The 140,276-nt window shown below is 49.5% G+C and overlaps 2 protein-coding genes and 1 long non-coding RNA gene across 6 annotated transcripts; 2 read left to right on the top strand and 1 right to left on the bottom strand.

Annotated features, from left to right (window-relative positions):
• Nucleotides 1-77,658: 77,658 nt before the first annotated feature.
• On the bottom strand, nucleotides 77,659-100,351 carry TRIM29 (tripartite motif containing 29). Of its 3 annotated transcripts, none has more exons than XM_088177959.1 (9): nucleotides 99,506-100,351; nucleotides 92,300-92,395; nucleotides 90,924-91,157; nucleotides 90,401-90,599; nucleotides 87,444-87,527; nucleotides 84,301-84,366; nucleotides 83,214-83,315; nucleotides 82,176-82,255; nucleotides 77,659-79,834 (listed from the first exon to the last, which is right to left on the bottom strand). In XM_088177959.1, the coding sequence occupies exons 1-9, from the start codon at nucleotides 100,349-100,351 to the stop codon at nucleotides 79,772-79,774; spliced, it is 1,770 nt and encodes a 589-aa protein (XP_088034085.1). In that variant the 3' UTR covers nucleotides 77,659-79,771. The 3 variants fall into 3 exon arrangements, with proteins under 3 accessions (XP_088034085.1, XP_014748166.1, XP_088034087.1); XM_014892680.2 differs by having other exon boundaries at nucleotides 84,307-84,366; XM_088177961.1 differs by lacking the exon at nucleotides 84,301-84,366.
• A 17,021-nt stretch (nucleotides 100,352-117,372) lies between these two features.
• LOC148221363 (uncharacterized) lies at nucleotides 117,373-127,646 on the top strand. 2 transcript variants are annotated; one of them, XR_015808207.1, is made up of 3 exons: nucleotides 117,373-117,479; nucleotides 123,327-123,479; nucleotides 126,090-127,646. It is a non-coding gene; the product is annotated as an uncharacterized LOC148221363 (long non-coding RNA). The 2 variants fall into 2 exon arrangements; XR_015808208.1 differs by lacking the exon at nucleotides 117,373-117,479 and adding an exon at nucleotides 118,825-119,099.
• A 1,556-nt stretch (nucleotides 127,647-129,202) lies between these two features.
• Nucleotides 129,203-139,029, top strand: OAF (out at first homolog). Its single transcript, XM_014890459.2, has 4 exons — nucleotides 129,203-129,565; nucleotides 135,855-135,989; nucleotides 136,455-136,635; nucleotides 137,526-139,029. The coding sequence occupies exons 1-4, from the start codon at nucleotides 129,338-129,340 to the stop codon at nucleotides 137,798-137,800; spliced, it is 819 nt and encodes a 272-aa protein (XP_014745945.1). The 5' UTR covers nucleotides 129,203-129,337; the 3' UTR covers nucleotides 137,801-139,029.
• Nucleotides 139,030-140,276: the final 1,247 nt, after the last annotated feature.

The following is a 140,276-nucleotide window of genomic DNA, read 5'->3' as shown; positions in this document are numbered from 1 at the left end:
GTTCAAAACTCCCAGCTGAGTAACTATTCCTAAAATCTGCTCCCTCTGCGAGCAACAAACTCTGAATTTTTGGTGCCATCTGCATAATGGGCATTTTCTGTGCTGGGAAATCCCACTGAGGTGGGCTACACTGAGGGGAAATGGGGTTGTTGTGGTTTTTTTACCAATGGGATGACTTGTCTCTACCAAATTCCCTCTGTGGCTGTGACATGAGCACAGATCTCTGCTGTCCCCAAAAAGTTTTTTTAACCCTCTGGGTGTTTCTGCCAACACAGAAAATTTTACTCCTCAGCATCTGACAGCTTCTCTCAGTCCATCCTCTCTAATCCTAAAAAATAAAAGGTCGAGTTTTCCTCTCTCAGGTACCAAAAATAGGGAGCTCAAGTTTGCAAAGAGCTGCTCTCATGCCCCACATCCCCCCAGTACTGAGGGCAGGGTGTTCCAAGGACTCTTTGAGCTGCCTGGAATTAATCCCAAATTTATCCTTCAAACACCAAGGAATTTTATGGAATTAAAATTTGGTTTCCTCCTCAAACAGCAGCTGCCCCAAGTTCTGCATTAGCACAGGGACAGATCTTGCAGAGCTCCAGATTTTGGAGGGAGCTGGAATCCATCCCATCCCAATCCACCGATTTCCCTCCTTCCCCTTTGGGATTCCAGCACAGTCAGCACCTTCACCCAGCTGATTCTGGTGCTGTTGCCTTTGGGGAGGGTCAAGCTTTGCTTTTTCTATTTGTTCTCTCATCCTTGTTGGCACAAAAGTTTGGACACAGCCACGTGTCCGGTCAGGATTTATTTTTTGTTGTTGTTGTTTTGGGCAGATTCCCATTGTGTTGGTGATGCAGCAGGAGAGGAGCTGCAGTGCTTTGGAGGTTTTGGGGATGGCTGAGTGATTTCCAGGAGGGGATGGACTCTGGCTCAGAGGGGACAGAGATGCTGGAGAGCTTTGGGTGGGATATGGGGGGTGAGGAGGATGAACAAGGGGAGAGCTGCTATTATAAAACAGAATTTTCTAAAATCCAGCAGTCAGCAAAGGCAGCGCCAGCTAAAAACCCAAAATGAGGCACATCTGGCTTCTATCCTAGTGAAAAAAAAACAACAACTTTCTGTGCTCTTTTACTGGGGTCCTTTTCCAGTTCATAGAATCCTGCAGTGGTTTGGGTTGGAAGGGACTTTAAAGCTCACCCAGTTCCATGGGCAGGGACACCTCCCACTGTCCCAGGCTGCTCCTGCCTGGCCTTGGGCACTCCAGGGATGGGAAATCCACCCCCAGCCCTTGCCCAGGTGTGATCCAGGCTGTGCCAGGTGCCCTGGGAAGGGAAGGAGCACCGAGGATTTCTTGGGAGAGCTTCCCCAGCCCAGCTCTGACTGACAGCTGCAGCCAGGGGAAATCTCATCTCCCTGATATTCAAATTAACCTTTCTGGTTTCACTTGAAACAGCTGTGGAATTACACTGCCTGTCCTTTAATCGTGGCAGGGGTTTTAAGAGAAGGGGTTTTTGGTTTAATGCTTCAGATTTACTGGGGAGGGGAGGGAGAGGGCACAGGAGGAGGGGAAAAAAGAGAGGTGGGGGAGGCAGCACTCAGTGACAATGGCAGGGAGTTTTCAGGGGGATGCCTGCACTAACTTGGGCCAGGAGAACGCTGGAAATGGAATTTTCCGTGCTTGGGAAGGGAATTATCTGTTTCTTCCCATCTTGGGGAGAATAAGATAGAAGTTTGCTGCTCCAGGCATAGAAAATATTCAGGGAAGCAAAGCAGGACTGATACAAGTCAGGAAGGAATATTTGTGCTTTCTGTCCTTCCTCTCCAGGCCCAAATATTCTCCTCCAAATCCTCTCTTGTGCCCCAGTGCATGAAGCTGCCCCACACACACAAATAATTGATCAAATCCTCCCCCAGTTGGACAAGCTCAGGAAAAAAACCAAACTGTGAGAATTGGTCCCCTCTGAATATCATTGCAGTGTCCCCACTTCCTGCACTGGAGCCTGTTATCTTTAATTAACACTCCTAAATTCCCTTTTCTCTCCTTCCCAGACCAGTTAATAATTCTTAGATCTCATTAATGTTTTTATTTTTCCTCAGCAAATTCACATTTTCTTTCCAAGTCTGACTTTTTTAACAAATAATGAGCCTAATTTATGCTTGTAAAAATGAGCTGACCTTCACGGCTTTATATTGCAATTTAAAATAAAATAAAAAGGGAGGGGAGGAGTGCTGGAAAGTGACTCCAGAAGTGGCTGTACAAGCACTCGGTTGCTTTATTATTTCTTGGATTTTTGCATAAATTGGCTGATTTTGGCCTCTCTGGAGTGGGAACAAAGTGTCCCTGCAGCACCAACCCCACCATGAGTCAGCAGCATCTGTCACCATGTCCCCACCTGGCCCAAGTCCCCACTCTGCCTTTGGAGGACGAGGCAGGAGCTGAGCACGGATGCATTTTTAGAGGAGGATATATTTATTATTAGAGGCTTAAAACTTGAGATCCCACCCCTTTAAATAGCTGCCAGGTGAGCAGAGGGAGGGGTTTGGCTGCTCCACCTGGGCTGTCCTCAGCCAACCCTCAGCCAGTTTGGAGCTGAGGGGGCTCTGCTGTGAGACTGCAGAGAAATGATCTTGGAAATCCTGGAGCTGAAGGAGGTGGGAGTGATGATTCCTGGAGATTTTAAGTGTTGGGTAGCACAGGGAAAGTGCTCAGTGCCTGTGACATTGAAATTATTTTGAATTTTGCGTGCTGGGACTGGAGTGGGCTCAAATCCACTGGGACACAGGAAAAAGTGTAAAATAAAAGGGATTGCCAAACAGCAGTGACCTGCTGGGGGAAATGCCACTCTGGGGTGGCACCCAGGCACTGCCAAGGGCCACTGGCATCCTGCTGCCCCCTGAGCCACCCAGGTGAGGTTTGTCCCCTCCTCCAGCTGCAGAGTGGCTGCTCCCAGGGGGAATGCAGGGATTTATTGCCAGCTTCAGTTCTGCACCCCAGCACAGGCATCAGGGCCACTGAGACAGGGCTGGGCTCAGCCTCACAAATGGGGTGGTGAAATGAGGCTGCAGCTTGGGATGCTGGGTGGGGAGACACATAAAAGTTCATTGGAGGGGATTTTCAGAATCGGGAAAAGATGATGGATTCTGTTGTTTAGCCTGAGGAGAGGTTTTATCCCCAAAATGAGGCTGAAATGGAGAGGATTCACAAAGGATATCCAAGGGATGGGGCCACGTAATGCAGGGAGCTCAGAGGGGGAGTGTGTCTGCCTAAGCTCAATGGGGCTGAATTGAATGTCAGGCACTGACCCAGCTCTGCTGCCCGGGGTTGTTTTCATCCTCTGAGACCCCACAACCCTGTGGGTAACCAGGGCAGCAGCCAGGCTGCTCTCCTTGTCTGATCAGCACCATGCTGAGTTCCTGCTGTTTCCCTCAGGTTTATTTTACCTAAACCTCCGGTTCGGGACTGGAAGAGGAGCCCGGGAGCAGAAATGTTCAATTTTCCCCTCAGTGTCCTGTCAGTGTCATAGGCAAGAGCCACCTCTGGGTGTTTGTGAGGACCTGCAGAGCTGTGGCATCCCTTTGGGGCTCTCACTGGGTTTTGGGGTGTCCTTTTCTCTCATCCTATGGATTCCTAACAGGGGTTTTAGCTGGTGCAGTGCTGCTCCTCCAGCCCAGGCTGCTGCTTTGGCATTTGCTGCATTCCCCTGGCACGGGAGGAGCTTTCCCCAGAGCTGGGGACCTGCAGTTCATCCCTCAGCTCCAGCAGTGGGAAAGCTGAGCTTTACAAAGCCCTGGTGGTGCCAGTGCCCTTCAGCTCTGCTCCTGCAATGCCCAGACCCTGCAGGCACATTCTGGAAAACATCCTTGGAGCTGTGCAGCACAGCTGAGCCTCAGCAGGAATTTGGGATCTCAGCAGTGCCCGGGGGAACGTGCAGCTGTGGTGGGTCTGAGAGCAAAGCCATCCACAGAGAGCATAAAAAAAGAGAAGAATTTCATGTTTTCCATCCCATTATTTGGTTATTGCCATCCTGGGGCAGGTTCCTGCAGAGGAATGCTGTTGAGGGGAGGTTGGTGAAGGAGCTGATGCCAAACCCCAAATGATGTGGCAGAACTGCAGGAATTCGGAGGCAACAAGGAGGAAATCAGAGATAAAAGTGCCCGGGCTGATAAGAGGTGTGAGACTGAGCTGACAGGAAACAAGGCCGGGTTTAGGCTGGAATCAATAGCCCGGGGGGATGGAGATGGGATTCATCAGGGCAGGCTGCAGCAGATTTCACCCACCCTACAATTCAGTGTATGCAGGAGAATTAAGGACTTTGACTTCCCAAGGACTGACAACAGAAAGGGGGATTTGCTGCCGATAAAGTCAACTTGCATAACTCTGTAAAGGCTTAGAGGAAGGGGAAGAAAAAATTGCTTCTTTTCACAGGCAGCTTTTCCCACATTTGCTCTTTTGTTCTGCCCTCTGTAGTGTGAGGAACCAGGCTCCCAGTGCTGGGGAATAGCTGCATTTTGATTTTCTCTTGCATTTTGGTGAGGCATCCAACCAGAATTTCAGTTCTTTGCTGCGTTTCCATTCTCCTGTGCCTGTCCTGTGACCCCTCTGCTGGATCACAAAAATACCCTTTGGCAATGGTTTGTCTCAGACTTTTCACCTGGCTCCTAGACCCAACTGCAAACACCAGCAGAAGCTCAGCTCCGAAGGGCTTTTCCTGCCTTAACGGAGTTGGCAGGAAAGCCGAGCCAGATTTTGCAGGGCTGTCCTGCTTGGGGCTGTCCAGGAGGCTCAGACAGGGACAGGATGAGGAGAGGCTCTGGGATCCCCACACTAATGAGCTCTTGTGTAAGGGACACATTTTCTTTCGACTCAGCAACCGCCCCCAGGATTTTTATTTTTTCCCCCTTTGCCACTTGCTCCATCCAATTTCTTCCCCAGCAGGCACAGGGCTGGTGGAGCAGCCCCAGCCAATCCCTGATTAAATATTTCCAGCTTCTGACTGAGCAGAGTGGAACAGGGCAGATGTCTTTGGGCAGAGCACAGAAATCCTCCCCTTTTGCTCTGGAGGAGGAGGAATTGAATGCATGAGTGGACAGGAGAGCCCTGGGAGAGAATCACTGTGGGACAGATTGTGCTGCTCCTCTCAGGGCAGCATCCTCTGGCAGCAGCAACTCCCTCTGCCCTCCGTGAGCCTGGAGCTCCAGGAAATTCTCCTTTGGCCTTTGCATTTCACAGTGGCTGAGGATGACATTTCCAAAGCAGTCTATGGAAATCAGGTGGCTGCATCCCACTGGGAGCTGGACTCGGGGATAACACTTGGATGAGCTGCTGAGGCTTTCTGTGCCTCTTCCCTGGTGAAAATCTGATTTTAGGGGTCTTCTACACCTCCTTGGTACCCTCAGCTAGCACAGGGAATTTTGGGGTTTGCTGTCCCAGGCCATGAGGATGCAGGATCGAGTGACACCAGCATGGATGGAGCTCTGTGCTCTTTGCAGGGACTCTGAGAGATGGATCTGTGGGAATGGGAAGTGTTTCCCTGTCTCACTTTGCCCACCTGAGCAGGGATGATGAATTTCCTTCTGCCTGGCTTCCTTCTGGATGTGTGAAGCTTTCCAGATGAGCTGCACCACTCCAGAGGCACAGCCAGGCTGTAAGAGCCTGGCTCCAGCAGCACCTGCTTGTTCTGGGAGAGTTAAGCACCTAACACAAGGTCTGGGAGCAGGATTTTGTACCCCTGTGATAGGAATGCCAAGCAGAATTAATAATGAACAGCCCAGGTCCTGCTGGTGCTGCAGAGGAGGGAAGCAGCTGTTGTTTGTTTGGTTTAATGGCTCACAGGAACACGAGGCCATAAACAGTTAAATTCCTCCTGACAGCTGGGGCTGCTGAGCTCTGAGGCTTCTCCAGCTCCTCTGGCCCCCTGCAAAACTCGATGTTTTTCTGTCCAGTGCTTTGATCAGAGGGAGAGCACGAACGACACCTTGATGATTACTCACATTTTCAAACGCAGTCCAACAGCAAGAGCTGTCACCTTTCATAACCCCCCCTGGGCTGCCCTGCTTTCCTGTCCCCTCTCTTGATTTCTCACAGCTCTGGCTCCCTGGGAGATGTGCATGAAGACTTGTTTTGTTTTTTTGTGGGTTTTTTTTGGTGGCTGGTCAAGTAATTTCTGATCAGTGCATAAAAACAAGAGCTGTTTGAGGAGTCAGGCAGAAGCTGGGGATCAATGGGATGTGAAGTAGTTTTTCCCTCAGGGGGGCTGAGTGCTCCCATACGAGGGTTATCAGTGGATAAATGAGTTGAGGAGGTCAGCCCAGCTTTGCTGCAAGAATGGCTTTTTCCAAATCAGGCCATGATTTAATTAGACCCCTGAAACTGCCACAACACAGTGCTGAGTGGATGGATATTGGACAAATAAATATTATAGAGGCCGCTTTCAAGTTGACTGAAATGATTCATAAATAAGTGCTAAAGTTGGGCAAATTGCTTGAGCTGGAGGAGAGACAGGGAGGGGATTTTGTGTGTGGATTCAGGATTAGCAATCCCCAGCAGGCTGGGGTGGGGCTGGATCTTTGCTCCTGGATGCCAAAGGAAATTTAGGGTGCAGCAGAAGAAAATCTCGAAAATCACACCCCAGAAGTGAGAACTGTTTAAAGCAAGGTTAATTAATATTCAAAATTGCCGTTGTGATTGCAGGTCACAGCTCTGTGTGTGTGTTTAGAACAGAAGTGCTGGGTCAGGGAAATATTTCAACCTTGTTCTGTGCTTTTTCACGGAGGCTTTGTGCTCTGTTCACTGCTAATTAAATGCCTGATTATTGGCAGTGGGAGCCCCCCTTTGGAATGCTGGAGAAGGTGGTTCAGGCTCCAAAAAAAAGAGAGGATTGGCCATTTTCTGCAAAGTGGGGATTGCTGCCCTCAACCCAAACCCTCTCCACGCTCACACTCCAAACCAATTCCTCCTCCAATTCCTTTATCCTGAAAACCTCCTCTTCTCCTTCCATCACCATCTCCCTTCCTTCTCCTTCTGGGAGTGGCCACCCAATTTCTCACTCCTGCGAGCAGCTGGGGCTCCTGGAAACCCATTTTGGTGAGCTGGGGCTCATTTTTCAGGGAAGTGAAGCCTTGCAGCATCCACTGCCCCTCCTGGCTCCCCCCATGACCTGCACCCCCTGTGCCCACCTTGACAGATGGGGATGCTCTGAGGAACTGCTTCAATTTTTTACTCCTTCCTATAATCCATGGCTGCGGTGCCAAATGCTTTAAAGCTGCTGCTGCTCCATAGATCACCCCAAAGTGGTGAAGTCCAGTTAATAACAGGCTGGAAAATGCCATCAATCAGCAGAGGGAAAATGTCTCCCAGCAAACTCCTTAGTGCCCAGTGTGGCTGTTTGTGGCAGAGACAGATGGGGCTGCCGTGTTTTGGGGTTTTTTTTCCCCTTTTCCACTCTCCCTAAGCCTTGTATCAAAGTTTTTCTGATTGAGGCAGCTTGCTTGGGGCTGCTCTTTCTTCCCCCTGCCCTGGAATTCCTTCTGTCCTCTGAGCCAGATGTGTGCTGGGCTGTTTCTGTCCCTACAAATGCACAATTTTACACTTTAGACGGTTCTAAACACTCCTGCTCAGGACTTCGACCTCCCTGCCTGCCTCCTGCTCTCACATCTCTCCTGTGCTGACATCATTTCTCAGCTGGGTCCCTGCACATCGTTTTTTGTGTCCCAGCCTCCAGGTCTCAGCTGCTGAATGCCACAATTGTCACAAAGCAGGGAAGTGATGTAACACCAGGCAGGTGATGTTCCTCCCTCCCTGTGCAGCTTTTTCTTCCATGCATCATCTCCTGCTGCTGCTGGAGCTGTAACAGGCTGGGAAATGGCAGCAGGGATGGGCAATTTGTGGCCCTGCCACAGTTTTCTGTGCATTTATATTCCAGTCAGTGGAATTTATCTGAGTGCATTTATGTGCCAGGGGTCAGGGTGCCACTGTGCCAGGCTCTGCTTTCAGCCACCATAATGAGAGGTGGCAATGTGAGAGCCATGCAGAGGGGAGAGGAATCTTTATTCGGGGCAGAATGAGGAGCAGAGATTGCCTAGTGCTGGTTTTCCTCTGAGAGGATGGAATATCCAGCACCCAGAGTATTCCTCACCAGCTCCCAGCTGTGCTCTGTGTGCACACACCCCCCAGTCTCTGTGCTGGAGGTGCAAATGTCCTGCTCCTGGTGACCCAAACCTGCCAGAGTCACACAGACAGGGGGTTCTATAGGAGAAACTCAGCGTTGTCCTTGGATAAATGTTGTGATGGACTCAGTTTATTCTGAAGCCAGACTAGAGCCCTTTACCTTCCCTGGTTATCTGCACTGGAGGATCAATACTGAGAGTTATCCCTGTGCTAATAATCCCACTGGAGAGGTTAATTTGCGGTTTTTTTTCCCCTCTGGGAAGGAACCCCAGAGCAAACACAGCCCTGAATTCCCTGTATTGCAGCTTCCAGCACTGCCCATGTGCTGCTGGAGCTGCTCCCTCCTCTTCCCTGAGCTGTGTCAGGCCAGATGGGATGTGAGCAGGGAACAAACAGCTCAGCTCTGGCTGTGCTCGAGTAAACAGGGGCTGAGCAGATTGTGGGGAAGCGAGGCATGGACCAGGTGACCCCTGCTCAGGCAGCCTGTTGGACTCCTGTCTCAAAGAGCTGCCAGACAAACATGATTTTCCTCCTCAGGGAGCTGCAGGGGCCACAGAGGTGCAGGAAACTGTGCTGAGAGCCTTTGCAAAAACTGCTGAAGGGGAAAAGTGATAACAAAGCTTCTGGACAGAGATCCTGATGCTCCTGCCTTTTCCCCCCACATTTATTTCTCCTTTCCCAGCTGCAGCCTGCTCTGGGATGAGTTAATATCTTATTAAAGCTCTCCCTCATGGAAGGGTGTTTGGGATGGCTCTGAGTGCAGAGTGAGTTATTAGGAGCAGGTTTTAATGGCTGCATCCCTTCCCTGCTTGTTCAGGGGATGGATGGGCCACTCACCTTCAGCAGCCCCGAGGAAAGACCTCCAATCTGTCCAAGTGCCTGCTGCTGAAATTCAGCAGTGCCCTGCTGATCCAAAGGGGATCTGCAGATCTCTGTGTGCAGGATAAATGACCACACGCTTGAGCCTCTTAATTAAGAGCTGTCTGTGCCTCGGAGCAGGAAAACTTTGTGCTGGCTGTCAGTGGACAAAAAAAAATCCATCTCAAACACCAAACAAAGCCCTCGGGGTTTATTTCAGTTTATTTCGGTGTCTCCAGGCCAAATGCCAGGCTCAGGCTTCTCCAGGAGGTGGGGAAGGAATTTTACCTTCCTCCTCCATGTCCTTCCTCTTCCTAAATTGAGACAAATGTACCTGAGCAGGATCAGCTTGGAGGCTCTTGTGGCACCAGCTGGACAGGCCTGTAATATCTGATAGATTTTCTTCGGTTTGAAATAGGAAAATAAAGAGAAAACAGAATAGAAGGAGGACTGTGATAGGGACAGGGTTGCTGTTCCTTTCTTTTGAGTCTTGTTCTGAACTTGCTGGCATTTGCTAAGTGCTTGTTTCAGTTAGAGCAGGTATCAGAAATTGCTTGGCCATCACATTTGGGAGCAACTCTTCTGAACCCACCTGGCTCCAAAGAATTCCAACCTAAACCAAAGCATTTCCCTTTTTTTGGCAGGTGACAGCACTGCAGAACCACCTGTGAATCCCATCTTGGCCAGATATTCTCATTTGACAGCTTAAAAATGCTCAGTAGCCCACAAAGAAATAGGAAATCCTCTAAAATTCATTTCTCTCTTCTTGGCTGACCTCTCCCCCAAAGCCCTGCTGCCCTAAGGTCCAGCATCAGGGAACTCTCCATGAAATCTGCACTACACCTGTTTGTTTTTTTTTTTTTTTTTCCAAGGAAATCTGCTGTTGGTTGACTCTGGGGCTCAGCTTTTAGCAAACAGGCCCACATTTGATTGCTCTTTTGTCTTTACAAAGGCAGCAGCAAGGAAGTGGCTGAGCGAGTAATGTACTTGTCTGTGTCATTATTAAGTAACCATAAATAAAGCAGATAATAAAAGCAGTCTTTTTTACTCTCTCCTTTCAAACAGTGACAGGAGCTTCCTGGAAAATTACCTTTTTACCTTTTTCCTTTCTCTTAGAGTACAAGTTAAAAGGGTTTTGGTATTTCTCGACATCTAATAAACAACCACTTTTCCCCTCATTTTCCCTGAGCTGAAGTGGAGGTAATGAATGCATTTTATCACTGTTCTCCAGAGAAGAGCAGGAATTGGGGTCTCAGGGAATAGGAGGAGGCATCTCCCTCCATGCCCACAGTCTGGGTGCTGGAGGGAAGTCACACCTGGCAATTCCATCCCAGAATTCCAATCTTTCATCCCGTAGAAAAACACTTCTTTGGAGAATGACTTCAACTGATCCATGCCATCCATCAAAAATGGGATAGGGGGAAAAAAAACTGCCTTTGAGATTTCCCTGCAATACAGAGAGAGGAAAAGATGTGATTTTTATGATATCCCATCAGGAGCAGGTTTTAGGGGAAAAGGCAGTTCAGGGAGGGGAAGTGGCCGTGGCTGTGACACCAGAGGAATTCCTTAATCCCTTTTATTCTCCCAAACAGCAATCTTGCTTCACGTGCATCGTTTAAAAATGAGATTTTATGTCCCAACATCACTTCTCAGCTGTGACTTAGCAATAAAAAGTGCCTCAGAAAGTGTTGTTGAGGCTGTTTAATTAACACTGGATGGGATGAAAAACCAAGATAGATTTTGGGGCACGGGAGGAATCCCCAGTGCAGCCCAAACCTCTTTTCCCTGCCTGCAGCTCCCACCTCCCTTGGGAAATTTTTTATCAGTGGCAACAGCAGAATTGGAACTGGCAGGGCTCAGAAGGGTGAAGCAATTGTCCAGCAAAGATTGTTTTCTTTTTCTCCAAATGGAAATGCATTTATGAGCTGAAAAAATCATTTCTGGCAGCCCAGTTGAAAGTGGAAAAAAGGGGAAAAAAAAAAGATATAAAGGGATTAGGTGAAAAATGACCATTTGGTGTTAGGGGAGGTCTGGAGAAACCGAAATCAATGAACACAAAGTTCAAGCTGCTGCTTTTGCTGAGGGGTTGTGGGGTGAGAACAGCAGCTCCTGGGAAACTCCCTGGCTGCCATTCGGGGCAGCATCAAAGGCAGATGTGGCTCAAAGTGGTGTCACTTTGCTGTGAGCCAGGTGCCACCCCAGGAGCGGTTTTGTTCCTGTGGTGGAAAAGGGGATTTTTCAATGGTTTAGGGTTTTTATTGTGCTGCCCACCTGGGCAGTTCCTGCTGCAGAGGCATTAATTTCTGATTTAGCTGCTGTGCCCTCCCACCTCTGAGCTGCTGGGGTAGTGCAAGGTCACCAAAGGTAAAGGGAATGATTTTAATACCAATAACTTCTTTATTTGGGGGTAATTTGGGCAGCCATTGCTGCTCCCACAAGGGAAACAGAGACCCCTTAACAGCCCCACGGTCCCTGGAGCCCCTGGGGAGGTGCTCTGATATTGGGTGGTGGATAAAATTCCTGCACGGTGGAGCAGGGGTTGTTTTTTTAGTGCTTTGCCCAAGGAGTTCTGCAGAACAGCACAGATGCTCAGTGCTGCTGTCAGGTGAACAGCTGGGAGCTTTGCTCAGGTTCTGTGGGCTTTGCAAAGTGGTTAAAATTAGCAAATTAGCGACAGGAAGTACGAGATATTATTGATTTTTTTTTTTTTCTGTCAAAAATTAGCCAATCTGGGGAGGAAAGCTGCTCCTTTTCCAGTGCTGTTCTCCCCCCCAAACCCCACCCTGTGGGCACAGAGGTGCTGGCATCCCAGTCCCCCAGAGCAGGAGGCACTTCCAGCAGTGAGTGACACTGTGGGAGGATGGAATGACAGCTTACAAACGCATCAGCAGGAAGCTGGGCTGATCTTTCAAGGCAAAGGGTCTGTTTTCCATCCAGGAGCAAAATTGTTTCCTTGTCCAAGTGGATCACAAGTGACAGGCACAGCCAGGAGGGGAAGGACCCCCTGCCCTGCCAGCAGGGAGTTATCAGGATTTATTTAGCTCTGTGCATCCTTCCAAACATCAGCCTCAGAAGGAGAAAGTGGTGGCAAAAAAAAAAAAAAAAAAGAAATTGAGCCACTAAAAAACGTGCAGGGATCTGCCACCTGTCTGTGCTCCCTTCTCCAGGGTGTTCAGCACTGAATAGAGATTTATTTATTGGAATGTTTCACTGTCATTTCTATGTTAATTGAATGATTTAGCCTCCAAATAGGGGCCCATTGACAGGAGAAGAGATTTGGGTGCTGCCCACAGAGCCTGGCTTAGGATGAGCAGGAGTTCAGTGAGGGATTATCACAGGACAGGGGGACTGGAGATGAGATCTCACCCAGAGCCAGTCCGGGTCACTGATGTGAGGCTGAGAGCTTGGCCAGGGCTGCTGGAGGAGGGATTTGGTGCCAGGACTGAGCTGTGGTGTTTGGGAATAATGAGGGAGGGAGAGGATGAGGAGGGGGCTGTGAAGAGCGATGTTGATTTTGCCTCTCATGAACCAAGGAGGATTAAATGACCGAGCTGGGCTCTCAGGGAACCAAGCCCTGCTCTCCTCCTGGTGCTTTTACAGCTCATTTTTCCTCTGTGGAAGCATCAAGCCCAGGGTGAGGTTTGGTGACACATCAGCCCTGCAGCCCCCCAGCCCAGCCCATCACAGCTCTGTGCCCGTGTTTGAGGGGAGAAAAAAAACCCCAAACTTGACCTCAATTCCCGTGTCAGCCCTGCTGCTGAAGGGCCAGGGTGGGGTTCCAAGTTCCATTTGAAATGGAATGCTCAGAGAAGTCAGCGTGGATGGACTCTGCAGGCGGGGACAGGGCTGTGGCAGCGCGTCCCTCTCGGCTCCGTGGGCTCCCAGCTGCAGCTCTGTGACATTTGTGGGGCTCGGGGCACCGCTGGCACTCCAACATTTCCTTCCTGCTCCTCGCAGACATCGGCCTGTGGCCTGCTAGGACAGCACTGCTGTGTCCAGGCCGATCAGCTCCGGGTTATTCTCATGCTGAATAACTCCGTGCACTGACCTTGGAAGGCGAGGGTGGCAGGGAGCCCTTCCTGCTTGACAAAGCAGTTTTTTATTTATTTTTTTTTTAGTCTGAAATCTTCTTTTTTTTTCCCCCCTCCAAGGCGCTCCTTGGCAGTTTGAATGTACAAGGAGGGATGTGGATGCTCGTGATTGTCTTGACATTGCCTTCTCCTGTGCTTGTGCTCTGTGAGATCCTCCTTGCAGGGAGGGTTTGGGTGTTTAACTGTTGCCTTGACGGGCTGAATTCCACCCTGGTTTTTCCATCCTGAGAGCAATGTCAGATTTGTCTGTACAAACGAGCTGTGGATGTGCTGGTAGATAAAACCAGCACTGAGAGATAAAAGAAACAATGGGATGGATTGCACTGATTGATGAATGGAAAAAGATATTTGCCTTTACAAACCGTAGGTTTGCTGATAAATGAAATTGGATACTGAAGGAAACAATGGGGAAAAAAACATGAATTCTACAAGAATTAAAAATTAAAAGTGAGGGTTGTACATTAGAGGGGAATCTCAGGTATCAGGTGTTGGGGAAGTCTGTGCCTCTCAAGTACCTCAGCCCATGGGGAAAGAGAGAGGGAAATTGGGATAAAAAAGAGGCTCCAAAAATTGAGAGATCCCAGGGGAATGTCCCATGGCCTCTCCCTTTATTGGAATAAAGCAAAAAGGATTCCTCTGTCTCCTTTTTGGACATAAACCCCTGGTGTTTGTGGATTAATTTTCCTGACAATCCTTTACCTTGGCAAAGCAGGATCTGCACCAAGAGGGATAAAAAGGGGAAGGACCAGGCAGGATCTCCGTGCATCTCCTCTCCCAGCTGGGGTTTGGGGTTTTCCTCTCCGAGCTGTCCCTGGGAATGAATCCTGCTGCAGGAATGGTGTGGAAGGTGAGGTTATTCCACACATTTCCCAAAAGAAACCAACCATCAGAGCCCATAAGCTGTGAAATTTCAGTTTTTCCTCGTGCTGCAAGGGAGGGAGAATGAAAAAAAAAAACATAAAATAAAGAGGGAGAAGCGCTTTTTGTGCTGTCCTAAACAGGCAGAGCCTCGGGATGCTGGACACTTCCTCCAGAATTATTTGGGGGTTTATTTCTGCTTCCTGCACCCCACTCCTCTCCCGGTTTGTCTTCCCAAGGCCGAGTTGAGGAACTGCAAAGGGAACTGAGGCAGGAAGCAAAATAAGATTTATTATTACCTGAGATGAATATTACCTGTGATTCGCATTTACCTGGGATGCCTGGAGCGTGGGGGGAGGAAAACAAAGGTTTTGTGTTTTGTTTTAGCCGCTCCTGCCCTGCTGCTGCTGGCTGGGGTTGTACCTGCAGCGATAAACAAAGCGATATTTAAACCGAGGCCCAGAGTCTGCCTCATCAGCATCATTAATGGGGAGATAATTAGCGCAGCGGGGGTGTAACTCTCTCTATTTATGGCCCTGCAGAGGTGAATCCTCACCCCAAAACACACGGGCTTTGTTCCCAGCCTGTGCCCGCCGTTCTGACTTCCACCAGCATGAATTAAACCTAAATTAAGTCCTGTTTGTTTGGTTTTTTTGTTGTTTTTTTTTTTGTTTTGGTTTGGTTTTTTTGCCACTGAACCAGCTTGAGAGCTCTGAGCATTCATCTCCTTTCTGGGAGTAAATAGCACAGTGACCACAGATTAAGGAGCTGCCTGAAGAACAGCTTTAGCTGTGAGTGGGGAGTCAATGTGTTTTCCCATTTTCTCTGCTGAATATTAATGTCCCATCCCTGGAGCTGGGTGCTTTAGCCCGAGATCTTTCTGCAGGAGCCCTGGGTGAGAGCTCTGCAACAGAGCTGAGAGCCCCAGCACGAGGGAAGGGACCTGGCAGGGGTTTTATTTACAGAGTTGATGAAAATAAACAGAAGCATTAAATCTTGGTTTTTTTTTTTTTTTTTGAAACACTCAGGATCGCTGCTCCCCAGCAGGTAAAACAATGAAAATGAAAGTTAGAGAGGTGTGAGCAAGGACAATTTGCTGCCCCAGCTGCAGAACAGCCAAATTCTGCCCCAGGACAGGAGGCACAGCCTTTGCTGAGTTAGGGGGTGATGTGGGGGTTATGCTCTGTGGGTTCAAGTGGTTTTTTCTTCTGTTTTGTTTTGGGTTTTTTTGGCATGACCTGGGGGAATCGTTGCAATGCAAAAGCCCAAGGTGTTGGATCACATCCCCCCAGCGCCCCAAGGACCAGGATTCAGGATTTATCCACACTCCCTGGATCTGCCATGGATCTCATGCACTCCTGCGTGTCCCTCTGAGCATTCCTTTCCTTTATAAAGCCAATATATGGAAATGCAACACAAAAATTTAAGCCCTCAGCGCTTCTTTAATCCTCTCCAGTAACACAGGAGTCATTCACTCTGCATCCCATAATCAAATTTCCCTGGGTTTATCTGTCACTTGCAGACCTGCATCACCCTTACCTGGGAGCAGGGACTTGTAACACCAGCCATGTCCTATTGTTCCCATTTGTTTGCTGAGCATGCGGGTGGAGAGGCATAAATATTAAAATATCCCCATTATAAAGCCAGGCCTCCACTGATAAATGATGTATAAAATCAATTTACAACCCAGGAATAAAAAGCACCCATGAAGTGGTTGCTGGCTCCAGGTACTAGAAAATTATTCCTCCATAACTTGCTCTGACTGGAACTCATTACACACTCTGTCCGTGGAATGATTTTGTTGTTAAAAACTCTGTCATTCAGAGTTTATTTATTCCCTCTCCTGGAGAAGAATCCCGGAGTGGCTGCTGCCTGTGGAGCAGAGGTGCTGTGCTCTGCTCTTTTTGGGCACTGCCAGTCCCTCACGCCTCAGTGCTCAGCAGAGTTTGGGAGACAGGGAAAGACGAAGAAAATCAGGAATTGCTGATGTCTCCTGAAGCTTTGGCACCTGCGTGTTTAACTTCAGACAGGTGAAGTGTCCCACTTTTGTCTGATTATGCTGAATTTAACCCCTTGGTCACGCTCATCAAAGGGAAAAGTTTCCCTGCCAAGGAAATAAAACCTCTCCAGGTTATCCAGGTTTGTCTGAGCGCTGCTTTTCCTTGGGGTTTCCATTTTGGGAAGCAGGAACAGCAACACAGACTTGAAAAACCTGGAATAAAGGCATCTTCCTCCTCTAATACACAGCTAAGTTGTTAGCTTTGTTGTTAGCTTTTCCCACAATTTTTCTGGGTCAAAAAAGAAGAAAAATTGTTTGGTTCTTGACTGAAATGAAATTCGTGCCAGCAGCTGTGTGTTGTCTCAACGCTGATGGGTTTGTGCAGGGTTTTGTGTGTTAGAGCACCTGAAATATCCCAAAAGGAAGAATTTCCTTTTGGCAACACCTGATGTGCAGCTGTGTTGATAGAGGGAGGTGAGCAGGGAGTAGAAATGGATGAGCTTTAAGGTCCCCTCCACCCCAAAACCATCCTGGGATTCCACTCTGCTCCCAAAATAAAGGCACTGAGACCTCTCAGTGTTCATTTAAATTCACCCCCTCGGTGGGAACCTCTCCATGGGTGGCTGCAGGCAGACCTGAGCTCACTGTGCCCTTGCCCAGCCCTGGATCCTGGATCCAGGCCAGCTCTGCTGTCTGGGAGCTGCATTAGCTGATGAGGATTTGGGAAGGTGAGGGGAATGTCTGAGCCTGGCACGTGTGGCCCCAGAGCTGAAGGTGAAAACTCATCCCATTCCTCACCTTCAAACACTCTGCCAGGTCCTGCAAGGCTCAAGTGAAGGCACAAAAAGGCCAAAGCAGGTGGGCAGAGCAGCAGGGTGAGGTCAAAGCTGTGTTACACGGAGAGGCTGATCCGGCAGGACAAAAATAAAAATAAAACCAATGTGAGTCAGCAGAGCATCCTCCGAGCTGGGCCCCATCAGACAGAGCTGCTGAATTTCTGACAGGTGAACACACCTGCCTGCTGTGGGAAGCAGAGCTGCCAGAATATCCCGATTTTCCTCTCAGGGCTTGGTATCAGCTGCGTTTTGATCAAGGAAAACTTTGCTGAGGTGGAGGAGAGGCTCAGGAGCAGCATCCCTGGAGGAGGGTGCTTAAAGCAGCTCCCCCAGGGATGGATTATTTTGGTCCTCAGCTACTCAACACCTTCATTAATGACTGAGCTGATGATCCATGTCCTCTGCTGGGCTCGGCTGCAGATGAACTAAAGATTTGTGATGTTGCAAATAATGCAGTTATTGTTATAGCATCAGGCAAGCTGCCTGGTGAGGTGGCCACTGTCCAAAAAATCACAGCTAAAAGCATCCAGTGCTTCTGGAATTGAGATTCCGGGGTCTGGAAGCTCAGGGTTTTGCCAGAGGTTGGCCTTGCTGTCCTGCTGGGTGTTGTTTTAACTACTCTGCAGCTCTGCTCACTAAATAAATGCCGTTTAATGCTCTGAGTGTCCCTCCACAACAAGGGATTTAATCACACCCTGGTTGGAAATCAGCCTGCAGAGCTAATCCCAGTGTAAACCAGTGTAAGCAAGGAGACAATCCAGCTCCCTGAGACTTCTTAATTCAGAATATCGGCACCTCTGCAGCCTCAGGAAGAAGCAACACCATCCATGGCTGTTTTCAGGGCTTTGGATGTGAATTGAGTTAGCAGAAATCAACCTGGTGGCCCTGCAAAGAATGTTCCAGCAGCCACCTGGCCAGTGGCAAAACTGGTGTCTCTTAGTGCTTGTTTTGTTGGTTTATAGAATTAAAAAAAAAAATTAAGATATCATCATAAAAGCAGCGATAAAGAGCAGAGAATGAAATGAACACAGGCTGCTCCTCTCGGGGCTGTAGCTCCAGGGTTCTCGAGCACGAGGCAGGAGCTGTTCAGACCAGGGGATGCCATTTTTGGGGTGAATTTTTGGGATAGCCAAGGAAAGGAAAGGCAGGGAGAAGGGCAGAGAGCCCCGGTGGAGGCAGAGCTGAGTGCTCCTGGTTCTGTCCCCCCCTGGGCTGGGGACACCGTGGGGGCTAAAGCTGCCCCGTTATTCCTGTGAATTCCACAGGGATGTGTGATGACACAGAAATCAAACCTTGCTCTTCCCTGGGGGTGCAGCTGCTCCTCACAGCTCCCCTGTCACTGCTGAGCTCTTCAGGAGCCACAACTGCCCCTCCAAACTCTTTTTTTTTCCCCTCCTTTTTCTCCTCTGAGGCAGGGGTTGGTGGCGTTCACCTTGTTAAAAAGCCATTATGCTGTAAAACAATCTCTCTCTTAATAACGATATTAATTTTAAATGCCAGAGACAGAGCCATAAAACCTCCCGGTGGGTTGTTACAGGCTCGGAGCCCTTTCCCTGCCGTGCCAGCAGGATGAGGCTTCTCCCCCAGCCCCTTCCATCCTCCACGGGCACTGCTGAGCCCTGGAACTCGTATTTTACACCAAGTACCCTGTTTGAAAAGGTCAATGGCTGATGTTATTCATGGAATGGGGGGGGGGGGGGGAAAGGAGGAGGGAAGAGAGATCTTCCAGCTTTTTGCTGTGGAAACTTCCCTCAGTTCTGCCGAGGGGCTTTTGGCACCTCCTGGGAGGAAGCAGAGGAGTGGGGTGTTCATGCAGTGCCTGGGAAAAGGTGATTTTAAAGTCAGCCCCAGCCTCTGCCTTGCAGAAATCCTGAATTTCCAGCAGGTTCCGGCGTGTTTGGATTTGTAGGAATGTCCAGGCTGAGTGCTGGACAATTCCAGAGCTTCTCTCCTGTTGTTTAGAGCTTCTTAATGTTCCACCTAAATTAATCCTGAGCTGGACTGAGTCGGGCTGTGTAACCCTGCCTGGGAGCTCCAGACAAAACTCAGGAGAAAGGATTTGCCCAGTTTTAACTAAAGGCACTGAGGGACACAATCCATATTCTTTTCTAGGGGAAAAAAAAAATCATGTCCTCCTTAAAGCCTGAATTTCTTCAGCTTTAAGCCCCCAGTTTTTGTTCTGCCTTTGGCAGATTAGAGAGACCTTTACTGTCTCAGGGTGGGTTAGAAAGACCAACAAAGCCCTTTCTTCTGTCAATAGGCAAATAAAGCCCGGCTTTGGTGTGAAGTTCAGCTTCTTAAGGCTGGGACTTATTGCTCTGCAGGTGACTCTGGTCTGGACTTCCCTCCCTCCTGGTATTTCTAAACTTCAGGGCTCTGTCTGTGCTGGTTTGGGGGTTTAGGAGTGTCATTCACAGCCAATATTTACCCAGATCAAAGTTTTCTCTGAATTCTCTCCCTTAGAAGCATCCACGAGAAATGTTTGGGTTCCTGGGGTTTGGGAATGTCCTGGCTGCTGCTCATCCCCAAAATTTGAATTTCAGGGAGGGTTTCAGAGCAGGCTGGAGAATCACAGCACCGTTTTCTGACCTGCTGCATCCTACAGCCCTGAGCTGCTCACTCGGGAGCCTTTTGCTGCCACCTCCCACATTCCACCTCCTGGACTGAATTCCAAAATGCCAATTTGCTGGAAGAGCAGGACAGAGGGGCAGGAGCCGCCTCATGGAGGACATCAGAAAACCCCAAAAAATTCTAATTGTGTTGAGCTCAGGCTGCTTTGAGCCGGGAGCAGCTCGGTGGGCGAGGAGGGAGATGAGATGTGGAGGCTCAGGAGAATTCCCATTCCTGCCACCCCTGCATCTCCCCGTGGCCCTGGGACATGGAGGTGACAATCGGCAGCGTCTGCCACACATCCCTGATGTGTGATGGAACATCAGAGCAGCCGGGCAGGCGATACAAACCAGAAACCAGGTCGGGATGGTGTTCAATGACAAATATTGAGCGTTCTGCCTTCAGCACTGCTGTCCTGCAGCTCCAGCCCCGGCTGACTGCTCTGGGTGCAGACAGGAATTAAAGGCCAGGGTGTGAAGACAGAGGAGTTTCTGTTGATTTGCCACTTGTCCCTTTTCTCCTTTTTTATGTGAACGCTTTCAATCTGATTGCCAGCCCGAGAGCTGCTCATGAGCCAGGCGTGCTCTGTGCTCATCCCTGCCTTCCTCCCAGCTCAGGGCACTCCTGTGAACGCTGTCTTGTGAAAAAGAACCAAAATTCATCCTCCTAAGCTCAATCAGACACAATATTTTTCAATCTCAGAGTTATTTAGACTTTATGTGTCCTCTGCAAGACACAGAAATGCTCAGAATGAGGTTGAATGGCTCAAGGGCTGAGGGAAGAAGAGGTAAATAATTCCTGTGTTTGATCCAGAGCTGGCTTTGTCCCTGTTTGTCAGCCGTGATCGATGTCACCCGCTGGTCTCTATTGTTATTCTGTTGTCGCTTGTCACACTCACACCTTCCTTTGAATCCTGCTCTTGTCTCTTTTTCCTCTTTTTTTCCCCTCTCCTGACACCGGGCTTGTGAGTAATTTACCTATGACAATAGGAGACTAATTCTGTTGTTCTGTCAGGGGGAAATTGAATCTGGGGCTTGAGAGCTGCGAGAAATCTTCAAATGGATCTGGAGCTCAGGAAAACTCCGTGTTCGATTCTCTGCCTTGTCACACTGCCTGCCAGATTAAGTCATTATGAAGGGCAGGGAGGAGGAGAAATGAGGGGAAAAAATCCCCACAGGAGCTGGACTGAGAGATGGAAGGGAAAGGAGGAGAGGACAGGAGAAGGAAGAGCAAAAATAAAAGGAGTGAAGGAGATGGCAAACACAGTGAATGGAGATATTGGAGTTCAGCTGGATGGGTGTGAGCGTTCAGGGAAGCTCAGTGAGGCTCAGGAAAGGGTTTAGGCTGTTCCTAAGTGCCCAGCAGGGCAGGGGACAGTGCTGGAGGGTGGGACAGCCCTGCAGAGCCACCCTTTGGTCCACGGGGATGCTCCACATCCCTGCTGTGCTGGCAGCTGCTCACCCCTAAAGCGTGGAGTTCAGGGAGGGTTTCAGAGCAGGCTGGAGAATCACAGCACCATTTTCTGACCTGCTGCATCCTACAGCCCTGAGCTGCTCACTCGGGAGCCTTTTGCTGCCACCTCCCACATTCCACCTCCTGGACTGAATTCCAAAATGCCAATTTGCTGGAAGAGCAGGACAGAGGGGCAGGAGCCGCCTCATGCTCTGAAAACCCCAATCCTGAGCTCAGGAGCATGGATGGGCTCAGCCACTCCATGAGGCTCCTGTGGAGCAGCTGGAAGGAGGCAGAAGGGGCCCCTTGTGTCACCTGCAGCTCCTGCTGCTGCCATTTGTCACTGTGTGCTCCGTGTGTCACCCAGCAGAGCGACCAAGCCTCAAGCTGGGACCTCGGATGGGCCATCCCAGCTGGGATTTGCTGTGTCACAGTAATGGGAGCTGAAATTCAGGGGTTGGGAGGAAAAAAAAAAAGGACAGAGCAGGTGTAGAACTTTTGTCTTTGTGCTCCACTCGAGTTGAAGCAGCAGAACCCCTGCATGCTGAATTCTCCCTTTGGTTCCTCAGCTTTGCCTTGAGGAATGTCAGAATTTGGAGCCCTGCTCCCTCCTTGCTGTGATCTGAGTTTGTTCATTTGCACAACTTTGTCCCCAGCCCTTGTGGAGGGTGCCACAAATCCTCTGTGCCCAAGGGGTGGCAGCTCCACGCCCCCCCCCGAGCAGCATCCCTCACCCCAGCTCCTGATGCTGCTTCACTATTAATTGGCTTGTGTAATCTCCGGGATTGTTATTTATTAATAGATTGTTCTGAGCCTAGCAAAGTTCATTATTTAAAGCAGGAGGCTGAGAGAGATCCAGAGGAACAGATGGATGCATGGAAGTATCAGAAGAAGGAGTAGTTAAAATTCCAGGCATGTGCTGAGCCTTGACAAAGGATGGAAAACAGAATCAATCATCATTATCTAGGAGAAAAGCCATCAGTCTGTGTTTAAAATAAGCACTTTGGGTATTAAGCCCACGATGCCAGACTTTGCAAGAGTTTTGCCTAGTAGCTGCAGACCCCAGGGTTAGAAACAGGACTGGGGAGCACAGGAAAATAGATATTTAAGGATGAAAAGGCAAGGAGAGATGGTTTTGATGTCCACCCAGTCCTGCCTGGCTGCAGACAAAGGTTTCTCTTCATGGCTGTGGTGGTAAAGTCACTCCAGTAGTGCTGTTAAAGCCTTTTAGATGTTAAGGACTCCTCTGGTTTGGGGAAAGACCTCGGATATTTATCCTAAAAAAGGAATTTCCTCGCTGGAATGATCTGATTCCCCACCAGACTGCCCGGGCTGGGCTCTCACTGGAAGGTGATCATTGCCTGTGAAGGTGCCAACAGCAAAGGAGGGAAGTGTCCAACATAAATCAGGGGAAATCTGGGAGCCAGGAGGGATTTCTGAGTCAGCCAAGCCTTAAAGAGGGCTAAAAGCAGCCACAGAGAGGCAAAGTCACAGGCACACTGAGCTGATGGCAAAGATGAGACTCAAATTTAGGGATTTTAAGCCCCAGACCAGTCTCTAACCCCAGTTCCCAACGTGTTTATCTCTGCAGAGGTGGGTTGTTCTGGTACTTGCCAACACAAAAGCTTTCTTCCCACAAGCAATAAAATAATATCAGACATCATCTCTCTGTTGGCCCCCTGCATGTGAAAGCAAAGGTCAGCTCTGTTGTGAACTCTTGCTAAAATGCCTCTAATTGCATCCAATTTTCCAGCCATGAATTTATCTCCCATTAGCAGACCCTGGAATACTCAACTCTAATGGCCAAGCTGCTGCTCTGAGCTGCCTCTCAGTAATTGGTTAATAGTAGGGCTGTTTGGTAATAGGTAAACAGGTCTTTTTTTTTTTTTCTTCTAAATTTAAAATTTATATCATGGCTTTTCCTCTGAACAAGGTTATTTCTGGCCGTGCCCTGGCTGTGCTTTTATGCTGAAGCCACCACGTGTTCCTGGGCTGTTGCAGCATCTCCTTTCTGCCCTCCTGGGCTCCAGAGGGAATATTTGGGATCCTTGCTGCTCTCAGGAGCTTTGCTGGAGGTTATTTCCCCCTCCTACAGAGGAGCAGAACACGCTCAGCTTGTGGGATTGTCTAAACACCTTTTTTTTCTCAGAACCCACCTTCAGTTTTCTCCTAATGTTGAGATTTCCTGGCATGGCACCTTGCAGGCAGTGCCATTTCTCCCTCCCCCTGCCAGAGCTTCTCCCTTGGAGCCTTTCGAGGTTTTTAAACACTCCTCGAGTCCTAATGTGGCTCTTCCTTGCACTGGGAGGGCAACTGGAGATCATCTGAAATAAAGTCTGGTTTCACTTCTCTTTCTGTCACAGAGAGATTCCTCTTAACCCTCTCATCCCCTTCATACCTAGCTGCCTTTTTTACCTTCCTTCCTTCTTTCTTTTCTGGAGCACCAGAAAGGGAGAAAATGAATAAAGCTCTGTGTTCTTCACACATGCATCTCCTACAGGGAAGGGGCAGGGATTGTGAGGATTTCTGCACAGATCCTCCCAGAGCTGCTGGAAGAATTCAGGTGATGGATTTGGGGCTGTCACAGCCATCAGTGCCTTTGTGGGACGTTTTGCAGATTCCCAGCAGAGGAAAATGATGGCTGGGCAGGTGGGAGATGAATCCTGAAATGTTTGGTTGATGTTTCCTTTCTTAGTCCTTGTTTGGGGCACAAGTGTCCCTGGTTTTCTTCAGTTTGGTTCTGGGGTTGTTCTTGCTTGGGATGGAGCAACAGAGAAATCACTTTGGGCTTTGTAAAGGATGTTTAGATCACCCTGTTCTGCATGGGTTCTGCAGTGGGACAGAGCAGCCGTGGCTGCCCTGGATCCCTGGAAGTGTCCAAGGCCGGGCTGGAGCAGCCTGGGATGGTGGGAGGTGTCCCTGCCCATGGCATGGGATGATCTGTGCATTCCTTCCAATCCAAACCACTCCATGATCCTAAAAACCCCTTCCTGTTCCCTCAGTCTGCGAGAGGAACTGGCACTGGACAAATTCTTTAGCAAAGAGAATTTCACAAGTTCTGGTGAGGGTGTAAAAAGCTCCCAGGGGATGACCATCAATCTGTCCTCTGTACTGAGTCCCATCTCACCACCTGAGGGTTTAGAAATTCCTTTACAATCACCAAACCCTGACTCTTTAGCTCAAAATCTGCACCAGCTCAACCACACTTTGAGATTTTATTGCTGCCTGCACCACGAGCCTCCCTCTGCCCACTCAGCCCTCCCCAGCCAGGCCAGCCCAGGCCAGAAATAGTCCTGGCTGGCAGGGATAATACAGGAGAAAACAGATTAAGGAGGTGTAGACAGGGATTTGCATTTGTTTCACCAGTTGTCTTCTCATTCCTCATGTTCCCCACTCGGACATACCTTGGCAAAGGACTGGAGTCAGGGATAGGAACAGAGAGTGATGAAATGGGAGTGAAATATCTTTTAAAACCTAAAGCTGAGGTTGTGGCCAAGCTGGAAAGAGCTCAGAGCTCTGTTCTGCTTTGGGAGGAGGAAGTTTTAGAAATTGAATTAAGTGGGAGTGGGATGAGGTGTGGGGTGAGCTGAGCACGAGCTGGAGGTGAAGTCTCCCTCCCTCCCTCCCTCCCCATCAGTTTGTGTGGGATTGGGAGCACAAGTTCCCCCAGGCTGCTCCTGCCCTTTCCAGGAGCTGTGAGAATGGAATACCTGGAAATGTTGCCAATCCATCAGCCAGGCAGTGGCTCAGCCCCAGTCCTTGGCTGTCACCGAGCATTTGGACCTTGGCCCAGGGGACAGCAGAGTGGCTTCTCTTCAGCTGCCTCTCGGGGCAATCTGGGCAGGGCTGGGGGGGTGATGGATGTGGGGTTTAGCAAACCAAGTCTGGGAGATCAATAGAAGAATACACAGCCCATGGATCATGCGAGTTCCTCTTGTCTGGGCAGCACTAAATCAAAAATGATGAATGGCAGCTCCCTCAACCTTGGCCCCTCTGGTGTGCCCCAGTGCAGCAGCATCCAGTGACTGAGAGGGATTGTGCTGCTTCCCAGCCTATTTCCTTTGCTTTCCTAATAATTCTGGCATTGAAACATGAGGCTGAGTTTTTAATATCCTTTCTTTCCCCCAGTGCTGCCTCTCTCTTTCCCCAGGTAATTTCCAGCTGGCAGGCACAGTGCCCAGCTCACGTTCCCCCTGCTCTCAGGGTACACCTGCTCAATCTGCTGCAGCCTGCCTTCCTCTGCACATTGCACCAGCCCAGTTCTTCATTTTGGGAAGATCTGCCCTCGCAGGGGTTGTGTTGCAGCCACAGGAGCAGTCAGGAGCTCTGAATTCCTCTCCAGGTGTGAGCTGGCTGCTGTCAGTGTGATCAGACCCGGGGTTTTCCATGGAAGGGGAACGCAGGAGAAATTTTGGAGAGGGTGCAGAGGTGGCACCAGCTTTGCAGAGCTGCCCTAAACTCATCAAACAGCATCTGGATTGATATCAGACAGATATCAGATAGATATCAGACAGATATCAGATAGATATCAGTTGCTCAGGAACTGGTATTTCTGACTTGGAGCAGGAATTCACAGCACAGAGAGTTCCACCATCCCCTCCTGCCTTTGCAAGGTCACTCCCACCACGAGAAGCAAAGCCTCCTTTTATTGCATGACATATTTATAATAAATGTTCTCGGTAGCAGCTGAAGTGACTCTGATCTCAGCAGGGACATTTCCCTGGATCTGAGCTCTCTGGCTGCTCCAGTGGGAATATTTCCATCCCCTCTGTCACAGCTCACTTGGCCCAGCTGCAGATGAGGAGTGGCTGCTTCAGTTCTTGACGTAAATGTGAATTTTGCTCAGTCAGACTTTGTGCCACTGTGACAGGCAGGAAACAATAAAGCCAGAACATCAGCTGGCCAAAAATAAGCAAAAAAACCCCTTGGGAAGTTATCCTTGAAAATGGCCTGGATGAATTTGAGCTGATGGAGCAAGGCCATCAGTTCTGTCAGGGCTGAAGTGGCCAGCAGCAAAGCTGAGGAGGTTTAAAGAACTGCTTTGCAAATATCAAATTATGAATCATGGAAAGCCAGCCCAGACTTGTGCAAAAAAAAAAAAAAAAAAAAAACAGAAAAAAAAGGCCTTGAGAACCATCTGGGAATTTCCTATTTCATGTCTACAATGACATCATGATGGCCCTGAAAGCAGCAGCAAAATCCTCCTGGGCTTGGCAGGATGGGATTGAGCAGTATCTGAGGGACACATGTGCTCCAAAAAAAAAACTCATTATTGCAGGATGGGGACAATGAGAAGGGAAAAACCTAATTCAGAGTCATGACAACAGCACACCCCTGGAGAGAATGCTGAGCACACAGCCCAGAATAATCTCCAGTGGGTGAGAGAGACAATAATAGAGAGAATTGTGTCTTGATCTGGCTCTGAATGAGAGCTTCTAGAATGAAAGAGGAGAGGCAGAAGATGCTGTGTTATCTATCAACCCAATTGATTGTTGTATCCAGAGCCTGGCTCAGTAATAAATGAGAATGCCACTCATCTGCTTTTCTGGTCTATTTAGAATATTTTTAGAACCCTTTCTGAAAGATATTCTGATTAATCTGGTGAATTTTCCTTTGCTCAGTGAGACTTATAGCAACATTGGATTTAATTACCCCGTGACTGGGAGGGATGTAGTGAAGGCAGATACAAATCCTTGTGACAGCTGAGAGTGGCAGGGAGAGCATTTATCCAGCGAGGAGCTGAGATGACAAGTGCTGAGCTTGAGCCTGAGCCTTTGGGAAATAAAAAATGAGATTTTTTTAGCTGCCAGCAGGGGCAGGACAGAGAGCTGGGAGAGCCTTGGGGTGGCAGAACCAGCCACACAAAGCCAGTGGCACCCAGATCCCAAATCCATGAGTTTAGGGCTTCGTGGAATTGTAAAGATTGGAAAAGACCTCCAAGATAATTGAGTGTTGATGACCTTCAAGCAATGCAGGAATGGGATTTTCGAAGTAATAAAACCAACCCCACGGAGACCAGCAAGATTTTATGGGTTTTGGGGATGCTGAATTTTGGAGTTGCATGGATTGGGACAAACCCTGAGCAGATCCAACCTGCCCTGGCCCCATTTGTGACACCCCCAGGTGTGTCCCCACAGGTAACTGCTGGTCCCTGAAGAGCCTCCCAGCCAGAAGGAGAGAAATATTCCTTCAAGCTGCAGCTGCTTGCCCAAATAATTTCCCAGGAGAGGAAATCCCAGGAATTCATTACCCAGCCCCTGTCAGCACAGATTTCCCTGCTCCTCGTTGTTCAAGGGTTTCCAGCACAGCTCCTCTCTCACTTTGCCACTTCCCAGCCCTGCAGCACAATCTTGGCAGGTTGGGGACATTTACAGCTGGTTTGGGCTGGGGTTTGTGCCACAGTCTGAAGAGGAAAAATTTTACAAAAGAAAAAAATCCCAAACAGCTTTTTCATGTGGAGGGAAGGGAATGGGAAAGCTGGAGAGGGCAGGGAGCTGTTATCAGCAATTCTCCCCAAAATGTGTCAGTGTTTTCCAGCCCCAGCTTGGCTTTCCAGCCAAACTTTGGGTTTCCATCCAAAGGCTGGACCTTTTAATGGCATGAGGAAGCTGCATGGATGTGGATGGAGATTTCTAGGACAGGTTTTTTGTGTCAGGGACACTACAGATGAGATTCTCCTGGTCTGTGCCTTGCTGGTTTATTCCCTTTAGCTGGTTCCTATGGAATGTCACAATGGTTTGGGTTGAAAGGGATTTCAAAGATCCAATTCCAACCTCTGCCATGGGCAGGGACACCTCCCACTATCCCAGACTGCCCAACCTGGCCTTGGGCACTTCCAGGGATCCAGGGGCAGCCACAGCTGCTCTGTGCCAGGGCCTGCCCAGCCTCAGATTAAAGAATTTCTTCCCCAAATCCAACCCAAACCTACTTTGTGTCAGTTTAAACCACTCCCCTTGTCCAGTTCTTGATCCAGAATCCCTCTCCAGCCCTTTCAGGCCATGGAAGAAGCTCTGAATTCTCCACAAAAATTCCCCTCTTCACCCTCAGCAGCCCCAACTTTGCCAGCCTCGAGAAACCTTTGACATTTTCCATGTCCCTTCTTTTTTTTTTTTATTATTTCCCCATGGCTTGATGCTATTTAAGGAAAAAACAAAATGTGTCACCAGAGCAAGAATTTGCCAAGTTTCTGCTCCCAGGATGCAGGGGGAGTTCATCCCCACCTTTGGAGGTTCTCTCACCACGAAGTGTGAATAACAGAGAGGGAGAAAAGCACCTTCCCCTTCGTGCTGGAATTTCTCTCACATCAATTAATTTCCATCAGGCTTTCCTGCAGGAGAATGCAGCTTTGAAAGGCTCTGGCTCAAAATTAACCAGAGTTGTGGGGAAGAAAGGGCAGGAAGTTAAAAGGAAAACTGCTGATGCCTTCTCCTGTGGAGTTTGTCATGTCATTAATTTCTTGCTTCTTTAGAAACCCTTGATTTTTTATTTTTTTTTTTTATTTTTTTGTTCCAGTCTGGTCAAAGCTGATCTCCAATAATGAGCTGGAATTGGCTTGTAAATCCTATGGAATGAATAGAGGAGAGGAAAATGATGATTATTGTCCTCTAAGTTGTGTTGTCACCTCTGTCTGCAGCAGGTCTGGCCTTGGCTGAGTGTTATTTTTGGGGATTTCGTGGAAGTTCCTTCATTTCTTTTGCTAAAAGTTTATTGGCAGGGCTCAGGTGGGGGTGCCCCATCACAGAAAGGAATGTCAATAACAACAATAAGAACAACGAATAATAACAACAACAATTAATAAAGATAATAATAATTATGATAATAATAATAATAATGATAATAGTTCTTGAAGAGGGAGTGCTGGCTGCCCATCCTCCCTTGGGAAAGGTGTTGTAAAGAAGCACTTGGGTACCCCCATCCTTAATTAAAACCTGGAGAAGTTGATGAAAATGAGCTCCTTCTTGATTATAGCATGCAATTCTTTTTTATATTGATTATTTTGAGTCATTTTAGTCCCTGGGAGGAGCTTATCCCAGTCCTGCCCACTTAAACTTGTTCCTGGTCCCTGTCACTCACCTGGGGGTGTCTGCACCTCTTGAAGCAGAAAGAAAGCTCCAGAAAGGCATTCCATCACTTTCATCATTTATTTTATTCATTTTATTGCACAGAAAAGCTGTTCTTCCCACTGCAGGTGCAGGGAAAGGGGATAAAAAAAAAGCAGGAAGGAAGCAGAGCATTGCTCAGAGCTCTTTTCAGCTGCCCTAATCCTGGTCCTCCCCTCAGACTGAGCCTGACCTTCAGCCAGTCACTCCTGCATGCTCTAAACAAGATTTGCTGATGTTGATCACTCCAGGCTCCAGCATCATGAGAAATGTTCTGTGGGAGAGAGGAGCATGAATAGCAAATATTCAATAAGAATAGCAAATATTTGAATCACCCCCAGGCACGGATGCTCCGCTGCAAACCTTCCTAGGAGCAGAGCATCCCTTTTTTTTTCCCAGGGTTTTTTGGGAAGGAAACTGTTCCCAGCACTCTGAGCTCAGCTTAGCCAGGGGGACAAGGAGCCAAATGCAGCCTGGAGGAGGAAAAACACAAATAAATCCGTGCTGGAATGGCTGGAGTCAGGTACAGACCTAGAACTGGACCCATCAATCCCTACAAAACAACATTTATCTGTCAAAAAACCAAAGCTCCTCAGTGACCTTTTGGTGAACAAGTTTGAGACCATTTGGTCCCAATCCAGCAGGAGAAATGTCTCAAAATTAGTTTGGATTGTAATTTATTTTTTTAATTTATTTTTTTGTTTCTTTTCTTTTATCCCAAACCAACTCTAAACTCAAAATAAATTGTTACTTGGGCAGGAGCAAAGGACTAAGTGTGCTACCTGCAGAACTGCATGATCACATGAAGAATTTTTTTTTTTTCTCTTGGATTTTCTCTTTTTCTCTTTCTTCTGGATTCCTTGCAGGGAATCCAGAAGTTTGGATGTTTTCCTGGCATTTTTCAGGCTCGCCAGCAGACACAGGGATCTCCTTCCAGACTTGCTGAGCAGCCTGGCTGTGGAAATGAGCACCTTGAGCATTGCTGAGGGAGCTCTCAGGCTGCAAGGAATTGGGGTTTTTTTGGGATGCTGAGTGGCATTTGGATTCTGCTGGGATCAACACGGGAATCTGGATTCCCTCAGCACTCCACATTTTTCCCCATTTCCCTCTGTAAATTTTCCCCCCCCACGCTGGGATAAAATAGGGGAAGCACAAATCAGCTCTTGTGGGGAAGGATACAGAGCAATATAATTGATATTCTCATCTCCCAGGCAAAATGATTTAATGCTTTGTTTTTTTAAAGAGCACTGAGATTTATAAACTTGCAGGGCTGGGCTGTTGGGGTGTAAATTGACAGTGCTATTTGGGTTTGCCTCAGCTGCGATTCTGGGATTTTGGAGCTTATTAACAGGCTCCTCTTGACTGGCATCATTTGCATTAAGCAGGAATTTCCAGCTCCTGTTCTCCACATCTCGAAAGCCATTCCTCACCTGGGGCTGTGTTGATAAAACTGATTAGCAGGAGGGGAGGCAGGCAGGGAGAAAACGTGTTCCTGGTGAAAAGGGCACTACATCAAGCTGAAATTCCAGAGAAATGCTGAGTTCACAGAACATATCAGGAGTTATTAACCTCTGCACGAGAAGCGTGCTGCACAGGGGGAGGAAATGGGGCTGGCCTGAACTTGAGCACCTCTCTGAATCTGTCTGGAAGTGCTGCAGCAGCGCTGAGGGGATGATTTTCACTCCACAGTTCCATCCAAGGATGTCAAAGCACCTTTGCCTGAGTGAATTTATCAGTGCAACAACCCTTGGCTCTGGGTAAATCCTTAGCAGGTGAGGTGCTGCAGGTGAATTTCTCTGCAGGAGATATTTCCACTGGAGCTGGGTTTGTTTCCTGTTGAATGCATGGAATTGGAGGCACTAAAACATCTCCTCTCTGCCTTATCCTGAGCATCAATCAGTGCTGGGAATAATCCTGAATTTCCTGTCACAAACCTGGATCTCACCTGATATCGAGGTCAGGGCAGGGTGGAGCAGGGAAATCATCAGCTCTGGAACCTCAGGCTCAGCTCTGCCATGGAAATCCCACTGGAAAACCTGAACTCAGGCTCCTCTCTGGAGCTGGGGAAAGTCTGGATCCTTTTCAAGTGAAAAGGTTTAAATGGTGTGGTTTTGCTTCTCCAAAAATAGCATTGCTTCTTTATTTACATCTTCCCCCAAAGATGCATGATTTCCTACAATTAAAACCAAGAAATAATAAAAATAAAAATAATAGTAATAAAGCTTTTAGGAAGGAGCATGCTCCCCAAATCCCCTGGAAATGAAGCAGCAGCTTAGCAGAGCAGGTTTGATTGATGCTTTGTTTGACATGCAGGGTGTAGGCAGCCACCTTGCTGTGGCATGTCTGCCTAAATCATCTGCTGTCACTTCTCACAATATCCACTCACCAAGGGTTACATGCTCGGTAAACCAGAGCTTAATTACTCTGCATCACCATCTAGAGAGCACAGGCTCTCTGAGGCTGGGAGGAATCATCATTTTGATGGGGATCCTTTCTGCTTTTGTGCTCTTTGCTCTCCAGAGCAGCCCCTCTCTCTAATTTGTGCTCTGTTGCCACATCTGCTTTGTTGTATGGAACAGAACTTTCCATTTTTACTCCCCTTCCACGCAGCAAGAGGCATTTTTGGGGTGAACTGGGACAAATAATTGAAAATTCTTCGTGACAACAGCCTTAGAAATGAGACATTCTGGCCTGGCCTTCTCCCAGAGGGAGCTGTGATCCCTATCTGGGGAAGATTTGAATATTGCCCTTGACAGTGCAGGAGCTGTGCATTGGAATTCACATTGAGCCTTTTCCTGTGTCCCTACAAGAAATGAGGATGTAAGTGACAGATGCTGAGCTTTGTTCCCCCTCTCCAGGAGAGCTCCTCTGCTCTTGGCAGGAGCAGATCAGAAGATTGCTTTTAGTTCCTGGGGTGGAAAGTCCTGTGGGCCAAGATTTCCCTGCAGCCCAGTGCTGCCACTGCTCAGAGCTGCTGCCATCGCCCTGTGAATAATGGAACGTTTTCATGTTTTAATCAGATGCAATTTTCCAAATGGTTTTTATGATTTAGCAAGTCCATTAAAAATGACATTTGTTCTGCTCTGACACTCCTAAGGAGCTCCACAGAGCATAAACACTGGAAATTACTTGTAAGGGGAAGAAGATATTAAAATTCCCCAGCCCTCGTGTGCTTGTCTGAGAAATCCTGATGCCTTGTGCCGTGCCAGCTTGGAGAGGAGCCACTCGATGTGCTCGGAGTTTTTGCTGTGATTAGGGGCAGCTCCAGGCTGCTGCAGGGACAGAACGCTGACATTTCTCGTGCTGTGCCTCTCAGATGCTCTACAGGACCAGATTTTGAGGCTGGAGATGAGGCAGAGTTTTGGATGGGGCGTTCAGAGCAGGAGGCTTGGTGAATGCAAAGCGTTTTATTGCAGGCGTGTGGTGTGAAAGCACAAGGACCAACTGCTCCTGCCCATTAGCTCCTGTATTTATTGACTGAATTCCTTCTGCTTCTCTGCTAAACTCCAGCTTTGCACAGTGCTCAAAGTAAATCCCGTTCTCCTGCCAAGTTCAGAGAGGTTTCAGAGTGAAGGTGGAGCTGGTGCTGCTTCTTCTCCACCCATTTCCCCAACTCCCCCAGTTTGCCAAAGGAATTCCTGGAGTTCAGCTCCCTCCTGTCCCTGCAGGGATGCTCTGGGGGGTGACCCCAGCACATCTGAGCATCCTCAGGAGGCTAAAAATGCCTCTTCAGGAGCCTTGAAGGGATATATTTAACTGAATCTTTCAAATCCTTCTTCTCCCTCCAGCCCAGTAAGGCAGGAGGGTTCTGTTATCCCAATTTTCCTGATGGCAGCAGCAGTGCCAGGCTGGGTTTGGGCAGTTTCTGTTCAGTCTGATCACACTGTCTGCACCTGAGCGACCAAAATCTCTGCAAACCTCCTGTGAGAGGAGCATTTCAGCAGGAGCACGCAGCTGGACAGCTCTCAGGAAGCATTTTCCAGCCTGGCTTCCACATCCTATTCAGGCACTGAAATCTCTCTGAGTGAGGAACAACTTTCTGGAACTTTATCAAATTATCTGCCTTGGTTTTTTGGCTTTTTTTTTTTCTTTCTTTCTTTTTTTGTTTCCCCAGCTACCACTTTCACACTGGTTTATTTCTTGTGCCTCTTTTAAAATGTTTTTGGTTTTTTTTTCCCTAAATTATGGATTATCCCAGGCCATACCTCTCTGGGCATGGAATGCTGCTCAGGATTTGCAGCTGTCACCATGGGCTCTGCCAGGAAGGGGACAAGAGTGGGTTTTAGGCAGTTAAGCTTCCAATGTTTCCTCTGAAGCCCATTCCAAGCTGGATTTGAGCCTGAATGGACTTCCTTTTATTTTCCTTTTCCTCTGCAGCCACCAGCCACACACTGCGCCCTTGATGCTATTTCAGATAATTTTTCCAAGTTGAAGCTTTTACTTTTCTAAAGTGAAAAACCTCAAATCAGGGACCATCCAAAGGGAGCAGAAGATACCCCAGGGGAAACCTGTGCAGGGGAAATTGGTCACCACTCAGAAAATTACTGCTCTAGCCCTGATTAGCCATTAATTAGCCAGAGCAAGCTGCTCTTTCCAGCCTGCAGAATGTGTTCCCTGCTGGTCCAGCTTGGAATGTTATTCCCTTTCTCTTCAGTCCTGAATCAGGCATTGATTTAACACCCCACAGTTGGCCAGGCAGGAACTTTATTTTTTGCAGAAGTGCTGTGTTCAGTCCGAACGTGAAGTCCAGAATTTCTTATTTTTATCTCCCTGTCTCCCCTTCTCCCTTGTGCAGGAATTAAGGTTTTTCACCTTAACAAGTGCCCAATCTTCCTGGATGTGGAAACAGCTGCAAGTCAGATTTTCCCTGTTAGATTCCATCTGTAAGACCAGAGAGTTCTGCCTTTCTCCTCTGGAATATTCAACTACACCCAAAATGATAAAAAGAAATCCCTGATTGCTGATTGTGGAAGGTTTTAGGGGGCAGTAAAAGAGTTCCTGGGAATTGCCAGGGGAGGTTGGGAAGAGGAAAGGCTGGGATTGAGGGATGATTTCTCTGGCACTTCTGTTGCCTTCAGGAACAAATCTCTTGGATGTGCCAGAACTTGAGTGGAGTTTTGGTGGAAGCAGGAATGGGAAGAAACAGAGCAGTGTGGGCTGAGGATACCAAGAGAAAGGGAAATACAAGGATGGGGGAATCCTGAAAACAGCAACTCTGGGCTTTGTGCAAGGGGAAAGTGATGAAAAATAACTCAGCCTATTGTGAGACATTGAAAATGGAATATTTCTCTTGGCTGGGGGCCATTGCAGAGGGTGCAGATTGTACAGAGGGGCAAGGCTGGAATTTGATTTCATTTGGAAACTCCAGGGTCTTGCACAGATCTGCTGGCACTGTGACCTTGCAGGGGATCCTGAGGGGGAAATCTGCCCTCACCACAGGAGTGGGGCTGGGTTTGAACCTAATCCCAGTTCAGAACCTGCATTCTGCATCCTTACTGGGATGGTTCCTCCTGGTGGCCCCTGCTGCCAGCAGATCCAGGTGACATCCAGGGCTCTGTCACCTGAGCTCCACCTGCCTGCCACAAGTACTGGGAGCTGAACTTGCAGCAGCAGGATGTGCCTCACATTCCTGCAGCCCTCCTTTGTTCTCCTGGAAGCTTTGGATGAGCATCAAGAGCTCCATCCTTGTGCTCTGCAAATTGGCTCCAGTTCACCACTGAAGTCAGGAGAGTTCTTCCCAGCTGAGGAAAATCTCATTTCTCCACTCCCTGGGGTTGTATTTAGGGGAGAATCACTGAATCTTTAAAGTCTTTCTTCTCCCTCCAGCCCAGTAAGGCAGGAGGGTTCTGTTATCCCAATTTTCCTGATGGCAGCAGCAGTGCCAGGCTGGGTTTGGGCAGTTTCTGTTCAGTCTGATCACACTGTCTGCACCTGAGCGACCAAAATCTCTGCAAACCTCCTGTGGCTGGAGATTCTGACCCTTGAAAACAGAATCCAGGAATGGTTTGGATTGGAAGGGACTTTAAATCCCATCTTGTTCCACCCCCATGCCATGGGCAAGGACACCTTCCACTACCCCAGGTTGCTCCAAGCCCTGTCCAACCTGGCTTTGGACACTTCCAGGGATTTTTAGAGATATTTGAAGTGCTTTATTCCTACTGAGAAGCTTAATCCTTTCAAAGGGGTGGTTCAAAGTTTCTGCCTGAAATATCTCAGTGGGTTCTGGGAGCTGAGCCTGGAAGTCAGGATTAGCAGCTAAACCCAACCCTCCCTCTCTTTTTATTACTGGAGATTTCCCTGAATCAAAGAATCAGCATTTCTAGCCCCAATTCCCAAACCTGATGGTGGACTTAGAATTATTTAGAAAGGGCATTTCTTTCTCCTCTTCAGAGAAACTGGAGGCAAAAAACCAGCCCAGCCAGGCAGCAGCATCCCCTCCAAAAGATTTCAGATTTAAATCATTGCCACAACGAAGCCACAGAAACAGGGGGACTGAACAGCAAAGCTGTGTGAGATTTGATGGTTTAATGCATCACCAGCCCAAAAATTTACCCAGTCAGGAAGGAACCCTAAGGAAAAGAGATGCAATTCCAGCCTGGGGAATGTCTCCCTTCCTTCTGCTCAGGCTTTCACTTCTAATTTTGGCAAACAAAGTGAACTGGAGGACACAGTGTTGGTGCAAACTGCTCCTGGAGAAAATAGAGACTAATTTGGAGCCTCTCTTCAATCTGAGTTTCAGGCTGTGCTGGCACAACAAAGGGAAGGCATTTCATGGAGATCAGGGCTGAAAAGGAACCTCTGTTTGCCAACAAAGTAAATGTGTGGTTATCTCCTCATCTCAGATGGGGTTTGATTGGAATTAATCTGCACTTGAGTGTTCAAATCCCTTGGGCTGCCTGAGCAGTGACATTGAGCTAAAAACAGGAGATTTCTCTGCTGAGGAGCTTTGGAGCTGCTGCTGTCCTGGATCTGCAGATCCATCCTGGGTTTGGGTGATCCTGGAGGGATCCTCAGGAATTTCTGGGATTCTGGTGGTGCCCAGCTGGGTCAGGAAACACATTTCAGAGCAAAACGTTATTTATCCTCTGCACTGATCTGATTTTTTCTCTCGATTTTTGCTGTCCCTGCAGGGTTTGTGGGGTTAGGAAACCCAAGCAGGGACATGGAGAAGCATTCCCAGGGACTGGGACAATCTTTCCTCCTGGAACAACTGCAAAAGGGGGAGAAAGTTCAGGAGCTACAGAGGGACCCTGGAGTTCTCAGTGCCATGAATGAAACATTTAAAAATTGTCTGCAACTGAGGGAATCTGTGATCAGGGAGCTGTTCTCAGTCAGGGGAGGGAGAGGAGAAGAAACAATTTAAAAGAAGAAAGGCAGAGCACAACTCGTTTTACAAAACCTTTATTTTAAGTAATATTTGCTGAATTACTTGGGGTTTTTCTTGCCTTTCAAGCTTGAAGACAAAAAAAAAATCAAAAAATTGATTTTTCTTTTGATTCTCAGATCTGGAGAATGTTTATTTAAGGAAAAGGGAGATGCACCCAAAAGGGTTGGGATCCTAAAACCACAGCATTCCTTATTCCCTGCCCCGAGCTAATGGACCTGTGGAGTTCAGAGCCTGCAAGGGAAGATAAATATTCAGCTTTTTATCTTGAATCCAAAAGCCTGTGAGCAGAGCTGATATTTCCTGTGTGTTCTCTGCACGTTCAGCTCTGCTCTGGAAGAGTGTAAACAGCAAAAGAGCCTGGGCCTGGCACAGAGCTGACCCCACCACCTCCCTTTTTCATCCAGGGTTTATTCCAGCCACTGAAATTGCTTGGTTTGAATGTCAGCAGTGCAATAACTTTGATATTAATCATCACAGGTGCTTGGGAAATCAAAAGAGAGACAGCAGCAGAGTCAAATGCAAAATTAAACTGAGCTCAGGTTTTAGGCTTGGCTGGGGTGGTTGGGTCTAAGCTCCAGCACTGCCCTGCTGGAAATCCTCATTTAATTCTAAACCTGTTCCCACTGCTGGGGAGCTTTGGGGTGGCTTGGTGTGTTTATTTGGGATTTTTTTGGGCTGCACTAAGAGATGTCAGAGGATTCCCTTGGTGAAAGCCGTGGTGGAGTGATTTGGTTCATTCTGGATGAATCAAAATCTCAGGATTTTTTGCTGTTAAAAAATGAGAAGTTCTGCACAAATGAAGTTGTGACAAGCCAGTTTGGGCTGGTGCTGCTCTGCCCAGGAATCTCCTCCAGCCTGAGCAGGGATCCTTACACACCACTCTGGCTCTTTGCACTTCCTCCCTTTCCCCAAACCACCCAAAATCTCCATTTTTAACCCCAAACCAATCCTTAGGTTGCTCAGCTGCTGCGAGGGGAGGGAGGCAGAGGAGGAATCAGAACATCTGCAGGTGGCACACGGAGGGAGGGAATGGCTTTATCTCTATTTTTCTGGTTTTTCTTTAAAAATTTGCAGTGTTTTCAGGACCTGTGGGCAGGCACTGAGTGCTGATGGCTCTGTCCTTTCCTTCCAGACCTTGTAGGATTCATCCCCTGCTCTCATCCACATCCCCAGCCTGCACAATTTCTGAGTGACATTTTCCCATGCTTTTGCTTCGAATTTTCCAGTGCTTTTCAAAGGAAAATCCTCCAGTGACCTCTTCTACCTTTCTGCTTTCTGATTTTTCCTCTGATAAATTCCTGGAAAATGCAACAAAACAGAAAGTCTTGGGGGGTGGAAGGTGGACTGAGGTGATTTCTATTTCATGCTTTTATTCCAAAATCTGAGAGGAATGAAGGAAATTTTGAAACAAAACGCTGTGATTGCTTTTTCAAAGCTCTGTAAAGCTCCAGTTCCACTCAGGAGCTGCTGAGGAGGTTGGAACATTTCTTTTATTTAATCCAATCCAATCCCATTCATTCTTGGGTCATGATTTTCTAGCCCAGCATGAAAAGTCTTTGATGACTCTGGCACAGGTCTGTTATTATCTAATTGCTTTTCCAGAAGGCTTTCACCTGATAATTTGGATATTGTTATCCCTACTGAAGCCTGATAATTCTACTCGACCAAAATCTGAGTCTATTTTTTATTAATTGTGGTTTGGGAACAGCTTCAGGCTCCCCAGGTCCACCATGAGGGACCTTCAGAAAATTTGGGTGAGAGAAGCGAAGCGAAGGAATTGTGCTGAGGGGAGAAAAAAAAAAAAATCAAAAAAATCAGGGGCTCATCAAGATCACTCCAAAATTGCAGCAGAATCTGAGACAGGGCCCAGCTTCCTGCAGAAATCCTACAAATCCCAGCTGCTGTTTCATTGCAGGCACCACAGGCTGCTTTGGGGTTGGGGTTTTTAGGTCTTGAGGCACGTGGAGCTGTCCTGGGTCCCCCACAGGCTGGTGAGGAGAGGATTTCTGTAATCCATGGTGACTCCCTGAAAGGTACACACACACTTCTGCAGCTTAGAAGGGTCATTAAAGAATTGTATAATTAAACAGAAGGATCCTGAACTGATTGCTCAGCAATTCCCCCCCATTTCTCTTTGACCTGCAGATAATTCACATTTTCTAAAGGCAGCTCTGCCTCAGATTTTTTTTTTTTTTTCCTTCCATTCTTTTGGACAATTCCTTTGTTTCCACGAGTGGTGCAAGGTTAAAATCCAAAATCTGTCTGCAAGAACAAATGGAACCAACCCCAGTCTGTGAGTGGGCAGGGACAGGTGGGACTCCAGGGAGAATTTTGCTCTCAGGAAGTTTTTAACCCTCACACAAAATTTGACAGCAGAGAATTTCCCAGGGTTGGAGGCTTGTCTGGAGCAATCCCCAGAGCTGCTCTCACTCTGTTTTTAAAGGTTATTTCCCCCCTCTCTCAAGGACTCATTGTTGAGGAATTCAGGCTGGGTGAATGTCTCTGACAGGTGAAGTTGTTTGAGATTTTTTCCTCTCATGCTTCTCCATCTCCTTGAGCAGAATTTTGGAAAATTCAGGAGCGGGGGGAGGGAAGAGGTGAGACCCCCTCCATGGGAGAGGAAAACACGGGAGGGAAGGATGGATCTGGGAGAGCTGGGACAAGTGCAGAGCCCCGTTTGGAACCTCTGTGACATCCAGAGCAGGACTGGCCAGGCCAGGCTTCACAAGGCAAACAATCCATGGGGTGGAGCTGATCCAATTCCAGCCTCTGCAGGCCTGGAATAGAAATGTGTGAAAGCACCAGAGCTGCCTCCAGCACTGCCTGTGCTCTGATAGACACAATTATTTATTGTTTATCTACCCCAGCACCTCCAGGCTTCCACTGAGCTCTGAATCCGTGTGCAGGGACAAATAATGTCACCAAATATTGATTTTGTGCACTGAAAAGGGCTGGAGCTGAGCACTGCTCACCTCTCCCTGATGCTGCAGGCAGGAAGGGGTCCCTGGGTGCTCCCAGCTGCACTCAGGGATATTTTGGGGGGTGTTCTCAGAGGGGACACCTGAGCTCTGGTGGCGTTTGCAGCTCAGCTCTGGGGGAGCTGAGAAGGTGCTGGAGGGGATTCACTCCCCCAGGGCTGTGCTCAGCTTGGGGCTCCTCACTTCCAGGAGGACATTGAGGGGCTGGAGCACGTCCCCAAAAAAAAAAGGAATGGAGCTGGTGAATGATCCAGAAAACATTTGGGAAGTGGGGGTGTTAAATTTGGAGAAGAGGAGGCTCAAGGGGAGAGTTCCTGCAATGCTGGGAGCAGCTCACAGCGAGTTGGACTCTCCTGCCACGACTCAAGTGACAGGATGAGAGGAAAGAGCCTTAAATAAACATCCAAAAATAGGAATGGAGCTGGTGAAAGGTCTTGAAAACATCTGGGAACTGGGGATATTTAATTTGGAGAAGAGGAGGCTCAAGGTACACTTCCTGCAATGCTGGGAGCAGCTCACAGTGAGTTGGACTCTCCTGCCATGACTCAAGTGAGGGGATGAGAGGAAAGAACCTTAAACTGAGCCAGGGGAGGCTCAGCTTAGAGAAAATAAAAATATTTGGCACTGAAGGAGTGGTGGAGGACTGGGGATGTGGCTCAGGGGTGGTGATGGTGGGGCTGGGTTGGACTGGATCATCTCAAAGGTCATTTCCAGATTGGTGATTCTGGGAGCAGAGAACAAAATGCTGCCAGCAGAGCCCTCGGGCAGGCAGATTTGGGCAGGAATTGCTCCTGTCTTGAGTTACAAATGCATGACACGAGCGTGGCAGCAGCAGATGTGTCGGTGTCAGAGGTTTCCTGTTGGCTTTATAGTGACAGAGATTTGTGCAAAGCCTCACATTCCCCTCAACCCCCAAACCCAGGGCTGCCAGCCCCCCTGTCCTTGTAACCCTCACTCATTTCCCAGGGCAGTTTTTAATGTCCACCCTCCTTCCACTGTGTCCTCTGTGCCCACCCCCAAAATATCAGATTTTTTTTTTTTTTTTCCCCTACAATTCAAAATTTAGCAGCACGAGGTTGGAGGGCAATCCTGGTGTTCCTGAGACTTGAACAAATTACCCTCCAGAACATTAACTGGTGTGCCATGAAGTATTATCATAATTAATTACAACTAAACTGCAGTTGTCAAATAAATGAACAAAGTACATTTCATGATGCATTATCCTCGCTCTTTTATTGTTTGTCCTCTTGCTTGTTAAGCTGGGGATAATCAGTCATTTGCAGTTGGGCTCCTGGGTTGCTAAAGTGGAAGTTCCATTGCAGCCACGGAGGTGTTGGTGCTAAAAAATATGAAATTATTAATGAGAAAATCTCAAATGACAGCAAGACTGAGGTCAGAGGAAGTTTTTTTAGGGAGAAGAGGGAACCAGGAATTGTTAAAATGTTTGCATTGTTGTACAAGTTTGTGTTCTCTTTGGTCAGAGGTAAAAAAAAAAAAAAAAAAAAATCAAATAAGCGAAGTGTGGATGGGGTGTGAGGAAAAGCAATAAAAGAGGGCCTTGAGGGTACCTGTGGCACCTTTCTCCAGGTAAAGGAGCCAAGATCTTTGCAGATAATGTGGAAAAAGACCTTGCCAAGGGCTCTGAGCTGGATCCTCAGCTTCCAAATATTGGCAAAGTTTCCCTGAAGAGGCTGGGACTGAGATTGACTCCCCTCAGCCTGCCTAAAACAAGGCATCACTTTTATCCCTCAGCCCTAAATCCCTTTCCCTGCATGTGACCGAGTTTGTCTCGTTAAAAAGCAAAAATTGATTGTCTTAGCCCAAACCTGCCAGAGCAGAAATTTCCAAGCCAGGCACGTGCAATTCTGATTTTTGAGTGTGTGACCCATGTGAATGTACCCAGAGCTGGCAAATGGTGCCTGTGACTGCACAAAAAGCTGCCTGGAAATGGAATTTTCAGTATTTTTACCACTCAGGGAAGGAGCAGGGACACCTGGCTGCTGCTCCCCTGAACATCTCGAGGTGGGCACTGTAATTCTCTGCAAGGCAGATGCTCCTGTCAGTTCTGTTGTTCCCTTGCCAAGATGCATTTTACCACTGGGAGCCCTCAGGGGCCCATTTACCAGGGATAATTAATTAAATTAACAGTATTTTTAGGCCTGCTGGAGGTTGGTGTAACAAGTGTGCTTTGAAAGGAAAGCTGAATTTCCACAGCCCTGGGTAAACAATGTGCAGGTTAGGACTCCTGGCTGTGTCTTTCACTGGTATTAATCAGAGAAAAAAAAAAAAAAATCAAATTGTGCCAATTTACCCAGCTCCTTTCATCTGTGCTTTTCTCTTTCATATCTGCTCTGTCTCTGGGAGGTGTGGAAAAGCTGTTTTTCCATGGATCCCACAGGCCAAACCCAGCAGCTTTGCACGGTGATTTTTCATCATCTTTCATGGAAAAGAATTAAATCTCATTAAAATCATCCCTCCCCCCGTGAGCAGGGCTTGTTCTGTCTCCCCACTTTGTTCTGATGAAACAATTCCAGTGTTTGCACCCATTCCCTCCACCCTGGGAGACAGGCAAAGATGGGAAGGATCACCCATGGATAGCTCTAAAAAAAGAAACCAAACTCTTTGAAAATCCTCATTTTTAGCACAGATAACCCTGTTGGGTTGGAATTACCCCATGGCTTTCCACTGGGACAGCTGAAGAACCTTTTCCATGGAGAAATTCCTGCTGAATTCCAACCTGAACCTTCCCTGGCACAACTTGGGGCTGTTTCCAAACTGTTCCAAATTATAACAGAGTCAGATTTGAGCTAAATGATCTTTGTGGTCCCTTCCCACCCACTCTGGGATTCTGGGAACTTTGCAGTCTGGTTTTGGGAGGTCTCAGGATGCTGCAGCCTTTGGGTTTGGTTTTGGTTTGTTTTTTTTTTTTTTGGAGAGGATTAGTTTGGGGATTTTTTGGGGGGTGTTTCTTATCCCCCCCACCACCCATCCAGCAAATCATTGTATTTTAAACCAAGGAGAAAGGTTCACCTCTCCAGATTTCATCCTCAGGTTCTGGTTTCACTTCTCTCCATCATCACCTTCCTGTTTTCATCATTCCCACAGGGATCTCCAAGTTCAGCTCCCTGTATCCTCTTCTTCCTTTATTAATTATGGATTGCAGCAGTCCCAGGAGGGCCCTGACTGCACAGGAAATTTGGGGGAACTCTGAATAAAACCTGGCCCTGGGGACTTTCCTGTCTAACAGAAAAAAAAAAAAATTCCAGGCAAGATCCTTTCTGCTCTGTTGTTGCCACTCTCCAGGTACAAAATGGGATGAAACTTCCCTAATTAGGAAGCTGCTGAGGCAGTGCAATAGTTGAGAAAAGTTGGAACTCTCACTTCTTCCTGAGCTTTAAATAACTCATTTAGCTGTGGTGTCTTTCTAGAGCAGAAATTATTGCAGAACTTGAGAGCTGGGGTTTATCAAAGTCAATAAAGGGAGTTTTCAATGAAGGATTAAAGTTGGGATGTTGTTCTAAGCCTCCTTCAGATGTTGTCCCTCAAGTCTAGGTGGCAGATTGGTGAAAAAGAAATATAATTTGAGGAGATTTTGGGCATGTAAGAGTTTAATTTGAATGGCAGGGTGGAAAGCCTGAGGGAAAACCAAGGCCAGGAAACACCAGTGCACAGGGAATGCTGTCAGTGTGGGGGTCCTGAGAGGAATAAATCCTCCCCTTCAAGGTTTTCCCCCCTAAATTCAGTCAAAAGATGAGCTGCAAACACTTGGGAGCACACTTGAAGCAGGATTTTGGTTTTCCAAGCTTTGGGAGCCAGGAGTTTGGTGTTTTTCAGGATGAATGTTGTGTTCTCAGCATCCCTGACAGCCCAAGGCTTCCCCAGCCGAGCTCCTTTGGTTTGGGATTTTTCCCTGGCAGCCTGTGAGGGGTCCAAAAACCTGTAAATATTAACTAGGAAAAGATGGAACAGCTTAAGGATGGGTTTGTTGTTCCCTGCACTTCTTACCCCACTCCCCTCGCCACAAGCCTTGATGAAAGGGTAGAAAATGCAGAGCTGGGCTCTGCCTGACACAGGATTCATTTATTTTCATCAAGGAGTCAAATCTTGATCTCCAAACCATCAATATTTGAGGGCCAAGGTAAAGCCCAGAGTGGGGGAGGAGAGCTCCCTCAGTCTCCTCGCTCTCCTTGTAGTTAAAAGTTCACCACAGAAAATTTGATGCTTAATAAATTGGAGCCTTCTCTGCTTTAAATCATTTCTACAGCAATTGCAGAAGAAAATATAATTATTACAAACTGGTCATTTGTTACTGAGAAATCTCATTAAATTGACTGTGCTGGAAGGTTTGGTGGGGGTGGAAGGGGAGAAGAGGCAAAAACCTGACAGAGGGGTGGGAGAGGAGTCTCTTAATTACAGATTGATTCTTTCTGGTGATTGAATGTGGAACATAATCAGCTCATCCTTTCTGCTGGGGCAGCTGGGAGCTACAGGGACCTTTTTGTCTTCCCTGACCTGCCAGCATGGTTTGCTAATGGCCTGGGGATGCAGGGAATAGCCTGGAGAAGGTGGAGAAAGCACATTCAGCTGGAGTCATGGATCAGGGCTGCTCTCCTCCCCTGGGAGCCAGCCCGGGCCAGCATTTAATGCAGCGTTGTCTCCTCAGCACATCTTCATTTCGTGCAGAACAATCCCACAGCCCCTGCAGCTGCTCGGGGAGAGCTTTGGGAACCCAAATCCAGCCCTGGGCACGGCTCAGGTGCTGCTGGCAGCACCCAGCTTTGGAATGCCACAGTCCCAGTGGGAGTCAAATCTCAGTTTGTGTGGGGTTCACAATCTCACGTTTAGTTTCCATATTTCATTTCAAAGCCATTGTAATCCCAGCGTGGTTTGGGGTGGGAGGGACCTCAAAATTCATCCAGTCCCACCCCATCCATGGCCAGGGACATTTTCCATTATCCCAGGGTGCTCCAGCCTGGCCTGGGACGCTGCCAGGGATCCAGGGGCAGCTGCTCTGGGCATCCTGGGCATTCCTCAAAGAATTTCTTCTTAATTTCTAATCTAAACAAATTCTCCTTCATTTTAGGGTCATTCCCTCTTGTCTTATCCCAAGTTCCTCTCCAGTTCTCTCGGAGCCCCTTCGGGCTCTGAGCTCTCCTTGGAGTCTTTTTCCCCCTCAGCCTGTCTCCATGAGAAAGTTTCTCCAGCCCTGTGGCATCCTCTGGACTCATCCCAACAGATCCATGGCTTTATTGGACACGGGAGGGTCTCACCAGAGCAGAGAAAATGGGGACAATCACCCTCATTTTGGTTATTCTTGTGATACAGCCCAAGAGATGGATTTTCTGGGAATCTGGGAAAGCAGGAGCTGCTGAAATCTCCAATCTCAGCCAGCTCCCAGCCATGTGTGTGTGTGTACATATGCAGATTAAATACATTTACAGGAATTTACACTCCGAATATACAGGCAAGGATTTAAGGTGGAGCCTCTCCCAAATCAAACAACAGAAATTAAAGTTCTGTTATCACTGCCAGGAAAGATCTCCACGACCACAAAGTGCCACAATCACAGGGGGGAAATGATTGCTGCTGAGGGGGATGTGACTTTTTAGAAAATGTTCTTTGCAAGGAGGAGAATATTGTGTGTTTTGACATCCAAATGGAGCAATTGTTTTTGCGAAATGACTTTTCTCCTGTTTTAGGCCTTTTTAGTGGCTTCTCATCTCGGAGCCTTAAAAGAAGAAATTGCTGAAATCTGACAAATTGATAGACCATAATGATCTAATGGTGTGTGGTGTGATTGTGAGAAAGGAGGGAAAGGAGAGCAGGAGTCTCTGCTAGCATTTTATGGAAATTATTCCTGGACATTTAGGTTCTCTTTTCCCAGCACTAAGAACAATACCAAGCACCCAGTGGATTTTCCTCCATAAAGACAGCAAAACTTGCTGCATGGGTGGAGAAGGTTACCCAAATATTGGAATATTTATTTCAAATAAATCCAAATATTATGGAAATCAGCTTCTTTTTCTTTTTCTTTTTCTTTTTTTTTTGGTCCAATTACCAATGCATGCTCAGGATCTTGGGCAGCAAAGCCCCAGTAAAAAATTAATAGAGGCTGAAGCACTCAGGCAGCCCCAAGGGAGCTGTTATCTTTCACTCATGGGTTAACACCACATTTGGCTTAAGTAGGAGAAGCAGGATAAAAAAGAAATAATTTAAGAAAAGAAATTAAAAGTGATTGCAGTGACAAAAATAAAGAAATGTTCGGCAGTTCTGAATTTTTTACAGATTCTTCTGCTGACTGCAAACCTTCCCTCAACTCACCCCGATTTTTGTAGTTGCTTCCTGCTGGTTTAAAACTGTTCCTTTTCTGGTTCTGGATACATTTCCCAAGGAAACTGAAATGTCACCCAGCTTCAGCGCTGAACTTTTGCTCCCTTTTTACATCTGAAGTCACTGGAATAGAGAAGCGATTTCACCCAGCAAAAAGCAGCCTGTGAAATTAGGGAGGGAAAAAATTCCAAAACAATACAACCCAGCAAAAGCAGAACTCTTGGATCGTGGCCAGAAGTGGGAATAATTGAGTATTTTAGGGATTTGCAGCAGCCCAGGGCCACGGGCAGGGTTGTTTGGAGGTGCCTCCTGTTCTACTCAGTGAAGGATGAGGAGCAGGAAGGCCTGGATGGGGTTCCTCCCTCTTGGAAAGAGAAACAGGCAGAGGAAAATATCCAAAATATCCCTTTTTTGGTGCCTTTGTGAGGTTCTCACGGTTGGGGTTGGAAAGGAGATTAAATCTCATCCAGTTCCAGGGGCAGGGACAGCTCAAAGCAGCCCAGGCTGCTCCAAGCCCTGCCCCTGGCACTTCCAGGGTTTATCTTGCCCTGCTCAAGGGTTTTTCTGGGATTGGTGGCTTCTTGTTCCGAGGTGTTTTGGGATGGGGAGACCCTACAGAGCACGTGGGTCACTCCTTTGCAGAGATCCAGCTGTGGGAGAGGGGGATGCACCTCCAATGGTGACACAGCCCAGATGTTGCTGTGTCCTTCCAGCAGCATCTGTCCCTCCAAATACATTCCTGGAGGCAGGGGAAAGCTGCTTCCCAAAGCACCCAGCCAGGCTTTTCCCTGCCCAAATCCTGGGAATCTCCCCAAAATGAGCTCCCCAAAATGAGCAGCTCCTGCTGCTGGCTCAGCCTCATCCCCAGGGCAGTCTGGGGAAGGAGAGAGGGCTCTGAATTCCTGCCCAGCAGCTCCTATAATAAAGTTCTTTCCGTGATTAATCCAGCCCAGGAAACTCAGGAAATCAAGGGGAATCTTGGAGGCTCTTGATATCCATAAGGAAATGGGAAGGTGGCATCTCTTGTTCCACTGAACAACCAAATAAAAATCGTCAGCCTTCAATGGCCAAACCATGAAATAACAAAAAACTTGAAAGACAAAGTCTGGAGAGCACCAATCTTCCCAAAATATCATCAGGCTGGCAGAATCCCTACATAATAACAAGGCAAATAAATATCAAATCCTTCTCCCACCCCCTAAAAAAATTGGTATTCACGTTGTGCTGGCGCAGCAGCAGCGCAGGGGATGTGTGCTCTGGCTGCTGTCTGATGTTCAGGTTTTGTCTCAGCTGTGACAATCCTATCTGATCATTAATAATACAATAATGAAATAGCGACTGGAGAGACACTTGGATAATCATCTGAGCAAAGGCTCATTAGTGCCGCAGAACAATCGCTGCCGTGTAATAACAGATCCCAGGAAATTTCAATTAAAGCTGGAACTCTGTTGCAATTTCATTTTATTTCCAGCCAGCCAGCACATGGTGTAATTGCAATCAGCCAAGGCAACACAAGCTCCTCTAAGTCAAACCTTCCCATGGGAATGGAGGTGGGCTGCCTGGCTGGATCCTGGTGTTTTTAGCCAGCATTTCATTTCAATTCTATCTTAACACAGCAGGCAGAAGTGGATGTTGTTCCTTGGAACAGAAAATGCTCCCCTTGTGTTGCCCTGCCGAGCTGAAGCTGGGAGAGAATCACAATCCCAGGCTGGTTTGGGGTTGGAAGGGACCATGGCAGGGCCATCTTCCACTAGACCAGACTGCTCCAAGCCCTGTCCAGCCTGGCCTTGGACATTTCCAGGGATGTGGAGTCCCCTCTGTTGGATTAAGGGAAGCTTTCCCAATATTCTGCTGCTCTGCAGAAATGTAGTGGAAGAGCCGACAGGCACCTGCTGCCACTGTACAGGGAGTCAGGGAGCAGAGGCAGCTGGAAGGGTTTTTTGGGGGGGAGAATCAGGATATCAGCATGTTAAAGTTCAATATTTAACCCAAAATATTTCAGCATTTAGTGTTTGGGAAGGGAATGAGGTTTGCACTCTCTCCTTTGATTCTCCCCACAAATCCCTGGGGTCCTGTGCTGCTCCATCAGAGCTGCCCTTCCCTTTGTCCTGCTGTTGTTCTGCAGGGTGGATGTCCCCTGTCCTCCCTGCCATGTCCCTTTGTCCTTGGGCAGGACAGCAGAGTGTCCTCAGGAATTCTACCAAAGGTCCCCAACCCTTTTGTCCACCCAGAACGCTCCGATATTGGCTGGCAAAGCTCCAGGATGAGTAATTGCATCTCGCCACCTAATTAACATTTCTCAGTGCTTTCCCTGGATGCTGTGCTCTCCTGCCCTGCCCTGCCTGGCCCCTTCCCTCTGTCCTTGGGTGCCGCTCCGGGCTTCACCCCGGGAAATGCAGGGAGGGTGGGATTGAGGTGTGTGTGTGTAACAACAGCCTGGAGAGTGGGGTGAGTCTGAGGAACCCTCCTTGTCCGTGGGCAGCAGCTGGAGACGAGTTTGGATGCTCAGAGTGGGATGGTTCCTGTGGAAGCACAGGCTGGGACACCCCACAACATTCCCCAGCGAGGTTTCCCTTCAGGAGTGGGTGCCCTGCAGTCCTGGCACCCCCACACCCATCCCTGTGCCCGTCCCCAGCTCCCTGTGATGTCTCTGTCTGCACACAGCGTGCTGTGACCTGGCTGCCACAAAGTCACTCAGTGCCCTGGGAGGGACATTTCCAACCCAGGGACCAGCCTGGAGTCACCATGGACTTCATAAAGGAGGGACATTCACAGCAAATTTGGGGAGGAGGGGAAACCTAACTCATAAATACTCGGTTTTATTGGCAGAGTTGATGTTTTTATGCAAACCAAGCCCTGTCTCCTTGGCAGTCACCTGTGGAGGCAGCTCCTGAGGATGTTTGGGATGGAAAGTGATTTGGTTTTAATACTTTAGCTAAAGATTTTTAAGAGTTATTTATTTGTTATCAACTTGCATGTCCCTGTAAGCACCAAGACCCTGGTGGTGCAGAACAAGAGGTCAGAGTGTGTGCAGCAGGCAGCAAGGTGCAGTTGGATCTCCTACACTTTGGCTTTTAGCTGGGGATGCAGAAAATGAAGTCTCTTGGCATCGTTGCTCCTTGCTCTCCACAATAATTGTGTACATATTGAATTCTATGGTAGTTGCTGGCATTTTGGGATGAAAAAATGGCTCAAAGGGCTCACAGCCTGACCCAATCCAGGAATTTTCATGTTGTTGTGGAGCTGGAGGGGTCAGCAAAGGCACCCTCAGGGTTCCTCTGCTCATCCATGGTAGGAATGGAGCTGAATCCCAGATCTCCTGGAGCTCCCGGGCCAGGAGGCAGCACAGGGCCCCCTCCAGCCTGGTGTCTGTAGGGACTTGAGGACTGTTCTGGGGGAATGTTTCCATAAAAGAGAGCAGCAGCACATTCCCTGAATTCCTGATTTTGTCCTCCTTCCCCTTGCCAAGCTCCCCTGGGGAGGATTCCTTCCCAACCACAACCTCTCCATCAGCTGCACCCTCACAGCCCGCAGGGAAATTCCATCCCATTCCTGGCTGCCTCCCTCCTGAGCTGCTCCCAGCCGTTCCCACCCACACCTCTCACAGCCTGGGGCACCTTCATCCTCCCAAAATGTTGCTCTGAGCTGCTCTGACCTTCCAGAGAGTGCAGAACCCACCAGCGCCCCATTTGCAGCTGCCCCGCCAAGGTTTGGAGAGGCTCTGGCTGCAGAGGCAGCAGGAGGAGACAGGAATGTGTGATAACCGAGGAGCAAACACACCTCAGGGGTGGGAGGGATGTGCTGGGGGGATGAAAGAGCATTCCAGAACAAGGAAAGGCTCGGGATACTCGGTGGGTGCCAGGGAGGAGGCGAGCAGGGCTGTGCCCCAGCTCACCCTGGCACAGGGCGTGACTCAGGGCTGATTTTCCCACTTTTTTTCTGCCATTTTTCCCCCCATTCCCCTGGCAGGTGAAGGGCTGCACGTTCAGCCTGGCTGCTGAACCCTATCTCCCCCTGACAGGTTTCTCCTCTCGTGTTTTGGCAGTGCTTGTAGTGCCTGTCATGTCAATAAAGCCTTTCCCCTAATTTGAATTTATCTGAGCATTTGTGCAGGTTTATCCATGTGTGAGAAGAAGCTGTGTGTGAGATGGATTTATTTCAAGAGGGATGTGCCAGTGTTTGCCAATAGCCAGGAGTTACAAACACCTTGGAACAGCCGTGCCCTCATCCTCATCTTGTTCTGGTGATGCTCAGACAGCCCCCAGAACACTGCTGGGACACAATGTTCCTTGTCCTGCTTTTTTCTGATGTGACAGGAGCTGTTCAGCCCCTCTGAAAGAATCAAACCTTAAACAAATGGCTCTAAAAATCCCCAATTTCCTTGCAGTGGCGTTCTCCTGGCACGTCCCAAACCTCCCTGAAAATGTGTGAGCCCAAAGCAGAGATGGAGAAAGCAGCTCTGAGGTCAGGGGAGGCTGAACCCGGGATTATTGGTGGGCACTGGAGCAGCCCTTGGGATCTGGAATTGTCCCATTCCCTGCCAGATCCACACTTGTCCTGCTGCAGGATTTAGGATCCAGGGTTTAGCTTGACCCTAGGACAGGTTTTAGGTTGAGATTTTATTCTCACCCTGGTGTTTGCTCCCTGCAGCCTCCTGGATACTGACAGCTTTGCCCTCTGTGATCCGTGCTTGGCTTTGTCCCCATCTCTGCCAGACTCTTGTGTTCTTTCCTGATATTTGTCTCATCTTTAGTTGTTTCTTTAATTAGCTGCAGCTTTTTCCTCTCTTTGATCTTGCTCTGGTCTGCTGAGACCATCAATAAGCTTAATGGAGAAAAGGTGCTGCTTTTTTATTTTTTAGATTTGAGATTTTTCCTTTTTTTCTTTTGAGTCTATTTTTGGGGGGAGGGGAGGATGGGGAAAGAACTAAAGAAAAAGAAAATTATCATCATTTTACCTGTCTTACCTGCCACTTCCTTATTGAAATCTGGAGAATGAGGATGAAGTGAGGTTTCTGGATCTATTCTTTCACCTCCCTGCATTTGAGTGCAGGTGACAGATCCTTGGGCTCGCTGCAGGCAAATCCCAAATGGGGCCTTGCTTTGCTCAGCACTCAGGTTTGCTCCCTAATCCAAGGCTTTGCTCAGGTTTAAGTTGGATTTTAGGAGGAAATTCTTTGCTCAGAGGGTGAAGCCGTGGCTGCCCCATCCCTGGAAGTGCTCAGGTGTTGGAGCATCCTGGGGTAGGGGAAAGTGTTTCTCCCCACGGAAGGAGTGGAATTAAAAGCTTTTAAAGGCCATTTCCACCCCATAATACTCTACCAGCTCCCAGCCACACATCCCATGTGGAAATGGGTCACCCCCACGTTTGCTTCTGGAGCAATTACCAAGAATTTTTCTTATTTTCTTAGTTCTTATTACCTATTTCCTGATTTTGCTCTGACAGCCCCTGATTTCTTTCCCTTAAGGAATTGGGGTAATCCCCCTCCTCTGGGGAAACATCCCAGCCTGAATCCCCCAGAGAAAAGGGAGAGGGATCAGTCTGGGGGCTGCTGAGGGGAGCAGAGTGAGGGCAATGAAGGAGAAGGAAATGGTTTCTCCAGCACAGGCACCATGCCTGTTAACTCCACATCATCCTGCTCTAATTATTATAATTAGGGGCTTGATGAGAATCTGTTGACATAATGTTCCTCAAGGGAGGAGCTTTGCCCAAGCCACGAAGCTCCAAAATCTGTCACAAACACAATTTTCTCCACCCAGGGCAGAAGGAATGACTGACCATGGATAATCTGGAAGCCTGGGCATTCCTGGCTGGAAAAAATGCAGCCTCTCACCAGCCTGGAAACCAAATGTGCAGTGAAATATTTAATGATGAGGAAGGTGAAGGAGAATTTTGCATCCTCACCCACTTGAAATCATTGCAGCTTCTGTGATTTTGGAGTTTTACTACAGCTCCAGTGAATGCTGCAACTCCCAGCTCCTGCTGTAATTCAATCAAAAAGGAACCGACAGGGAGGTGGGGAAAAAAAAGACACAAATCCTTAAATTCCATATAAAAATAGATAAAAGCAACTGGCTTAAAGGATTTGCTTGAGACTTATTTAAGAACTTTTTTTTTTTTTTTTTTTTTAAAGGAGAAGAAAATGAATTTAGCACACACAAACTCTTTTACTTCGCTCATCAAAGGGTCACAAATTTTCACTCAGATCTAGATCAGAGCAAGATTATAAAGGTCAGAGAGGGGAAATAATCTGGATAAGAGAGGTGGGAAGGAAGGGCAGCTGCACAATGTCCCCAGCACCTTCTAATTATGCTCCCCTCTGCTTGCCAGCTCTCCAATAGAAAGCAACATTTGAAATAATACATCCATTAAAACATCCTCAGTGCCTGTCAGATTCGCTCTAAGAGGATTCTGCTTATTACACACTGGTAAGGTTTTTATATTCATAAAATTCCCTTGGAATGAGCCAAAGAAAAAGAGGGAGGAAGAGGAAAACGTGCCTCTGGAATGGGGATGGGCTGGCAATTAAATTCCTGCCCTGTGCTGGCAAAAGTGCCAGGCGTGGCCAGGTTGGCCTGTGCCTCTTTGGAGTGATGTTTCTACCGAGTTTGGGCATATCCAGGGGGTGCCAGGCACCAATGTGGAAGAAATCTGAAATTCTAGGGAAGGAACGTGGCGATATCAGGGATTTTTGTGATGCCTTTAGTTTTAAGTTTTTCCTGTTCTCCTTGGATGTGCTTTTCTGATGTGCTGGGGGGATGAACACAAACCAGTCCCATTCTAGTTAAGAACTCCAGGACAGTTTCTCCAAACTTCAGGCCCTGAGCACAAACTCCGTGGAAAGGTGGAGAGTGGGTTCATGCAAATTAACCAGAACCTATAAAAATGTGAGATTTTGTGACCAACCCCTCCTTTCCTTCCACCTTGGAGCCATCCAGGCAGGGGCCACCACTGTGGCACTGATATTGCTGGGCTGTGGCTTTTGTGGCCTCACAATAAATACCCATTTTATTCTCCTTGTAGCCTCTGCTCCAGCTCCCCAAGGCATCATTTGGGGTGCTGGGGCCTCACTGTGGGGTTTGGAGCCATCCAAGGCCAGTTTGGTCAGGAGAGAAAGGAGGATGTTGGATACTTGGAGCAAGGGGGGACACTCCTGGAGTGATCTGGGATTTGCTTCATGGCTTTTTAAATTTTTTTTTTAAGCTGTGCTCTCCCTTTGCCAAGCTCTGGGTGTGGAGAGGAGCTGTGGGCAGGGCTGTGCTCCTGCTCCTTGCTCTGATAATTCTCCTTCCTGCCTCTCCAACTCTCCCAGTGCCACCTCCCCATCCTTCCCTCATCCCCACAGCCCTGGGGAGTGCTCTGGCTCTTGTTTGGAGTTCCAGGTGCTTTATCTCAAATTCAGGGCTGGGCTCTGGCTTCAAGGCTGTGACCAGGGACAGAACTCGAGGGACAACAGAGCTGAGTCAGGGCAGGGTTAGGTTGGATATCAGGAAAAGTTTCTTTCCCCTGGGAATTGTCCCAAACCCCGAGGCTGCCACAGCTCTAGGAGGGTTTGGGCAGGCACAGGGTGGGATTTTGGGGTGTCCATGCAGGTCCCTCCCACCTCAGCATATTCTGATTCCCTGCAGTTGTCCCCACCACAGATGTTCCCCCTGAGATCCTCCAGAGGAAGGTTCTGTGCCTCAAATCAAAACCCTGAGCATGCCCTGCAAGAGGAAAGGCTCTGAGGATGAGCAGCATTGGGAAAAGGAGCAGAATCTCTGCTGGGGATCAGTGAAATGCCTTTTGTGTGTGATTAACTCTGTTTTCCCTGCCTCAGAGCTGCACCTCTGTCTCTTTGGACAGACACAGAAACCACCTCTGCCTTCACCTTGCTTTGATAGCTTCAGTCTGAATCTGTCAACAGAGGAGTGCTAGCAGCCTACACAGGCAGCACTTTTATTTAACATGATGCCTTTTCCTCCTCACCACCATTTTTCATTTAATCTTTCAAAGCCATGATTATCTAATATTAATGGTCTCATCATCACAACGCTCACAGGAAGACAGTGGGGCTTTTGTCCACAGAGACAAAGATCTCTGAAATTAATATAATGCTTGTACAGGATTGATTTCAGCCTCAGAGTTGCCCTCAGCCGGAGGGACCAATTTGTTTAAAAATATCTGCTGCTAATTACCCAAAGAGCCATCATTCAGCTGCAGGATTGAGTGAAATTGTCCTTCACATGTCACATCCACCTACAAATCCTCCCAGCCTTCATTGTTTTTGTGTGGCTCCAAAAACACGTCGTGGTTTAACCCCAGGCACAAACTCAGCTCGGCCCCCAGGGTGGGATGGGAGGAGAGAAGTGGAGGAGGAGAGGTGAGAAAACTCGTGGGATGAGATAAAGATGGTTTAATAGGTAAAGCAAAAGCCAGGAAAGCAAAGGAAAACAAGGAATTCATTTTTCATGTTCCATCATCAGGTGTTCAGCTCTGAACATCCCCTGTGTCTCCTTCTTCTTCTCCTTCTTCTTTTTCTCCTCCTATCTTCATGAACTGAGAGAAAATCAACTCCATTCCATCCCAAAAACCAGCACAAAAATTGGAGATATTTTATATCTATTCCAGGAGGGAAGGGAGAAACTGGGCACTAAGATATGCAGAAGTGGGATCTATTACTGCCATGAGGAATCTGCCCCATCCCTGGAAGTGTTCATGGACAGGGTGTGGAGAATCCTGGTTTAGGTGTCCCTGATCATGGCAGGGGGTTTGGAATGAGATGAATTTTCAGGTCCCTTCCAACCCAAACCGTTCTGGGATTTGGGAAAATGGGAAATGGTCTCACCTCCACCTTCCTTCAGAGCTTTGAGAGAATAACAATAATTAAAGGTACAAGGCTTGGAGCTTTGGGTGTGCTGGATGGAGTTGCCTTCCTGTGGGACACATATTGAGAAAGTAAGAAAATTACAGCCTGGAAAATATTCCAGGCTGGAGCTTCCCAGCTCTGTTCCCAGCCCATGAGCTGGGCCAGCTCAAGGCCAGGGAGAATTTCTCCCAGGGTGATAATTTGGTCAAAATAAAAAGGAATTAATAACAAAATCAAACCCCTGTTGTGGTGTGTGCCCAGGCCCTGGCAATGGGGTGTCTTCTCTCTGAACCAATCTCCTTTTCTCTACTCTTGCTATAAACCCAAGGGTGTTTCTGAATAAACTTGGCTCTTTCTTCCTGTCGTGACAGACGCCCATGGAGCTGTGCATCTTATTTCTGCCTCACTTAAAGGGTTAAAACCCCTTTCCACGGCTCCACCTTCCTGGTGCAGATGGGTCAGGATCACAGAGCTTTAGTCTTGGTTTTAACCTTCCCAGGAGAGTGGGGAAGGCTGGCTGTGACATCCCGAGGTGACACAGGGAACTCCTGGGCCAGGGCAGAGGAGAGCAAAGGCTGAGTCCTGCTGGATGGGGATGTTTGTGCCTCCCTCCATGGCTCCATATGGCCCAGCCCACGCAGCCTCCCCGGAGCTGTGACAGCCCTGGGGAATGTGAGGCACGACAGAGGCAGGGCTGGGAGCCAGGGCCCTTCCCTGAGCTGCTGCCCTGCAGGGAGCAGCCCCAGGGCACCTGGCAGTGCACACCTGCCTCCACAAACCTGCCTTCACCCCCTCTGCTCTGGCCTCCATCCACCAGCAGCCAAACACTTCCCAGAAAACTTCCCCACAAATCCATAAAAACCCAGAGTAACAAACCCTCTTTCTTTTCGTTTTCATCTCGTTCTTTTCTTGTGTTGATGAAAGAGGGTTTTACTGGAGGAAAGCAACTTGGATGAAAAAAAAAAAAAATCGACTTCTGTGCTCCTTCTTGCACATCATCCCTCCTCTCTCTCACCTCGAGGTCGTGCATCCACCAGAGTCACTGGACTGGTGTGGGATTAAAGCCAAGGGGAGGGAATTGAGCAGTTTTACCTGGACAGGTGTGTTTGTGGCTGCTCAAGTTCTCTGGTTTAGGGCTGGGTTTTGCATCACCAGCTCTCCCCTGAACTTCTGCAGCTCTGCTTTGGCTCATTTTCCACCTGTGATTTTTTTTTTGGGGAAGGCTCCACATTTGGAATTTATCTGCTCCTGACGCCTTTGCCTTGTCCCTCTCCAAGTGCCGATCATGTGGTGCAGCCAAATCTCCATTTTCCTGCCATCCCCCAGCACAGCAGGGTCAATAATTAAAGTCCTTTCTTTTTCTCCCTGACATAGCCCGGTCCTGGAGGTAATTGGAAGCTCCCACAGGCCACAGGGAAGTCTGGAATTGCTGCTGGTCCCATTAATTTCCTTCACGTGTCATCAAGACAGGTGCAGAATGAGCCTAATTAAACTCAAAGCTCCAAAAAAAAAATGAAGGAGCTGGGTTGGGTTTTTGTTTTGTTTTTTTTTAGGAATTCACTCCAGCAGCATCTGTCTGTAGGTTTGGAGGGGAGGGAGGTGGGAAATGCTGGATAAGTGGAAATTTCTTGCTAAGGATAGGAGGGGAAGAAGTGGAGAGCAGGAATTCAAGCCCCTGATGCCTGAAAGCTCCACCCAGGTGACACCACGGCTGCTTTTGGGTTTGCAGCCAATTTTGGTGCAGAAAAGGGGAGGAAACAGCAAAAAAAAAAAAAAAAATGGGAAGAGAGAGATCCCTGACTATCCCAAAATTGCATCAAAAGGTCTGATTTTTGTGGCAGTGCGTGAGAGGGCTTGGGGAAAAGAAAAAGAGCAGCACAGAGGAGAGAATCTAGGAGCGTGCAGATTTTGTGCTTGGAATTCTGGCAGAGGAAGATTTGCCTTGCTCTGGGGATCTATAGCTCCAAACCCAGGCTGTAAATGCCCCAGCCTGGTATTTAGGGACTTATTTTTACCTCAGTATATAATCCTAAATGGAACACGATCACGGAAAATTACGCTTTTTTGGCCTGAAATGCTCTTTTTAAGGGGATATTTCTGCCTCCCCCTTATTCCTCCCCACCTCCTCCATCCCCAGAACCAGAGCTGCCTCTCCCCAGCGTGACTCAGCCTCTGAATGAACCAAACCTTCCCAAAAAAAACAAAAAAAAAAACCCCGCAGTGCTCAGAGCTGCTGCTGCTGTTTGATCAATCAGAGGGGAGAAAAAAAAAAAAAAAAAAAGGCACATTTTCTGCAGCACCACGAGCTGGGATGTGCTGGAGCCGCTCTCCCACATCCCAGCTCGGTTTGGAGCAGCTGCTCCTGGTTCTGGGAGTTGAGGAAGAGCCCTGGAAGAGCAGCAGCAGCTCTGAACAGCCCGGGCACCACGGGAGAGAGCCATGGGATGCTTTCAGATGAATCCTTAATTAATGAGCCCATGCAGAGAAGCAGCAACTCCAAGCGGCCTCCCCAGCACTTTGTCTGAGTCAAATCCTGGGAATCCCTGTGGAATTCCAGCTGCTGGATGTGAATTCCTGCCTTTTGTCGGGGAGTTTGGTTGCCACAAAGTCATCCTTGAGCACAGAGATCCTCGCTGTGCTGTGCTGGCAATGCCAGCCCTGAGGAGCTGCCAGGATGGGATTGGAATCCAGGAGAATCCCTAAAGCTGCAGCCAGGCATCCCTCAGCGAGGCAGGGAATCCCCCCTCACCCATCCTCAGTCCCCCCACCACCCAAACTGGATTTTTTTATGGGATATGGGGGAGCAATCCTTCCCTGTGAGGGTGGGGAGGCCCCACAATGGATTTCCCAAAGGATGCCCCATCCCTGGAAGTGTCCAAGGCCAAGCTGGATGGGATCTGGAGCAATCTGGGATGTCCCTTCAACAAGGAATTCTCAGAGGTCCTTTCCAAGCCAGGCCATTCCATGGCACCAGGAGGGGGATAAATGGATGTTTGTGTTTTCCAGAAGAGCTGCTTTGATGGTTTTTTTTGGTTTTTTTTGGTTTTTTTTTTTTGGAGATGACATTAGCACAAGCAGTCAGCTGTAACCTCTGGGCAGATCAAAACCCTGCTGGAGCAGCTGGCTGGGAAAAAACAACCACTGAGGTGTTGCTAAATGCTTTTATTTCCTGCCACTGCGTTGTTTGGAGATCCTTGTCAATGAGGGAAGGGAAAAAAGTTTAATTTGTTCTAAACCCATGTTCAATATCTGGGTCCCGGCATAGCTCAGCAGCACAGACGTTCCTCTGTTGTTCTCCCTCCCTTGAATAATTTTGTGAATTAAATTGGGAATTGGGTGATTCACAGCGTTTAGAGCCTATTTTGGGAGGAAATGAGCGGGGCTGTGTGGGCTGAATTCACACCTTGCTGTGGCTTTTCCCTCCCATCCCTTTGCTGTGCCTTGGAGCTGCTGCCGCTCATCCCAACCCCTCTCCAGGATCCATCCAGGCACTCAACACCTTCCCAGCACATCATTTCCTCGAAAAATGCCAACGTTTGCCCTTATTTCTGCAAAATTCAGCTCCTTTTTTTTTTTTTTTTTTTTTTGTTTCCTCCTTTTCCCAATCCCACTGTGCTGCAGAATTGAGATTTTCTACTCCCATTCCTAAAAATTATTCTGTTCCCTTATCCCTTCAAGGTTGAAGGTGCTGTCACAGAGAGGGGACACCCAGGACATCTCTCCACACCTCCATCTTTACATTTACATGTTCAGGGCAGCAGAACTTTTCCTTTTTGGGGTTTATGGCCTGGTGAACCCCCTTGGGAATATTTCCTGGCACTGTCACACCTCCCAGACAGGTAATATGAAATTTGGGTGGCCACAGAGACAGGAAATGTCACCAGGCAGGGGCCTGTCCCTTCTGCCTCCCCCAGGGGATGAATTCAGAGAGCTGGGAGGGACCAGCCCCAATCTCTGCTGGGGGAATTTCAGAATTTCTGCCAAGTTCAGGAGCTTCAGAACTTCTGTTCTTGAGCTGGCTCTGCCCCAGCTCTGCCCTTTTCACCCCCCATTGAGCTCAGCATTTCTGTCACTTTTCAAGGGGTTTTTCTGTCAAAACCTGCCCCTGTCCCTCTGAAGGGGCTGTGCATCCTCGGGGCAGGAGGAGGGGAAGGAGAAGTTTGGAAATAAGGAGAAAAGGGAAAAATGGGAGAGTGGCATTCCCAAACCCATTTAATACTAAAGACTGAGCCACGTCAGTCTCTTCCCATTTTACTGGAGCATTTGGCCACACTGTCTGTTTATGTCAGGAAAAATATAATATTTTTTTTTAGTGTAAATATCACATTTTGTAGGTTAAAGGCTGTGGAAAGGAGGAACAGCCCAGCACAATCAAGGCAAACACTCAAAGCACCCCTTGACTTTTGTCTCAGCGTTTCAAAGTGGAGGAAGGGAGATGTGTCCCGAAATATTTGGATTTTCAAAGCACAATCCCTTTGAGAACCTCTCCCAGGATGGATTCCCCCCTGCAGCCAGCTCTGGTGAGATGCTGCTCATCCTGCAGATGACTTTTTGCAGCCCATGTCAGCTCCTTTCAGCTAAAAAAGGGCCCAACAGATGGGTTCGTGCATACATTTAGCTCAGACACGAGGAGGTTTTTATAAGCAGTGATTTAACAGGAGCAGATCAAAAAAACCAAAAAACCTTTGACTGTTTTTAGGTGGATCTTGGTCAGCTCTCAAAAGAGAGCAGGTTTGCTTCAGTGTTGGTGTTTGTAACCTCTCACACGATAAATTGCAATTTAAATCATCTCCCAAAGCCACAGCAGCGAAATTATTCCAAAACTGCCAAAGCAGAACACCTCATCATTGTCAATATTCTTTTATCCCCCTCTGGTCAAAATTAGCACAATTTCACAACATAATTTGCTTGGGGATGAATGACATTTTCAAATGGAAAACAGGCCCCATTCAGCTGCTCATTCATTTGATTGGAAATGAATTTTTTAGTGGCAGTTTCACACACTTTGCTTTCTGTGAATACTCTGTGATTGCAACTTTCTCAGACGTGTGTGTTGGCAACAACAGATTCCAAAAAAGAGTTTCTCCTGATAAATCTTGGCCTAAAGCTTGTCACTTCTGGGTGTCTGGGAAGAGTATTTGGAGCAGCTTTGATTTTTGTCTGTGGCATGTTTTAAATCCCTGATTGGATGAGCATAAATCATTTCCTGTATAAATTTTCGTGTTTATCAAGCTCAGATTTGGTTTTCTGCTTAAAACGGTGTCAAAGACACTTTTTTTAAGCAATCAATTTACTGTGATTCTTAAAAAAAAAAAAAAAAAAACAACAACACAACCAAACCAACATGAAGAGCCTCTGGACACTTCTTATCTGGAGAGCTTTTATCCATTTTCTTTCATTGCCTACATTTGTTTGTTACTTATCCCCATCGTGCTTCATTCTGGTTGAGATCACAGGGGCTTTTCAGCAGCATTTATCTCCCCATGTGACCACACAATTCCCAGCATAAAAGGAGCCTGTTCTGCTAATAAACAGCACTGGAGAAATTAGATTTAGGTGAGATATTGGGAAGAAATATTTGAGTATAAAGGTGAGGTGGGACTGGCACAGGATGCCCAGAGAAGCTGGGGCTGCTCCATCCCTGGAAGTGTCCAAGGCCAGGTTGGAGCAACCTGGCCTGGATGAATTTTAAGTTTTCTTCCACCTCAAACCATTCTGGGACTTTATGAAATAATATTTCCAGTTTTTGTAGTGGATTTGTTGGGGAAAGCTCACCTGATCCCCCAGACTGAGGCTGGCTCTTGCTCCTACTGAATTTGAAGAAGGTAAAAATGCTTTCAATGGTCTTTAATTTATTGTAATTAGCACTGTTTTTCTGGCAGAGGTTCTCTTAGCTGTAAGGCTGGATTTTTTTCTTTCTAGAGCAGATTCAAGGACATTTTCCCCCTGTTAATGTCACCACACCTCCACTGATGGGTGCCACAACCCAGTTTGAAGGTGTCAGTGTCACTGTGACCAGGCACGAAATGATTCCAGGTCATTCCCTTCCATCAAAAAGCTGCTGTGGGCAGGGAAAAGTCCCTCTGGAATGGAGGGACAGCTTTGCTGAGCTTCTCTCTCCAAGGCCTGAGTCTGTATCCCTTTCAAATCCTTGATCCCCAAGAGCTGGGGATGTTGTTCCCCTGGGAATGTTCCTTTTTTTGGGGACAATCCTCTCTATCTGTGCTAGATTGTCGCTGCCTAATTGCTCTGCGTGTGAGAAGAGTATTTCCTTTTATCAGCTCCAAATGAATCCTCTTTTAATGTAATTGCATCCCTTTATTATGGAAAGCAAAGCCACGAGCCTCCAGCTGATCTTCCCGTGCCATTTGTCACCTCTACCCCGCCACCTTTTCTTCCTCTCCTCCCTGAAATAATCTACTCTTAATATTTTTAATTCTCCTAACACAGAAGCCTTGGCAATGTCCACATGGTGCCCATCGTCAGGGCCCTGTCCTGGGCAGGGTTTAGCTTTGAAAGCTGTAGGGAATATTTAAGGAGTGATGGGATGAGGGATTTCAGTTTCCAGGCTGGCTCTGGGGGCCTGGCTGGACTCGCTCTGAGCCCAGAAAATCTTGTTAATGAGCAATTCCTGGGCTGGGATTGGTGATGTGCTGGATTCCCTGTCTCAAATGGAGATTTGAGCCTCACAGGGGCTCAGAGATGGGGAATAAATCCCTACAAACAGCTCTGCTCCAGGGTTTGCCATGGATAACACCAGCTCAGTGTTCCCATGGCACAGCTTAAGGGTTAATCCCGGCCTATCCCAAACCATCCCTACCTTTGGTGGATGCCTTGTTCTTATTTCCAGTTATTAAATCAAATTTTCCCTTCTCTTTCCTTTCCCCTTCCCTGTCCACATCCATAAATCCTTAATGATAAGAGATTTATGGAACTCATTTGAACCGTTTTGGGGTTTTTTTTGGCAGGGGTGTTCTTCTCATTCTAACTCCAAACAGAATTCTGAGTGTTCCTTTTCCCTTGTGCTGCTCCCAGCAGGGTTTTATTTTAGGGATCCTTTTAATTGACACTGAACCATCCTGTCCTGGATGCACATCCCGGGCTGGAAGGACCCCCTGCAGGAATTTGTGCCAAATTTCACCATTCCCATTGAAATCAGTGGGGTTATTCCAGATTTTTGATGACATAATTGGTGTTCAAGCCTGGGGATTTTCCCAGAGAAATAACAACAGAGGATCCAGCCACTGGTTTACCAGAACAATGTATTTAATCCCAAAATAAATGGCTCCAGATGATGGAGAGGAGGTCACCAGTGCATAACTGGAAGTGTTTCCTCTTGGGAAAAACATCTCCTAAGAAAAACATTTCTTCTCTTTAACATCAGGGTTGATATCCTTGAAAAAAATAGGAATAAAAGCAGATTACTGAGTTCTCCCCTTTACATTTAAGTCATTTTTTTTCCTCGAGGCTTAGTGCTAATTGCCCAGCATTTAATTGTCTTGTATTTTTATTTGCAATTCATTTTTTCCCAAGGATCGATGCAGTAATTCAGATAAAAGATTGGGAATCAGCTACTGAGCCACAGAGAATTTATCATTATGTATCGATTCCCATGGCATCAGCAAATGAAACTCTTGTCCACATCATAAAAAAAAAATAAAACAAAGTGGGATAAATGAAAAGAGAGGGAACTGCAGGGTGGGTTTGAGGAAGAGTTGCTCCATTTTTGTTTGGCCTTTGTGACCCAAACAGGGCAGAGAGCAATCGGCTCTTGCTGTGCTTAGAGGATCGTTCATGGCTCTTAAACGTAAATACAGGGTGGGAAAATCCTGGATTGGATCCATGGGGGGTTATTGGATCCCAGGGGCCACCAGCCCAGCTCTGGTCACTAATTACACACGAGCTGATTGCAGCAATCAGCTCCCTGGGCACCCAGATGAGCTCTTCACATGGAGAGAGGGCAAGAAAAGGGAAATATTGTGGAGAAGGGGCAAGAAAAGGGAAATAGTGTGGGTGTGACAGATCCCAGGGTGGGGTGTGACAGATCCCAAAGGTGGGGTGTGACAGGTCCCCAAGGTGGGGTGTGACAGATCCCCAAGGTGGGGTGTGACAGGTCCCAGGGTGGGGTGTGACAGATCCCCAAGGTGGGGTGTGACAGATCCCAAAGGTGGGGTGTGACAGGTCCCCAAGGTGGGGTGTGACAGATCCCAGGGTGGGGTGTGACAGATCCCCAAGGTGGGGTGTGACAGGTCCCAAGGAGGTGGCAGGGCTCTGCTGGAGCCTCCCTTGGCAGCTGCCCTGGCACAGCACAGAGGTCTCCATCCCTTTCCCTGCTGACCCCAGGAAGGTTTCCCTGCCCCACAGCCCCTCCTGTGTCATCCCAGAGGAAGGGGAGCTGTAGAGGCAGCAGCTGCTCTCCTGTCACCAAAAAATGAAGGTGGAGAGGTTTTCTGAATGACCAGGACCAAATCCTCCTGTCCTCCTCTCGGTCCTTACAGCTCTGTGTGAAATCAGCTATTCCTGCTTCCACAGCCAGGAAATCTCCTCAGTTACTCACATAAGGGATGTGTGAGTGCCCCGTAGTCATTAGGAATTTGTTCCTTAGCTGTTCACACGTCCTTTCCTTTCCCTTTGTCACAAGCAGTTAAAGTGCTAAAGCAGCCTTGAAATGTAGAGTAGCCCCAAAAGTGCACTCCCAGCTCTGATGAGGCAGGGAATAAAAAAAAAAAAAATTAAAAAAAGGAGAAAGAAGAGAGAGGAGAAATCTGAATTCAGAGATTTGGGACCCATTTATAGCCCAGCAGCACTGGAGTTGATGATGTTTTAAAATGGGATTGCTGCTGTACATGAGATAATTATTCCACTTTTTGTTTAGGGGCTTCAGGTGTAGTTAATCCCTCTGGTGCTGAGAGGAACAAGGACTCTGTAGAAGGATGGTCTTTCCCCTCAGACAGCTGAAATTAAATGTGCCAGGAGACAGAGAGTGAGCACAGACAGCAATGAGGCGAGGAGCAGGGGTAGTTTATCATGATGGGCCACAGATGCAGCCCCAGGAAAAGCTTTTCTTTTCCCCAGGAAAAGCTGCTGCTTCACTGCTTCCCTCTGCAAAGGAGCTTTCAGGAGAGCCATGAAGGGCAACAAGGATTTGGCTCCGTGCACGTTTGCAGGTTGCTCCTCTGGACTCTGAGAAAGCTCCAAAACGCCACACAAATAATAAAATAAAGTAAAATAAAGGATCTGAGGGCTTGGCAGCCCCGTGTCTTTGGAAGGGACATCAATAACTCAGCAGCCAAGAGGTAAAGGGAGGAGAGGAAATGAGAAAACCAAAGCAGCTGCTCCTGTCAGCTTGGCTGGAGGACCAACTTCACACCAACACTTCTGTTTTCATCTGTGATTGAAGCTGCAGTGAACACAGGGCTCCTGGGGCAGGGTGCAGCCTGCAGGGATCCCCAGAACTTCTCTGGATCAGCAGGGATCCCCAGAGCCTCTCTGGACCAGCATAGGATCCCCAGGGTCTCTTGACTTGATTTTGCCTTGGGGAAAGGAATTTTTTTTTCAGTTTTTTGAAGACATGTAGCATCACTCTAAGGAGATGGGCTTGAGGGACCAACAGACTGGGAGCAGCACAAAGGTCCCCAGGAAGATAAAAGGCCACGGATGGAACATCAGTGCCCATCTACCCTCAGATGCAGCAATGGGCAGCTGGGAGGATTTGTTGAGGATCCAGAACTTCTCTGGATTAAACTCAAGACGGTGTGTAAACCCAAAATTTGGAGGCTGTGTGTCCCCATGACTGAGGGGTTGTACCCAAAACTGACACAGGAATGCAGAAGGGTTGAGGCAAAAAGTGCTGTGGGCACTGAGGAGGGTGAGCCTGGGGAGGAGGGAAAATTCAGGAGCGTGTGGGGAGGTGGAATTAGTGGGAAATCAGCGTGTTCCTGCAGAGGGAAGGACAGATAATGGGGAGAGGCAAGAAATGTGAGGATCAAAGTGGGTATTGATGCTGCAACAGGCCGGGGAGGGATCAAAGGGGAGATAAAACAGGTTGCCAAGGCATCCCAGGCTTTCTTCAGATCCCGGCCCCCCTTCCCTGAAAGGGAGGCTGAGGAAACAGGAACAATGAGTGCAGTGCCAGAGAGGGGCTGCAGAGCACAGGAGAAATAAATCCCAGCCGAGCCTTGTCCTTTATTTTTGGTGCTTTTTAAGGTGAAAACCGAATTCTCCCATTCTTCCTGGTGGGCTGTCCCTGTTTCTGCACAGTTTTGATCGAACCCTTCTTAAAAATGGCCCTGAGTTGTTCACCTCATCCTTCCCTGACACATTCAGGGAGCTGCACCAGCCCCCGAGAGCATCCAGAGCTCTCCCACCCCATCAGTGCCTCACAAAATCCCCAAATCCAGGGCTCCTTTCACCTGCCCCAAGCCCTGTGAGCACTGCCAGGGATTTGAAGTGGTCTCCAGGCTGGAGAATGGGTGAAAATAAAGAAAATAGGAGATCTAGGGGAAGCTGGTGTGTTCAGTAACCTTCAGGGTTTGCTCCTGAACAATTCCTGCTGTTATCCAGATGGGCCCCGTTCCAAGTGGATGTTTGTGCAACTCCTGAGGGGCATTAGAGCTCGAGATCAGCATTTTAATCTTCCTACAATTCCTATTTTCTTGTCTGGCCTCTGGGGACCATCTCGGAGCTTTTAGAACAGTAATGGGAGATTTCAAGTGAAACAAAAGGTGCAGAGTAGGAGATGCTGACCCCCCCAAAAAATGGGACTTTGCCCAAAGTTTGCTCAGCTCTGCAGCTGCTCTGAGCTGTGATCACTCTGGAAGAACCTGCCTGGCAACCCAAAATGCACACACAGCTCGATTTGAGACAAATCCCCCCCTGCCAGCTCCCAAAATGCAGAAAGAAAACTTCTCTGCCTTCAAAGCAAAGCCCAGGTTTTCCCAAATTAGCAGGAAATGACTCATCCCACAGACACAGACTCGGAAATATTCAAGTTCTCATCCAGGTATGAGAAAGAGCTAGGAAAAAAAAAAAATCCCTTCATGAGGGTTTTGTGGGGAAGGGTTCTGGGGTCTCAGGTGCTCTGCTTGTCCCGTGCTGGTTTTGAGCCTCTTTAAGTGCAAAGAGATGCGAGTGGAGCCTCTGCTCTGTGATTTCCACGTGGCTTTTCCCGGGACAGCAGAATTGTTGCCCACACCATCCAGCCCAGCAGAGTGGTAGAGGTAATTAGACAGCAATATCCAGGTAATTAGACAGGTAATTAACTCTGAGTGGCAGGAAACGTGGGCACCCCTTCCTGAGGTTATAACTTCGGGATGTATTTCCCACTGCCTCAAGAAAAGAGATTTTATCCAGGGCATTTGGGCTCAACTAAAACCTGTTTTTCCTTGGCAGTGCCCAAGAATTCTGTTCCACTTCTATTTTACGTGGGGGGAAATGGATAGGGAATGACAAGGAGAACAAAACAAATCCAAAAATAACCCCCTGCCCTTGCTTTTGTTCCATCACTGGCTCCCTTTGGCACTGCTGACATCCTCTCATGGGCATTTAATCACATTGATTACATTGATATTGTTCTGCAGGGCTTGCTCTGATTCTTGGGAATACAAAAAGAGAAATAAAACTCTGCTGGACCAGGGGTAGCTGAAGAGTTTGGGGATGTTTTCCTACACAACCCCCCCCCCCCCCCCCCCCATGTTTTGGATTTGGGATTTTTCACTGGGGGAGAGATGGGAGCAGTGGAAATATCAAGGTGTGGGTGAGTTACTTTGACTCCCACCCCTGTGCCCCCTTTCCTGTGCCCCCGCTGGGGATAAATTTCTGCACATCTTCATTCTGGTGCTCCCATCCCACAGGGAATTCTCTCCTCGTTGTTGGAAAACGCCTCATTAGGAAGGAAGGAGGCGGGAAAAGCTTTGCTGAGACAGGACCTAGGGGGGTGATCTTGGATTTTTTTTTTTTTTTTTTTTTTTGCTCTTCCTCAACTCAGCTGTGGTAATTCTCATCAAAGATGTTTGGGTTGAATTTTCCTGATATATTAATCCCCCCAGATTTGGGGTATTTCTGTTATTAATACCGTAAAGACAATCTGAACTGTTGTCCCAACACCAAAACTAAAAAAATCCCAAATAAATAAGCAGAGCTCGATCTCCTCTTCCCCATTTGGTGTCTCCCTTTTTGGGGATGTGTCAGACACTGAGCTCATCCTTTCAAGCACTGTGATAATGTAGAGGAGTTGTTCAAATTACCATGTGTAGATGCATTAAAAAAACTTGATCTGTTTGTCTGGTGGGTGGAAATGTTTTCTCTTAAGAGGTTCCAAGCAAAACTTAATCCACTTTTCCTCACTCTCTTTCCACTGAACTGAAAAAAAGATGATTTCATCAGATTTCCTTGATTTTTTTTTTTTTTTGGGGGGGTGGGCTTTTCTTAAAGCTTCACCTCCATGAATCATGTGTTTATCTTTAAAATCATAAAAGAAAAACTCTCTGCCTCCCCCCGCCCTTGCAGTGCCATTAAAAATTCTAAAAGCTGTGTAGCCTTAGAGAATAGCCTTTTCCAAAGACATGAAAAAGAATTGCTGATTTATTTATTATTTATAGGGCTCATTATATTTTAACTCCAGGGGGTGGCAAATATAGGATAGACTCCTTCAAAACAACTTGTGGGCCCTCCAGTGGTGCCTCCATGTGCTGGAGGGAAGGGAGGGAAGAGCAGCTCCAGGGGAAAAGTGAAATGAGGACAGGTGGGGTGGGCAGGTTTGGGGAGATTTGGAATTTTGGGGGATATTTGATGGATTTTTGTTTGGCCAGGACAGCTGGGAATTATCTGGAGTGGGATTCAGAAATGTGGGAGCTGGCACAGGGCGTGAAGGGTTGGAGGAAGGGAATATTTTTGAATATTTTCCTTGAGAGTGCAGTGGAACACTGAGAATTTCCAGCTCCTCTCCCCTGTCCCTGCTCCATTAAACTCCTGCAGGAGGAACCTGCAAATGTCTCAGGTGGCAAATGAGCCCTGGGAGCAGGAGCTGACAGCGTGGAAAAGGCAGAAAAACGGCCTCAAAATTTTTAGAGGGTTTGTGATGACAGAATCCAGCTTTTTTTTTTTTTTTTTTTAAATCCATCCTTTTTTTTTTTGCTGATTGTGACTTCTTATTATCACTTTGGTTAAACTTTCCCCAAATCTTGCTCATTAGCATAATTTGGGTGCATTTCTTCTGCATCTCAGCACTACCCCTGATTATTTTGTTGATCACAATCAACTTTGATGGAGAAAATCCCCCCTCCCTTTGCCAACAATTTGCGATGCAGGTGATTTTGGGGGTGCAAATAAATGCAATAAAACATCCTGAGTCGAGGCAGGGGGAGAATCTTTGAGTTCTTCCATCAGGTGTAACAAAATTGCACAGACTTGCTGCAAGTCCTTTATCTTTAATCTATTCTTTTTTTTTTTTTTTTTTTTTTTTCCTGCTGATTAGAGCTTTCCTAATATTGGGGATGTTAATTTATGTAGATTTATGCAACCAGGCAGTATTTATGTGAGTGCACATCAGGAATAAGGGGGGGGGGGGAAATTGTGTCATTGTCAGAGATGTCCAGGGTGAGGGGAGCCCCTGGAGGGGGAAGCAGCTCTGAATCCAAGAGAATTCCATCATTCTGGACATGAGGAACCATCTCAACCTCAACAGGGAGAAAACCAGGGAAGCCTTGAATTGGGATAATATTCCAAGTGGTTTTTTTTGCTGTTCAAATTCCACAGCAAAGGGAGAGGCAGCTCCTCCTGGGAGCTCAGCAAAGCACATCCCAAAATCCCAAATTCCTATGGGATATAGGAATATATAGGAATATAGGAGCCTTTCCTGATCCCAACTCGGATTTCCCCATGGAAACTCACTCTGTGTCCTCAGCAGCTCCCAGATTGTTTTCTCCTTTGGGAACAATAATAAGGATTCACATCCTGCTTGTCACTGTTGTGTTGTTCCTGCTGCTGACCCAGGGATAAGGATCTGGCACAGAACATTTTATCAGCTGTAGTAAATGTTCTTTCTTTATTAATTCCATTTGGGATCAATAATTAATGCTGCTCTCTCCTTTAAATCCCCCTCGGTGGGAGAGGAGGTCAGGGTATCACAGCTTTGTGTTCCTCACAATCCCAAAATACACAAAGATTCCTATATTAATAAATATATTATATATAAATATATAAATATATTATTTTCCTTGTTTAGGGGTCAGCAAGATCCCAATTTATGGGGACAAGGTGGATAATTGGGAATAGAATTCCCAGCACAGAGAAAAGATGGCAAAGATTGAGCAAGGATCATCCCATCCCTCCCTGATCAGAGCCAGAATAATTCAGAGAGTTTTGCGGGGCAGAAATGAACTTTAAATTGGTAGGAAAAGCAGAAACAGAGAGGATTTCTCTGCCCACCACCATCTCCCCAGAGTGCTGAGAGTTTCCTGAGCAATTCTTTTGGCAGAGATCACCAAATTCCAGGTTTGGGGCAGTGCAGCCCAAACTTCAGGTGCCAGGGGTGATTCTAAGTGGAAATGCTTTGTGGTCTCTTGAGCCAGTGCACATCCCTGGAGCAGCTCTTACCTCAAAAAAATCAAAATGATTTGAGTTCCAAATTCCACAAAATAAATAGGGCAAGGCTCAGGAGCCAGAATTTCTCTGGCTTTTGGCTGTCTTGAGCTATCAGCTCCCCTTGGGCCAGTCCACAGCACATCAGGGCTCCTTCTTGGCTGCTTTTCTGAGGCATTAACCAGGAGCAGATAAATCCTGAGCTGAAGTTTATTTCTGGAACAGCAAAATGCCAGGATGGCATCTCTGTGCCAGCAGCACAAATCTCAGCCCCACGGGTGGCTCTTGACCCTGCTGTGGGTAAAAAGAGAATTTCAAAAGGAGGCAGAGTAGCTGATAAAGGCTCAGTTATCTCGGTGTAAGAGTGGCAGAGGGATTTTGCACACCCAGGAGATGTTTTCCTCCTTCCACCTACCAGGGAAACAGAGGCAATGAGGGTCAAATTCCCAATTCCCATCTTTTCAGGTGGTTTCCTTTTCCTGCTGTCTTCTCACAGCTTCTTCCCCTTTGCCCTTAGTCAAACCCAAGCCATTTAAATGAAAAAAAACGGAGTTTTAATTTATTTACCTGACAAGGTGCCACAGCACTAAGCCTGACAGCAATTCTGGGATGGATATTCCAAAGCTGCTCCTCCTGTGCCAGCCCATCCTTTATCCCAGCCACGTTTGGCCAAAGCTGCACAAATTTGGAGAGATGTCCTGGAGGGGCTGAGCCTCCTCCCCTGGAGCAAACCCCAGCCCTCACTGTGTGGATGATCCAGGTCCCTGCAGAACCTTCTGGAAAAGCTCCTCCTGCCTCTCTTGTTGTCATTTTTGTGATGTTTTCCTCTTGCACCCTCAGGTTTTTGCCAGTGGTGGGTTTGATTTCAGTGCCCAAGCATTTCTCCTGGTGTACCACTGTTCTTTCCCAGTTCCAGGCTCTTTTGCAAAAGATCTTCAAACAAAGATCTTCAATCTCAAATTCAAAACTTCATCCACTCAGGTGGTTGGTCCTTGCCCCCTGTTTGAACCCATGGATGCTCCGTGGTATAAATTGAATTAAAATTACCTGGGCCATCCTCTGCTTTTGCAAATACTCACTGGAGCATTCAGGTTTTTTGCCTCCTCCTGCACCAAAGGAATAAATGGGATTATTCCACAGCCTTCCAGTCAGCCACAGCCCCCAAACAGGGAAACAATGGAGCTCTCTGCCAGCAAAAGTGAGTATGGGAATCAGAGCCTAATTAGATGGGGAGACTGGGAGCAAATATGTAAATACCAGGATGACTATTGTAAAAGATACTTTCAGTTATTTGTACTGCAGGATTTCTTGATTTGCTGCTGGGACCCTGAGGTTTATCTCTGTGGTCTCTTAGGAAATGCCACGCAAATCAAAGCAGTGGCTTTGTTTTTCCAATCTGCTGGAAAGGGGGAGGGCAGGTGAGCATCACTCAATGAATTAAGAGGAATGTGAGAGGGGATGAATAAAAGGTGTCAGAGATAGTTTGGATACCGACATGGAGTGAGGGGCAATGTCTGAGTGGTGCAAAATGTGAATAGATCCACCAAGGATCCACTGAAGGAATCAAGCTGTGCTTTTTTTGGTGGGTTTTTTTTTTTTTTTAATAAGTAGAACTAGAAATGCCTGGCAAGAAGAGTTTAATGAGGGCTGCCTGCAGAAAATGGAACAAGGGATGAGGCAGAGGGATAAATGTCCTTTCTGTGGGAGGATCTGGACATTGCATCAGGTTCATGTGGGACCCAGGGCTTTGAAAGCTGCAGAAACCACAGCCCCAGGCAGGAATTCGTGTTCTGTGGCAGGAAACAGAGTTTGTGATGCCCTGGTTGGCAGAAAGAAAGAGAGAAAGAAAGGAACGGGGCTCCCTGGTAATGCAATTGCCATCTCAGACCTGCCTGGAGGAGAGTGGCCTTTGAGTAAAACTGAAGGAAATTGCTGTGGGCCCTCGGGGGAGGCTCTGAAGAATTGATTTAAGAAGGGTCAGAGCAGTTCTTAGCACAAATTGCCCCTCTGTAATTCCTTGTCTGCCAAGTGCCAGCCCATCTCCAAGCCCAAGATCTCCCAGAGCCTTCCCTGCCACCAGCTCCCCTCATCCCCTTCCCTGAACTCTGAGCCCACCTGCTTTCAATAAAAAGCATCTTTCCCTTCCTCTGTGAAACACAGACTTGAATTTATCCTTCCAGAGGAAGCAAGATCCTTGCACCAAAGCGTTTCTCCACTGCTGGAGCTCCAGCTCTGCCTTTCCAGCCCACCAGGGACCTGATTCCAGACAGCCAAAAGCTCAGCAGCTGAGCTGCATCCCTCAAACACAACTGCAAGTGAAAAGAAATAAAAGACAAAAAAAAAAAGACAAAAAAAAAAAAGACAAAATATCTTTTCAGCTGGAAATTTTTGCCCCATGTGTTTTCTCTGTGGCAGAATTCCTTCCAGTGCATATTCATGGAATTAAAAGGGGATTCCATGCAGAAGCCATGAACTGGCTCTAATTATGTTTGTTGATTGGTATTTGTTTGCCAGGGGTTGTTCTTGGTTAGTTAATCTCATCAAATTTAATGTCATGTGATCCTGGCAGTCCTTTAGAGTAGGAAATGCAGGAACTTTTATTTTGAGGTTCTGTGCTCTCCACAGATTCCCTCAACATCTGATTCCTGCTTTTCTCCTGTGCCTGGGCTTCCACACCTCTCTGGGAGTCAGAAATTTGATGCTGATGGCTTCTCCGAGAAAAGCTCTGAAAAGTGTCCCAAAAATGTGTGGCCACCACGTTTTTTCCAGGGTAAATCTGCCCAGTTTCTGTGCGTGAGTTTGTGTTGCTCCCTGACTTCTCCACGTTGTGTTTTTAGGTGTTTGCAAAGAGCAGAAAAGGAGAAATTCTTCCTCTCCACAAGTGGCAGGAGCTGTGGCCTTTCCCCCCCCCTTTTACCAGGGGAAGGATGGGCTACTTAATGAAATAATTGCTCCTTTAACAAATTACCCCTCATTAGCCAGGCCACTGTGGCTGTGCACACTCTGATCTGCAGAATGAAAAGATATTACCTTAAAAATCCTCCTAATAATTGGCCCAGCTGAGCTGCCTGGCCACTTTTATCTGACCAAAATGTGATGCCCTGTGCTGCTGACAGCTATAATAATAATAATTATAATAATAATAATAATAATAATGGATCACGACACAGCTTTGAACTCCTAACCTGGCTGGTTCAGGGTGGAAAATTTTATTTTTTCCTGCAGGCTGAGGAGTTTGATCCTGAGGTAACAGAGGGATTTTTATCTTAGGGTAACCCAGAATTGCTGTCCTGGCTCAGATAAATGAGAAATCTCCCACTCACCCAGGTTCATGCTGGCCTTGGACACCTCCAGAGCTTCAGCCTTGTTCTTGTATTTCATCAGTCCAAGGCAGCCCTCTGTCCTTTATTTAATTCTCTATATTCCAGTCAAACTCACTGCCTCAGAAGTGATGGAATTGGGGCATGTGGAGAGGTTCAAACAAGGATTAATAATTTTCTCTGGGTGATGAAAATGCAAAGTTATTGTGTTAGCTGTGAAGGGCAGGAGTCCCTCATGCCTACTGAACATGAGAGGATGCCAGGATGAGATTTTTATTCTTGATTATTTCCCTCTCCTTCCAGAGAAGTTGTTCTTTTAGCAGAAGCAAATGGATTTGGGAATATTCAGTCATTACTTCTCCCTGAAATTATTTTTCTTCTAAGTATATCAAGTAATAAGTGTTTCAGCAGGGAAAATGTTCATTTTCTCTTTTTTTTTTTCAGAAAATGCATTATTCTGTTTAGCTTCCTCTGCTTCTTTCATCGTGTGTGTTATTCCATCTCCTATCTGAAGCATCCACACATAAAATATTCGAATTATTAACTATATTTTGCATAGGCCAAGGTTGCTAGAATAGAGAGAGAGATTTTAGACTTGATATTAATAAAAAGAAATCTTTACTGTGAGGTGGTGAGGCCCTGGCACAGGTTGCCCAAAGAAGCTGTGGCTGCCCCATCCCTGTTAAATATTCCTCTCCTCATGGTCCTGCCTTGCTCCAAACTCCTTTTCCTTAAGAAAACTTCACTTTCTCCGTGTTTCTGACCCGCTTTGGTTGTAAAATGGGAATTCACGTTGGCTGGGAAAATCAATTCAATAGAGATGCTGATGCTGGCTGTTCTGCTAATGGGCAGCCAGCTCAGGTATGTGGTTAAGATGATTTAAAAGTGCTAAAAGTGGCATTAATTAGGGCCATAAGCCAAGTGCTCGCTGATGGGACCATGAGGAATAAGCTGTCCCCAAAGGCAGTTCCCCCACATCTGGGGGGACACGAGCAGCAGGGTGACATCTGCTCCTGCCAGATGTGCTCCTCAGCCAGCTGGCCTTGCTCTGCCTTCCCTCTGGCTCTGCTCTTGCACCTCCTGGCTGATTTCCACCCCCCAAAATCTTCCCCTTTTCCATGTGCAGGGTGTCAGTGGGGATTGATCCCTGCAGAGCACGACCCACATGCAAACCTGATGCACACAACAGGCTTGCCCGGGGACTGAGACCCTTTTTCCCCCCTCTAAAAAAACTAGAAATCATAAATCTTGCTGACTGCTCACCTCTGCAAGCCCAGCTGTGATTTTTTTCCAGCCCAGCCACGTTGTTGCCACCTGAGGCTTGGGTGGAGGGAGGTCCTGAGGATGCTGCTCAATTCCCATTCCTTATGGAACCAAACAGGACTTTGAAAAATTTCCTTGCTGATCACTGAAGTCTTGTAATGGCTTGGGACAAGGAGCTGGACACCCCCAGTGACAAAGTATGGCCCAAAAAGAGCCAAAATTGACTGAGCAGAGCGAAATAAATTCAGAATTCAGCCCGTGCTGGGTGGGAGATGGGCTAGAGGCAGGTGTGATAAAGCAGAGCCAGGCTGGAGGCTTTGGCACTGCTGTCCCAGCTCCACACAGGTCCTGTGACACTCGTGGCACCAGCCAGCTGAGTGTCACACCAGGCAGAGCTGCCTGCTGGATTTTAATTAGAGTGAGACTAAATTACATGGGGCTCGGCGAGCCCATCCTTTTCAGCCTGGCTTGGGGAGAATGAAAAGATGAGCATTTTCAATTTAAGGTTTAGTTAGATAATGCCTGTTGGTGCCAGTAGATTACAGAGTGGATATTAAATCCTCCAGGATTTGCAATGGCAAAGTACTCCCAGAATCCATAAGCAGGAAGGAGAGCACGGCTGTGGAACTGTCGTCCCCTGGAGGACCCGAGCAGGAGGAGAAAATGGGAAATAAATCTTCCCTTTGTAGGAATCTCTACATAAAGAGCACACATGGGCAGGCTGTGGACTTTAAACCCCCCCCTGTTAAGGAGATTTCCTGCTCCTGGTTTGTCAGACTGCTGGAGCAGGAGAGGCAGGGCTGGCTCTGGGGGTCTGGGGACAAGGATCCCCCAAAATCCCCTCCTGGGAGAGTCCCTGCAAACCCAGACAGCTGTGCTGTGGTGCCTGAGCTGCAGCCACCCTATAACCAACTGAAATCTTGAATAAAATCACCCTGAGCTGGTGCTGAGCTGATGCAGGGGGTGATGAGCAGCTCCTGATGGCAGCAAAGCAAACCCAGGCAAGCCTTGGGATGTGTTGGCCCATTTAGCCCAGCTCCAGCAGCATTTGGGGCACCTAGGACTTGTCCAGGTCTTCCCAGAGCTCATCAAAGCCAGACTGAAGCAGGTTTGGGGGTGCCAGCCACAGGAAAATTGAGTGGGATTGAGTTCTATCAGGGTAAACAAACACTCTGAGGCAGAGTTTGACAGAATTTGTGTAAATCCTCCCCAAAACACATCCCAGAGCACGGGGCTCAGGATCAGCTCCTGTTGGTCCATCTGTGTCCTTATCAGGGGGAAAGTGTTGAAAACTCACATTCACACCAACATTAAAACTCTTATTTACAAAATACTGAAGACCTGGTAATAACAAACAGAAAGGACAAAACATTCATCCTTCATTGCTCTCATACATAAGAAGCTTTACTACTCCAGGTCTAGATATGTGGCTGATGGCAGAGTGTAAGATTAATTCGTTTAAAAGCACTAAAATGTGCAAATTAATTACCACAACCATCCATGCGTGTTTTAGCTGGCTTAAATGCTGGGCTGTTTTCTCCAGGTTAAGGGAAATATTAACCTGTAAGGAGCTCTACCCAGCTCTGTAGCCTGAAGAGCTAAAAGCTCAAAGATCTGAATCCTGGCAATGAAAATTCAGGAGCTATCATAGCCTTTGATTGAACATCCCAATAGTTTCATTAAGACCTCGTCCCTGCGTTTTATGTTTGCTAATTAGCAAATTCAAACACTTTATCTCCGTGTTATCTTTGTGCAAGAGAGTGGCAAATTTATGTCATTATAAAATATTGCGAGAATTTAAAGGTTCACGAGCAATTAGATTTTGTAATTCTTGTTTATGCCTCGGAAGGATTGTTCATTTTAAAACTTTGTAGCCAATATGTACAAAGATAAAGCACTGGCCTGCGTTGCTCTGGTGACTGAAGTCAAGTGGTTGAGTGAGCTGAATGGATTACAAGAAAAAAAATGTTTTGGAAGTGGCTGCCTTGATCCTCAGCTGGATATTTTCGTGAATTTTCACCCGAGCAGAGCGTCTGTGACATTTTCCTTGGCTCGGTCCCGGTTAGGAAGGTGGGGCGATGAACAGGGAGCAGGACGGGGCCCAGGCTCGCTGTGATGGGAGTCACGGCCGGGTTTTGTTGGTTTTGAGGATAAAAAGCGAAGGATGCGGTGCCGGTGGCGGCAGGGATGCAGCGCGGAGGAGCGCTGACACCTGCCGGCAGGAGAGACCTGGGACCGGGGCTGGGAGCTGCCACATCCCCCGGGATTGTCCTGGGATTGTCCTGGGATTGTCCCTGGGATTGTGTAGGGAACCAGCACATCCCCCAGGATTGTCCTGGGATTGTCCTGGGATTGTCCTGGGATTGTCCCTGGGATTGTGCAGAGACCCAGCACATCCCCCGGGATTGTCCTGGGATTGTCCTGGGATTGTCCTGGGATTGTGCAGAGATCCAGCACATCCCCCAGGATTGTCCTGGGATTGTCCCGGGACTGTGCAGGGAACCAGCACATCCTCTGGCATTGTCCCTGGGATTGTCCTGGGATTGTGCAGGGACCCAGCACATCCCCCTGGGAATGTTCCTGGGACCAACCCTGATCCACCTCCTGTCCCCAGGATCCACCCTGGCACTGTCCATGGAGCCACCTCCTGTCCTCAGTGCCCTGACCTGGCAGGTGACATCCCTGCCCACTGCAGGGTTTGGGATGGGATGACCTTCAAGGTCCATTCCAGCCCAAACCACGCTGTGATTCCGTGGTCCAGGCTGTCACAGCTGCTGGTTTCACTCCCAGTCACCCTGTGGGTGTCACTGAGCCTTGCTCTGACAGCCCCAAGTGTCCCCTGCACCCCCACAGCTGCTGGGGACCAGGGAACCCCTATTCCTTAGAGAATCATGCAATAATTTGGGTGGGAAGGGACCAATAAAAGCTCATTTAATCCAACCCCCCCTGCATTAAAAATGTTCATTACTCCATTCCAGCCCTGCTCCCTGCTCAGGCCAGGAGCTCCATCATCATTTCCTGGTGTCCTTGAGCCCAGGAGCTCAGGGGGTGCTCGAAATTCTCTCTTCTGCTCCAGTGGTGGAACTGAGAGGTTCTGCAGCAGTTCCAGGACAGGGAGAAGATGTATCTTTGATTGCTTTTTAATCACAGTAATAACAGTAATGGAGGCAACGAGTGGAATTGATGGGAAAGAGCTGAGCTCTCTCCTCTGCTAAGTCCCTTGTGGGGTAAACAAGAAGGATTTACCAGCTCCCCCAGTGAATTGCTGGGATCTTGGCTCTTCAGGATGAGTGGTGGTGATGTCTGGGGAAAAATAGCTGGTATTTAGTGCTTGGGAGCAGAAATATGCCAGGAATCCTCTGGAAATCTTCCTGTGAATAACCCTGGTCCACACGGAGCAATGTACAATTGCTCCTTTAAGCTGCCATCAGTGCTACATCTGCTTGGCTTTGGCCTTGAATCTGCACCTTCAGCACCCCCGAGGGGTTTTATCTCTCCCTCAGGGGAAGGAGAAGCTCTGATGGACACAGGACCTTTGAGCTGAGCAGAACCAGAGGTCCCCAAAAGGACCCAAAAGGGTGGAGGGTCCCAGTGGTGCCCAGACCAACCTCCTGGAGAGATCCAGGTCCAGGCTGGGGCAAAATAATCTTCTTTGGGCCACTGAATATAGGAACAAACATTTCCCTGCAGAGGGAACCGGTGAGGTTTAACTCTGGCTCAGGCTGAGGGGTTTTTCAGGACTTTTGTGGCACCAGTGCTTGGGAACTGACCTCACTGGGTATTTTCGGGAAATGCATCCATCAGCTTTTGACCCTTAAAGATGTGGGAGTTTCCTCCGAGCTTAAATATCCAAAAAGCAGTGAAACAACCTCTGAGTGCTGACAAAATGGGTCCTCCAAGCCTGCTGCTCACTCAAGGACGATTTGGAGAGACTCAGCCTCACTGAGAGCACAGAAACACCAAAGACAGAGCTCAGCCCGCGGGTTTGGTCAGACATGGAGCTTTCTCCTTTATTTCTGCAGTGTGGTGCACACATGGGGGGCCCCATTTACATCACCAGCTGTGTCCTGTCTGAGGAGGAGGAGGAGGAGGAAGAGGAACCCCTCTGGCTTCGCTGACCAAGACACAATCCAAACAGTTCCTGCTCACCTCAAATCCTCCCTGGAACCCCCCAGAGGTACCACGGGGCTGGGGAAAAGGGGCTGGGGGTCCTCCAGGGGGTACCACAGGGCTGGGATGTGCCCCAATCCTCGAGGAAAAGGGGCTGGGGGTCCTCCAGGGGGACCACAGGGCTGGGATGTGCCCCAATCCTCGAGGAAAAGGGGCTGGGGGTCCTCCAGGGGTACCACAGGGCTGGGATGTGCCCCAATTCTGGGGGAAAAAAGGGGCTGGGGGACCCCAGTGAGGTCCTGGCATCCTCCAGGGCTGAGGCAAAGAGGGAGCAGCTCCATTCCTGGTGGGAATTTGGGTGTGCAAGGGCTGGGGGAGGCCCTTGGGGAGGGGAGGGGGAGCAGAAGGGATGTGGGGACACAGAGAGGGCAGGGGACAGCGGGAGCAAAGGGACAGAGGTGGCCTCAGGCAGGTCCAGCTGGCACCACGCAGCCTTGTGTGGGCAGGAAGGGATTTGGACATCCAAGCTGAGGAGGAGGAGGAAGAGGAAGAGGAGGAGGAAGGGTCATGCCCATATTTTAGAGCATAAAAAGGAGGTGGTGGAAGATTTCACTGGACCTGCTCAAGGGCAAAACAGTGAGAGCTGGAGGGGGCTGGTTTTATCCTTTCACACACATCCTCAAACCCTTCAGTGCTTTTCCCAGCAATTCCATTCCCTTTTTTCACATCCCTTTTGTCACATCCTGCCCTACCACGCCAGCCCCTTCCCCTCTGGTCTTTATGGAGAAAAAAAAAAAAAAAGTCAGCATAAAGTGACATTTCAAGTGCTCTGGAGTGACCAACATTCAGCCCCAGGAGTTTTGGGTGAGGTGTTGGGTTAAAAAGCCTGGAGTATTTTTATGAAGGGATGAGCCAGGAAGGAATTTTCAGGTGGGACCTCCCTCAGCAAGGTGCTGCAAGCAGGAAAAAGTGGGGGGAAGCCATTCCAAAACTGCTTGAATAGAGCAAACTGTGAAAAGGAGCTGTCAGGTCTTGGTTTTCACCATTTGAGGGCTCTTATTTCCATTTCTCCCCCTGCATGGCATGGACTGAACCCCTCAGCTTGTCCATGGAGAGGGAAAATCACCTCAGGGAGATCATGGAATGGTTCTCCAGCCCTGGATGTGATTCATCTGTCCAGGGGACAAATACAAAAATATTATCCTGAGCAAAAAGCTGTGGCAGTAATTCTCATTGCCCACTGCAGGGAAAAAAAAATTAAAAAAAAAAAATACCTGAAGTACAGTATATAAATCAATTTTGGTTTAGGGGAATTAAGAAAAACCACCACAAACCAGAAAAGCACCCAGCACCTATGGCATCTAATCAATCTTGTATTACTAGGATGGATTTGCTTTTTATTTCTTAATTTGAAAAGGTGGCTGGAGGGGCACTTTAATGGGCTGGAAAGCTTCCCTGCCCTCCTCCAGCAGCTCTGGAAAAAATCCTGCTGGGTTTTTTTTTGGCAGGTGAGGAGCAGAGCTGAGCTGATGGAGGACCCTGGGGACATGTGATGCCACCAGGGGATCTGACCCCAGACCGAGCTGGGTGTCCCCAGCGTGGAGAGCACAGGGAAAAGCTCAAGCCTGGGACCTCCCTGTGCTGGGAAGAGCTTTGGGGACACCCAGCTCGGGGACTGAACAGCTCTGGGGACAAAGGGACAGCTGCCTAGCAGGGGGTGCCACCCAAGCATCCACAATTCCCAGGAGGGGCAGAGCAGCTGGGGACAGGGAGGGGACAGGGAGGGGACAGGGAGGGGACAGCAGAGCTCTCAAGGTGAGAGAGATTTGCGGGTGATTTGGGGAAAAGTCCTGCTGTGCTCAGGGCAAGGCCATTCCCTCCTGCAGCTGCCCTGGCCCTGGCAGAGGTTAGAGCAGTAGGGTTAATAGAGGAGCAGGTACATCCATGAAAATCCACAGCTGAGTGTTCACTGCAGCTCTCCCCGAACTCCTCAGCACTCAGGGGGCCTCGTTGGAGGTGGCTCCGTTGCCTTTGTTGACGTAGAAGGGGCGGTAATGTGACTGCAAGGCAGAATTTGGGGACATCAGTGTGACCCCCCTCCTTCTCCCGACCCCCTGCACCTCACCCAACTCACAAATTCCTGCCTCAGCACCTCCAGCTTTTCCTCCTGGACAGCAGCACTGCCTCCTTCCCCTTCCTGGAGGTGCTGGGCACATCAAATGCAAATAATTTGGCTTTTTTTTTTTTTTTTTTTTTTTTAATTTACACACGTGCTTTGCATGGCTCTCACTGCTGAGCCAAAAGATGCCTCATGTAAAACCTCAGACTGTGACTCACAGCTCGATGAGAGGGGTTTTTTTTGTTGGGTTTTTTTTTTTTTGGGAGAAGGGGAATGTCACCTTTATTTTTATACCTCTGCCAGTGTGTTTTAACTGCTCAGGGGAGCTGTCACACTCACAGTTATGCAAGTTGTGTGGGGTTTATTTGTGCTCTGTGCCTGGCAAACCCCACACTCTGGTGCATGGGAATTCTCACACTGCTGGTCTGGGCACTGCAGCACCCAGTGTTTGTGCAAACACAAACAGAAATGGAGAGATGGGGCAGAACCAACAGGAATTGACATTTTCTGCCTCTCCAGCTCCCTTTGCTGCAGTCCCTGAGTGAATCTCAGCCCACCAGGACCCGTTCCTGGAATTTCACTCTGATTTGCCCCATTTCAACACGTGGCAAAGTTGTGCTGTGCATGTTGCACAAAACCAGCAGCCAGTTCATTTGCTGGCATCAGTGCCTGCCCAACTCCAGCCTGGGTGGGAATATCCTCCCACCACTGAAGGAATAACCAGGAAATTGAGGAAAAAATGGGGCTTTAAATGCCCAGTCTGCCTTAGGTTTGTTCTCTGTGGGGTCTCTCCCACCTTTTGCACCCCTTTTAGTGCAGCCCTATTTAATATCACAACCCCAGCCCATCTCCCTGCTCAGTGCTCAGCACCTCCTGCCCAATGTTCCCTTTTGTCGAGATTCTTTTCATTTTATGGCTTTAATTTCCAACAGAATTAAGATATGAAAGAGGGGGGGGGGCTTCATTTAAAAGAGTTCCCTGGGCGTGAAAAAGACCTTCCTCCTTAAACAGCACAGTCCTTGGTGAAAATTCATATTTACAGACCTTTTAGAATGTATATTACTTAAATACACATTTAAGGCTATTTTAAAAGCCAGATTATTGGCCCAATAGACCATAAAAGCTCCTGCAGAGATACTGCAGCCTGGAGTATGTATTTCTATTTTGGTGCTTTTAAATGCTTGTATTTATCAGCTCAGTTGTTGGGTTCAGGGCTGGGTGGTGAATATTGGCTATAAAAAGGAAATGGTCATTTCAGATGTGTGCATGGGAGAGGAGGGGAGACAGGGAGGGGATGGTGGGAGAAGTCACCCAGATTTTTCTCTGTGGAGAATAAGGAAAAAATCCCTGGGAACACGATGGATGTGGGTGATGATATTTTAGAGGGTCAAACCCAAGGCAGAAGGGATGGCAGATTTTGGCTGGTTTGCTGCAGCACCTTCAAAGGCTCCAGGCTGGATTTCCTGGCAGAATCTGCCAAGGAACATCCACAGGAATTCACCTCCTGGGGAGCCTTGAAAATGGAGCAGATCCAGCTGCAGTCCCTGGGCAGCCACTTCCTACCTGTTGTGTGTTTCCCTGAGTGTGGGAATGCTCTCATTTCCACAGAACAGTAAATCATCTCTCACAAATGTGCAGCCAGAAATTACAAAAAAAAAAAAAAAAAAAATTTAAAAATGTTTCATTTGTGGTGGCAAAAGCTCGACAATCTTAATCCAGATCATGCCAGGCCTTAATGCAGCACAGTGTGAATAAAAGCAGATTAACTTGGTGCTCCTGAGGCAGTGCAGTAACTGGCTGTGTATTTGAGACAACAGCCCTAAAACATCACTGCCCTGTGCCTCTCATCGTGGTCGGTGTGCAATGAGTGGCTCAGAGATGTTTGTGCTCATTTCTGACCCCTCATCTTTGATCCTGCATTTGCCCAGTGCAGGACATGACCAGCAAGGCTCTTTCATGTGCTTGTCTCTGGTGTCATTTACACATTGTGGATGTCACAGAGTGACACAGAGTGGGTGACACCCCTGCAGGCAGGAAAAGTCCTACCAGTATCATTTTACAGGATTTGCACAAAATTCTGCATCAAGTTTTAGACCAAAACGTTTTCAAATCATCATTTTTACAGCACTGATCAGAGCTGTCAAGGTTGGGGAGGTTAATCTGCATCCTGAACTGGAGCAGTGGGGTTGAAGCTTTCATTTCCACACTCCCAAAGGACCCACCCTTATTCCTGAAGCACCCCTGGCACAGCTCTCCCAAGGAAAAATTGATATTTTTCTTACCAATACAGACTGCTTGGAGGAGGATTTCCACGTCTGTGGTGTCACCTTTGTAGATTGGTGCCTCACTATGGAAGGGTAGGCTGTGAGAACACAAAACACAGCCAGTCATGGGTCTGTCACTGTCACTGCCATCCCCTGTCCCCTGTCCCCTGGCCAGCAGCAGCAGCAGCAGGACTGGAAGTGCCACCTCATTAGTATTGCCTTGCTCAACATGGAAATGCAGCCATCCCCGGGGTGGGACAGACAGCCAGACAGCCCTCAGACAGACACATGGCTCTTCCACCACCCAATCATGCAGGAAAAGGCAGGAAAGGAGGTCTGGCTAATTAAAATATCTGAGGAATGCAGAGAGGTGGAATGCAATCAGCCCAATTAAATTCAGGCCGAGTCCCAAAGTCAGCATTCTGCCTCTTGCAGAGAGCACTACAGGCTGTTTAATTAGTGCAAAGAGCTGAGCCTGGGCTTCCTGCAGCTCCTCTGGCAGCTGGATAAACCCTCAGCCCCTTCCAGCAGGCAGCCCAGCTGTGCCCCGGGGTGCAGCAGCCCTGCAGGGTCACAGCCAGAGCATCATCACACCACGGCCCTGCCCCACCATCTCCTGCCCATCACACCTGACTCTGCCTGGCAGGTTCTGGTGCTCTTGGATTCCCCCTTTGATGGGGAGTGAATGGGGGTTTGGTTCTGGTGAAAGCAGCTCCTGCATTTTTTTAATTTTTTTTTTTTTTTAAGGTTGTGTTGTTTGTGTTATTTCTCAGTAGTGAAACTGGAAGGGCAAATGGCCATGGCGTCTTCCTTGGAAATCATCTAGAATTTATTTCTACTCATTACAAACAAAATTAAAAATCTCTCCACCCGTTCCCTAGATAAAACTTTAATATTTTTTAACACTCCTTGTCGCCCTGCTTCAGCAGAGTCTCTCCTGGGCAGGTGCCTGAGAGTCTGGCACTCAGGCCAAGGTGTGGGAGTGCTCCAGGAAGGATTCAGGGGTGTGTCACCCCAGAAGGGGCAGGAGGGAGGGGAATACTCAGCTCCTGGTACCGGTCTTAGTGAAGAGGCTCCCATCAGACTGTTTGCTGAAGTCACCGGGCGGATTCTGTCCCACCGAGGAGAACTGAAAAGGCAGCTTAGTGCCATTGCCTACTGGAAGACAGAAGAGGTTTTGTTATTCCACGGGGCTGCGGGGGTCTGTGGTCACAGCAGAACTTCCAAACATCTCTGAGTCTGCTCGGGGGGCTCAGGCAGGGACAGCCCTGTCCCGTTTTTGTCTCTCAGGGACAAAAGGCAGCAGTGTGTGGGTGTGAGGTGATGCCAGGCAGGGAAGAGCCTCTCTCCTGGAGCCCCAGAGTGCAGGTGTGGCTCAGAGCTGCAGCTCCAGGGGCAGGAGGGATGACTCCAGCACTGCCTCCCAGCACTGCAGGCTTCACTCAAACGCCACTGACATGAAAATTTCCCCTCCTGGCCTGCTGGGGGTCAGGCCCTGGCTGCCAGGAGCCATCTGAGAGCAGGGAGATGAGAGGGACACAGCCCTGCCTGTGGCACAGAAAGCAGGAGGGGCTGAGGTGTGGCTGTGAGTCACCAGAACTCCCCAGGCAGGGTGGCCCTGGCTGCCTCCAGCTCGAAGGGAAAGGCTGGACCTTGTAGGAACGAAGCAAAGGAGGAGAATGTTGGAAAAGGAAGATGGGGATCTGGGAAGAAAAGGTACAAAGGTGGGCCAGGCTGTGTCTTGGAGAGCTTATTAATAAAAGGTGTGATGGGAAGAAGCACCTTGTGCTTCTGAGACTGGCTGAGAGGATTTGGGGTCTCCTCCTGGTTGTGCCATAACCTCCACAGAGTGCTCTGAATTCTGAGTTATGTTCAGCATCTGGGGATCTCTGCAAACTGCCTCCTGTATTCTCCACCTCCTTTTTTTTTTTTTTTTCTGTGAACAAGGAGAGCCAGGGATGCCTTTCCTCTCCTTGAGCACAGCACTGAGAGCTTGGTGTGTGCAGACAGCGCTGCCAAGCCCTGCAGGAGCTGGCTCTGGGATTTTCAGGTGCCAGGGCAGCCAGGAGGGGCAGCAGGAAAGGGGGGTTAGTCAGGCAGAAAGCTGTGGCACGGGGGGTTAGGTCCTCTCACACGGAATTACCCGTACCAAGTGTTTCCTCGGTCGCTTGGAAGGAGGAAAATTCCCATGACCGTGGGTTGAAATTGGCTGTAAAACAAGAGCATCCAGTTCAGCAGTCGGCTCCTGACGAGCTGCTCAGAGGCCTGTGCCTGGCATTGCTCTGGGAAAAGGTCCCCACCGAGCTGGGGACAGCCCCACGACAGAGACCTGGGCCCAGGCAGCAGAGCAGGAATAGCCCTGGGGGAATATTGGGGGATTCTGCTGCAGTGAGCAGAGCTCTCAGTGCCAGCTCAGGGTTGGGTACTCAGCACGAGAGCTCTGCAGGCAGAGGTTTGGGTTCAGAGCTCCAAAACACCAGGACAGGAACATTTCCCAGCCCTGTGTGCCCCAGGCTCCCACCAGGACACACACTGGTGCTGCTGCAGCCTTTTTGGGAGGCACTGGGCTCCCAGTAAAGCAAAAAAAAAAAAAAAAAGGATTCTTGGAGCTGCTCTGCTGCCATCCTGTGGGCTGCTCCTCTGTTCAAGATGTGTTTCTGTTTACACAATTCTCTCTCTCTGTGTCTGAGTCCCTTCTACTCTTCATTCAATGACTTTCAAGATGATTTTTCCAACCTTCTCCTGGCTTTGGCCAAACTGTTTGACACATCAGGAGAAGAAAGCTTAGAGGGAGAGGGCAGAAAGGAGCGTGGAGCAGTTGAACAGTCTGTGAGGCAGTGTTTGAAATGTTTTATGCCCCTCTGCCTCATCCTGTATCCCTGTGAGCAAATATTGGATCATAGAATGGGTTGAGTTGGAAGGGACCTTGAAAATCATCTAATTCCAGCCCCTGCCATGGGCAGGGACACCTCCCACTATCCCGGGTTGCTCCAAGCCCCATCCAGCCTGGCCTTGGGCATTTCCGGGGATCCAGGGGCAGCCACAGCTGCTCTGTGCCAGGACTTCACCACCCTCACAGGAAGAATTTCTTCCTAATAGCCCATCTAAACCTTCTCTCTTTCAGAGAAGCCATTTATTATGAAACTTAAGACAGTGGAAGTCTCCTTGAATTTAAGCAGGGCTTAAAACCAATAGGTTCAGCTGGAATCCCAGCAGTTCCTCAGTTTGGGCTGCTGTAATTAGCACAGAGCATTCCTCAATCCAGCAAACAAACTTTCCACTGTGGCCTGGGGCAGAATCTGCAGTGACCCAGCCTAGGCAGAAACAGGGTGTGTAGCAAAGCTGCCATGAGATATTGAAGGATTCCCAGCGTGTTACACAATGCAAAGGGTGGTCCTGAATTTTTTCCTCCCTTTTTTTGGGGATTCTTTAACAAAGATGCAATCAGTTTCACTGCTGGACTTTGATGCCACAGTGACAGGGCACAGAGAGTGAAATGACGATGGGGATGTTGCATTATTCATGAGGTAATCCTTGGCTAGCCAGCCTGCAAGCCAAGTGGGTCACATCTCCTGCTTTGCCTACTGATTCATCCTGCTCCCCAAATCCCCCCCCAGCGTGGTTCCAGCAGCTGGATCCTTCCTGAGCCCTGAGCCTGCTGGGGTCTGCTCAATCCCCCTTTCAGCACAGCTCTGTGTGCAATCATGGGCTTGCTTGTTTTGGCCACAGTCACTCTGTTGATAGAAAACACAGAATGAGTAATTGGGAAGGCAGCATTGTCTGTGATTCCAGGAAAACACGGATGTGGAGGTGGAATAAGCCAGCCCCCAGTTTGGAGAGTCAGCAGAAGAGGGGAATTGTGCAGCCCTCACTCTGCTCTGGACACAGATCACTGCATGGATCCCTCCTGGACCTTCAGGTTCCCAGATGGAGCCTCCTCTCCCAGGTGTCAGCAGAGGGAAGCTCAGGCACTCATGACAGCACTGACCATGCCGTGCCACTGCCAAAATGGCTTTTTCCTTCTTTTTTCCCCTTCCTTTTTGCCAGGCTGGGCAGTGTCCCCATCCCAGACACATGTGGGATGACATTGTCCAGTGTTCCTCCCTGCCACACTCCTTAAATGCCTTTGGGGCAGTTTCCACCTGAAAGCCCCACATTTTGGGTAGAGATAAGCTCAGCTTGTGCAGTGTAAGAGTTGGTTTTTAAACTCCCCTCAGGGTTGGAAAGTTTTGGGTGAGTCTGTGGTCTCAGCAAAATTTCTCTGACAGCACAGGGATGGAAACTCTGAGGCAGCTGAGCAGGAGAGCAGCAAAACAAACCCAACCCTAAAAAAAGGCCCCGGTGCCCCTGGACTTGGGAAGAGCCCTGCCCATGGCTGGGAATGCCAGCCCTGCTCCAAACAACATCCTCAGGGCTGCCAGGCACGGGCTGAGGGCAGAGGAGAAGGGCAAAGGGGCAAGGCAGACAAAGGGCTCAGTGTTGGGCTCTGGGCTGTGATCAGAAAAGCCCAGCACAGGGCAGGAATGTCCCCTCAGGGAGTGTCCCTGCTCACTGCTGCCCTGTCCCTGTCCCTGCCCACCCTCTGTCTGTGCAGAACAGCAGCTGGAAACACCTGGCAAACCCAGGCAGGGCTGAAATTTGGTTGCTTGTTTCGTGCCACCCTTCCTGTTCTTTAGTTCCTCGCCTTGCCTGGGCTTTCAGCACCCTCAGCTCCTTGCTCTGGATGCCAATTTTAGGAATGGCAACTGTGATTTTAGAGATGGATGTGTTGGAAACATTGCTTCACTCCAAAAATTCATCCTGCAACAAGTGGGACATAAGGAAATCACCAGGGCTCTTGTCAGAGCTCAGGGAGGAGCTCCAAACTCCTGCTTTTTTTTTTTTTTTTTTTTTATTTTAGGACACATTCCTCACTTCTTCTGTCCTTTCCCTGTAAGGAAAAATTATGTTTGGTGGTGAAAGTAAAATCTTAATGCTTTGTGCAGCTTTCACTTGATAGCACAGAGAGATAAGCTTTGGCTGGAGAAAAACACTGATTTTCTCCTGGTAACCCATGTTAAAACTCCCCTATATTCACTCTTGGATCACTCCAGCTCTTCCTCATCAAACTGAGAACCTTTTCTGCCTGGTTTTGAGGCAAAACCTTGTCAGAGCTGTGTAAGCTGGAGAGAAAACATGCAGAGGGATGGATCTGAGATGTGAGGGAGAGCAAACTTTGGGACACATCATCACTGAAGTTCCTTTGCTGGGCTGCAAGGGAGCCTGCCCACCTCTGGGGTGCCATACCTTTGGGAGACAGGAACATGGAAAATCTCTTCAGGTTGTCAGGCTGGTTCCACTCGTAGTTGTTCATCATGAACCGGTGATCCCCTGGGGAGGCAGAGCAGGGCATGAGCTCAGGGATGCACCTTGGTGGCCTTTAAACCCCTGTGGGGTCTTGGCCTGTGAGCTAAAGCAATTCTGGAGCTGCCCAGAGTCTAAAATAAAAGGTTCCCTCAGAGGCTGAGCCCAGCTGAAGCATTCAACCTCACAGCACACACAGGATCTTCTAAAATCCATAGGGAGACCTGAGGGTTGAGGCGTTTTCCCACCAAAACTCCGGTGTGTGGCTAAAAATGACTCCAAAAGTTTGAGTTTGGCTCCTTTTGTGTGTTCAGCCTGAGCACAGGGCTGGCTGATGGGGGAACTGCCACTGTTTAAAGCTCCAGAAATCCCTTCTGGGAGGGTTCACTGGGTTGGCTTCTCCAGCTTTCAGAGGGAGATGCTAAAGCTGAGCTGCAAACAGCTCTAAACTCCTGCTCAAGGCTGGTTGGTTCCAGTTTCATGGACAAACTCACTCCTGCACAGCCTAGGTTTGGATTTGTGACCCTGATTCACAGGAAATGAGGCTTTATCACTACACTTACTCATAAAAAAACATTCTTTGAAGGCCTCTATAAACCTATTGTTCTCTGCCAGGAAGCAAATTCGGTTTTCATGTTTAAATAGCTCCATTCTTCGATTCTTAAGTCACAGAAGAAACTTTTCTTTTATTTCTGCCATTTATTTCAGTGCTATTTAAAGCTCCCTGATTATTTGTCTCCTCACCACGTAGGTACCTGTTATGACAACTAAAAGGACATGGATTCCCTTTGGAGTCTGCTATTAAGCAGCTTTCATTCCATTAATATAATATTTCTTCCTGGGAAGTTTTTTACAGTAGAAGATCAAGCCAGCTGCAAATGAATTTGTTGCAGTGACTCAGGGGGAGTCTGAGTTAATAACTCCACAGTTCCTTAATGGATTTAATTCCCTTGCAGCCACTGGATGCAGAGTGCTGCCCTCTCTTTCATTTGTAACCATGGTTTGGAGAAAGGAGAGCTCTGAGGTTCCTGGAAAAATAACATTTCCCTCCTGTTCCCAAGTTTTCACTAGGGCAGAATCCCTGGTAAAGCTCCTGGAAGCAGCAGGAGTTAGAAATGGTTTTGGCACTTGAATTCCATGGATTTCAAATAAAAATGAGGGATTCTGGCATCAATAACAGGGAGGAGACCCCAATTAAAAGAATCAAGAAGTAATCAGGCTTTATCCTGAGCTGCCAGAACTGAGTAGCTGCAGAACCTTGTTGAGTTTTAAAAATGTCCAAGGAAAATGCTCCAGGAGGCAAAACTCAGCCCAGCAGATGGAAATTCTGCACAGCTTCAGGTGAACAAAGAAAGGAAAATGCACAGAAGTGATTTTTGGATATCTGTTTGCCATCTATTGATATTGAGTTATTGTCAAATTTCTTGGTAATTCTGGAGCATGTGGAGTGCTGAGAATTCAAATAGGAATGTTGCAGTGTTCAAAGATAAGTAATGTTCAATTTCTGGTGCTGCTTTAAAGGCAGGGACAGTTTTAAAACCTTTGTCTAGCTTTGCATCCTGAGCACTTTGGGATCTTCCTGAAAGGCTGGTCCAGAAGGATCTGATCCATTTAATTCATGTTTGATGGAGAATGATGGCTCTGGACAGTGTAATTATTAATACAGGAGGGGTGAGCAGTAAATACTGTGAATTTGAGTGAATTATCAGCGATTTTGCAGATTAGCAGCAGAGTCCTCAGCTGTGTGAGCTGTCCTTGAGGTTATTCCTGCACCTTTTGCACTCCCACATCCTCCTGGAGGAGCAGGGTGCCATTTATCCTCACACATCCCTGCTCTCCTGGTGTTTGGGGTTCCTCAATGGCTCAGAGGTTACATCCAGGTGAGATAACCACTCATTCCCATCCCTGCTATTCCCGGGGCAGGAGGTCATTCCCTGGAATTAGGCAACGTGCCCAGGGTTACAGAGGCTGCCTGTGGCAAGTGCAGACAGCACAGCCCCACTGTGGTGTCCTGTCCTAATCTTAGATGTGAGCCTGATGCAAGACAAGCCCTTCATTCACAGCTAATTGGGAGGAAGTGGGTTAGAAACCTAAAAGATTAATTTTGGTGTTGGCTGTGACCTGTGTGCTCACCTTAAACATCCCTGAAGTGTGGGAGCAGCCTGGACCAGGGCAGGCAGGGAAGCTGTCCCACGTGGAACAGGGAGTGTGCTCAGAGTCACTCCAGCTCAAGTTGTGGCTTAACACCCAAATGGAGCCCTTTTTACTTGGAAAATTAGATTTTCAAATATTTCCTTTTCAGTGACAGGTGCTTGCAGGGTATTTCATGTTCCAGCCAGGCAAGCAGAGGCTGCAACCCTGCACTTGTAATATTTGCTGTCACACCAGCAGCCCACGTGTGCTAACTGAGTGTACAATAGGATTTCGGACTTGCCATCCCACATCCACCTTCGTGCCACTGCCTTCGCCCTTTACTGAGCTGCCTCAGCTCATCTGTGGAGTTTCCCCTCCTGGAAAACGTCCTGCAAAACTTCCAGGGGCTGGCACAGGGCAGGAGGGAAGGGTGGCCACAGGGGAGGTGGCTGAACCCATTAAATCCTAACTATGAAACCCCAAAATGAACCAAGATTCAGGGAAGTGGGGGTGTCCTGCATGAGACACCCTAAATCCCTGGCAGTTCAACAGATTCCATCCCCACACAGGAGTGGCAGAGTAACTCTGACATTCCAGAATTCGTGCTCTAACTCTCCTATTCCAGCATTAACTCCAGCTACAGGAGCTGCTCCTCCCACTTTTCCCCCCTCCCAGGTCTTTGCTTACTTTCCATCAGGAGTGCTCATCATCCTCATCACTCTGGGGAAGCAGGGAGGGAGGGGGGGGGAATATTTGGGATATTTTACCGTTCTCCATGTGGTTCCTCTCGATGAAGTTGCGGCCCAGGTCTGCCTTGCAGATTTTCTCCACGTGCCTCATGCAGACGTTGAGGAGATCATCCCTGAGCAGCCCCATGGAGGGGCTCATGCTCTCCCCTTCCAGCAGCACGCTGTAGGTCGGGAGGGATGGAGGGGGCACATAATTCCTCATCAGAGCCCCAAATTCCTGCACCACCCCCCAAAAAAAAAAAAAAAAAAAAAAAAAAAAAAAAAAAAAGGATCGCAGTTAATGAGGAGCATAAAGGTGTGGAGGATGAATGTGAGGGAAGGGCAGGGAAATGTTCTGTCCATGGTTGGCAGCCATCCCTAAAAAGCAATGGCATGGCCAAGTCCATTCCTCACCCCCCAGAGCACAGACAGCTCCAAATGTGCAGGTGAATCCCTGCCATGGACATGCAGTGAACTGGGGAAGGTTCACACATCTCACCCTCCTTTGGGACAAATCCCATCCCCACGGGGACAAAGGAAAGGGAAATGAGGTCTCAGTCACCTGCAGGAAGAGCACGGAGTCGCTGATCTGGTGGATCTGCTCCCTGTTCTCCTTGTCCTCCCGCAGCAGCTTCGCCCTCTCCTCCAGCTCATCCACGATTTCCTTCACGTTCTCCGAGGCGATTTTTTCTCTCTGGTCCAGGGCAGCCTTCACCTCATCCCTCTGCCTCTCCAGGTCACGGATCAGCTCCTTGAAGTGCTGGTCCACCGTGGCTTTCTCGTTGGTGGTGTAATTCTGGATGGGGAAGGGCAGAGAGAGAGGAGGCAGCAGGACAGAGGAGCAAGAGAATATTAAAATTTCACTGAGTTCTTTGCTAACAGAGAGACACAGAGAGGGATAAATCCAAGGATTCAGCATTTAGAGTATGGAAACTCCAGCTATGCAAGTCTCAGCTGCAGGAAAGTTGTGCCAAGAGAAGCAATACCTGTTCCTGCAATAATCACATGGATGCAATCCAAAAGTGCCACTGGTTTCCCAGTGGTAAGAGAATATCTCCTATTTCAATTCATGCACTTAAAAACACTCTGTAACCTTCTAAATCAGGGTTCTGGCTCCTGGACAACTTGAGGAGCAAATTCCCACCATTTCAAAGGATGAAAGATGCTGAAATACTTTTTACAGGCCTGACCTCGAGGTGCCTCTGAAATATTCCTCAGAAGGACTGGGGATGTAAATATATTGAGAGTTAAAATTTCTAGGTCAGGTTTCCAATACTAATAATAATAATAATAATAATAATAATAGTAATAATAAAGCAGATGAAAAGCAGAGCTGGTGAGCCAATGCACTTGCACCACATAAAAGGGAGAAGAATGGCTTTGCCTGTTAATATTATGCAAATTTTCTGGGGTGTCTCCAACTTGTGCTTTCACTGCTTTATTCAGTTAGGCTATAAATGAAAAAAATAATACCATGACTCGATTCCAACCCTTACCACGGTGCAAGAATTATAAAGGAGCTCTCTCTCAGCATGGAAACAAGCTGTTCCACCATAAATAAGATGTTTGTTGGGGTGAATTCATCTGCTCCTGCTGTCTTATCTCAGTTTGGGCAACCCAGAGCTCTTTTGCAGGTTATTTGTGGATTTTGTTTCTAAATCTGCCTGGCTACTGGTGATGGAAGAGCCATAAAGGACCTTAAAAAGGAGCCAGAGCAGGGAGGTGCCGTGGTTTTGTATCAGGGCTTGATCTCCCTGCAGGGAATGTCGCAAGATGACTTCAGTGGGAGTTGTTGTTTCCAAGATTTGGCTTGGAGCTTGGACAGGGATGAGCTAGAGGCTGGGGAAGGGATGGAGTGAGGGAGAGCTGGAGGAAAGGAGAGGGGAGAAGAAATGTGTGATTACAGGAGCAGGAGGTGAACTGACATCCCAAACGCACCTTGATGCGATCCCTCTCCTTCTGCCACTTGTCCACCTCATCTTCCACCTCGATGATCTTCAGCTGCAGCTGCTCCTTCTGCAGCGACAGCTCAGCCTGCAGGGAGGAGAGCAGAGGGGAGGGATCCTGGTGAGCTGGGGCTGAGGGTGGCCCAATTCAAGCAGCCCCAACCCTGCCCTGCTGTGCTGGGAGCAGCAGCAGGGAGGTCCAGGCTGCCACGAGCATCACGCGCTGCCAGCGGGCAGCATCCCAGCAGATTCAGCTCCCTCAGCAAAGCTCAGCACCCACCTCCCAGGCTGTCAGGGTGCTGCTTTTAATCACATGGGAGTCATGAGCTCCAGGGGAAGGCAGCTGTTTCAAAATTCAGCTGTGTGTGCAGAGCAGGGCCCAGCCCAGGGTGTGCCTGTGCAGCAATAACAGTTTTCATGTAATTACGGAATGACGTTTGACGAGTGTTGCAACAAGAGGATGATGCCTCCGGCAGGAATTCTGTTTAGACAGGATTGTGGATTAATTTGCTCTGAATTGAGAGCTTTCATGTAGCGATGGAGCTGGGGAATGCTTGGAAAAAAAAATTTAAAAGAGAAAAAAAAAGCCACAAAAGGAGGAGGGAAGAGGTGTAGTCAACCTGCTTGGCTGAGATCAGCAACTCCACTGGGATTCATTTGCATTTCGTTGTGCAGTGGCTTCCCAGAGAAGCTCAGAGCTGAGACTTGCACAGGAATTCGTGGCAGTGGAGCTGTGCAGACCATGCACTGTTTCCCTGGATCTCTTTTCCCTGGATCTCTTTTCCCTGGGTCAGGCAGGACCTGGATGTTGCCCCGTTAACTCCAGCAACCCCTCCCTGGCTCCTTCCCATTGTCCATCCCTGCCCCACAGATCCTGCCCAGGTTCATTTCTGCATTTCATGCGTGTGCAGGTTGCTCTGGGCCATGGCTGGAGGCAAGCTGGCTGTGGGACACCCAGCCCAGAGCTGTTGAGGAATTCCAGAGCTGGCAGAAATTCCCTGTGTTCTGTCATGCCAGGAGAGTCCTGACAACCTGCTTTTCCATGTGAGATCTTCTGGAAAATCGCTGGATTAACCCAAACCACTTAAATTCACACCAACAATTAGAGGCGTGGATGGATAAATCTCACACTCCAGCTCTCCATCCAAGAACGTAATGGGACATGAAAATCTGGCTCTTTATTGATGAGAGTTGAAAAATTTTCAGCTCTGCACTCAAAATGAAGAGCAGGGAAGAAGCTGTGAAGCAGCTCAGACAGGAGCTCTTGTCCTGATGCTGGAATCCAGCACAGCTGCTCTGAGAGCCATCAACCCCAGCTGCTCCAATTTAGAAAATCTCTGTTTATGGAGGGAGAATGATTGGATGGTGGTTTTGTTGCCTTATAAAACACAAGAAAAGTGGGCAGAAAAAAGGGAAGTGTGCTCAGAGGTGTGTCAGTGCCACAAAAGCTGCATGCTCACATTGTTTTTAGGAGCTTAGGAGAACACTGACTTTCTAAACATTATCCACACACCCTCAGTAGTGGCCTGAACGCTGCCATGAGCTGATTCTCACCCTCTCCAGGAGTTCAGGGCACACAGGAAAGGATTTTGTGGCACAGAACCCCCACTGGCTTCCAGATGAGAAAATCTGCTCTGCTACTGCTGGAAAGAACAAAGACTGGAATTTGATCCCGTAATTTTCACATTCTCAAAACAGTGACTTGGAGGAATTCCTGCTGGTTTCCATTCCCACCTGCAGTGGGAGATGTCCTGTGCATCAAGACTCTGCACAGCAGGGAAATGCAATGAGATGAAAATATTTTAGATCCATTTATCCACTGCATTAAGCAATGTCAGAAATTACACCCAAATTCCAGTTGTTTCCTTGAGCCACAAAGCTGCATGCAGGTGCCATGAATTGCAAAGTAAAAAGCTCATCTCCAGAGCAATTATTTCCCTCCTCATCCTCAAAAATCGGGACGACCTTACATGAGGATCCCGTGAAATTATATGAGAATGTGAGGGAAATCCTACAGAGAAAGACTGGATGGAATTTTGGGGGAAGAGCAGAACTTCCACAGCCACGTAGACACTCCCAACCTCAAGGGATTTGCAGAGAAAATGACAGGAAAAAAAAAATCAGGTGATGGCTGGAAGGTGGTGATAACAATATTATGCTTTTATAGTCCTTTTAAATTAAGATGGGTCTCTGAGGAATTTTGGGAACTATTATTTGTAAAAGTGATCCTGACTCTAAGCAGTTCAACCATCCCTCAGAAAGGTGGGTGGGATGTAACAACCATTTAAGAGCAGAGACACACAACAATTTGGATTTATGACTTGCAAATGGAAATTACAGAGATGGCCCCAGTAGCCAGGATGCAAATCCCACACTCAGGCAGATTTGGCAAAGGGGAAACACCAGCACAGGCTCCAGCAAGGGCAGGGGAGGTGAAGGGAGGTGTCATTGTGGGGTACTGCAAAAAATTAAGTAAATACTAAAAAAAAAAAACACCCTAAAGATAGGAAAAAATGTTAAAGAGAGGTGCAGGGAGATTGTGGAATAGTGAAAGAACTGGTGGCATGGGCAGAGGTTCAGGAAGGGGGCTCTGGAGATGGAGCACAACATCAAGGGTTCAGGAGGAGATTTCCTGATGGCTTTAAGACTTTTTTTTTTTTTTTTTTTGCTTAGAAAGTGCTTTGGCTGCCTATGAATATCACAGATATACAGAAACAGTAGGGGGGCCACAGGTATAAGGGACAGGCAGTGCCTCAGCTTCACTCCCTAAGAGGAAACTCCTGTCTGCCTTCATATTTCTCAGATTTTCCAGGGTCAAAAATCCTTGATGGACCATCCAGAACAAATCCATTGGAAGATTTGGGGTTCAGAAGAACCTTATGAGAAATAATACAGCAACACCCCCATGGTGGGGGTCCCTCCAGAGCAGAAATTACAGGAACAGTGGGGAAAAAATCCAGAAAATCCAGGTTTAGACAATTTTTGAGCACAGCAGGCTGAGAAATGAAGGCACTGAGAACCTTCAAGCTCAGATCAGGTCCCCTATTAAAGCCTCAGTTAATTAGGGCAGTTAAAAGGCTTCAGTGAAAGTTGTGAGTGTGCATGCAAAGGTGACAGCTGGAGCCAGCCCTGGTGCTCTGGAGGAGCTGCAGATGGGAGATCATGAGCCCTGCACGATGATGCAAGTGGTTTGTGCAAGGCAGCAGCAGCACAAGCAGCATCATGCCCTGAAAGCTCTGGGAACAGCTCAGTGTCCCCAGCCTGGGAGAGCTCTGCTAATTAACCTGCAAGGGAAGGAAATCTGGGAGCTGCTCAAGTGCTGTCCCAACTCGTTGTCCCAGTGCAGGGCTGAAAAGGCAGGGAGTTGTTTGAGGCAGGATTTGTGCTGGGTTCACTCTTGCAGTTCCCCACCCGACACCTCTGGACACTCTGCCAGCATCCTCTAAAATGCCACTGGAGAAGCTGAGCCTGCACGGCTTGGAGAGAATTCCCTGCTTGCAATCAAGTGGATTTTCCCTGGATTCTGTCCTCAGTGTAGAGGATTAATGCAGAATTCGGGCAAACAGACAAATTTACTCCGATTTCCAGCTGGGAAGAGTGTCCTTCCTGCAGGAAACTCTGGGGAAAGAGCATCTATTTTGAGCTGTGTCCACAGAGCAACCACAGCTGGGTTAGATAAAATCTCACAGCCACACTGCAGCAGCGAGAAAGGCCCTAAAACCCTTCCAAGGTTTAATTTTGTTTGCTATCTGCTCGGTGAAAGTGATGCAGGGATGGGAATCCCTCTGGATCCATCTCTGTGGATTGTTTTTCTTCAAAGCCTGGCTCAGCCTGTGTGAAATCTCCCCCTTTTCCAAGCTGCTGTGTGGGAAGGAGGAACACCCAGCTCCCCTTCCTGCACAGCAGTTCCCTGTACCCACAGTGAACTTTGCTTTAAAAATAAAGAATTACAGAAAAGAAACGAATCAAAGTGTTTTCCAGCAGAGCTGCCCTGGCATGCTGAGCACCAAGGCTGCTGCCAGGTTATTTACAGCTCTGGGACTGACAGGCAGAGGTGAAGTTGTCTCCTTTGGAGAGCAGCCCTGCAAAACAGGTTTGGGATGAAGGATCCCCTTTCAGAATGAAGGATGCTGGCTCCAAGGGGGGAGCTGATAAATCAAGGTTTTTATTGGACTGTACAAGCTGCAGTGGAGCATTCTCACTTTTCAAGCGTGAGTGGTTATTTCCCAGCCTCACAGACCTTTTCCTGGCTGTTTTTTTGTTCTGGTTCTGGTGCAAACTGTTACTTTTCCTTTAAAGCTGCAGCAGGAAACGAATGCAAAGTGGATCTGGGGAGAGCATTAAAGGTTTGCTGGGTAAAATACGCAAATAGCTCTGGGTGGAAAGTCAGGACAAATGTCTCTGTCTGTCCCTGTGCCTTTCACTGTGTCTGCTCAGCAGGAACAGGGGGTGAGTGACTCTCACCCCAGGCTCCTGAAAAGTGGAAGATGCTGCTGTGTTCTCTGTCTGAGACAGAGATATCAGGCTTTGCACTGCCCTAACTACAGGTCTCTGTGTTCTGGCTTGTTTGCATTCCTCTTCTCTGTCTGCTCCGTGAGACAAGCAGGGTTTCCTAATTCCACAGAAGGAGCTTTCCCAGCTCTAAAGCACAGCTCCTCTCCTCCCTACAGCAAAGACAGGCTGAAATCTGCATTAATTCTGCAGAACTGAAGGGCAGATGTACCCAAACCAAGCATATTCCGTGACACCTTTCTGCCTGCTTTCTGTGCAGCACAACGAGCCCCAGTTCTGGAATCCTCTCCAGTTCTGGGGTCACACAGCAGCCAGGGATGAGGAAATCCTTGCAGATAAACCCTGGACATCCAGCACTGTGTGAAGGGCTCTGTCTGGACTCAGCTTTGTTCTGGTCACCACTCCGGGGGCAGAATGGGTTTGGAGGTGTTAAAGCTGCTCTGGAGCTGCTGGGATGCCGAGCTGGGGAAACAGGGCAGGGATAGGGATGAGCTGGTTTGGGGTTGGTGTTTATCCCTTCCAAAAGGGCAGCAGCCACTCTCCCAGTTTGTGGTCACATTCCAGCTGGGCTGATTTGACAAGAAGGGTTGTTACACACCAGGGGCTTGGAAATATTCATTGCTCTTTGTGGCTCCTGCTGAGGCTCCACCTCTGGTGAATAAATCAGGGGTGGGAACAAACATTTGTAGGCAACAGCTTTCGTGCTAATTGTTTTTGTCTGAGTGAATGCTCGCTCGAGTTATAACATGATCAAACTCGCTGTCAGGAGAAACTCGCACATGGGCATGACTCATGTTGATAAATCCTAAATCCTTTAGGCTGGGCAGCAGCAGAGCCAGAGCAGGAGCTAAAGGTGGCACAAGGACTCTGAGAGAGGAATCAAAGAGCATTTAAATCCCAGTTCTCGGCTCATCCATGGTTGTGTCTTTAAAATCAAGGTGCTGGAGGTGTCCCCAGCCCCAGGAGGAAGGATCTGAGCAGCTTTGCTTCCTCAGGAAGCAGCTGCTCACCTCGTTCCAGGCAGGACTTGGACACCTCAGCACACAGCAGGCACAGCTTTATGTTCAGGGCTGCCATCAAAACCACAAGGACAGGCAATTACGGAACAAAGAGCAGGCTGGAAAGCCCTGCAGGAATTTGGGAAAGGCTGTCTGAGACATGGGAAAGGCTTTGTCTGGTTCCAGCGAGGCTGAAAGCTGGAGATGACACGGCAAGAAAAGAGCAGAGAAGCCAGAGATAAGCTCTGCACAAGATGCTCCTTCAGCCTGATGAGATAAATCTTCCCAGCCCTTCAGAAAGAGTAAAATTGTTCTTCCCATTAAGGGAACTCCAGAATTTCTCACAGCAGGTACCTGTGTTTGCCTGGTCACCACATCCCAGCGCTGGTTTGGGGTTTAGGAGATCTTTGTGCCCTTCCAGGTTCTGAGTGTGTGACTCCAGGCACGTTGTTTTATATAATTATTATTTTACAGGTCTCCTTTCTGGCTTCTCTCCTGTCCCGTCTGCTTAGAAAGTTTCCAGGCCAGGTCCTGCTTTTACCACGGGGATGTGCAGCAACAAATGTGGTGATACTCTGATTTTTTGCTAGAACAAGTGAAATCCTCCTCACCCACCCAGAAAGCAAACAACAGGCTTTGAGCAAACAAAGGTGAAAGACATTTCATTAGTGAAAACTCCCTGGATGTCCATCCTCTGAACCTGTTGTAACACTTCAGGGGAAATGATCAGGTTTTGTGCTTGCACCAGGGTTTGGGTTTTTTTTTTTTCCATTTAAACTTCAAAAGATTCTTTCCATAGGTGTGGCTCAACAGAAAAGAAAAAAAAACAAAACAACCTAATCTCACTCTAAGGAGGTGAGATAGCAATTTTCATCAGTTATTAGTACCCATGAGTAACTTTAGCAGCCACTGATTTGACCATTTCTATTCTGGAGGTGCTGACTCTGAGCAGTGCCCACGTTTCTGTGGGTAACACCACACAAACACTGTCAAAACTCAAGAATATTTTTTAAAAACTTAGCATTTAGGGCTTTGATTCAGCCTCTGCTGGAAGTCAGGTGTGCTGGCAACCAAGTTCTCCATCCCTAAACCCAGCCTGCAGCACTGTGCTGCTCCAGCCTGGATCAGGAGAACAACAATCCCATGGGAAGAGCAGCCAGGAAATATCAACTCTCCACTAAACACTTCCCATCCTCCCCCACTCATCCCGGGATTCCATCCCAGGCACGACCTGAGCAGGGATTGCAGGATGTGCTGTGACACTGGCATCTGCAGGAACATAAGGAATAAAAGGAAGAATAAAAGGAGGAACAAAAGGAGGAAAAAAAGGAGGGGGGAAAGAAGAATAAAAGGAGGAATAAACAGAGGAATAAAAGGAGGAATGAAAGGAGGAATGAAAGGAGGGATGAAAGGAGGGGGGAAGGAAGAATAAAAGGAGGAATAAAAGGAGGAATAAAAGGAGGAACAAAAGGAGGAATGAAAGGAGGAATAAAAGGATGAATAAAAGGAGGAATAAATAGAGGAACAAAAGGAGGAATAAACAGAGGAAAAAAGGAGGAATAAAAGGAGGAATAAAAGGAGGAATGAAAGGAGGAATAAAAGGATGAATAAAAGAAGGAACAAAAGGAGGAATAAAAGGAGGGAAAAAAGGAGGAATGAAAGGAGGAATAAAAGGAGGATAAAGTTACCTCTTTCCCTGCCTTCTCGATCTCCACTGTCACCGTGCTGTGGTTCTTGTGCTCCTGGAACATGCAGAGGTAGCAGATGCACATCTGGTCTGTCTGGCAGAACAGCTCCATGGTCTTGCCATGCACGGGGCATTTCCTGGCTTCGAAGTCCCTGATGGGATCCAGGAGCTGGTGGTCCCGGAACGCTGCTCCCTCCAGGTGGGGCTTGAGGTGCAGCTCGCAGAAGGAAGCCTGGCACACGAGGCAGGACTTGACAGCTTTCTGCTTGTTGTCGATGCAGGAGTCGCAGAGAACGTCCTCGAGCTTCACGCGGGGCCGGGAGCCCGCGGCTCTGTCGCCTTTGTTGAAGGGTCTCCTCAGATCCCCCGTCTCCACCAAGGGAAGGGAAGATTTCTTCAGGTCCCCCGTGGAGAACAGGGACTTCCTCCCTTCCCCATCGGCGGGCAGGAAGCTCTTTTTGGAATCCAAGGAGAACAGGGACTTCCTGAGGTCGCCCTTCTCCGGGAAGTTCAGGGCCGGTCTCCTCATGTCTCCGATCTGGCCGCTGGCAAACTGCATCTTCTTGGAGTCAGCCGAGTCCATGCTGAAGTAGGTTGACCTCTTCTCGTCGGATGACTCCACAAACTGAATGATGGGCCTCTTCCAGTCACTCCCAGAGAAGAGGGAGCTCTTGATCTGCCCTGTCTCCAACGCAGCACCGCCCGTGCCTTTTATAGCTTCTTTCTCGCCTCCGCCAGGGCTCGTGGCCTTTTTGGCTTCCTCTTCTTTTTTGGGGGCAGTTGGGCTCTTCACGTCCTCGGGCTTGCTGGTGGTGCCGTTGGTCCTGGCTGTGCTGCCCGTTTCCATGGCCTCACCTGGCTATCAGTGGCTCCTCTGCTCCAGTGCTGTCTCTCAGCCCCCTCCAAGGCTCTGCCCGGCCGTGGTCTCGCCCGGGAATGGCTCTGGAATGCGGAGGGCAGGGAGATCTTTGTGGCCCCGGTGACGCACCCCGAGCTCCCGAGGAGGAGCAGCGCGCCCGGATCGCGCCCAGGTGGATGCAGGGGGAAAGAAAGGAGGAAAGGAAGGAGCAGACGTGGAGGGATCAGAAGCTCTCCAGCTGTGCAGTTAATTATACAAGGCAGTCCACACCCAGGAACATTCTTGTCTAACCAGGTTGGTGAGGAAGGGCTGTTTATATACATAGAAATGTCTCCTTAAAAAAAAAAAAAAAAAAAAAAAAAAGAAGAAGAAGAAATCATTTTCATTAAGATGTAGCAACCAGTTCCACCGCTTGTTTCAAAAATAATTTGGCCAGCAGCTGAGGTTCCCTCCTTGCAGAGATGGGCAGGAGACCACGAGATGCCCAAGGTGGGTTTGTTAACTGGGTCATAGCCATGCACCAAAATAATTAGGGTTGTAATTAAAATGAACGCCTAGAATAAAGCATTCTTCAAGCAGGCTCCCCCCAGGGCTTGCTGCATTCAGGAGGGAGGAGAAATTAATGGTTAATACTGGGTTTAAACGGCTCTATTATCTTTATTTTGGTTTTATTTTGGGTTTGTGCAAGGTCTGTCCATCTAGACCTGGAAATAACCCAGCCACGGATCAGAACAGGTAAAAATTGGCTGGCCCTGCTTTTCCCACAGGCCACACAATCTCCAAAGGATGAGTGGTGAAATAAAACCCCCATTGTGTGCTCTGAGATAAAAATTCTGGTGCATCCTACGTAGCTCTTCCCATAAAAGTCCTCAGAACTGGAACACACCTGGAACACACCTGGAACACACCTGGAAGAGGAACCATTTTGCAGCTTAGATGGTCAAAATATCTCTTGCTAGAGAAAAGAAGTGAAAAAAGTTTTAAAAACAATCTATCTCCAGCAGCTGAATTCCTGGAAATGTTCACATGTTGGAATCACAGATGATTTCAGGAGGAAAAAACTTTATGAGCACTGGTGGATTCCAGCAACTTCTAAAGGATGAGGTTGATCTTCCTTTCACATCCCTTCAGATCATACTCAGAATTTCTGTGACATGAATGCCCAGGGTGCAAATTAACCACGCCAGAGATTTGTGCTTAATTGAGTTTTCTCTGAACGCCCCGGTGGCGCTGCTGGAGAAAGGTTTTACCCAGAAAAAATCTCCTTAAACATCCACCAGGAACCCCCTGTTGGAAGGGATTTGAGTAAAAATCCAGCTCTGCATTTTCCAGCTTTTTTTGAGGTGTGGAGGAAACAGAAGCAAAGCAGGAACAGCATAAATTCTGGATCTGATAGGAGAAGGAAAGAACCTGTTTTACACATGCAGTTTCTAAAGGTCTTGTCTGTGCAAAAAGAGAGAAAAAGAAAGTGAAATTCTTTTTCTGGGCCCCAGGCTCATAGATCCAGCCCCTCTCACTGCCTGCATGTCTTTACAACTCTCCCTTTATGAAAAATGCCTCAGCATTCTGCATTTTTCTGGATAATGGCTGTTGGGAAAGGGCATTTCTTTCATTAATAATTTTTTATTAATAGGCCCACAGCCTTTCATGAGTCAGAATTCATTCCCTGGTGCAGGAAAGGGCAATGCCGTTTTTTAAGACCCGATTTCATAAAGCAAAAATTTGACTGACATCAATGCATTTCTTTCCCCCTGGCTTGCTGGGCTGAGCTGTTCTTTAGAACATCAACAGTCCTGTAAGTCTCCAAGTAATTAAAAATACTGCAGGGTGGAGGCTCCTGTTCTCACGTGTACTGAGGAGACTCAGCAGAGCTGTTCCAGCCAAGGTTAATCCTGGAGGAACAAAAAACATCCCAAGGAAGAGTCTGGCTTGGACAAAGGTGGCCTTGGTTTGTTTTCCTGATGCTTTGATAAGATTTTGGTTATCAAATTTGATAGGCAAGATTTTGGTGTGGGTAAGGAAGATAAAAGGTTAAGGACTGAGTTTTTAGATGTTGGTTTTCCGGATGCAAATCCAGAGTAAATCCCAGAATCACGGGATGGGTTGGAAGGGGCCTCAAAGCCCATCCAGTGCCACCCTGCCAGGACAGGGACACCTTCCACTGTCCCAGGTGCTCCAAACCCATTCCCACCTGGCCTTGGACACTTCCAGGGATCCAGGAGCAGCCACAGCTGCTCTGGGCACCCTGTGCCAGGGCCTGCCCACCCTCCCAGGGAACAATTCCTTCCTAACATCCCACCCAAATTTCCCCTCTTGCAGTTTGAATCCATTTCCCCTTTTCCAGTTCCTGATCCAGAGTCCCTCTCCAGCTTCCCTGCAGCCCCTTCAGATCCTGGCAGGTGCTGGGAGGTCTCCACACGATTTTCTCTTCTCCAGCCTGAGCATTCCCAACTGTGAGCCTGGCTCCAGCCCCTTTATCAACCTCGTGGTCTCCTCTGGACCTGCTCCAACACTTCCACATCCTCCTTGTGTTGGGCACCTCATATTCCCGGTGCCAGTTTGTGCACACACACATTTTCCAGGCAATTTAGGAGCCAAAACACAGCCCAGCCTGGACATCTCCTTATCTTTGCCCCTCCTAGGAGTGGCTGCTGCTGCCTCCAGCATGAGTTCATTTTTGTAGGAGCATCCCCTGGGATTTGTGCTGTGGTCCCTGCACAGGACAAGTGTCCCCTGGCGGGTGCTGTCCCAGCACACGGGTCCCTGGCTGTGCCTGTGACTCACAGCACACACCCACGGGTGGCATCTGCAGGGCCTTTCATCTCCAGGACTCGGCAGAGCTTTTCAAAGGTTCGCAAATTAAACCTGACAACACCTTTGCAAAATAGGTCTGGGCTGGTAACCCCACGTAGCAATTAGGGAAACTGAGGTATGCGCTGGGGAGCTGGCAAATTTTTCAGCAAAATGAAAGTTTCTTCCCCCTGAAATCGCTGTTCAGCCTTTTTGCTTTGTCCTATGTTTCATCTTTCACATTCTCTTCTTTTTCACCTTTTGCATCCTCTTATTTTTCACGGTTGTGACCCCTCTAAATCCTTGCTCTTTTTTATGAATACCTCATGCTGCTGCTGCTGCTGTTGTTTAGAATTTAATTTTTTCGCCACTGTACCAGAAAGTTTGGGTGTTTTATTGCTCGTACCAAACCATTTCCACTCTGCAATATCCCTGCACACGGTTGGTGCTGGAAAACCAATCTCCCCAGGATGAAAAAGTGAAAGAAACTGGGTCCACTTCAAACTGAATAGAACAGAAACAGTTAAGCCAACCCCGGGGCACTCCTTTAGACAGGCTCCAGAGCAGGTTTTCAAACAGCAGCCAGTGATGAAGTCATGGGGAGTCAGGGAGAATTAGCTCAACCAGCCCATGATTCACTGGCCCTGGTTCTCACAACAACTCTGAGCCAAGCAGGAGCAGGGAACCTGCCTGGTAATTGCCTGCTCCGTGCTCTGCCCACTAATCCACGGTGCCTTGCACATCCTACATATTTCCAACCCTTTCTCATTTCTTCCACTTTTACATGAAATAAATCCCCAGCCCAGAAATGCGACGCCGAGGTGCAGCCAGGGTGTTCCTGCTGGGGGAGAGCCCTGGGATCCATCCTGGAGCCACGTGGGGACCATTGGGCAATGGCAGGGCAGCAGAGCAGCTGCCAGGGTGACAGCAGAGCAGCTGCCAGGGTGACAGCAGAGCTGGCAGAACGAGTTCAGGGCTCTGTGCTGCTCTCACGGGGATCAGCCAGGCTGCAGCACATCCACTGGGGCACTGGGGCTCTGCTGGCAGAGAGGGCAGCTCTGCAGAGACTCTGGGCTGTGGTTTCATGGCTTGGGGTGGAAGGGACCTTAAATCCCAAATCATTCCACCCCTGCCATGTTCAGGGACCATCCCAGTTACTCCAGCCTGGACTTGGACATTTCCAGAGACAGCTGCTCTGGGCATACTCTGAGTAAAAATTTCTTCCAAAAACCTCTGTTCCAACCCTGCCCTCTTTTAGTGTAAAACCACTGTCCTGTTGTTATCTACCCATCTAAAAAGTCCCTCTCCTACTTTTCATGAATCTCCTTTATACTGGAAAGCCACGGTGGGGTCTCCCTGGAGCCTTCTGTTCCCGGTGCAGAGTTGATGTGAGATGGACTCAATTTAGATGAGAGGGACTCAGTGTAGATGAGATGACTCAGTTTAGATGAGAGGGACTCAGTGTAGATGAGATGACTCAGCTGAGATGAGAGGGACTCAGTGTAGATGAGCTGGACTCAATTTAGATGAGCTGGAGTCAGTTTAGATGCCATGGACTCAATTTATAGGACATCAAGTGAAGCCCAGATGTTGGTGATGATTTGACCATCAGCTGTGTGCTTTAGATCAGGGGATGAAGGAAGGAAAGCTGAACCAACAGGATTCATTCATTTAGGGGATGAATTTGGTTCAGTTCTAGTCAAGTCCTGCTCTGGATTTGGCTTCCTACACCAAGACTTGGACTTTTAGGGTGCTGTGAGCATCCAAGGAGCTCCTCCAGGGTGCCACACAGGGCAAACACCCTTCCAGGGCTTAAACCAGGCCTGCAGGCTATGAGCAGGACCATGGGGAATCTCAATTATTGGGAGAAGGACACGAGTGCCCCGTTGTGTAAGAGTGATACTGGGTGAGGCACGCAGCAGTGACAGGGGTGTGACAGCTCAGAGCATTTGTGCAGCCTGGGGGACAACCCCTTCCCAGGGCTGCTGCTGACTCTGGAAAGGCTGAAGGGTAAAACAACAGCTCAGCATTAATTTAGAGAACAGACAGAGGGGAGTCAGGGCTAAAGGCCAATGTCAGATCAAAAAGGGTGAATTTACCCATTAAAAATCCCATTAAAATCCCATTAAAAATCCCATATAAAATAATGGGAATTGAGGGAGCAGCACAGGGGTAGAGGCCAGGCTTTGGAGCAGCCTTGGACCCCAGAATCCAGGATTCTGCAGCCATCAACACGTTGCATAACTGTGCAGAGGCTCCTGCATGCCTTCAACGTGCTCACAGGGCTTGTTGCACCATGTTCATATTGTTTATAATTAATTAATTAAAGCTGCCTTTCAAGGCTTCTGCTGGTTGCCTGCTGAGGCCAGGCAGGATCCCCCCCCCACACTTTGATGATTAATTTGGTTTCTGTGTCATTGGTTTTGAGTTTTTGTTTTCTTTCCCACCTCCTTTTCACTGGAGATTGGCCCGGTGCAGAGGGGGAAGTTGGCTGGAGCTGGCTGCTCCTCTCAGGTGTCTGCTCAGCACTCAAACACCAGCTCCAAATCTGGGATCAGGAGGGGACATTGCTCTGTTGGACTGGAAAAGGACCACTGGAGATTTCTTGGGACTGTGGTCACTGGAGGCTTCCAGGCTCAGTGACTCTGGAGCTGGGATTTTGTGCATGGTTCCCCATTCCAGCTTGGGGGATGGAGATTCTGCTCCAGCCTCTTCATCCTCTGGGATCCCTGAGAACAAAGCAAGCTGCGAGAGAGATTATTTATGTGGAATTGATAGATTATTGAATTTTATGCTTTCAGGGGGCTGTAGAAATCTTGTAGAACATTCTGCTCTTTGTCTTGTTTATTCTTTATTTATCCTGCAGCTGGCAGAACTGATTGTATTGAGATCTGGGTGGCTGCAAGAGGTTTTATTTCCACAAAAAGGTTTGGTCCTGAGGTGTAGCTGCTCTCAAGGGTCTGTGGCCCCCGGGATCTCCTTTGAGGACGCTCTTTTTAATCTGAAATTATAACTTTCAGCACAATTTGCTGTTGCCCCCAGCAGCAGGAATGCCTTTGTTAGTTTAGTTCTCTCTGGATTTGCATCCCAGCAAGAAATTCTCTGAGTCCAACGCTGCAAAGCCAAGGAATGCCATCTCCATCCTGTGCCTCAGGAAACTGCAGCCTGCCAAAGCTTCTGGGAAACTCTGGCTTCCCAGAAATCCAGAGGCTGGAAATCCCCAAACAGAGACCTTTTTGTCTCTGTTCCACTCAAGCTTAAAAGCTTGATTTTCCCCCTAGAGCTTCTTTTCCTGGTCTGTGAGATGCACTGGGGTTCTGGAGCAGTGTCAGCAGATGGGAAAGGCTCCCAGGGCACATCTGGAGCAGGGCACAGGGACAGCTTTGCTCCCTCTGAGGAGCTGTGCTGGTCCAGCTCGTCCTGCTGGGCTCCCAGACTGGGACAGGAGTGCTGTGGGATGGAGCCCAGGCTGGCAAAGGGTTGAGGGCACCACTTGGTGATGGGAGGGATTTGACAAGCCAGGATATCCAGATGATGGAGCTGGAAAAAGCTCTGGGTGATAAAAAAGTGTTAGAAGGAGCATCACCCCTTGCTCCTCCTCAGTTTCCAGAGGTTCTCCCTTCCCTGTCTGCCTCTCCAAGCGTTTCTGCTGCTCCCCAATTCCCTCTCAGAGCATCCTCTGCTCCCCAGGCTCCAAGTCCAGCTCCCTGGTGAGGTCAGGAGAGCAGAGCTGATGGGATTTATGACTCAGAGCCCAGCCTGGAGAGAAAGTGGAGAAACACCAGGAGAAAGAGCAGCAGAACAAGGCCTGGCAGGGGAAGGGGGGAAAGGGCAGCCAGGTGTTAAGAGAGTCTCCTGTGAAATCCTGTGAAATCCTCTGGGTTTGGCAATCCCAAGCCAAGCAGCCCTGCAGGCCATGGTCCAGCAAGAGAGCTCTGGCCTGGCCTGGCCTGCCCTGGGGACAGAAACTGTGGCTCTGCCCCTCCCTGGGTGACCCAGGGTCACTGGGCAGCCTGGCACAGTGGCAGGGACAGAGCACAGGTGAGGATGAGGAAGGGGCAGTGCTTCCTCCCCTCCCTGTGCTGGTGAGGAGCTGGGGATGTTGGCAGTCATGGATTTTGGGGTCAGCCCTGGGGTTTTGGCCGGTGTCCTCACTGCTCAGAGCACATGTGGTGTCCCCTGAATGTCCCTTCACCTCTTGGAGAAGCCTCCAGTGGGATCTGACTCCAGAGAAGGCTCAGAGGGATGGGAGGCATCACCCCCCCCCCCCCCCCAGGGCAGCAGGGCTGAGCAATCCCATGGATTCAGGAGAGCCCCAGCAGAGAAAATCCTGCCCAGAAACCTCCACCAGGGTTTTGTCCCTGCTTTGGAGCCAGCTCAGCACCTGGGGAGCCCCAGCTGCCCTGCAGGGGGGCTTTGGGTGGGCTTTGGGTTCCAGAAAATCAGGAAAAAGAGGGAACAATCCTAAGGAGTGAGGCCAGCATGCACAGCAAAGGAGAGTGAGCTCAGCCCTGGTGTGTGGCTGGGCAGAGGAATTCTTGCTCTGCAAAGCCCCTGGGAAGTGAAATGGGAAAACGTGTTGGAACAAGGACACTTATTCACCCTGTGACTGAGCAAGACAAATATCCAGCCTGTGTGTGAGCCTGCACGTGTGGATCTTGATTTACTCCCCTCTCCCTTCCCACTGTAAATACAGAATGAAAAAATAGGGCAGCAAGAGAAATATGAGATAGGGGCGAGGGGGGAGAGAGCAGGGAAAGGGAAAACACTGGGAAAAGGATTGAAAAAAAAAATCAGAGCAATTCAGGGAGATAAATACAAATATAAATACAAAATCTAGATAAGAGCATGAACCTGGGCCCCGAAGCTGCCTTATTCATGGCAATAAATTCAGGATACAATAATTCAGGATACAATAAATTCAGGATACAATAAATTCAGGATAAGGTGACAGGAGCTGAGGCAGGTGGAGGGTCAGGACCAGACCTTGGGGAGGGTTTTGCATCCACCACTCTTACTCAGCAGCAGCAGCACGGAGCTGCCTTGTCTGGGCTTGCAGTCCTGGGTCAGCATTATCCCTGTGCAGCCCCATCCCACCCTCTGGCTTTAGGGTGGTGGCAGCTGCCTGGGAAACAGCTCCGTGTGTGTGTGTGTGTGTGATGCCATCCCCTTTTCCAGGATAAACCAGCAGGATCAGCAGGCTGCAGGCCAGCGAGGCTGCTTTGCTCCAGAGGGGGGTTTTTGGTGGCTGGAATTTCGATGGAAATGGGATCAGGTACAGCTGATCTTCCCAGCTCCCTTATCTGCTCCTGCCAGGGCTGCTCCGTGGCGGAGGCTTGGGAAGGGATCTGGAATTCAGCAGGAGCATGTGGACACCAGCCCTGGCTTGCAGGAATGGGAGTGAAATTTGGCATCCGAGGGAAGCAGAGCTGGATGGAAAATGTCTGATGTTTGCCTTGGAAAGGAGCTGGGGACAGGCTGAGCTCTGACGTCAGTGGCACTGAGCTCATGGGCTCCCTCCACACCTTTGGTGTCTGCTCCAACCCCACCGAGGCAGGGCAGGCACCTCAGCCCTCATCCTGCTCCTGCCTCTGTCCAGGGGCTGCATCCCAGACAGTCCCCAGCACCCCAAAGTCTGTCTGTCCCTGTCTGTCCCTGTCTGTCCCTGTCTGTCCCTGTCCATCCCTGTCTGTCCATCCTTGTCAGTCCTTGTCCATCTCTGTCTGTCCATTTCTCTGTCCATCCCTGCCTGTCCATCCCTGTCCATCCCAACCTGTCCACCTCTCCCTGTCCACCTCTGTCCACCCCTGTCCATCTCCCCCTGTCCATCCCTGTCTCCCTCCCTGTCCATCTCTGTCTGTCCATCCCTGTCCATCCCTGTCTCCCTCCCTGTCCATCTCCCCCTGTCCATCCCTGTCTCCCTCCCTGTCCATCTCCCCCGTCCATCCCTGCCCGTCCAGCCTCTCCCCAGCCCTCCAGGGCAGGATTTGCTGTGTGCCAGCTCTCTCAGGACTCGGTGGCAGCTCTGTCACTGCAGCAGCTCTGTGTGGGGAGTGAAGTGCCCAGAATAAAGTGCAGGAAGCGGGCTGGGCACTGCCAGCAGCAGGGAGGGCACAGCCTGAGCCTGGCATCGCCCACACTGTCACCCTGCACGCCAGGGTGGCCACCAAGGCTGCAGAAGTCCTGTGCAGCTGCATGGGAGCTTTGGGAAGTGCCCAGGGGGCCCAGGAACTCCTGCATTCCTGCCTCCCCAGCGTGCAGAGCCTGCTCCTCCGGCAGGATCCCACCTCCTCGTGGGTGGGAGGGTTGTGAAAGAGGGGAAAATCACGGGGGAGATTCGCAGGCAGCTCCATAGGAACAGCAGGGAGCAGGGAAGGGATGCTGCTTGTGGAGCAGGGGCAGGGCACACCTGGAGCTTGGGCAAGGCAGGGAGCCTGGCTCTGTGGGAGCCCAGCCTGCTCTCCTGCCCAGGCTCTATTACATTAATTTCATGCAAGTTGGAGGCTCCATCAAGCCTTGTGTGGCTGGCTGGCACTCGGGGAGAGGAGCCAAGGGGTGGAGGAAGGTTGGAAGGTTGGGAGAGGAGGCTGCAGCTCCCTGCTGGAGCAGGGAATAGCCTGGCCCTGCATTCCAGGGCTCCCCTGTGCCCTCGGGGCTCCCTGGGGCAGTGTCCTGGCAGGGGGACACGCTGGCACCCGGGGATGGTGGGCATTGCTGGAAGGGTCTCACGTCTCCCAGCTGAGGCTTTGGTGCTGGGATTTTGCTGCCCTCAGTGCTCACATCCTGCCTGTGCAGCGAGGGAAAGTGAACCACGAGTGGAGTTGTCCCTCCCAGGGCACTTTTAGTGACTTTTTTCCTAGAGCAGGACCCTCTGAGCATCCACCCAGTCCCCCCCAGCCCTGCTGACCACCCAAATCCCTCCTTCCCTGGGCCAGCTCTGCCAGGCTCCTCCAGCACCCTCTGACCCATCCCAGCTCCCCTTTTCCTGCCCACCCCTGCCCTGCACCAGCCTGGCAGCACACAGGAGGTGCTCATCCCTCCTTGGTGACTGTCTGCAGCCGTATTCCCACCGCAGGGAATCCCCCTACATTCCAGGGATCCCCCCCATGTCCTGCTGGGGCCAGGGCTTGGCTGGGAGGGTGCCACAGTTGCTGAACCCTTCCCCTCTCAGGTATGGAACAAGGACAATCGTTATCCCTGTCTTGTGGATTTCCAGGATCTGGGGTTTCTGTGTGAACAAGGGACATGGAGATGGAAATGGAGAAAGGAGAGATGGAGAGGGAGAAATGAGATGGAGATGATGGGATGGAGAGAGGGGAGATGAGGATGAAGGGGGAAATGGAGATGGAAAAACGAGATGGAGGGGATATGAAATGGATGAAATGGATAGGGGACATAGAGAGGGGAAAAAGAGGAGAGATGGAGAGGGGAGATGGAGAGAGAGATGGAGATGGAGAAATGAGATTAAATGATGAAGATGACGGGATGGAGAGAAGGGAGAGGAAGATGGAAAGGGGAGATGGAGATGAGGATGGAGAGCGGAAATGGAGATGGAGGAAGGACATGGAGAGAGGGAAGATGAGGATGATGGAGAGGATGCAGAGCCGTGCCCAGCAGAGGAGGTGCTGTGGGGCAGGACACCCCGCACGGGCTGCCAGCCACTAGGTGTCCTCCGTGGCCCACACACGGGTGTCAGGGGCCCCAAAAATCCGGGCGTGTTGGAAAATCCCTCCAGAACGCGGCAGCTCAGTCCCTCTCCAGCTTGGGATGGGAGCGGGTGCCTGGAGCAGAGCAGGGGCAGGGGCTGTTACCGCAATTCCATGGTTTAGGTGGGAAGGGGGATGCCTGGAGCTGGAGGGATGGGTCCATCCCTGGTGTTTTTACACTGGGTATCATCCTCCTGGCTTTTCCATGCTCTGGGAAAGCGGGAAATCCTTTTTTTTTCACGGGGATTGCCATGCAGCCATGCCTGGGGAGCCTGTGCTGGAGCAGCTTCTCCATGTGCTGCTCCTGCTCCGTGCCCATCCTGCAGGCTCAGTGCCCTCAGGGCTCCTTTCCAGCAGTGCCAGGGATCCCTGGGGCTTGGATATTCCCCTTTCCTCCCCGCTGGAATGCCCCACGTGCTGGGAAGGGATCCGTTGGCTTTACAGCAGGGAAAACACCCCAGATCCCATCCCGGGGGTGAAATCCTGGAAATCCCAGCTCTCCCAGTTCCGTTTTATTGTCCTGCAAAGACTTTCTCCCTGAGAGGAGAGCCGGGAGGGAGCAGTGCTGTCCCTGTAGGGTGCAGGAGGGTATTTCCCAAACACCCTGCAGAGCACACCGGGCTCTCCCATCCCATTATCCCATCCCATTATCCCATCCCATTATCCCATCCCATCCCCGTGTTTCATCCCCTCCCAGCTGAAATCCCCGGCTGCTCCCTTATCTTATCAGCACACTCCTTATCCCCTCCGAAGCACCGTGTAAACATCCCGCAGCAAACCGCTCTCCACGACAATTCCCTTGCCAAACAAAGCCACTTCCCGGCTTGAGTGATGCTTGAGAGGGAGGATTTCTGTACCTGCTGCTGTTTGAACAAGCCAGGAGCAAACAGAGCTCTCTTTTCTGAGAGCTCACCGTGCACCTGCTCGGCCGAGTTTCATCACAGGAAGGTGTCTGTGGGAACTGCTCATTAAAATCCTGGCAGCTCATCACGGCTGCTTTGTGCAGCTCCTAACCTGGAATTTGGCTGAGGGAGGGAGATAACGCCGGCAGGAGCTGCCAAGGCAGGGATTTTTCCACTCCAGGCTGTCAGGGAGTGATGTCTCATTCCAGAGGATGGCACCTCCAGGGGCACAGCAGCTCTCAGCAGCAGCGGCAGGGCTGGGTGGGGAAGGGGCTGCTTGTGCTGGGATCACAGAACTGTGGAGCTGCTGCTGGGCACCAGCCCGAGAGCAGAGGAGGAGATGACAGAACACTCAGCATCCTCAGCCCTTGATTCTTTCTTCTTTCATTCATTCCCTGCCACTGCTGTGGGATTTAGAGCAGTCCCTGGGCTGCTCCACTGCACCCCAGGTAATGCTGGAGACAGGCCAGGACCTGTCAGGGATTTCAAGTGCTCTTATTCAGCGTTTCAGCTCAGCCTGAGGAAGCCCTTCCAGCTTCCCCTGGTGTTTCCTCCTCCTCTGAGTGACCCAGCCTGGCTGGAGCAGAGCCCTTGGCCGCCTTCCTCCCTTATTGAGAGAGAGAAAGAGGGAGGATGGGGAGAAAGGGGCAAAGAACAGAAACGAAATTAGTCTCCCAGCTGGTGGCAGCGATTCCAGGAGCCTGTCCAAGTCTTCTCACTGTGGTGCAGCCCCTCACCTCCTGCTCTGTGCTGACCCCTCCCATGGGCTGGGGCGTCTGCTCAGATCCCATCCCACTCCCCCTTCCCTCTCCTATTTCACAAATAGATTTTCCCCTCGTAAATAACACCACATATGGCCCCAAACTCTGCGTGCAGCCTGGCAGCAGCCAGAGCTCAGCCAAGCAAACACCATCCCCTGGCCTGGGCAGGCTGGGGGAAAGCTTTGCAGCTCAGGGAGGAGAAAGGGAAGAGTTTTAGACAGGAGCTCAAATATAACATGGGAGAAAATCCCCCTGGGTGTTGTGCATTGATTGCTTTGGTTGCTTGCAGGGATCTGATGGTGAAATTATCTGGAGATAATTTCTGTGTCACTCCACATCCCTGGCACACATTAAAACGAGGTTCTGGTGCACAGGATGCTTTGCACTCTTGCCCTGTGTCCACACCAGCTCTTTGCATTTATGCAGCAGTTGTTGAATGGTGACTGAGAGGAAATTTTAACTACAGTCTTGGGGTTTAACTCTGTTTTTTTGAAGCTGGAGAGATTAGGAGTGAGAGAAAAGGTAAAGCCTTGTCCATTCTGGGCTGAATCCTGGTTTCAGCAGCTCCCCAGTTCAGGGAACTGAATGAATTTCCTCTCCATTTGCAGCCTGCCCTGCTCTCAGAGGATGGGTCACACCTCTCTGATGAAGTGCAGGAGCACTCTGAGACCAGATCTGAAATCATTACAATTCCCCAAAGGGATGTACAGCAAAAGGGGCAATACAGAGCTTCAGAGTGAGAACCCTCCGAGTCCTGACATGCTGTAAAAAGAATCCATAAGGCTTAAGATCAGTGGAGAAAGGAAGCTGGGCTGGTCCTGGCACTGTCAGGGGGGTTCTGTGCATTCCCAGGGTCAAACTGGGACGTGGAAAGAGAATTCTGCACAATTATTCACCTGACACAGCCTGAGAAAATGAGTTCTTAGGAAGAGAGTCTCTTACTTAACCTAAAAATCAATGACATTAATAACAGCAGGGAATCTGCTCTGGCATGGGCTAGAGATGAATTTCCCCAGCAGTGTTCAGTGAACTGGTGAGGAAAGGCTTTGCCCTGTCCTGGGGTTTGATCAGCAAGGAGGGCACCACGCTAAGGAAGCAGCCTGGACTCAGAGATTAACTGCTGATTCCATGAAAATGAAATGGAAAGGCAAACAAAGCCTGCAAACGAGACCCTCGATTTCAAATAGGCAAATCCTCCTCGGTGGAGAGAAATCCACAGGAATGAAAATTGCACTCAGGAGCTCAGAGGAGCGATGGCAATTTTTCTAAAAAAATATCCAAAAAAGAAAGACAAAGCCAAGCAGAGTTCTAAACGTTTGAGAGGACACCTTCCAAAGGAGTTTTGCAGTTGCAGCTGGATGAATAACCACCTCAAAAGGATGCTAAGAGTCATCAGAATGCCTGCAAGGGATGGAGAAACAGGCCAGATCAGCAGGGAGAGCAGAGGTCGGTGCTGTCAAAAGCCAGGCTGAGTAACCTTGAAAGAGGCCCCGAGTTCTTCGGGTGCAGAACAAAAAGGGCAGCGAGGAGGGGAGAACGGATGATGTTTTGCAATCAGAAAAGGGGTAGGGATGAGTCTCAGGATTGCCTCACAAGGGTTTAACCATCAGTGGGGAAAGGGCTGAGTGTGGGGCAAGTGCAGGCAGAGGACCCAAAGGGAAATTGCCAAGTTCCTGGTAGAGGCAAAACTCAGAGCTCGCTCTCTGGGGAGGAGGATTTGGGGAAAAACCTTCTTCCCTCTGGTTCTGAAGAGTGGGGAAAACCACGGGTCCTTCAGCAGGGTTTTCAACATCTCAGCATATCACAGGGTCAGAGCACCTAAATCAGGACCTGCAGCTGAAAAAGGGATGGAGCTGGGGGAAATTATTGTAGATTTATGCAGAAATCCTGCTTTGCTCCTCAGCAGGATGTCACAGAATCCTGCAGTGGTTTGGGTTGGAAGGGACCTTAAAAACCATCTCAGCTTACCCCTCCAGGGGCAGGGACACCTCCCACTATCCAAGGTTGCTCCAACTTGGCCTTGGACACTTCCAAGGATGGGACAGCCACAGCTGCTCTGTGCCAGGAACTCCCCACCCTCACAATCAGAGCAATTTTTTCAGGGGAGAAGAGCTGGGATTACAGATAAATGGAAAACAAATTTAACTGTGGCCGCCTAGGTTGTTTTTCTGACCAGTTGCTTTTGTTTTCTAAAATAATTTAACTTGTAGATAAAGCCTTGGGAGGGGGGAAGGAAAAACCTCTCTGTTTTGAGGAAGGCAGCTGTGATTTGATTTATCCTGAGATGACTCCAGCAGATCCAAGCCCTGGTTCTGTGTCCTCCTTCCACGTGGCCATGAGCTGTGACCCCATCTTGGAGATTACAGGGCCAGAGAGATTCCAGAGTCCTGCTGTTATTCCCAAACCCAGCAAATCCAGGTCTGCTCTACTTCCCTGCACAAAGCAGCCAGAAACCCGAGCCTGTCCTTCCCCTTTTCCTTACTTTCCTCTCCTCCTGCTCGGGCACGTCGCTGAGGAGGCCAAAAGTCAGAGCTGCTCCAGGAGGGAGCCCCTGAAGTGACACAGGGGGAGAGGAGCCAGCTGGCAAGGGAATGACTCTGGGATAGGTGGCAGAAAAAGAGGGAAAGAAAGGGAGAAAAATTTAAGGACAGAGAAAACATTTTTGCTCCAATTGGTGAGAAATCTCCCTGTCGTGCGTTAGCAAAAATCTCCTTTTTTCTGCAGCAGCTGCAGCCTCGAGCTACAGCCTGGAAGCTGGGGAGGATGAAAGCAAAGGAAGAGGTGGGAGAGGGCCCGAGCCCTGCTCAGGCAGAGGGATGTGGGATGTGGGATGTGGGATGTGGGATGTGGGAGCAGCAGCAGTGCCTCCCTGTCAGCGCTTTCTGCTGCTCCCCACCACTGCCCTGGCAGCACATCTGAGCCTGCACAGCAGGCAGGGGCTGCAGGGGGGCACGGATGGGGATGGAAGGGAGGCAGAGGGGCAGTGGCAGGGGAGCTGTGCTGCCCTCGGGGTCAGTCTTTGCCAGCCAGGGCTTTGTCCAGCGCTGCCTGCTCAGATAAAAGCTGCTCTCGCTGTCCTGGCTGGCAGGCAGCAGCTCCACTCCAGCACCAATTCTCCTCCTGGCACTGCAGCAGCAGATGGGAAGATCTCCTAGCTCAGTTGCAAGAGCCTGTCCTGACTCTGGGGTTTTTGTTCTTTGCCTTATTTAAAACCACAGTTCACGTCTCCAGCGCTGAGCTGTGCTGCTCTAACCCCCCCAAACCTTGCACTGAGCAGGTCTGCTCCTGCTCTGGCTCAGGGGAGGTGTTCAAAGTGCTCCTGCAGGGCAGGGGAAGGGGTTGGCAGCTGATTGCTTCATCATCCCTTTCTGAGCTGTTTTCTGACCCCGCAGCTCTGCACTCTCTGCTGTCCACCCCAGACCGTGGGCTCTGCCTTCCCTGCATCCCTGCCCAGGGGTTCTGCGGGCAGAGCACCCCTGCCTTCCTCCAGGTGCTCCTCATGGACCTGTTCACCCTCCAGCAATGCCAGCTGAGCCAAGGGCAGTGCCACCCATCCTCTGAGGGGCTGGGAACGTCCTCTGAGAGACCAAGAGCACAACAGAACCCAACCTTTCACAGCAGCCAAGGCGCCTGCCCTGCCAGGATTAATCATTACACCAAATACAGCACTTCCATAAAATCCTGGGTGGCTGCAGTGCCAGGGGAGGGTTGTCCTGCCCTTTTCTGTGTCCTGTCCTTTTCTCTGTCCTGCCCTTCTCTGCCCTGCCAGGTGCCTTGAATTCCCCCACTGCAGGAGCAGTGCTGGCAGTGCTGCCTGGCATCCCCTGCTCCACGGGAACAGCTCTGGCTCTCTTTGGAGCTCGTGTTTTTAGCAGGGGCCCCTCTTTCTGACCCCACCTCCTTTCCCCCTTTTACGAGGAGCTGGCCCCTTTCAACTGACAGCAGGGCTTTCCTGCCAGGCTTGTTAGCTTTAGCTGGAACAATTTCCTTTGAACTCGGCTTGAATTCACATCTCCATGGCAATGGGATCAGGGCTTTGTCTCTTTGCAACCTGCCCTTCACCCTCAGCACGAGGTGGGCAGGGATGGGCAGGGATGGGCAGGGCACCCTGGCCCTGCTGGGCACAGCACAGGGCAAGGAGGGCTGGTTCTGCTGCCTCAGCTTGCCGAGGGGCAGTGGATGCTGGCAGGTCCCTGCTCAGGTTGGAGGAGCTGCAGTGGTGGATGTGTGGTTGGGGTGAAAGCAAAGCAGATTTCCCTCTGTCATCAACAATCCCAAACAGTTTTCCTGGGGCTGGGATTCTCTGGTTGAAGGGAAGTGGAAGGAAAGCAGTGCTCCAAACTCAGCTTTTTTCCTTTTTTGCCATCTCTGCTCCTTCACCTCCGTGCCTTGGGAATGTGCTGCTGCCCGAGGAGCTTCTCCCGGGGACCATCTCCCTCTTTGCTGCTCAATTCTCCTCCTTATTCCCCCTCCAGCTCCCCCAGAAGGAAGATCCCTGTCTTTGGGCTGGTAGGAAACTTGACCTTTCCAGTTCTGCTGCCTGTGCCTCACCCCCAGCCCCGTCCAGCCTGGCCACCACATAAAGAGCCACTTTATTCCCTGCCTGTCCCACTCCTGCTCCCAGCCCTGGCCCACATGGCTCGGGCTGTTTGGCAGGAGTGGGCTCTCCCCAACAATATGTTTTTTTTTTTTTTTTTCCCTTTTGTGCAGTGAGAGGCTGTTTCTGCAGCCAACTCCGTAGGTGGGAGAAAAAAAAAAAAAAAAAAGAAAGCCTTTTTCTTGGAATGTCGGGTAAATTCTTTGGGAGCTGCCTTGGGGGAATCACAGTTCAGCTTCTTTTTGGAGGTGATGTAAACACCAGGGCTGCTCCTCTTCATCCTTTTCTCTGCTCCTCAACACCCTGGGCAGGCAGTGCCCTTCCTGCTCCCCTCTCCAGCATCCTGGAGGGAAGCCCCAGGTGGGTGTTCCATGTGCTGAGAGGGTTTGCCGGGGGTTACACTGAGGTCAAGGCCGTTCCAGCTGTGATCCCCCAAAAGATTTGGGGAGCAGAACACGCTGGGTGCAGGGAAAGGAGTGCAGGGACAAGACTGCAAGGCTCAGAGCTCTGAGTGCAAGGCTTTGATTTCCTTTTCCACCTCTTTCTTCCCCCTGGGCGCTTTTCCTCCCTCCTCAGAGGGAGCTGGCACAGCTGGATCCCAGCAGGCACTTTTCATTCCCTGTTAATGAGAAACTCCTGCACTTTGTCCCTTGAAACAGAGCCACATTCTCCACGTGGTGCTGGGGAAGGGCTCTGGCTGAGCTCACAGCAGAGGAGAAGGGATGAAGTGGCTCCCGTCCTACACGTGGTTCCAGGGCTGAGCTGGGGGAATCAGAGCCTGGCTGGAGCCCTGGGTGCCAGGGAATGGGAATCCATCCCCTTCCCACCTCCCCAGCCCCATCCTGAGCACAGCAGGCACGGAGCAGCCCCCACACTGCCAAAATCCTGACCCAGGGATTGCTGTCCTGGACCTGGACCATGAACTCTTTCCTTCCTCGCCTCCTGGGACAGCAGGGCTTGGGGGGAACAGCTTTAGGGCAGGGCCAGGAAATCCCAGATGGTCCCAAAAGCAGATTCAGGAGTGTCCCTGGGAAGAAGGGAAGGAAGGGGAGATTTCTCTTCCATGAGCCTCGGGAGCATTTCCCCTCCTGCCTCTGCCTCCCTCCCGCTGTGCTTACTGCCCCTTATCTCCAGCAGTTTCTCTTTCCTTGCTTCTCTTTCCTGACCCTTCCGTGGCTCCATCCCAGCCAGGAATTCGTGTTCCCTGCCACTCCTGGCCCTGAGCTCTGAAGGGAATGTGATGTGACTTCTCCTGCAGTGCAAGGCGCTGCTCAATTCATCCTGGGCTGCAGATTTCCTCAGAGCCAAGAGGAAATTCCTCACCCAGCAGCAGCAGGAGGGATTCTCTCCAGCCTGGCACTTGCAGCTCCGAGTCTGCCTGGCCTGGAAGGGGTTGGCAGGGCAGCCACAAGCAGGAGCATCCTGTTTTGTCCTTAATCAATCCCTGAGCTCCTGCCACGGTGCTTTGGGCAAACAAAGGAGGCTTCCCACTGGCAGCTTTCTCTGATTCCAGCTCTTGAGCCCCCTTGCTGTCTCCTTTCATGCTTTTTTTTTTTTTTTTTTTTGATTCTCTGAGTCACTATCTGAGAGTGGAGCCCACTGGTTTTACTCTGCAGAAAGGCACATCCCAAACTCCCGAGTCACAGCTCCAGCCAAACCTCTCCACCCTCTGGAAATTCAGAGGTTTGGCCGTTCATGAGGGAGAGTTGGGAGCTCTGAGATTTGAGTCTCCATTTTTTAGAGTGACTTCTCAAAAGGTGCTGCTGATTTCTCTCACCTGCCACAGAAAGGGAAGGCAGAAGCTGGGCTGGAGGGAAGAAAAATATTCCCAGCTCTGGAGGCTTCTCAGCTTTTCATTCCTGCTTTCCCCACCTCCTTAAAGGGGGGAGGGCGAGTGAGGAGAACAGGAAACTCTCAGACAGCTGTGATTTCTCACCAGAACCCGACAAAAATGCCTGAGCTCTGCAGCTGCACTTTGAGGTGGGTCATTAAAATGACACAGCAGCTCATCTGGGGAGCAGGGAGAGTTTGGAGAGCAGGGCTGGGGGAAGCCCCTGCTCTGAAAGAACTGGGAGAGAGACAAAAAAAACCAAAGCAAAGCAACGAAACAAACAAAAAAAAAACCCAACCAAACAAAAAAAACCTTTGGAAACACTGACTGGAGATATGGAAAATAATGCTGTAAAGTCTGATAGTGTGGCCAGCTGGAGCTGCTGTGGTTTCCCCCGCTGGTGTGGGAGAGGGTAAAGGGTCACCTGGAAGAGTTTTGGTTTCCTTTGCTGGCCTCGTGCTTCTCCTGCTTTATCTGAGAGCTGAGGCCAGGCGAGGAAGGGATTATTTATTTGATTCTGCTTTGCTCCATCCCCCAAATGCCACATCAGCAGCAAACTGCAGGATGACCTCAATGAGGAACAGATTGTCCCTTGGCCTGCCTCCATCTCACTGCTGTGGGGACATCAGCCTTGAGCTGGGGAGACAGGGATGAGGGAGGCTGGGCTCATTCCAGGAGCCACACATTGGGATAACGTCACCAGGGAGCTGGAGCAGGGTTTGGGAGCCCCTGGAGGGTTTGGAATTACAGCAGGGTTTCAGAACTGCAAAAGGTTTTGGGAATTACAGAAGAATTTGGGAGTTAAGACAGGTTTGGGAACAGCAGAAGGGTTTGGGAGCTGGAGAAAGATTTGGGAACAGGAATTAGGAGCTTCAGCAGGATTTGGTAACAGAAGGAGGGTTTGGGAGCAGCAGAAGAGTTTGAGAGAAGGAGAAGGGTTTGTGAGGTGCAGAGGGTTTGGGAATTGTAGCAGGGTTTGGGAATTGTAGCAGGGTTTGGGAATTGTAGCAGGGTTTGGGAATTGTAGCAGGGTTTGGGAGCAGCAGAAGAGTTTGAGAGGAGGAGGAGGGTCTGGAAGATGCAGAAGGGTTTGGGAACTGTAGCAGGGTTTGGGACTTCAGGGATGGGCACAGGAGGGATTTTATTCCACCCCCTCAAACCTGAGGGCTCACTGGCATCACCCAGCAAAGATTCCCACCCAGTGTTAGTCCTGGATCCCTGAGCCAGACCCTGCCCCTGTGCCCACAGGGAGCCTTTCCCCAAATCTGATTCCAGCAGAGGTGAAACCCTCCTTTGGTGTAAAATCTGTCCCAGAAGGACAATCCCAGGAGAATTTATTCCATTAATCCAGAGGCTTTTTGCTGTTCTCACATAACTGAGAGGTGCCTGAGAGCCCAGGAATAGCAGGAGGCTCTGCTGGGCCACTGTGGCATGTGCCACCCCAGAGCCATGTGCCACCCCAGAGCCATGTGCCACTGTGCCAGTCTGGCTCTGGTGTGCAGCAGCTCTCAGTCACCACTTCCCAATTCCCAGCTATTTCCCAATTCCCAGCTCACTCATTCATTCCTAGGCTCCCCTCTCATCCCTTCCAGCCTGAATCAGATGATTTAGGGGATGCTGATGCTCTGCCCACGTCCTCAATTCCAGGAAATGGGTTTGGGGAAGTTTGGCTGGAGGAGCCTTAAATCAGAGACAGGATGGCAAAAGTGGTGACTCTGTCCTGGTCATCTCCAGCTGCTTGTTTCAAGCTGATCCCAATGATCTGATGAGAAGAAAATAATTAAATTAATATCATGAATAGAATAGAATAGAATAGAATAGAATTTACAAAACTATTTCTAATGAGTTTTAAAACCCCATTGGCACAAATGCTGTCCCCAGGTATCCATCTATCCATAAATAAATTAAATTGACATTTTGGTTGACTTGGATTTGGTTTTATGGGGTTTTTTTTTGTTTGTTTTGTTTTTTTTTTTAAAGCTGTTTGACTCAGTGGCTGCTGAATCTTGCCTTAATGTTTCAGGAAAGCACAGGAAATATTTCCAGCTAAATCTGCCAGAAAAATATTTGCATTTTCCTCCAGGCTGATTTTTGAACATAAATTTTTGGGGTTGGGGGTTTTGGGAGGGGATTGCTGCTTCCTAGTGAGTTTCCACAAAATAGATTTTTTTCCTTTGCTCTGGAAAAAAAATGAAATTCAGGCCACTGCAGATGCTCAAATGCCAAATGACTTTGAAGCACGAGAAAATGTTGGAATTGCAGGAATAAAACATATGGTGCTTCAGAGGAAGATTGGAAGGGAAAAGCACAATTGTAAAGCTGAACTGAGGGTGCTTTATAATTCAGAATGAAAATACTTTCTTTTAGCTAAAGGCAGCAAGAATTTTAAGCAGAGTTGGTTATTTTCTGGAATTGACTTTTTTTTCTTTTCCCCAAAGACAAACAGCATCATTGATTATGATTATTTGGATTGTGGTCGGATTAGGTCAATTATTGCATCACTTAAGTGAAAAAAAAACCAGAAAAAAATACCTTTAGGAATTTATTTTATGTGCAAGGGGAGGGAAATGGAAACTACAAATGAGATTTTTTCAGTTTAAGGCACAAATAGTCCCCACTGTGTCTGTCTGTCCATCTCTGACAGCAGATTTGGGACAGCTCTGCCTTTAAACACAGGAGGTGAAGGGATGGATGGAGAAAATCCCCAAATCCTTCATTTTCTTTTTGTTGTTTCACTGTGCACAGGAAAATCTGGGTTGGGAATGAGCAGGGGGGGAAATGTCAGGGCTGAATTCTCCTGAGCTCCCACAAATTCCTGCTTGGCTGAGGATCCCCCAAAGCTCCCGGGCTGGAAAATTTTGTGCTTCCCTGATATTATTTTCACCATTTACCCCACAAAACCATCCCCATTTCACTGCCTTGCTCAGGATAAAATGGGGTTCAGAGTTGTGGGGAAAAGGAGCTTCCCTGACCCTTTTTGCAGCTTTTGGAGCACAGCACCTCATTAACCTTGGTTGATTTTTGGTGTTTTTATTGCTCATAAACCTCTCCTGGTCCCCCTTTCCAGCTCCTCTCTTCGGTGGGCCGTGATTCTTCTCGAAATGTCCATTTTATAAATCACTTTAATTAGTTTTAGATCACCCTGCTGTATTTATAGCACTTGATTTAGGGTTCAGATTGCTTCCGTTACATCTTCTATATTGCTTTGATTTTATTTATGGTGTTTCTGGTGCATTTGCATTGCTTTCCTTAGATGGATATCATTTTGGCTGGATTTACAGTGTATTTCTCCTGTTAGATTTATATCACTTTAATTAGATTTATATCCTTTTAGAATTTGAGGGCTTCACTGAGATTTATAAGATCTCTCACACCAGGCTTGCCTTGCATGGAAAATTCACATCCTTTTTATTTTAAAGGATATTAACTCCACGCTGGCATTGCTTTATCTGCTCTTGGGTCAGCCTCCCAATTAAAAATTCACCACTTGGAGTTTTGTTTTGTTGGGTTTTTTTTTTTTTTTTCCCTTTAATTTCCACAGGAATCATTCCAGCCTAAACTGTGCTGGTTTGAATTAACCTCTCCCAAGGCAGCAGCAGCAGGGATGTGGTGCAGCTCCATCCATGTCCCTGCCTGCATTCCTCAGCAGTGGAGGGATACTTGGAGAGGCACCACTTTTATTCCTGGAATAAATAAATGGTTTGGGTTGGAGGAGACATGAAAGCTCCTTTCCCCCCATGGCAGCCTGTCCCTGGGGGCTGTTATTTCAGATGTTCCCAGCAGGATATTTGGTTGCTTTCATGGGAACTTGTGATCCAGAGCTCAGAGCAGTTGCTGCTCCCAGACCTTGCCCGTTTTTATCTCCAAATGAGCTGATGGACTTTAATTAATGTTTCATTAACATGCACCTCCTGGATTGCTTCATTCCCAAAATACAGCACGGAGCTTTCTGTGTGCCCAGGGATTTCTGGGCTAGGGGAGATGCCTGCAGGGCATTCCCCACCCTTTCCATCCCCGGGAATGGCTGGAAGGTTTTTCCCTCTGCCCACTGAGGGCAGCTTTCACAGGATCCCTGAACAGTAAAATTCATTTTGTCCCACGAGCAGGGACATTTCCACTAAATCAGGCTGCTCCAAACCCTGCCTTTGAACACTTCCAGGGACAGGGGCTGCTTCAGAAAACTTTTTTTTTTTTTTTTGTGGGTTTTAATGGGATTCCTGTATTTCTGCAGCATTTGAGAGCCACGCAGGCCAAGAGCTGAGTCAGGGAAATGAAAAAAAAAACATTATTTCATCTCCAAACAGCTTCATCATGCCCTGTCCTCTTTTTTCTCTCTCTGACCTCCCCCTCTTTGTGTTTATTCCCTCTGTGAACAGGACACGAGGCAGGAGGGAGGGGAGGAATGTGCTGCACAGATCCTGCTGCTGGGGACTTGGATCCAGATGTTAAGGGAAGGAGCAGAAAAGGGCTGGAGCAGGAAAATGAGGAACACCAAGCCTGACTTAAACACAAAGAGTTGCACTCTTCAGGTACAACTTCTGCCCTCAGCAGAGGACAGGGGAGCCAAAGGAGCACCTGCCCAAATCTGCAGTGCCACAGGAGGCGTCCACAGAGGGGTTTTCACTCGTGTAAGGAGGAGTGCTGACCATGAGGGAGATTTTAACAATAATTTCCTTGTACTTTCCAAATCCACACCATCAATGGGAATTCTGAAGTGTCTCCTGGCAGACCAGACCCTTCCACATGATCCTTCTTAAGAAAGGGCAGCCCAGCTTTGCTCCCACAGCTCCCAAAATTCCGGATTTCTCTCTTAGGGCTTTGGGAGCCCTGTGAGGGATCCTCACAGGACTGTGTGCTGTGGCTTCAGAATTATTATTTCGTGGCACTTCCCTCTTGCACCTGAACCAGGTAACACCAGGCTTGTGCTCCTGAGTCCCTTCTCATTAAATGATCCAGGAGAAAAGGGGCAGAACTCCCCCTTGGACACCCCAAAAACCTCCCCCACTGCTGCCCTTCCCCTCCTGCCCTTCCCACCCTCCCTGCAGCTGCATCAATGAGCGTGGAATCCCAATTAATGCCTCTCTAATCAGGACAACATCTCTGGACAAGCATCTGCAGCAGCTTTAAAAGCACTAAATGAACTTCCCAGTGCTCTGCCACCAGGGCCTGCTCATTTAATTACAGCCAGGCTGCTGCACTGCTCAACCCCTTAATTGCCCAGGACAGAGAATGGGGTGGTAACCAGGTCAGAGCCAGAAGATGCTGGGTATTGTTCTAAGCCACTAAAGCTGTTTTTCACCCCCATTCAGAAGCTTGGTTTATGTAATTGCCAAGGAAAGGAGGGCATTCAGGAGGGGGCAGCAGGAACTCTGAAGGGATGAGGAATCGCTTTTAATTAACGAGAAATGACTCCAAGCCTGATTCCTTTCTGCAACTGTAAGATCTCCACTGAACACCACAACACAAATCCTTTCCCAGGGCTTCAGATCAAGCCATAGGTCCTCAGTAGTAATATTCCTGATAATAGCTGGGATTTAGTCTACAAGTTGGGGGACCAGGAGAGTGAAAAAAAATCCAATTAACTCTCCCTGAGCTCTTTTAGTTCTGTAGTGCTGGGAACAATAGCAAATAGCTGGGTTTTGTGTGTTCAGCTCCCCAAAATACTTGCCCTGATTGAATCCTTCAAAAAGCACTGACGGTTCTTTCGTGTAGCTTTAAAAGTGGTTTGGCATGAAAAATGAAGGATGGGAGATTAAAGAGCTCAAGGCAGAACGTTTGGGTCTGACCCCTGACCTCAGTTACACCAACTCGAGTTGGAATTAACACCAGAGTAAACAAAATGAGAAACTCGGGCACTGAGCAGGCAGTGAAAGCTTCTTCTTGGTGGATTTTAATTTGGAGGAGTTCAGATCTTTCAGGCTGCTCTGGACAGCAGCTGAGTGGGGTTTGCAGAGCACAACCCAAAGTCTGGCTTTCCTCCCCCTTGGCTTCACATTCCTGCCCTGAACTCCATCTGTGCAAGCAGTTAGCAGAGTGCTGGAAGGAGCTGTGAGCGTGCACAGAGCTCTCCTCAGTGCAGGCAGGGAAATAAACCTGCAGGGGCCAGGGCAGGGGACAGAAAACCGTGGGGATCCACAGGAAAAACCCCTGCATTGAACTCCATCCTGCTTCCCAGCTCCAGCAGGGCCAGGATTTTGCTGCTTCCCCAAATTTGTGGTCACTCGGGCCATTCTGAGTGAGCAGAACCTGGTGTTAAACATCTGGCACTGACAACCCGGGCGGGTGCAGCAGCTTTGGTGCTGCTCCATCCCTCTCCTCCACAGCCTGACCGAGCCGGGCTGCTCATTAGGCACAGCCTAATTAATCACCTCGCAGGGGGAGGCTTTAGGCTGGGTGCTCCAGGCTCGTTGTTGCTCTTAGAGGAGCACACAGAGCTCCTGCCTGGCTGTGTCCCTTCCCTGCACGGAATTTCTGCCCATGATGCCCGAGGCGAAGGGGACTTGGGGTGGCAAAGAAGAAGCTTTGTGAAGAAGCTGAGGAGGTTTGGAGAACCTGGAGCTTCTCGGGGAAGCCCTGAGCTCGTTGATTCAGCACTCAGAGGGGAACCAGAGGGGTGAAGCTGTTCCTGCAGCAGGGACTGACACCTGGCACAGCTGTGGGGCTGAAATCCCCCTGCAGCCACCCCAGACAGGCAGAGCAGGGGATGGGAGAGGGTTTTTTTGCCTTTTTCTTTTCCATTTTTCAGCCTCCCCCAGCCCAGAGTCACCCAGATTGTTTCTCAGAATAATCAGCTGGTTCACAACAAACATCCTCCCTCTTTGATGTGTTGTTGTGGTGGTTGGGATACTTTGGTTTCATGCTCATAATAAAGCAAACTGGCCACAGAGCTTTACTGTAAGCTGATGAGAAAGTGGCAGTAATTATTGCTCTCTCCTCCATGGGAGGGGAAACTTTGGATGTTAATGGCCTCTAGAGTATAGGCTGATTACTCACTTGGGGGTGAAACAGCAAAGGGAAAGGGCCTTCACTTTCTTTGCTCTTAAATGCTCCTGTGCTCAGGATGCTGGGCATAGAAGAGATTTGGATTAAGAGGGGAAAGGATTATTATTTTATTGTATTCTATTTTTATTTTTTTTTAGTTGGTGGAGGGGTACAACCCCACACAAGTCAGAGGCATTCCTGGAATGGGTGAAGGGAAAAGATGCTGCAGGTATTTCTGCATCACCCCTGGCAGCATTCACACAACAGCAAGTGGGTGGCAAGTGGTGAAGATGAGGTGGCTACAAACATTTTGGTTTGCCTGGAAAATTTGCATGCAGAGCTTCGTGTGGATGCTGCAGCACCTCTCACACCTCTGCTCTGTTTTTCCCTTGCTTGCCAGGGCTCTGAGCAAATCTTTGAGCCCAGTCTTAGTGGGCACCAATCCCTTTGTGGTTTTCCAAGGTGCCAGCGTGACATGGAGCTTCTGTAAACAAAGCTGGGAGGTGAGGAAGAGGCAGTGAGGATTTGCAGCTTGGCCAAATCCCCGTGGTTTTCCCTGGGGATGACAGAGGCACCAAGGCAAGCCCTGTGTCAGATTGCACCTCCCTGCTCCCACGCACTGGAGCTTCTCAGCAAAGCCCAGCCAGGATTTTAGCAGCACATTTTTCTTCCCCTTCACCTCGTGGCTGAGGTATTTTAATGGAAGTTTTCTCCCAATAAAAAGCTGCAATGTGCTCACATACCAGAAAATCTTGGCCCAGATCATTAACATTCAGTCAGACTGATCCTGCAAGGGGCACACTGAGCTGTGGGGAATGTTTCACCTTCCCTGAGGTTCCAGAAAAGATTCCATCCATCCTGCAAGGAGCACACTGAGCTGTGGGGAATGTTTCACCTTCCCTGGGCTCCAGGAAAGATTCCATCCATGCAGCAAAAAGCAAAGGTAGAAAGGCTGATAGGCAGAGCATTGGTTTGGCCACACAGGCCTGTCCCAAAGTCCTGGAGCTGCACTTGCTCCTCAGGAATTCTCTTCACTGTCACCTGCTGACCACTCTGTCCCTTTCAAATCTCAGCAAAGCTGTCCCTCCTGTGCTCCCTGATTGTTTTTCTGCTCCCTGTTATCTCCCAAACACCTCCTTACTCTTTAATTCTGCTGCCTGCCAGTATTTTTAATCCCCTTTCTGTATTTCTTATCTGTGTGTCCATTCATTCCTGGGACTGGGATCAAACTCACAGTTCCCAAGTAAGAATTGCAATGTGCAGGAGCACTCCAGCATTCCTGGCAAGCTGCTGAGCCTCGGGAAGAGCTCCCTGAGCCAAACTGCTGATTTCCTCTGCTCCAGGAGCTACCAGGAGGAAAAGAACACCACGTACTCCAAGGCAGCTTGGCTGCAGCAGCACAGCGACTCCCGAATCACCTCTCACACCCCAGGATCCAGGGCTTGGATAAAACCTGAATTAGCCCCAGTGCCACAGGGATGTGGATTCCAGATCTGGGATGAGAAGAACGCTCTGGACTGGGAGTCCTCTAAGGTTGTTTGTGCCCATTGACCTCATGGCTCTTCCCTCCAGCCCCTGCTGGGATCCTCCAGGGTTTTTGCATAATCTCCCCTGAATAAATTCTCTGTGTGAGTGGGGCCTTCTCCTTTTGCAGCTTTTGTCACGGGGATCTTTCTGTGCCTTCCTACCTTGTGGGCCCTCCCTCTCTTTTTGTATCTGAGCCATTGCTTTCCTCCCCCGTTTGCACCTCTTAACTTTTCCTTCTCTTATTTTTAGCGCTGCTATTGTCCTGAAAAACGTTTCAAGGAGCCAATTTTGCTTGAGGGGAGCTGTGAAAATTTAGGGTTAAAGCTTGTGTGAGGTAACACAAAAAGCACTATTTGGACAAGTGATCTCTCTGCCTGGAAGCGTGGCTTTAAATGGTTGTTTCCATTTATTTCTGTGCTGCTCCTCGAAAAGCTCTTTCTCTGAGGCCCTGATCCTGCTGCCACAGTGACCTTTGTGTTTGCAGAGAAACCTTTTGAAATCAAAGGGGCCCTTCAGCAGCATCTGCCCATCTGGAAATGATCACAGAACCGGGAAGGGCAGATTGGGGGCGTTTGGAGAGCGAACTGCGGGCTCTGAAGTAACACAGGTCCCTCATTTGTGGGAGAGAGGCTTTGAAGGTGTCCCAGTTACATCCTCAGGGGCAGGGATGCCTCCAGCGTGGCTCACACCCGACCTGTGGCACTGGGAGCCTGAGGAATCACATCAGTGTCGTTCGGTTCACAGCTACAACACGTTCAGACAGCTCTGAGTGTATTTAATTGTGGCTGCCCCATCCCTGGAGGTGCTCGAGGCTGGCTTGGATGGAGCTCTGAGCAGCCTGGGCTGGTGGAAGGTGTCCCTGAGATGGGGGTGGATCTTTAAGGCCCCATCCAACCCCAACCATTCGGTGATTCCATGATTTGAGCCGGGCTGTGCCTGAGCGCTGCCCTCCCTTGTCCTTTCCAGGGGCACTTTGCAGCCAGCTGGGGACCCAGGGCAAAAAACACAGCGGGGATGCGGGAGCGGGCAGGAACAGAACTGCGCTCCGGGCTGGGGCTGCGTGAGATGGAGCCGGGATTCAAATAATGGATCCGTGTGTGCAGGGCTGGAATCCAAATAATGGATCCGAGTGTGCGGGGCTGGGATTCTGGGGGTGGATCTGTATGTGCGGGGCTGGAATCTAAATGATAGATCCGAGTGTGAGGGGCTGGGATTCCGAGGGATGGATCCGTGTGTTCGGGGCCAGGATTGCGGACAACGGATCCGCGTGTGCGGGACTGGGGCTCTGGGTGGTGGACTCGCATGTGCGGGGCTGTGGATGATGGATCTGCGGGGTCGGGGGTGTGGATGATGGATCCATGTGCACACACAGGGCTGTGCACACCCAGGACTCTGGGTGATGGATCCATGTGCACACTGTGGATGAAGGATCCATGTGCACACTCTGGATGAAGGATCCATGTGCACACTGTGGATGAGGGATCCATGTGCACACTCTGGGTTCTGGATCCATGTGCACACTGTGGATGAAGGATCCATGTGCCCACTTTGGGTGATGGCTCCACGTGCGCACCCACAGCTCGCCCGCTCGCCGCTGCCCCGCCCGTCCCGGCGCTGTTCCTTTAACGACGGGGCGGGCGCTGCTCGGCGGGGCCGTCCCGGGTCCAGGAGGGAAGTGACGGGCGGGGGGCGAGGGCAGAGCCCGCACGGTGAAGGAGGGAGGGAGGGAGGCAGCGAGCGGGCTCTGAATGAGCCGGGCGAGCGAGCCACCCCCGCGGGGCCGGGGGCGCGGCGGGGCCGCCTTCCCCCGCCGCCTTCCGCGCTCCGCCCGCGCCCCCCGCCCCATGCGCGCCCTGCGCTGAGCCCGGGGCGCGGGGGGATGCGCGGCCCGCGGCCGCGGCTGCCGGCGCTGCCCGCGCTGCTGTGGCTGGCGCTGGCCCCGCTGCCCGGCCCCGCGGCGCGGGCAGAGCTGCGGGTGCGGGTGCGGCTGCCCGGCGGGCAGGTGACGGAGGAGAGCCTGCAGGCCGACAGCGGGGCCGACTGCGTCAGCCTGGAGCTAAGGGCGGCCGACGGCGCCCTCGTCACGCTCACGGCGGATTTCAGACAGGTACGGGGCGGGGGAGAGCATCACCGGGGGGTTCAGAGAGATGTGGAGCGGGGAGAGCATCCCCGGGGGGTTCGAGCAGGGACGGAGCCGGGGAGAGCATCCTCGGGGGGTTCGGGCTGGAACCGAGCTGAGGAGAGCATCTCCGGGGGCTTCGGATGAGAACCGGGCGGAGGAGAGCATCCCCGAGGGGTTCAGATGAGAACGGAGCCGGGAGAACATCCCCGGGGTTTTGGTAGGAACGGAGCCGGGAGAGCATCCCCGGGGTTTTGGTAAGAACGGAGCCGGGAGAGCATCCCCGGGGTTTTGGTAAGAACGGAGCCGGGAGAGCATCCCCGGGGTTTTGGTAGGAAAGGAACTGGGAGAGCATCCCCAGGTGCCGCGGGGTCCCGCCGTGATTCCCAGCGGAGCTGGAGGAGGGTGAAGCTGCGGGATGGGAGCGCTGGCCCCTCGCGGGAGGGTCTGCTCAGGGATTTTTGCGCACTCTGTGAGTGCTTTTTGTGGGATGAGCGCTGGGGATGGCGATGCTTCCCGTCCTCCTTCCAGACCCGAGTCCATCCCAACTCGGAAGCTGGAGAATCTTGACTGGGGGTTCAGGAGCCAGGACAGTTTCAGAGGTGTGAAAGAACCCTCGGAATAAACAAAGTAAAGTCCATGCATCCCCTCGCACCGTCGGGGGTTTTATTTGAGCTGTCCCACACAGCTCCAGGACAGTTATCCAGCCTTGCTGTCCCCTCCGGTGTCACCCTGTGCCCGGGGCTGCCTCCACGCTGGGAACAGCTGGTAAAAAATCCCAGTGGGGACGGGCAGCAGTTTTCCAGCTGAGTCCAGCAGCTCTGATGCTCCTGGCTGAGTTGTGAGCAGCACTTTTGCACGATTCCTCACAGTTTTGCCAGGCACGGAGTGGGGTCAGGGCAGGAGAGGCTGGGCTGGGGAGATCTCAGGTTCCTGGCTCTGGTGTGGGGTGTCCCTGCTCTGCTGGGATATCTGTCTCCATGATGGAATCCAGGTAATTCCTTAGGTAATTCCTTAGGTAATTCCTTAGGTAATTCCTTCGATGGGCTCCTGCTGTCTCTGGGGGCTCGTGTGTGACTGGCAGCTGTCCCTGGGGCTCACCAGTGCCCTGCTCCCAGCCCAGAGGTGATGCTGCTGAGCTGAAGCCCCAAATCCCACATGTCCCCTGGGCATGGAGATGCCAAGCCTGGCTGGATGCAGGGAACTTGCCACTGCCCAGGGAAAAGCAGTTTGCCCGGGGTGGCACGGCTGTGTTATCTCATTCCAACCCCCCATCCCGGCTGTTTGCTCGGGTGGACTTTGCTTTGCAGCAGGAGGAGCACGGACCCATGAGATAGGAAGGTCCCAGCCTGCTGTGAACCTTGGAGCCTTTTTGCCAGGATTATCCTGGTGTCTCTCCCCCTTTCAATCTCAGTCTCCCTGCAAGCCCCTCAGATGTCCCTTTTCCTCTCTGAGGTGCCAGGAAAAGCCATGGTGATTTTGGAAGTGGTGGCACGTTTCAAATACTCCAGCACATGTGCAGAGAAGCAGCCCTGTGACTCCTATTAAATAAAATATTAAACATTTGCAAGCCATGGCACAGCAGGGAAGTTAGGAAGGGCTCTGAAGCCTGCGGATTGCAAACTTGCACATTCGCAGGGGTGGGAAATCCAAACTCACTACAGATCCTGTAGGCAGGTCCTTTGGGAACCTGGGATGTGACCTGTGCTGAGCTGGTGATTTTTTCAGCATTTTGCACTTGCTTCAGCTCTTCCTGAGGGCTCAGAGCTCACCCACAAACCTGACTGAGTGTGTGTTACATCTTCTCTCCCTCCCATCCTTATTAGAGCTGAGTTTCTTCCGACTTGGGGTTCCCTGGAGGTGTTTTGAGTCCATAGGTTAAATCCTGAGCTCCTCAGCCCCTGCTGGAAGTGATGGTCCCTGGAGGGCTTTGCAGACTTGCAGAAGTGCATTCCTAATCCTCAGTTTTTAGGGCAGCTGGGGCCTGACTCTCTCTGCTCCAGGAATTTGCTGGGAAATAGCTGGGAAAAGCTCGGGGAACAGAGAGCTGGCTTTGTGGTGAGGTGAGTAATGTGTGAGCAGGCAGCAGCCTGGCCAGGCTTCCCCCTCTGCCCTGCTGCTCCTCTCCCCGAAATTACACAACTCCTGCCTGCACTGAAGGTCGTGGGGTTCTGAGTGTTCCCAGCAGCAGCTGGGGTTGTTGATCTGCTGCCCTTGAGCCTGATGATGTGGCCAGGATGCTGGGGTTTTTCCACAAATGATTTTTCCATTCCTCTGGCTTAAACTGCAGGGGGTTTGTCCAAAGTCAGGGGTTTATTTACTATTTTTTAATTTTTTTTTTTTCCTCTGCTGGCAATTTGTGGTTGCCACACCAGGGGCTGGAGAAGAAAGGAGCTAAATGAGATCATTGTTCATTGCTTTGCTCTGACCCTGGTGGGGCTTGAGCAGTGCCCGGGGCTTCCACAGGACTGGGATTTTCATTGCTCTGCCCTCCAGAGCTGGACCTGGAGGAGCTGTGTCCTCAGAGCACACCAGGTTATTTTCTCCTGGGTGCAGCACAAACTGGTCAGTGTGAATTCAAACTGGGACTCGATGTTTTCTGGGCAGAGCAGGGGTGACCTTTTCTTTTCTTTTCTTGCAGTTTGAAAGAAGGGAATGAAAACGCTGCTTTTTCTGTGGTCAGGCATAAAATGTCTTGCAAAAAATAATGAGGGGGCTCAGCAGCTCTGGCTGTTGTGTCTGCTTGGAACGGGGTGATGTTACCAGTTGTTAAACACGGCCTGAGAACAAAGTGGGTGGGTTTATTTCAAGGTCAGCACAAAGATAGAGAGAAGTTTCTCTTTTGATTGCTGGAAAAATTTGGGTTGGAAACACAAGGGAGGAAGCCTGGGTAGTGTTTTAACCCTCGCACTGCCAGTCCTTTCAGTGTTAATAAAGCTTTTGTGTGATGTTTTGGGGTGGTGGTGTCAGAATTTCCTCATGCCAGAGGGCCACGTGTTAGGTGACAAATCACCAGGTGACACAGGAAAGCATCTGACCACAGATTTTATCTGTGTGATTTGGAAAGTAGATTCTTCTCTGAACAGATCCCAAAAGTAGGAAATGAGGGACATTCAGGAGTCCCATTAGAACACCCTGGTCTTTGTTACTCTGTAGAATCTTATTTATTGCTCGGAAAATGTGCTTTTTATTATTCCCCCCTCCCACCACATCCTTGATTTGCCTCTATAGATACCTGAATATGAGAGGCAGCACACTCAAATTCTTCATCCCAGCCATTTCCAGAGACAGAGGGGTTAAAAACCATAATCCCCACCCATTCAGGGCAGCTCAGCTGGCTGGACCCTCGGTGTGGATGCAACACCAAGTTCCCCGTGCTGTGCAAACTCATGGAATTGTGGCCAGCTGTGCTCATTCCCTGGGGCAAAGGCTGCTGACAGTGTGCAGAACTGGGCCCAGCAGCGCTGGTGTCACCCCATGTCCCCAGCAGCACATCCTCCTTTGCCCGTGCCACTGCAAAGGCAAAACTGGGTCCCCACAGCAGCCCTGATGTCCTCAGGGGAGAGAAATTTGGCAGGAAAGCTGAATGGGCTGCAGGGAGGGAGGCACTGAAATGATTTATTTCCCTGGGAACTGGTTTGCTCCACTCGACGTGGAATCGTTGCTGGGCTGGGAGCTGGACCACACAGGCTTGTAAATCCCTGCTGGAATATGGAATAAACCCCAGGCAGGAGGGCTGAGCTGCTCTCACCCCCCAGATGACAGCCTCTGGCTGAAGACAGGGTGAGGAGGGAAGAAGCTGGATGATTTCCCTGCTCCTCCTTCGAAGTGCCTTTGGTAGGAAGAGGCAGCCGTGAGATTTTGGGAGCTGGGAGCACTGATTTCCACGCTGCCTTGAGGAGCTGCTGTGTGGCCTTGCTGCGGGGCTGGTTGTTCCCTGGCGTGTTTGTCACCCAAACCCAAACCCCAACCCCAGCTGTCCCTGCAGCCACTCGGGGCTGAGGATTCCCCAAGCTCCTGCCCTGGGTTCACCCAGAGAGTGCCTGCCCTGCTCTGCCCTGCTCTGCTCTGCCCTGCTGGGACTTGTTTCCTGCTGGGAAATTCTGCAGGAACCCAGAGTGAGAGGTGCTGTTTGCTGCCTTGGCTGGGTACCCACCCTGGCACTGGTTCACTGCTTTTCCTGCCAGGAAGGAGGCGAGGGAGGCTGGGCAGGGCAAGGTACTCTCAGAGGGGGAAAACCTTTGGGGGGCTCTTTCCCTGTGGAATCTTTGCTAAGCAGCATGGTTTGGTTCTTGATCCACCTGGGGTTGCAGGGAGAGCTGGGTCAAAGCCAAGCAAGGATTTGGGACAGAGCAGGGAAAAGAAGAGGCTCAGGGCAGAGTGGTCACTGCAAGGTCCACTTTGGCTTTTTTGGAGCCAGGTAAAGGTGGGATTTCTCCCCTCAGAACAACTCGTGCTACAGGAACCAGATCCTTGAAAAAACAGCTTTTTTAAAGCTCTTTCAATGCTGGCAACCCAGCCCATTCCTGCCTGTCCCAGTGCATCTCCCTTGGTGTCAACAAATGCTCTGGAAATCCCTGGCACCTGGAGCTTGGGCAGAGGGAGCTGTGAATTCCTCATCTGCATCAGCCCTGAGGAGGAAAGAGCCAGGCTGGCTGAAGGCTAATTCTTAAATAGATGGATCAGGAGGATTAATCAGCTGCTCAGCACGTTCTCATTTTACAAAAATTGCCTCCAACCTGGGAAGTGCTGCACTGTTTTTAATCTCCTGCCTGTGGAGGTTTTCGGCCTGAATGCAAAACGTGGCTATCCCTGCTTGCTTTTCCCAGACTGTTCAAAGGGAATTAGAATTAAATCCACAGCTGAGGAATATGCCAGAGTCAGCTCCTGGTTTTGGTCTGCTCGTCCATGGGCCCTGCGTGCTGTGGGAGCTCCCAGCTGGAAGCTGGAAGGCAGCTGGGACCAAATGTGGAATGTGGATTGTTCCAGTGGTGCCAGTGCCTCAGTGGGACATCTCCCCATTAAATGTCTCGGATAAAGTAATGATTCCCTAGCAATTTCCCAAGAATTTTTGGAATCTCTTTCTTCTCAAGCCTCCTCCATGCCCTGCTCTTCTTTGTGCAGTCAACAATTGCACCAGCAAGATGATTTCTCCCCCCCTGGGGGTGGAAATGCTGTTCTTGCAGCTGTCCAGATGTGCACTGAATGACATTCCCGTTTCTCTTCTGGGCATGGAAGAGAAGGCAGGAAATAAATAGTGTGCTCCCTGGGCAGGAAAGCTCAGCTGGAAAAGAGAGAGGCAGGGAGAGGCCAAGGCAGTGAGGAGGAGAGGGATTGGAGCAGCTGGCACAGCTCTGCCTGCTGCTCTCCAGCCCCAGCATCTGCCCAGCTCTCTGTGGAGAGGTTTGGCTGCAGGAGGTGCCAAAGGCAGGGGCTGCTCTCCCTGTTCCAGTCCTGCTTAGCCCTTGGAATGGGATGGGCTGGCACCAAGGGATGGCAGATTCCCACAGAGGGCACCAATGCCCCTGAAACCAGAGCCAGGGATTGATCCCTACAAAGAAATCAGGATTTGGTGCCAGAGCAGCACACAGAGCAGGACAGCTTTGCTGTTGACCAGGGAGTTCTGTGACTCCACAAGAAGTGACTGTGACTGATTTCCAAGCTGGTTCTGGAAAGGAAAGGACTGCAATCTGTGTCATATAAAATGACAAAATTAGTGACCTGGACAGAAAAGGAAGTCATCTGCAGCTGATCGTAACAGTTCCTTCTGCCTTGAACAATTTCATTTTCATTTCTGTTCCACACGTTCAGGGATGAGTAACTTTTTTTCCAGCATGCCACTTGTCAAGAAGCAAGTGAGGGAAGGCAGCAGAGGAAGTTTGGGGCTGCTTACTCAGTAAGGCATGAAAATAATGACTGTGTGATATTTAACTAAACCAAATGAGGCTCCTTGGAGCTTTGCTTCCCTTCTTGGGAAAGCACAGAAACCCTCAGCTCTTGGATGTGGGATGTGACCTGGCAGCAATTTGTCCTTGCCACAGTGGGATTGTGAAAAGCCTTCATTCTCCACAGACACCAGGGATCCTGCTGCAGGCTTTGGGGTGGGATTGGAGCTGGGACCACACCCCTGTGCTCAGGTAGCACAGGTATGAGACCTTTGGCTTTGTTTTTGGGCTGGAGCCTTTCTCTTTGACCCCGACCTCTCAGTTCACCTTGCCGATGAGTTCACCTCACAAAGACTTGCAGCTCTCATTTTTATTATTTCTCTCTCTGTCAGGAGGTGAAGATTTTCCGTGCCTTAATCCTTGGGGAGCTGGAGAGGGGCCAGAGCCAGTTCCAGGCTCTCTGCTTTGTGACCCGGCTGCACCGCAACGAGATCATCCCCAGCGAGTCCATGGCAAAGCTGCGGCAGGTACAGGGCTGCATCCCCCCTCCCAGCCAGCAATTCCCAGACTTACCCTGCCTGCATGCCCCTCCCAGGCTTTCACCCACCTCTGACCACCCCTCCTGCTTGAGGGATTTGGTATTAAACTGAGTTCATCAGTTCCTGATCCTGTTCTAGTAAAGCACTTCAGATTTGTGGTGTGATTAATTGAGCCTAAGTTGTGTCCGGGGTGGGTGAGTGGCTGTGAAAATCCCTGTCCCAATGAAGCCAGTACTGATCTGGGACCATTTTTCAGGGCAAGCGTGGAGAAACCACCACAGGCAGTGGTAAAACCCCGTGGTTTCAGTATCAATGGGTTATTTTAAAATGCCTCTCCCCCAGGTAGGATGCAGGTGCACATCTGTTCTCACACCTGATGTTGGCACCACATCACAATGTGCTGGAAGGAATAAGATGCACCCAGCATTGAAATTCTGATGATTTCCTCTGCAGAAAAACCCCCGGACAGTGAGGCAGGCAGAGGAGGTGCGAGGTTTGGAGCATCTCAGCATGGACGTGGCTGTGAACTTCAGCAAGGCAGCCCAGCTGAGCTCCCACATCCACAACGTCTGTGCAGAGGCCAAGGAGGCCATTTACACCCGGGAGGAAGATGTCAAGTTCTGGCTGGAGAAAGGTGAGTTCCTTTCCCAAAAAAAGCGTTTTGCTGGAGCTGCCCCTGCCAGGTTTCTGGGGATCAGCACCCACTGTTCTGGCTGTGAGGAACGTGTGTCACCCTGCCTGTGTGTTAGCAGGTCTCACCCCTCCTGCTGGCACTCCCCGAGTGAGCCTAATTTGGGATTTTAAAAGTAACCTTTCTCCAGCTCCACCACCGGAGGAAAGACCTCGTTTTTGTGTCTTTTGGCTTATTTCCCCCGGAGTCTTCTGTTCTCCTGTGGTTCCTATTTACATTTCAATCCTTGCAAACGCTCTGTCCAAACTCCTCCTTAGCCTGGGGACTGTGCAAAGAGACCACTGGTGGTTTTGGGGGCTGTTTCCTTTGGCTTTATCCTTAACCCTGAGGGATGTCTGTTCACCCTGAGGGATGTCTGTTCACCCTGAAGGATGTCTGTTCACCCTGAGGGACGTCTGTTCTGTTTGAGGTGCTGCCACAGAGCTCGCACCTGCCGGACCTTGCTTTCCTTGGGGTTTTTTGTTTCTCCAGTGGTTCCTATTCAGATTTAAATCCCAACAGCCCCTGGAAACTTTGTCCAACCTCCTCCTTAGCCCAAGGGCTGTGTGGGGATGGCTTTGGTGACTCTCCGTGCTGAGTGCTGTCCGTGCTTTCTCCCGAAGGTGTGGACAGCTCCATGTTCCAGGTGCTGCCGCAGGGCTCGGACCTGCCAGACCTCACTTTCCTTGGGGTTTTTTGTTTCTCCAGTGGTTCCTATTCAGATTTAAATCCCAACAGCCCGGGGAAACGTTGTCCTACCTCCTGCTCAGCCTGGGGACAGAGTGGGGATGGCTCTGGTGTCTCTCCCCTTGTCTCCCCGCGGTGCTGAGCTCTGTCTGTGCTTTCTCCCGCAGGTGTGGACGGCTCCATGTTCGAGGTGCTGCCGCAGGGCTCGGACCTGCCCGAGCTGCAGCGCTGCCGGCACTGCCCGGACCGCTGGAAGCCCTGCATCTGCAGCTACTCGCTGAGCATCGAGTGGTACCCCTGCATGCTCAAATACTGCAAGAGCCGCGACGCCGGGGGCAAGGTGTCCTCCTACAAGTGCGGCATCCGCAGCTGCCAGAAGGGCTACACCTTCGACTACTACGTGCCTCAAAAGCAGCTCTGCCTCTGGGATGAGGAAACTTAGAGCCAGCCCAGACTTCCCAGGAGCTGCTTCTGCTCCGAAGAAGGAATGCTGTTCACAGTGGTGCCTTGTGCTCTGTGTGTGTGCCTTTCCTTGTGGCCTCCTGTGCCTCCCTCCCCACCTGATGCTGCCTCGTGCTGTCACAAGCAGGCTCGGCTGGCTGGGTGATGATGCTCTGGCTCCCTGGAGCAGGAGCTGCAGGTTTTGGGGTGAAGCACAGGGAAAGGGGTGTGCTGTCCTGCTCTGGAGCTCAAAGGGGCACTTCCCAGCCTCGAGCTGAGCGGGCAGGGCAAGGACCTTGCTGACCTGGGTTGCCAAACATCTGTGCCACTGGAGAACCCTCTTTGCTGCCTTCGCCACCTCCTGGTGACACAACCGCGGGGAAACGGCTGATTTTTGGGACCACAGCCCCTGAACAAGCAAGGTTTGAAGCCCACCCAAAGCAAGAGCCTGCCTGTAACTTTTCCCAGTGCCTGGCTGGCTGTTATATCCCCCTGTGGATGGAAGGTACACCGGGGGGATATAGCCCAGCATCTTGTGCCCCTAAAGGGCTGGTAATTAGGGCTTGAATTAATCCCTACCTAGACTAATGAAGGCCCAACTTTTTGTGTTGGTCTTGTAACTGTTCCACTAAGAAAGAAAGAAACATCTAGGGACTCGTGACTACCACCATAACCCTGTGGCTACCAGGGGAGAGGAGGATCCCAGGTGGGTTTGGAAGAAGACAGGATTCTACACCCACGTCCAGTTTTATGTCCTGCTCTGCCAGCTATTCACAAGAAGCTCTTAAATAACTGTACTGCTTTGCTGTGCCTTGGTTTCCCCCATATGTTAAACAGGGATGACACTGAAGTTGTCCTTGGCCCTGGAATATTCCTGGAGGGATCAGACAAAAAGCACTGGAAGTGCTGCTTGGTTCTGTGTCCTCTTCCACTCGAATTAGGAGAAGCACAGAGGGGAGAGAAGCTCTTGGGGTCTTTAGGAACCCCTGTGCCTCCTGGTGAAAAGCCTTCACAACGTGCCTTTTTGCCTAAAATACAGGAATTTTTGCAAAAGAAGAAAAAAAAAAAGAATTTGGTCACAATTATTTTTGTATCGATCACTTAAGGGGGTGGGGGGAGAAGGGAAAGGTATTTTAATATTGGAACATGAAGTAAAACACACTTGAAATGATTTTTAAACAAAAATTTATTTATCATTTGTAAGGTAAAATAAACTGATTTTTTAAAGCATCCTTGGCCTAAAAGTTTCTCTGTGCATGATACTCTGTGTGTGAATTCAGATTTTTTTCCTTTATGGGTAAATCTCAAACCTGCACCTGGTGAAGAGCCATGGAGAACATCCAGGAATTTCTGACTCAGCAAGGTGATGCTGCACCTCAAACATCCATCCTTTCAGACCCTCCATAGGGACACAGGTTTGGCTCATCCCGAGCAGTTGTGGGAGCTTTGAGCTGGAGCTCTGCTGGATAAACCCATCAGGAGAGGCAGGTCCTGGGGGCTGGGGACTGCTCTGGTCCCATGAGGGATTTCTGGCTGCAGTGAACATTCCTGGTGAATTCCTGGTGAATTCCTCGGCAGCTCCAGCTGATGAGGGCGGCACTTCCAGAGCTGCCGGTGGCTGCTGGAGGGAGAAATGTGGAGCTCTGATTCCCTCTAGTGTGGGGAATGCAGGCGTGGGGCGAGCACTTCCAGCATTTCTCCGCTTCCCCCACCAACAATTCACCCTTTTCCGGGGATGGAGGAACAGGGATTTGTTCTCTGCTGTCCCGACTCCTGCTGCAGCAGGACACCGTGGGGTTTTGTGCCTGTTCTTGGGGTTAAACCCAGCTCTGGGGCAGGTGGGCTGTGAGCAGGGTGGGGTTGGATTCCAGGGATCTCACCCCATTCCCGCTGCCGCAGGGATGTTGGGACAGACCCGGACTCGCTCCTGGGAGTGTCGGGACACATCCCAGCGAGCCTCCAGGGGCTTTATTCCCTAATTCCGAGGCTCTGGAGCGGCCGGTGCAGTTCCCTCGCCTCCAGCAGTGGGTGCTGGCGGAGCGCGGCTGTGCCCGGCCGGGTTCGGGATGTCGGGATGTCGGGACAGGGATGCTCGTGGTCCAGCCGGTCCCTGCAGGATGGCAGGGTGTCCCCAGCCCTGCCGGAAGAGCACGTTGGGGAATTTTGTAGCAGTTTGTGCTTCCAAGGCCGTCTCCCATAAATCAGGTGCTACCTGCAGAGCTCATCTCCCTCCAAACGGGGAACGAACCTCGGCAGCAGGAGAGGAAGAGCACGGTGCCTGCAGTGAGGGAGGACAGTGGATAGGTCATTGATATCCACAGAGGAAAAAAAAATCTGCAGAGCGTTTGGTGGTGTCTGGGAGAGATTTTAGCAGTGACCAGAGTAAAACCAATCCTGCCTTGCCTGATAATCTCATTTCCACGGCAGAAAGAAGTGGTGTTGCTGTGATCCATCCCCTGTTTTTGAGGGGGGTGTGT

The sequence above is a fragment of the Sturnus vulgaris genome, chromosome 23 (genome assembly GCF_052056855.1).
Source record: "Sturnus vulgaris isolate bStuVul1 chromosome 23, bStuVul1.hap1, whole genome shotgun sequence".
Classification (NCBI taxonomy): Eukaryota; Metazoa; Chordata; class Aves; order Passeriformes; family Sturnidae; genus Sturnus; species Sturnus vulgaris.
This window is presented reverse-complemented; position numbering and strand designations above follow the sequence as displayed.

Bases quoted from the DNA above. Each gene is read 5' to 3' on its own strand.
- TRIM29 (XM_088177959.1), bottom strand. From the start codon at position 100,351: ATGGAAACGGGCAGCACAGCCAGGACCAACGGCACCACCAGCAAGCCC. The intron at 83,316-84,300 runs GTAATTCCGTGT...TCTGTCTTCCAG, and splicing joins CGAGGAAACACTTGGTACGG to TAGGCAATGGCACTAAGCTG. The intron at 82,256-83,213 runs GTACCAGGAGCT...GTGTTCTCACAG, and splicing joins GAGCCTCTTCACTAAGACCG to CCTACCCTTCCATAGTGAGG.
- OAF (XM_014890459.2), top strand. From the start codon at position 129,338: ATGCGCGGCCCGCGGCCGCGGCTGCCGGCGCTGCCCGCGCTGCTGTGG. The intron at 129,566-135,854 runs GTACGGGGCGGG...TCTCTCTGTCAG, and splicing joins TCACGGCGGATTTCAGACAG to GAGGTGAAGATTTTCCGTGC. The intron at 135,990-136,454 runs GTACAGGGCTGC...TTTCCTCTGCAG, and splicing joins CCATGGCAAAGCTGCGGCAG to AAAAACCCCCGGACAGTGAG.